The 138,949-nt window shown below is 49.7% G+C and overlaps 3 protein-coding genes across 8 annotated transcripts; 1 reads left to right on the plus strand and 2 right to left on the minus strand.

The window, feature by feature from the left end:
* Window positions 1-1,008: 1,008 nt before the first annotated feature.
* On the minus strand, window positions 1,009-108,633 carry LOC118774771 (unconventional myosin-XVIIIa-like). 5 transcript variants are annotated; one of them, XM_036524253.1, is made up of 44 exons: window positions 108,515-108,633; window positions 103,169-104,396; window positions 63,054-63,119; window positions 61,174-61,261; window positions 60,391-60,497; window positions 59,425-59,601; window positions 57,361-57,571; window positions 56,462-56,604; window positions 56,045-56,145; window positions 55,426-55,489; window positions 54,017-54,161; window positions 51,968-51,979; window positions 50,840-51,013; window positions 50,377-50,467; window positions 49,757-49,949; window positions 47,481-47,567; window positions 45,010-45,151; window positions 44,670-44,829; window positions 44,178-44,364; window positions 43,468-43,705; window positions 42,004-42,113; window positions 40,672-40,737; window positions 37,274-37,402; window positions 32,017-32,160; window positions 30,969-31,058; window positions 30,222-30,341; window positions 29,622-29,739; window positions 28,443-28,570; window positions 27,566-27,720; window positions 25,425-25,548; window positions 24,885-25,085; window positions 24,160-24,270; window positions 23,234-23,338; window positions 22,375-22,521; window positions 21,998-22,111; window positions 18,035-18,151; window positions 16,647-16,730; window positions 15,349-15,486; window positions 11,575-11,760; window positions 11,306-11,445; window positions 10,404-10,448; window positions 5,753-5,875; window positions 3,031-4,575; window positions 1,139-1,211 (listed from the first exon to the last, which is right to left on the minus strand). In XM_036524253.1, the coding sequence occupies exons 2-43, from the start codon at window positions 104,234-104,236 to the stop codon at window positions 3,039-3,041; spliced, it is 7,686 nt and encodes a 2,561-aa protein (XP_036380146.1). In that variant the 5' UTR covers window positions 104,237-104,396; window positions 108,515-108,633; the 3' UTR covers window positions 1,139-1,211; window positions 3,031-3,038. The 5 variants fall into 5 exon arrangements, with proteins under 5 accessions (XP_036380147.1, XP_036380149.1, XP_036380148.1 ...); XM_036524254.1 differs by lacking the exon at window positions 3,031-4,575 and having other exon boundaries at window positions 1,009-1,211; XM_036524256.1 differs by lacking the exons at window positions 3,031-4,575; window positions 63,054-63,119 and having other exon boundaries at window positions 1,009-1,211.
* Window positions 108,634-110,961: 2,328 nt separating this feature from the next.
* On the minus strand, window positions 110,962-112,077 carry LOC118775548 (gap junction delta-2 protein). The gene has a single exon (XM_036525520.1). The coding sequence runs from the start codon at window positions 112,075-112,077 to the stop codon at window positions 110,962-110,964; it is 1,116 nt and encodes a 371-aa protein (XP_036381413.1).
* A 5,500-nt stretch (window positions 112,078-117,577) lies between these two features.
* On the plus strand, window positions 117,578-134,294 carry LOC118774900 (vascular endothelial zinc finger 1-like). Of its 2 annotated transcripts, none has more exons than XM_036524491.1 (5): window positions 117,578-117,648; window positions 126,544-127,364; window positions 128,840-128,909; window positions 130,192-130,357; window positions 133,513-134,294. In XM_036524491.1, the coding sequence occupies exons 1-5, from the start codon at window positions 117,616-117,618 to the stop codon at window positions 133,875-133,877; spliced, it is 1,455 nt and encodes a 484-aa protein (XP_036380384.1). In that variant the 5' UTR covers window positions 117,578-117,615; the 3' UTR covers window positions 133,878-134,294. The 2 variants fall into 2 exon arrangements, with proteins under 2 accessions (XP_036380384.1, XP_036380385.1); XM_036524492.1 differs by having other exon boundaries at window positions 117,583-117,648; window positions 126,547-127,364.
* The last annotated feature ends 4,655 nt before the right edge of the window (window positions 134,295-138,949 follow it).

A 138,949-nucleotide genomic window follows, 5' to 3' on the forward strand; every position in this document is an offset into this window, starting at 1 on the left:
CTTAAAGAAGGCATATGCTGAAACACGAAACCCCAAAAACCTGTAATCCAATTCCTGCTGCAGCATTCTCAGCAAACAAATCACTCTCTCTTCAAAAAAAAAAGAAAAAACGGCACACAAAAAATATGATGCTGGCCTGTTAGCCTTAACTTTTTTTAGCCGGCTGTTTACGGTTACTCATTTCAGGATGCCACTCCTCAAAATAAAATGTACCGGAGCAAGTGGAGGGGATGGTGGGTGGAGGCCTGAGGAGAAACTCAATGAAATGAGAATGAGAAATGCAACTAAAATCTATGGCACCTCTCCCCAGCTGTTCTTGAGGACGACACAGAAAACAAGCAATGACACAGTGTATGCACGTACTTGCAACAAAGGCATTTTGGTAACTTTATCATCTTTTTCATATATATGTATATATATATTTAATTTTGCAGCCTAAACAGTCCCCAATAACAGCAAGCTAAATAACCTAGGGTTCTTTGGCTCTGTACCAAGAGTGATGGAGAAGGCTAGCAGCAGGTTTAGCCAAGCTGGCAGAGGGAGAAGGGTATTCTTACTGGTAGTTCAGCAGTAAAAAGCTAGAGGGCAGTCTCAGAGAAGGAGGGAGAGAAGAGACAATGGTGTGGTGCTGTAAATGTAGAATATTCTCTTGTTTTCAAACAGACAATTCCAGGAAATCCAGGCCGCGCCACAGCTGCCCTGACCTTTAACCCTTTAAAGCTCTCGTGTAAAAACACCACAACGCAACATTCGGGGGGTTTGGGGAGAAGCAGTGGCTGCATGGGCTCGAAACACAAAGCGAGTTCGGTGGCTGTGCCCTGGCCGTGCTTGGAAAGGGCTGAGCGCGCGTGCTTGTGGCCGGGGTTCCAGTGGGTAGCGCGACAACAAGATGCAGCGGAAACAGGAGCCGTCCGGTTCCCGTCTGTCCATCTGTCTGTCCCGCCGGTCGGTCAGTGTGGGCATTGAAGAAATGTCTGTGGTTTGGGGTGGGGGGTGGGGGGTGGGGGGGGGTGGGGTGAGCGTGCAGGGGGTCGGGGTCCAGGCGCTACGCCGTCGTCTCGGACAGCCTGCCCTCGCCGTCGCTGTCGTTCAGGTAGCTGCGCCGCGACTGCGAGGAGCGGTGTGACGCGCGGGACGCGGCCCCATCCTTATCGCCCTCCTCCTCTTCGTCAGATCGCTCCAAGCCGAGGTGTCTCCTGTAGGTGGGCGGGCTGGGGAGCGGGGGGGGTTGAGAAAAGGCAGAAAGAGAGTAATCGTTATTTGGGTCACACGCCGAGGCGTACCACGCGAGCGTTACCTCACGCTAAACACCCCCCCCCGTGGCTTTGTCCTGGGACAAGCGTAAATCCGCTTTCAAATGTTCAAATAACAGCATTACAACCAGATCAAAATCAATACGGCACGACGACGCTGGACAAGACGTGCCACAGAGGAAGGGAACAAAAAAAAACCAAAACAGTGCATCACATCTCGTTTTCAGACTCCACCAGCAAGGTTTTCAAGGTCTTTTTATCGTGGTGTTTTTACATCGCTTTGCTTTTTAGACATTTAGGGGAATAAAAGGAATACAAGATCAAACAGCTTGCGTAATGGCCTCGCATCCCTTTTAACTACACAGTAAGAATGACTAGCATTAAACACTGTCTGGTCTGGTCTGTCTGTGCCGGCAGTGGTCTCTGGTTCTCTGGTTGCTCCAATGCGTTTCAAGTTTGTGCCTATACTTCCTGCATTCATACACCCTTCTACTTATAATGACACGGAGGTGTGGCTGTAGTAAAAAAAAAAAAATACACGCTACTAAGAGAAGCAAACTGTTTCATCCTCTAAAGTTTTCACCCCTTGACCTGAAGGATTCCGGACCATGCAGGCCTCATTAGTACACAGTGAGTCACACACTGCTGCCTGTCATTGTAACTGGAGTGCAAACAGAGAATCAAACTCCCATCCCTCACAAACACGTCCTGCGTGACAGGCTAATTTACTCTAGGGTTAGGCACAATCTATGCTAAGGCTCTGGGAGAAGTCCTGAGGGAAATCTCTGAGAGGGATGTCCCAGCATGCTTAGCCGGAGACTCTGGCCTCTTTGATAAGCCTCCTACCTGTTACTTACTGCAGACTGGAGCGTTATCGCGCTGCTAAAATGACGCAGACCCTCAGGTTAATAACTGCTGTCAGTCCAGCTTCTTTAATAAACCCTGGTATGTACAGTAATCAATGCTCTGGTTTAATTATGTCTATAACCATGTGTGAGGCTGGAAGGACAAATCTATAATGGCTCCGCTTAATTGCTCCAAAGCTCTCGTTGTTTTGGCTTGTGTTGCAGGGTCATAAATCACACAGGCATTTCAGTTACTATTAGTAGGTACTGGCACACGCACTTGGCTTCATAACCCCTCTGTTCAGAGCAGATTTCCATTTACATAAACGCTTTAGAAATCATTTGATGGCGCCTCAAGGAAGGCCAATAGACCGCATCGCCACGGCTTTTGGTTCGCTAATAAAGAAATGGAATACAAGTGCAAAGCAGATCAAGGCGTCGTGCCCTCCTATTTCAGAACCATTCACATTGTGGGAGGAATAGCAAGCAGCTCCCGAAAGCTGGAGTCACGATAAAATACATCCCTATTCACCTGGAAACAATGTCTGCAAAAAAGCCGGTCTTCCCCTTTCAGCCAATTCCCCCCCAACCCCTAAAAACTATTAATTGCAATCTTTAGTGAAAATTGAAATCCAGGCTGCTATTTTGTGAGCACACCTCAATGAATGACTGAAATGACCTCTCAAGACTGAACGAAAAACAGGCGGTCAAAACCTCTGTGTAACACCTCCCAAATTGAAGCGCAAATTGAGATTTCTGTGCTCTAACCAAACAAAGGCACACAGCAGGCAGGGAAAGGTGGTTAGAGATTGAAGGGTAAAACCATTTTCAGGCGAGCACCATCAAAACCCGAATCGGCGCTTGGTACACACGCGGTATATGGCTGGTTAGTGTAACACCATGCTTCCACATCCATGCCAGGCGTCACCTACGGCCAGCTCTAATCGCTGTCGGGTCTGTACAGGTACTTCATCACCAGGTTGTCCACTTTCTTCTTCTTCTTCTTCTCCTCCCTCTTGCTCGGGGGTCGCTCGCCAGCCGGGGCCCCCAGCTCGCCCTCGTCGTCGGATCCGGACAGCCGCCGGGCCGGGCCCTTCTTCACGCTGCCGGAGCTGCGGTACGAGATGGTGGACGCGCTCGAGCTGGAGGACGACTCCGAGGACGACTCAGAGGAGGACGAGGACGACTCAGAGTCCGCGTCCCTCTTCCTGGAGCCCCTCTTGGACTTCTTGCCCTTCCTCTTGGAGCCCTTCCGGCGGCGCTCGTCCGGAGAGGAGCTCTCCGAGTCGGAGCTGCGGCCCTTCTTCTTCTTGCCGCCACGGGAGCGGCCGCTGCGCACGCTGCTGCTGCTCTCGGGGCGGGTGAATTCCAGCGCGGAGGCCGAGCGTCGGAGGCTGGAGGAGGCACGGGCCTCCTCCCCCCCGTCGCCCTGCGAGCTCCTCACGCTGCGCACGCTCCTCCTGTCATCCTCCTCGTCCCGCGCCCCTCCCCGCTCCTCCTCCTCTCCCTCGTCCGAGTCCTCCAGGCTCCGCCTCTTGAACTTGATCGGCTTGAAGCTCAGCACCTCGTTGATGGCCTTCTCCAGGTCCGGGTCCAGGTAGTTGCGGTGGCTGACGGGCTTGATGTCGGAGGCGTCCCCGGCGTTCTCCTCGGAGGAGCGGGCCTGGGGGGGCACGGAGAAGCTGCGGCCCACCGAGGAGTGGGGGCTGTAGGCGGAGGAGCGGCCCTCGCTGAAGGCCACGCTCAGGCCGTCGTCATCCAGGCCGAACTCGCTGAGCCGGCTGCTGCGGGCCAGGGAAGCCTGGCTGACGCTGCCCGGGCTGCGGAGCCCCGAGCGCCGGCTCAGGCTGGGGCTGAGCGCGGGCCCGTACGAGTCGCTGCGCCCGTCGTCCAGCCAGGAGGCGCTGCGCCGCAGGCTGCGGGGGCTGGTCGGCGCCACGCTGCTGATGGTGGACATGGCGTCATCGTCCAGGTCCAGGCCCAGGCCCAGGCCCAGGCCGCGGCGGGTGGAGGCCCGGCTGGGCGCCACCGAGGACACGGTGGACTCCTTGTCGAAGTCCGGGTTGATGGCGGACCAGCGGCGGTCCAGCCCTCTCCTGGCCCGGCTGGTGGCCTCGGAGTAGGCCTGGGAGATGACCGAGCCCCGGTCGTCCAGGTCGTCGCCGGCCTGGGACTTGGACTTCCAGGAGCTGACGGAGAGGGCGTCGTCCTGGCCGTCGGCCGACTTGGACTTGGCCTTGCGGAAGGCGGAGCGGTCCTGGGAGTCAGACTGCTCCTTCAGCGTGCTGAACAGGGAGCTCTCGTCTCCCGTGCCCCCTATGGAGTCCTTCAGGTTTGAGCGTTTCCTGTAGCTGAGGGAACTCATGACAGACACGGGCCTGCTCTGCTCTAGCTCTTTGCCCTCTTTTGTGCTTTCCTTCCACTCTTTGCCCTCTTTCCCCTCCTTTGCTTCTTTGACATCTACGTTTACAGCTTGCCTGGAGTGTTGTGACCGGGTAGGTGGGGGAGCACAGCACAGAAACAGTGATACAGATGGAGGAAGGACACAAAGAGCAAACAAGGATGAATCAGAAACAGGAAAAGCAAAACTCATGAAAGATATCTAAGTCTACGAATAGGATGTGTAACAAAAAGCAGGTGGTTCAGGTAGAAAATTATAAAGTCATTTTAAGGTCAAATCCTCCATGGTAAATGAATGGAACTTGATCCTGAAGGCTTAAGGCCTCGGTAAGGCAAATTAAATAATGTATCAAATTACATTCTGGTTCATTTAAACCACACAGAAACCAAATGGAACCTCCTCCCTTGCATTTTAAATGTGGGAATTTAGCAAAGCAAAATTCAATCTAGCAAGTGCTAAATGTAGATGTAGAGGAAAAGGAAGACAGCCTGCTGTAACAGAGTTAAGTGACAACCAAGATTACCTGTATGCCCAGAGGAAGCCGGGAGATGGGATTGTTGCTTTGAATGGACTGGCAAATTACTGTAACACGCATTTAAACCCAAACCCATAACCCTTCCCCCCCAGCTAAAGCTTGCAGCAGCATAGGTCCTATTACGATTCGAACCTGGCTGCTCGTGGCCTTTATAAACTGCTCTGCCCGCGTCTCAGCCATCCTCACATTTCCTGCGCGTAATGGTGTCCTAAACATTCGGATCGCTCATGAAAGCCGCAGAGGGCCATCACCGAGCTCCCCGCCAGCGCTGATGGCAGTATGTCTTCCAGACAGAACATCTTGAAAGGAAAGTTTTAAAAGTTGTGAGCCGTATAAATGGGAGTGTTAAATCTTCTCAAAAATAGACAAATTCGGGGCAATCTGAGCTGCCAGCTCTGCAGCTGACCCATTAATTTCAGGGAGTGGGGGGGGTATGGGGGGGGCCGAGCTGCCAGCTGGCTACGGGGCACGTCAATAAATCTGTCAGGAGGCAGCTCCATTTCGCAGTCCCCCCCCGTCATAAGATGGGTGACAATGGACGGAGTGAGGCAGAGGGGAGCTGCACCAAATACCATTCCAGCCGGTCTGCCCCGGGTCATCTCCATCCTATTACAGCTTTATTTACAACTGATCTAAGGACTGAGGTGTTGGCTGGGCCCACTGGGGGAATGATTATTTGCAGTTATTATTGAGATTAGGGGACTTGTGGTGCACTGACCTGGAGCTCTTCAGGCTGCCATCTTCTGACAGGTTCCTGGAGGAGCCCTTGTTCCTGGACAGCCACGACTTCACCCCGTCCACGCGGTCCTCCACCTCTGAGTCCGTCTCTGAATCGTCCCCGCTGCCGGAGAGGAGAGGAGGGTTAGAGCAGGGGGCCTCAAGGGGGAGGGGGAGGAAGAGGAGGAGGAGGAGGAGGAGGAGGAGGAGACGGACGGACGGACTCATCCATGAGTGTTAGTGAGACGGAAAGGGGCGAACACGTTTAGAGTTTAGAGGGTGTGCCCCACGGAGACATGCGAAGGGTGATGAGCGCCCCGCGGGGACCTGCAGAGTGCATGAAAACCGTCAGCGTCGCTGCTGTGAGCGACGCCACAGCTCGGCCGCTCACAGCGCCAAACAGCATCTCAGCTCCTTCCACTGCATTCACAAGCCACATTCCGGTTAGGCCAACACACAAGGAGGAAAAGGGAAAAGAGGGGCAGGGACTTTCAGAGTCATCTACTTCCTGGCTGTCATTCTCTGGGAAAAATGTTTTAAATCTGACTATACAGTTCCAACACATCAAAGAAACCAGAACATAGTTTTTACTGAAATTGCTGATTTCTGGAGACAGATGACTGACAGACCTGAGGAAAAACAGAAGCTCCATCTTGTTTGCTAAATGCGTTTCGAATATGGATACACAGAAGTGTTAAAAAAAAAACGACATACAAACAAGGTGTATCTGAGAAGTCAGACGGTAATGACGGAAAGGGCATTACACGGCCACTACATCAACCTCTATCTCGTAAGATGTGTTTGTGGATACAGCGGGCACAGTCAGAACCACGACAGCCTGATTCGATGACGGGAGGGCGTACCGCTGGAAAGTAAAGACGCTTCCCGCTAGGTGCACTATCACCGCAGCCGCATCGCTCAGTTTTAAACGCCACCGAATGCCTTGTGCCGCCAAGCGGAAAATGAAGTCAAGGTTCTCTGGGCTCCGGGAAAAAAAATGAAAAAAAGAAAAGGGAAAAAAATGGGACAAAACAAACAGGTCGGTGCTTACAAAGCTCACGGAGAGCGACAGTATTAGATAATGGCCCGGCCATAAATATGAATGTGCGCTAGAGTGTTTTCGCTTTCCCCCGGCTAAGTGTATAATAACTTATGGCGGGGGCGGCGAGCCAGGAGCCGCACTGCTGAGCGCCATGCAAATGCGGATGCAAATGGCCCTTCTTTGTAATTAACTTTGCTCGCCATTAGCACTAGCGCAAACGCCGTTTGCTCGCGTTAGCGCTAGCGCATCGGCATCCGCTTAGGCCCGAGGATCCCCCCGTCTGCAGTTGCTTATTTTCTGTGCCCGGGATTCAACCCTCAGATTTATGCTGATGCAATCGGCAATGGAGGGGGACCTCTGAGAGCTGACACACCACCGTCTCTTCAGATTAGCTTCATCTCTTACTAGACAGCCCCCTGCTGCTCTGAATGACTAAGACGAAAATTCAGCATTGTTATTTCGCATCACTCTCCGCAGACCATAAGGGAAAGCAGTCTCCTGATGGGTAAAGAAAGAGGCATATTTGCTTTGGTGGCAGGAGCATTTGTGCCTTATCCTGACCTCCATCTGAATACCTCAATTTTACGACATAAAAAAAAAACTTACACACATATCTAAAAACACCTGTAGATATAATAACCATGTGACTTTACCTTCACAATGCCATCCAACATGGATACAAATAGCATATTGCGAGCAAACACAGAGCGTGTTATCTAGAGCTTTTAGCTTCAGACGTCACTCCCTCTCATGGTCAAGGCGCACTCCACTGAGCCGCAGGGCATTCTGCTCCTATGCTCAAAGCACCGACTACAGAACTGCCAGTCACAGGTGCTTGGAGAAGCACGGTGGCAGGGACAGCCTGCGAAGAAGAGGCCCTGCACCTCTCACGGTGTGTCGGCTACGTATCCGACACACCCATTACCGTTTTGCCCTGTAAACACCTCAAAATACCCACCCCTTCGTCCTCCCTCTGACCTGCTCTCATGCCGATGCCTATATTAGGAAAACTGAGTTAGTTCAGCGTTTTAACGAGCAACTCATTCTCTCATGCATGCAGACAATCCCATTTAATGACATGCCGTGTGTGGTGTACGGGTCTGTGGAAAAAGAGCACTTTAAAAGTTTTGACCTTGACATTTAAATCTCCCATGCCTCTGTTATGCGGGGATTTGCTTTGGCTGGGATCGCTCTTCAGAGTGCACAGCTCCGGCAAAACTATTTTGTTTACACACTCCGAGGAAATCCAATCAGCTCACACGCACCCTCCATCCTTCCGCTGCCTCTCGGCGCGTGCTCCTAAGTCAGAGCAGGGGCACGATGCGGACGCTTAATTGAAAGCCTAAGCTCCCGAGAGATGTCCGCGCACCACCATCGCAGCGCCACCTGCCCCGGTGCACTCTGGGTAAGGCTCCCTGCGTTGGCAGGCAGGACAGGCAAAGCAGCTGTGGCGCGGCGGAGAGCTGTAATCGAACGCTTTGCGCACGGTGTCAGACACAATTTATGTCCCTGGCGCTCGCACCGTTGGTTAAGCGGCGCTGAAGCCCGCGGTTGCAAACAAACAGGGAGAGCTCGGAGGGGGGACATTAATCGTTTGTGACAATGTGCCTCCATTGGCCGTACATCTCTGTTACACTCCATTCTATTCATGATCAGCTCCTATAGATTCTCCTCCTCCCGCCTCCCATGTCTCCCAAGGCCCCCTGTGCTCGAACGAGCAGTATTCAACCCCTCGGTGTCGAATGACTGCGCACAAAGGTCTTCTCACAAAGGGACTGTCTGAACACTGAATGGGTGCCAACACAGTATATATTCACTAAACCACCTCGCAGAGGCTCCGCTTGTCTGTCTGTCCGTCTGTCTTTCTGTCAGCATCAAAGGAACGCAGCAATGACACTTCACCCCAGGATCATTTCACAACATCAAAGCGGCGAGGGTCTGCAATTTCTAATCGCAATTATTATGCATAAAATGACAATGTAATATGCACCAAGTCAAGAGACTGTTCAAGATAAGGGGGAATCAAAAGCAGTATTGAGTGGAACTGCATCAAGGAGTCCATTAAAAGACACCTTTTTCTTCTGCTGCTTTGTTCGTATTATTTCAAAGTGTTTTTCATCAACCTGAGGAAAGAGGTTTACAGGTGCTTCCTTCATTCAGCGTATCTCACTTCCCACGAAATCAATTATAGTGCTTCCTCTGTTTTCATTTATATTGTTACTATTAAATAAAGATCAAAGGTATTTCAACTCTGCACTCAAATAACTGTGGGACTTTGCAGACCAATCATTCCTTTCAAATACATTCTTCATATATAAGGCACAGCTACCCTTGATGTTGACAAACCAGGAGAGCCAAAGGCTTTATATCATTGAAACCAAGTCTGCAATATAAGAGTCCTTGGCGTTTCACTGCACCGTTGAGAAAAAGAATCCCAATACACTGCTAAGTGGCAAATGGCTACTCGGCTTTTCTGTTTTGTGTATTAAGCTCTTTGCCTTCAACAGGGAAGCCATTAAATCCATAAAATTAACTAATGAAGTCAGACGCTGAACTGGGTTGACCTACAACTCAAAGAGAAACGGAACTTTCATCAAAGGGTATTAGTGTCACCACTCATGACAGAGCCAGTCAGAGATTTGCTATTGTTATTCCAGCAGTGCAGGCCTCTGCTCACCCGGTCCTGTGCAACGGGTGCTGGAAAGGACCCGGCTGGGGAGGGAGGAAGAAAGGGGCATTGATCTGAACCCCAGCGACCACAGCATTGCAAAGACCACAAACGGACGTCACGTTCGAGTGAAATGGGGGGCCCCAACGCCGGTGCCCCCAGGGGAATGGATCTGGAAGGTCAACACTTACCTTGCGTTGAGCGTTTCTGGAATGCACGCGGTTGCGCGTTTCGCCTGTTACCTTGTTGGGGGGGAACCTGTGCATGTACAGGTCGGGGCAGGAGGTTGGATTAACAGTAGGAGAGGAATGATGTGAGTGATGCAGCACTTAGGCGTCATGCAACGAGGTGGGGTTACGAAACGCGCGCGGTGTGGACGAGGGATAGAGGTGAACGAGGTGCGGGTTAGTGTCACGTCACAGGACAATGATGCAGCATCTGGGTCTTCCAGGTACAGGGAGCAATCTGTGTTACCTGTGTCATTAAAATCAAAACCTTTCGCTACTCTGTGGGCTTTGTAGACACCTCCCCCTAAACACAGAGGTCATTAAGTGATTACAAGTTATTGGAAGGGATTCATTCACCATTGCTCTCGAGGCAGAGTGAACAGCTTGTAATGCAGCTAGACCATCATGCTAATGGGACATTTTTACAAGACAAACTGTACACTTAACATTCTATCAGTCTGGGTCTATTAATCTTTTCTACCACAAAGGAAAAAATAAATGTAAGATTTATAATCCCACTCGCGTGTACACTGTATCTAAGCATGTGGTCTGACCATAATCAGTAAGCACAGTCTATGAGCTACAGACCAATAGCCCAGCCTTCTGGAAGCTTTTTGCAGTACTGCATCATTCCCTCATCATTCACGGAGGCTGTGAAACGGTCAAACCAGCAGACGGGCGAGTGTGTGTGATCAGCGAGTGGAGCGGGCCTCACGTCTTATTCTTTCTTTTCTGATACTTTGTCACCATGTCTTGTAAACTGGCCGAGACGATGGATGGGACACATGAAGAAAAAAAAAAAAGAAACAAAGAGAAAAAGAGAAATGGGAGAAAAAAAGACATAAATAAAACAAAATAAGTGACACTAAATGTACAATGCTTCAGATAAAGACAAAAATAACTGTTGTAAAAAAAATAAAATAAAACTGAGGCTGCAATGACAATGTCAATGATATACTGAAATGATAATCTGGGAAAGGGCATGCTTTATTTTCCTCCAGCGTGCATGGATGCCTTTTTTTTTTTGCAGTTTTTGAGCAGTAGCTCAGCATGGCACCTCAGTCTTTTCCGGAACACTCTTACTAGGGGGAGGAGACGCAACACACTTCAGCCTAGGCTTGCCCTGGTTATTTGTGAGAGGCACACACCCCAACCCTGGGCCCCTTCCCGTAAAACGCATAAATAAATAATTAAGGCGCTTCGGCGGGAATCCAAACAGCGGGCAAAACAAAGAAAAGCAGAAATAAGAACAGGGCACGGGGGAGATGATTAAACTGGGACAGCTTCACCTATGGTAATAAAGGGGGAGAGAGAGAGAATTAAACACTGGAATTAAGCACCGCTCTCTTCAAGGCATAAATCTTGCAGAGAGTGTGAACGCGAACTGACAGAGTCTGGGGAGGGTTCTTTTTGATGGCTTTATTCCAAGCCTCTTTCAACAGAACAACAATCCCACCTGCGTCAACCCCCCTCTCTCAATTCCCTCCTCTGGGCTCATGTTTAATGCAGCTGTATTACGCTGTCATCTCTGAACCAGCACGGACACAGGTGTTGCCCGCCTGCCCCCCCCAAATGAAACATGTCGGATTGGACCAGAAGAAGCCGCGAACGGCGTACCTGTTGATGAGGTCATCGTTGTCGTCGCTCTCCATCTCGTCCTCGATGGCGGCCTGCAGGTCGCCGATCCTCTTGAACGCCAGCTTGAGATCCGCCTGCAGGCTCTGATTGGCTGCCTCTAGGCTCTCAATGTCCATTTCCTGTCGGCGTCAGGCACGCTCGTTTAGCCACAGCGCAAGACCTAACCAAAGTTTATCTGCAACATCTATCGGGCATCGCAGGGTCTATTCAGCCAGCATGCTCTGGAGCCGCGAGGTCGCCGGGCTTACCAGCTCGTGCTTCTTGCGGCTGGCCTCGGCCTCCTTCTTGGCCAGCTCGGCCATCTCCTCCTTGATGTCCCGGATCTGCCTCTGCATGCGCTTGTTCTGCTCCTTCTCGCGGTTCTCGCCGGCGCTGCGGTGGTCGCGCTCCTCCGTCAGCTTCTCCAGGTTCTCCTTCAGCCGTGTCACCACGCTCTGCAGATGAGGGGGGGTAGGGGGGCGGGGGCGCAGACAAGGCCGGATCAGAGCCTCCCCTAGGAGGTGTGCAACGGTGTCCTCCCAATGAGGGGCGGACTGCAGAGAAACAGCTTCCACTCCTGGGAGACCACTACCAGCTCGTTAAGTTACTCACAATCACTTTATTACGCCCTGTTAAACCTCTCAAATCTAGAGATGCATACACATGCTATTTGCATTTACCAATATTATTTTCCCTACAAGGTTGTCGCCAACCTTGAACAACTGTGTTTTCTCCTATAACTACAGGGACCAAGCAGCAGACAGCAAGAGAGCGACAGGTTGAATAGAGTGGTTTGTGCTAGAGAGTGAGAGGGAGGTTTGAGACTGAGAGGCACTAACGCTATTTGTAGAAAAGAAGACATGAGGAAAATGATAAACTAGAGAATTGCTGCCAAAAAAGGCTGAGTAAAAGGGAAAGAGTAACAACAGTGAAACAGTGAAAGAGTACAAGAGGGTACAAGGTAACCCAGTAGCTGCCAGTTCGAAGTTCCACTGTTAATCACTGCGGTTCTACCCTTGAGATAGGCGCTTAAACACAGACCGCCTGTGTAAACATCCAGCTGTATAATGCATATATGCGTATGTAACTGTGTGAGTTGCTTTGAATAAGACTGTCATCGAAGAAAACACAATGCTGTGGCATTTTTGTTTCTAATAATGAGGTTGAGAGGTTTAGGGAGGCTTTTGTTCCTTCTGGACGGATCCAGTGGAATACGATGATCGATGAGTTTTCATATTTATTAACGTTTCCTATCCTAAAATATTACAAACAATTAAGAAACCACTTTTTAATGGTGGCTATTTATAATACTCTACCCCTGAAAGCATTCAAGTAGAATGAAATGATAGATGATATGCCAACCGAGTCTTGACTATTTACGATGCTCCTGAAGTGCGCACTGCATGAGACATGGTTTTTATCTATTAACTACATTAAATACACATAAACAAGATGATGAAATTCTATTTCGTTCTGTAAGCGCAAACAGGACTGAATAAATGCGACGCGATATCCTTGTTTCATATCTCCGCTATTGATTTGATTACATTAACTGATTACTTGGTTTCGGTCCACAAAGCATTGTTTCCAACAGCACAAGAGCGCCAGAGAAGGCCTTCTCCAATTATAGAGCTAATAACTTTTACACTCGGATAAACTTTAGACAAAAGAAGCACAACGCAGCTGATGTTTTAGTCACAGGCCTGCCTGGGGCTTTCCACGCATTGGACACTGGTTTTGGTGAGTAGGCGTGTGGTGAACAAGCGTTCAACACTTCTCAGCTCCTGCAAACCTGCAAACTGATCCTGCCCATGCAGGCCTGAGGTTACTCGGCACTCAGGTCAAAATAGCTGGGTCAAGCCTCTTCAGTCCACAACCCTGACAGCAACAGTGAAGTGGTGCTGCTGAGAAAGCCAGAAGACAGCTTGTGCTGGAAACAGTACTTAGGAAGACTGGCATGGATTTTGCCCCCAGGCAGGATTTAGACTCAATGAAGGAGAGTACAAGAAAGAAGTCAGCCAATGAATTGCTTCCACTCTGGTCGTGTGTCACATGACTTCAACAGAGTAATGAAACAGTGACTCGTTTTACAGACTCCAGTGCATTGTAGAGACTGGCTACATTTTGGTATATTGTTTTCCATGTTATGACTAACGGGCTTTCAGTCAAATAAAATCAAATAAAAGATAGCTAACACATAGCCCCTGACAGACACACACTGTGGCTAGCTCTTTAATCAGAAAAAAAGAAAGAAGGGTGTCATCGCATTTTTTACTTGTTAAGAAGCTGAATGTCTTTTGGAGTTTTGTCTTTGCCGGTGACCAGCACTTCCCAGGAGACACAGACAGGTCTGAATGAGGGAGCGCTGCTCAAACAAAGCGGTAATGTTCAGGAATGAAGTCTGACATTTCGCAGCCAATATTGATCATTCAGTTTGTTTAGGTTAATTGGTCTTATTTTTTTTTTTTTTAACAGACACAAATAGACATCTTATTTTAACAATTATGATTCAAATTTTACAAGCAGTCTTGAAGGAGCTGCCACCTTTAAGATAAAAAGCTAGAGCCAGTCAAAATGATGTTGACTTATAAATCATCTATGTGCTTCTCGGATCTGACACCCACATATTTTTAGTGGAACTGCTGCTAACTGTTCTGTGCCAGCATATTTTTAATATAGTCAATACCTCTGTTTCAAGTCAAGGTGCAGAAACTGTTCTTGCGGAAATTAGAGTAATATAAATCATATTGTGAAGTCCTTTGATCAAAGGCTGTTTCTCAATCAACCAATCAAATATCACATTCCTGACAAAGGAGAGGGCGTACAGTCCAAAGGAGAGCTCGTTTCATATGAACAATTCAAGTCACAGTGAATGTAATATAAAGGAACAGCAGTGGTGCTTTGGAAACAGGGAAGAAATTTCACAGGCTGACAGCAACAGAATCAGTGAGATCAGATTCAAACTGCGTTTGATCTGAGACACAGAGAAGTCCCAGTGAAACCCCATCCAGTTGCATATAGTACAATGATATTCAAAATATTTGCCTGCAAAGACAAAAAATGGTTTTAAATCAACTACCTACATTAATTACTGAGTTCAATTACAGCTCCAAGCTGGTCGCATAAAGGCTGAACCATGAAGTTGGACATTGTTAATTACTTATCATTGGCAATGTACGTTACAATGCTTACACTGTATATATTATCACTTTCTACAGCTAGACATCAGCTGGATATCTGCTGAAGTAACTCAGACTCAGGCACCTTTTTCAAAGTTTGCAGCTCACCCAGCATTCAGACCCCCCAGTCAATAAAACATCTTCCCTACCACAACTGCTTCATTGCTACTATTATGCGCGGAGTCTCTCACACGCATATTAAGATGGGGAAGGCTGCCGCTCTCACCGTAAAGAAATTTGCATAAAGCTTCACTCAGACAGGAGCCCAGGAGCACGCGGCAGCGGTGGCTTCATTAATCCGGAGTTCTAGCGCGAGACGAGGGTGCCGACGAGGCACCCCGCGTGACTAACGATGCCGAGCGATGCAGGCAGAGGCCGAGAGCTGCCGGTAAACAGCGGTTTAACCGGGAGTGGGCGCGGGCGGAGGCGGCCCCGGGGGGGAACACGATTTAATTACAGCAGCCGAGCGAAAATTGAAAAATGATTCACCTTTGTCTGGAGCAATAACGCAGTGTAATTCGGAAATGATTAAATTACAAAACAGGACATCGGCGAGCGAATGCATTATTAGCCAGGGGAGAAGCAGGGGGAGAGAATCTCTGGTCCCCGAGTCAGATGAGCAGATTGCACTTTTAGTTTAGCGGTTATGGTAGCCATCGTTGTGTGGTTATGAGTTGGGTGGGTCGGGGGGGGGGGGTGTGCTGAAATGAGCTCTGTGTGTGTGGGCAAGGGTGGGAGTCAGCTCGGGACAGCTGAGCTTGTTCCTGCCCCCGAATGCCCCCCCCCCCACATCGATCTCTCAAAGTTCTCTCCTCTCCTCCCACACGTTTGATTACCACAACCCCACCTCCCATCCCAGCTCACCTCCAGACGCTTGACCTGGGTCCTCTCGAACTCCAGCTTGGTCTCCAGCTCGCGGATCTTGGCCTCCTGACGGCTGACCAGGGACTTCTCCACCATGGACTGCTCCTGGAAGTCGAGCTGGCTCTGCAGAGACTGGAGCTGGAGGAAGCCAAGAGCGAGGCACGGAATGACTCCGGGCCAAAGCCACATTCTGCCCAACGTACCCACAGCCACACAACCACCATCTGCGCATTATGCTGCCAGTGCCCTAATGCCGTCCCTGTCCGCTAGGACAAGGCTGGATTTGGTTAAATATTAACTATACTGCTGTATTCATCCAGTGAAATTACATTACATTGCCTTGTTTATTTTCTTAGCAGAAGCCTGGAAGAATTCTCATCCAACTTGCATATCTTATATTATGCATCTCTTATGCTGGAGTGGTTAGGTTTCAGTTTTGCTCCTTCTGGTAACACATTACGAATATGGCCAGCGTCTACATCACATGTCCACGCAAATCAGAGGTAACTGTCTGTGTGTTCCTGCCCTCCTTTCTCTCCATTAGCCATTCAATACCATGCTTTGTTGGCTTCTTCAAGGTCATTTCTGGACATGGAATATTAAGGATGGACTTTTTTATAGACTTTGGATCCATTATTAAAAGTCACCATTAAAAAAATGCACACTCGCCTCTTGCCTTTCTCCCGGCTAAGAACAACAACTCTCTTCAGACAGAATTCTGACTAAATGTAAGTCGATGTATCTGGTAGCAAATGTCTTACTGGCAGAAAGGCATCCACTCCTTGTACATAGAGCTCCTAATAGTGGGAAGGAGTGTAGCTGACTCTAGGCTGAGTAATGGTCTCTTCAGTGCTTTGAGGAAGGGGAGGTCGATGTTTGACTAACTTGTTAAATCTCAGTCTCTCTCACAAAATCAGATTTTGGTGATGAAAGCGACCCGCGCGGCATCGCTGCGAAAGGGCAGAGTAAAACGATCTGAAGCGGCTTCAGTAATGAGTCCCTTTGCATCTGTAGAAGAAAGGTGTCATTAAAGCCGCCGGCTTTCCCTTCTCCCTCGCGCGGCTAATCACTAAAGGGCTCAGAGTCTTAGATGGATATCAGCTATGATTGTTGCGCCTAATGCCACTGTGAGACGCGTATCTGACAGGGCCGTGTTAGTAATCCAGAACAGAGCCCCCAAGCCCCTCCGGGGGGGTTTACGGTTGATCCCAGGAAGGGCACGCCATCGGCGAGGGGCTTCCAGAATCAGCCGGTAACTGCTCGCTTGTCGGGGCACCGGTGATGGGTGGATGTCTTACCTTTTCCTGGATCTCCTGCTTCTCCTTCTGGGCTTCCTCCAGCTGAGCCTGCAGATCGCTGATCTGAGCCAGGTCTCGGGCCGACTGAGGACGGGGAAAGGAGGACAGTCAGCCGGGTGTGTGTGTGTGTGCCTCTGTGTGTGCCTGTCTTTGTATGTGTGTGTATAACTGTGTGTGTTAGAGTCTTTTCATCAATCTGTGTGTGTCTGAATCTGTGTGTGTATCTGTGTGACTGTGTGACTGTGTGACTGTGTGTGTGGATAACTCTGTGAGTCAGAGTCTCTGTGTGAATCTGTGTGTGTGTGTGTGTGTGTGTGTGTGTGTGTGTGTGTGTGTGTGTTTGTGTGGGCTCCTATCCCCATATTTGCCTGCAATAATTCATCTGTGATAGCAGCTACTGGCACATTTTGTTTCCATACCACTGCAACGCACAGGGTCTGTGAGACTACTGAATGGAGTCCCACCCTGGCAAGCCACAGATTGCCAACCTACGTGATAGAAATCAAGCCAGCCTGGAATATTGCACAGAAGGGAAAATGTCACACAGCGACAGTACAAGGCACCATCAGTTATGCTGGAACGGGATTTTTTACAGCCCTCCAAAAATCACCTGATGGTGAGGAATTCATGTGCCTCTACACATATATATGCATTCGCATATGTTTATATGTATGTAAGTACACACACTCCTTAGCACTCCTATTCCAGAGCCTTTATTCACCTTTACATATTCAAGCAGCTTTAAGAAACACAAAGAAATAATGTATCCAATGGGGAGGTAGTCTGTAAAGTAGTGAAGAAAAACAATTTCTCCCTTTTCATAGTCACCACAGAGGAAAATGTGGCAGTGACACCACTTTTCATTGGGCACCATTAAATCTCATCGCAATGTCACCCATCTGAAGTATTTCAGATATCTGTGTTTGCTCCGCTAAACAAAGCACTCAGCTCAACGAACCTGAGGGAGCGAGTGCTTCACATCAGAGAGGAGAAACTCAGCTGACACATTATATTTTTCTCGCCGGTAACTTCATCTGTGTGCAACACAGGTTTTTTTTTGTAGCGTGGCGGTGTGCTCTTAAAAAGCATTCTGCCTACACATCAATGTACGTATGCAGATCAGTGAAGTTGGAACTTTATTGCAGTGGTAAACAAATATAATTAATTGTCGTACAGCATAATGTACATCTGAGTTACATTAACCCTGGGGGCGAAATTAATTCTCTCTCGCAAGTGTGAACATCCGCTCCTGAATCGATTTAAAACGAGCTGCGGAAGTGAACACACATGAAAGACAGAGTGAGAAAGAAAGGGAGCCAAGCAGCGCCGTGACTGCGCAGTCAGCGGCGGGGCGATGCTGCTCTCTGTAGGGCTGCGCAGATGGTTACCTGGGAGACGGCCGCCTTGTGTTTCTTCATGAGCTCGTTCATGTCCTCCTGGTCCTCCTCCAGGCGCGACTGCAAGTCGTTCTTCTCCCTCTGCAGCCGGCTCACCTGCTCCTCCAGCTGCCGTGCAGAGACAGAGAGGGAGGGAGCGGAAAGGGGAAAGCATGTGAGAGGGAGAGGTAGAGGTAGAGGTAGAGGGCGTATGAAACAGAGAAACAGTGAGGCAGACAGAGTATGAGTGAAAGTAAGATACAGAGAGAGAGAGAGAGAGAAAGAGAGTGTGTGACAGACAGACAGAGTGAGGCAGACACACAGAAAGAGAGAGAGAGAAAGAGAGAGAGAGAAAAAAAGACAGAGCAAGATGCAAATCCTTAGCACCCATCCACAGACTAAACAAATCCACACAGCATATGTCCAGGACTCACATGGCTGACAGAAGTATTGATTTGACTAAGGCTTTCTCATACAGTTTGCCTTGGTCATCCTAATCCATTGACAAACGCCCTGGGCTTTTAAATGACTAAAACCAGCAGCGACTAAACACCAAGGACACGGAATGAATTGGAGCCTTTATAACAAATCAGCTTTGATTATTTGAATGAGAGCAGAGTGTTGAGGCAGAGCCAGAGAAGCTAAGCGACCTGCAGGTTAAAACATTACAGCCACATAGAATGAACCTAAACAGAGAAAGTTCACTGCTCCTTGCTCTATGGTGGGTGGTCTTGACAGAAGCTCATCAACTCAGTTTTAAGGACAGGAATGAATTGCTCTGAGACAAGCGACCCCCCCACCCACCCCGCCTCCCCCACCACCAAAGCCTGGCATTTCCAGCCATCACTGGAAAATTACCAGGGTCACAAGAGCTCTGACTTCCTATGAAATACAGGAAAAGCATTTCTGATGAGCCAGAAAACAAAACACATTAAAAGGGATTTTTCAAAAAAAGAACCCATTAGCACATAACTATAAAATGGATCAAGTTCTACGACATGCTGACACAATGACATCTGATGTTTACATGTAGCAAAAAAGTGCTAAAAGGATTACAGCACATATCCAAATTTTATTCAACTTGGAAAATACTTTAAAAATATTAAAATATATATGAATTTCAAGCAGCCTGACAGATTCGAATGCAGATGTACGGGCACAGATGGCACTTTTAATGGTGCTGATATGAAAAGGGGAACGGGACATCAGCTGTGTCACAGAACAGTGACCTTCCTTCTTCCCAGAATGCATTGCATTTGGTTGCAGTGACATTGCTGTCCCAAGGTGCAAAACAAAATCCATTCTGTTCTTTCACCACTATGAAAAGGTCACAATACAGTGGTCATGTGCTTCTTTTGATTGTTTTTTTTTATTTCTCAGTCTCTTACTAAATCTCTTACATTTTTACCATCATAAAAAAGGAAAACAGGAAAAGGGCAGAAAGAACAGCTGTTTTATTTGCACTGACTAAATAAGCTGCGATAAACACAAAACAAGCATCCTTTAAAATGCAGCAATCATGCGTAGTAACAGTACATTTATACAGTAAAGAGGTGAGAGATCGTATGTGCCACCCTTAACCCGAGGCTGCGTTCCTACACAGGAAAGGCCTTCTCATCTACAGCTGTTGCCTTCACTAAATAGTGGAGAACAAAGAGAAAGCAGTCATGATAATACTGCAATTACTGCAATACTGCAGTACAAGAGAGTTTATATGCCTGAATGCGTGGTGACCATATGGAGCACACGCACTAATGGACTCAGCCATTTAATGTACATTTTAAAAAGGCCTTGGAAAGTATTTCAAATGCAACCGTTGTTGCTGAATCTGAAAAGTTCTTTCTGGCCAGATATAGGAGCGTCCGCTCACTTAGGACAATGTCGAACACAGCAAAGGACAGAACATTAGGGCTAAGAGCTCTTACTGAATGTCTGCAGCTCTGCAGGTAACCTTAAGCCCTCTCAGGCTGTACAGTCATTCAATCACATGTAAGGAACTCATCCTTGAATTCCGTCCCTGCAATTCAAAATTATAGACCAGCTTCTCAATGATGCTACATGTATGGGGAAAAAGATTTTCTGAGGGTGCAATACACCTTAATGCACTCCATCTGCTTGAAAAGACCAATACATAAATACATAAATAATCAAACTTTTGATAGAGGCTTGATATAAAAAAGACATCCTGTGGGCCTGAATATAACGCAGGGTTTTGTTTCCCCAAGGTATACGTTTTAAAAACACAGTTCACATTATACTCAGGGACCAGTCAAAATTGCGAATGCTAACGCTAAGTGGCAAAAGGTGGCACCATTGGGCAAAGCAAGTCCAGAGGACAGTGTGTATTTAGCAGACATGGCTTCTTTTGCCGCCTTTCCGCCCAGTATTTTAATTCCCCAGCTGAGCTTTGCGGTAACTGTGCAGTGTCACGTCCCTGCACCTGCACAGGGACAGCACTGGAGTGGGGAATGTGCCAATACGAATCCTCCGTTACACTCAACGGCAGCCAACTGCTGTATAACGTGCAACACATCTCTGGGGGGGGGGGATAAACATTTTCCTTCTCACCACTGAAGGTGTCAGAAATCCAGTTCAGCTCATAGTTGTAAATAACAAGGTTTGAAATCTAATATGTCATAAAAAGATTTACAGTTTGCAAGAACACAAAAACAGAAACATCCTTCAAAATTGTGCCACAATCTTTGTCAAAAGTCATATCTTCATGAGCTGCCTATGAGTCCTCAGCCCTCTTCCAATCAGTGTTAACCCTTCTGTAGTACAGCTGTTCTATAAAACTATCCATTGGCTTCAAAAAGTGTGTACTGGAGAATTCGATACACCTTTCTTCCTGTCGCAGGGCCCAAATGTGTTCTTTACCCCCCCATTGATGGCTGAACCTGTATTAATCAAACTAAAATAATCCTCTTTGAAAAGGGGGGTTTCTTATAATCAACGCAAGCTTATATTCAGGCCAATGTCCTAATAAATAACAAACCTCAGAATTTGTTGTCAAAATTAGATTTGCATATCTAACTCAGCCAATTTGGACGAATCCAGTCAGCTCCACAGCATTGCCAGCGGAGCACTGATGATTAATCTAATTCATCTTCCCATCACTCCGTCTGTTTGTTAGCCTATGCCCAAACGCTACTGAACTTCATCATCACTGAGGCAGCATTCTGCCCACGACAGCCTTATTAAACTGTCGTATCTCTGAAGGTGGTAAGTTTTGTCCATATTACAGAAGGATTTAGAGCATGTAATTGTTTGGTGAAGTCAATTTCCAAGCAGTTTGCTAGCTGGAGTTGTGACCTAAGAGCTTGAAGCCCGTACGCAATTTTGTGGCATACAGTGCTAAGTAAGATCCAGACACAGTGGTTATTATATATGTAGATGCCTTTGCAAGTTCGACATTTTTAATCAGTATTACCCACACACTTTCGTGACTCTCAAAAACCACCTCTCCTGTGTGGTGAAAATAAAGCTGTTGAATCCAGCATTTTGATCTACACAGTCTTTCATCAAGTCACCTGGGACCTACAACACTGTGCAAGTACTACTCAGTGAACTTCCAGTTCAATATTTTCTCACAACAAATTGGGTCAAAAAAAAAAGAAAAAACAAAAAAAGGCAAAATCCAAAGGTAAATGTTCTCCCCTCACTGTAATTTTCACTGCAGCATCAGGGCATTTTAACAGTTACATTTTAATTGGAAAGGGTCTAATGGGGGGGTCTGATGAACCTTTCATAATGCCTTCAGATAACAGCCATAACCCTTGTCATGATCGTATGACCAGATTGTAATAATTGACATGAGCTTAAAGTTAACTATGTATTGTGTGTGTGTGTTCATTCAACCACATTGAGATGGCAGGTACGCAATCTGCCAAGTACTGCCATCTGCTAAGTCATCTCATCCCCACACAAGGGGGGCGGGTATGCTAATGGGTGAACTGAACAGGGCTGATTACTCACAGAGATCTTGGCTTTGGAGATGTCGTCCATCTGGATGTGCAGGTCCTCGATCTCCACCTCCATGGCCTTGCGGGACTTGACGGCAGCCGCACACGTGAACTCTGACTCCTCCAGCTGCGGGGGGGAGAGGAACGAGGTGGGGGGGGGGGGGGGGGTATTGTATAACCAGTATCGGACAGTGGAATCAAAATCTGGGACAGTGCTCTGGATAAGCAACCTGGGCCTTCAATGTTCTCTCAATCCCAGGGCTCTTCAGCCCTCTGTGCTAATCTATTTGCTGTGTGCCCTTGTTTGGGACTATCAGAGCGATGTGATATTGGGAAGGATTACAGAGGGTGTCGCCGGCCGTTGAAAGCAGCCCTGGTGATGTGGCTCACCTGGTTCTTGAGCTGGGCGATCTCCCTCTTGCTGGGCGCGTTGTTCTTCAGGTGGTCCAGCATGATCTGGGCGTCGGCCAGCAGGACCTTGGTGCGCTTCAGGTCCTTCCTCAGCCTCTTCTCTGTCTCCACGTCCCGCTGGCTTACCTGTGGGCCAGTCAGAGCTAAGGGTCCGAGTTCACACCGCACAGCCCGGCATGGGGACTGCAGCACCACAGGCACCCCTCCATGCAGCACAGAGCTCCCAGCGCAAATAAAAAACTACTCAATGCAACACATAACTAATACAAAACAGACTAATGAAAGCGTGATACACGCAGCGTACAGCAACACACACTGCTCAATACAAAACAGAGAACTGCAAAACAGACCAATCAGAACGCTGAGATCATCGCAACATAGGCTATTAAAAAATACAGAACTAACGAAACACAGACCGATCAGAACACAGATCAGTGCAACGTAGACTATTCAAAACCACAGCGTTCGTTACAACGCAGACCGCTCAGGATAATGCAGAACTCATCTAACACGCACCGCTCAGTTCAACGTGGCACACACTGCTCAACAAAGCACAGAGGTCAAGGCACAATCCTGACATGTTAATATGTCACAGACCTCACAAAACAATACAGGAGTCAAGGAAAAAAAAGCTCTAAACCTGCAGCCTAGAACTCTCCATTCCACAGAGACCTTACAATACAAAACCCACCACCAACAAGCAGACAACAAGAGAGACCGCACCTAGCGCAGCTCTCAGATCTGGCACATGTGACCGCCCTCAAGGTCCAGAGTTAACCACAGGGCCGCTGCTGAATGTTACTGAACATTAACGTGGTAAATGGTGACGGTGCAGTACCTGGTCCTGAGCAGCCAGCAGCTTGGCCTCCAGGTCTCTTCTCTCGCGAAGCACCTTCTGCTTGTCATCGTACTCCTCCTCCAGCTGCACCTCCATCTGCTTCAGCTGCAGAGCAGGGGACACATCAGGTCACAGTGGCTGCACAGGGGGACCGCGCAGGGGCTGCACCGCGCAGACGCGGCCAAAGTGACACCACACGTTCTTGTCGTAGCATGCATCGGAGCTGACTGAATACCATCCATTCGAAGCAGACAGTAGACAGTACTTACTCGCCAAGCTTCATCAAAAATGACCCACAAACAATTTAAGTGCATTTTAAAAAAAACACATTTGAGAAATTGAGCAGTCTGAAAATATAGGTAGGCAAAGGACCTGGTCACGATGACTACAGGTATTTTGTGAAAAATCAATACCAGGTTCTTTAGAAAGGAGGCGACAGTGAAGGCCAAACAGAAGGAAGGAAAACAAATTGAGAAGAAGTCGGTCGCTCAATATCAGTTCAGCCAAAAAGGAAAAAAGAAATTCGGGATGATGACTGGCAGAAAAGGAAGAGAGAGAAGCACACTGCAGCTTGCAGGAAAAAATGTACACATGCGCTCACAGAGGCAAGGGTGATCATGTGGCAAAGTCGGGCATGAATCAGTCACAGCAAAATTTGATGTTCCAAAAGCCTCGAGGAATTAAGCTTAAGCTATCAATTAAAAAAGACATAAAAAGACTGAAATGAATTTATTAACACAGCTTCATCATTACAACTCATTATCCCACCTCTCTGCTGTCAAAATTAACCTTCTCTGTCACTCTCCTTGGGCCTTTGGCTGCGCTACGTCCTCGACATCCCACTCATGGTGAAAACTGCTGCTAGGAGGATTAAAAAGCGGGCCACCTTTGACCCCAGCCTTCAGGGGCTGCAGGGGGGGCGTTACCTTCTTGCTGCAGGACTGGCGGATCTCCTCCACCTCCTCATCCTTGCTCTCGATCTCTTTTGAGTGGGTCTGCCGTAGGCGCTCCATCTCCATCTCCAACCGCAGCTTGGCCTGTGGGACAGATGGACACACAGACACAGGAGACACGGGAGAGGTTCAGACAAAGGGTGCACTTTGAGCACATTTAAGAACAGCTTTCGTCTTGGAGGCAAGTTGGTCAAGAAGTAGAAGAAGTCCTGCTTAGTTTCACATTTATGGCATGGATTCTAGTGTATTACGGTTTGACGGCAGAGTAGCATAGTGGCTAAGGAGCAGGGCTTGTAACCGAAATGTTGCCAGTTCGATTCCCCACTGAGGCACTATTGCTGTACCCTTGGGCAAGGTACTTAACCCACAATTGCCTCAGTAAAATATCCAGCTGTATAAACGGATAACACTGTAAAGAACTGTAACTGTAACCTATGTAAGTCGCTGTGGGTAAGAGCATCTGCTAAATAATGTAATGTAATGTAGGTAATGGGGCTAATTACAACTGCTTGGAGCCCTGTACAAACACCACTGCTTATCTCTTCAACCAAAGTACCTTCTACCCCCAACCGCTGATCTAGAATCAGTACTAATCTTAACCCCAACCACTGGCTGACAAAAATACTGAAACTCATTCAAGACTGATCCAGAGTGGCTGGGGGGGGGGGGGGGGGCATTCGCTATCTGTTTGCACCCACCTGCTCCAGCATCTGGATGGTGCCCGCCTGCTCGTCCAGCTCCTCCTCCTGGTCTTTGACCTTGGCCTCCAGGTCGCGCAGCTGCTTCTTGACCTTGGCCAGCGAGGCCTCGTCCTTGGACTCCTGCGAGGAGAGGTCCTGCAGCTCCGCCTCCAGCTGCTCCACCTTCAGGTTGACCGCGCACATCTCCAGGTCCTTGTCCTGTAGGGGGCAACAGAGAGTTGCTAGCAAGTTATTTCAAATGTGTTAATTTAACAATGAATGGGGGAATGCCAATGTCAATTAGAAATTGTTTTCACTTTTTAGTTATTTCTTTTTAAATGTTACATTTGTCTGACTTGCCTGTAAAATTCATTGTGGTTCTATACAGATACAGTTTATTATTATTTGTACACTGTGTGCGTGATTACTGTTGTTGTTAGTGTTATTATAGATGTGGTTGTTATTGCCATTATGAGTAGTAGCATTAGTATGGCACATGATTAGCATTATCATGCACACAGCTCCACAGCCCCCAGCCCATGCCCCGCTCTCCTGTACCTCCAGCTGCTGCCGCAGGCTGAACACCTCCCCGGTCAGCATGTCCCTCTCCCGGCTCAGCTTCTCCCTCAGGGTCCTCTCCCTCTGCACCTCGTCCTGGGCCTGGCTCTGCTCCGAGTCGAACCTGCAACATCGGCGCCCCCGTTAGGATTGGAGTCCAGCCTGCGAAACCCACACTCGTGCTGCGCCCGCTCCCTCGGGTCATCGCGGCGACGCTCCTGAACGTGGCCATGCGGGGAGCCGCAGCGCAGTTTGAGAACGCTCGGCAAGAGAAGCAGCGCGCGCGCCGGCACGGGCGCGTACCCCGGCGCAGGCTGTTCCCGAGCCGGCGGGTGCCCTGCCAAATCTGCTCATTAGGTCCCCCGCCGCTGCTTTTGAGATCACAAAAAAAAGTGTTGCCAGCTTTTGATCTCCAGACAGAGGAAACGCTTCCAAGAAAATAAAACACACGCTACGCACATAAGCTCATGAAATCCTCATATAATTGCAAATTTACAACAGCCTCTTCTGTTCTCTTACAATGCAATGCCCACCCAGACAGCTTTATGCAAAACAGAGCAAATCAGGAGACATATGCATAATGCATAATGTGCAACCTAATCCCACAATATTCCAGCAAGTCGCCATAATCACCGCAATGTTGTGAGAACACTAGACATTAGTTTTAGAGGTAGTCTGCTTTCCTAACAGACTTCAAAATTATAATTAATATCCAATGTCCTACTTAACACAGCAGAACACAAGAAAAAGTAGTTTTGTACCTTTCCTGTAAAGATCCTCTTCTGATATAAAGTCAATGACAGAAAGACTGAATAATCATTTTCAGTCGAAAAATTATTTGGTTCCACAAGACATCATCGTATCTTAAAAACTCCCTCTCCCCATCTGCCACATGAATGCATGCAAAATAAATGCAAACACTGACAGTCACAGAGCCGTAGCAACTGCCCTTTGTAAGCACCCAGCAAATGCAGACCATCGAGACAGAGTGCAGCGGGGGCTTCCCTCAAGCCTCTCATTGCTCTCAGTCCTGTCTTTTAGACTGTGCTACAACCGGCAAAGGGTTGCAGTAACCAGCATCTAATCTATGATTGTGGAACAGGAAGTGTTTCAGTGTGGACCTCTGAGGCAGTGTTTAGACCCCCTTAAAACTGTGGGGCTCTTTACAAATAGTTGGTTTGTGTTTGTATCTCTTCAGTGATTTGGTAACAGGGACGTCCACAGGGATGTCCACACTTCTCTGGGACGTGTACCAACAGAAAATCTACTGTTGATTGCTCTTTGAAATTGTTTTGCCTGTACAATTTCAACAGATGTCCCCTCTGCTGATGAGAGTCTTTTGCCACCGCAATGACACCCCTGCTCGGTCTGAGCCAACACAAGGTCAGAACCTAATGCTACCGAGCAACCAGAATGGTGATGGAAACTAAAAGGGCCAAGGGAGACCTCGCTGCTCCTGTAATGCGCACTGTTTTCTTGCCGTGACCCTTGCCACTTTTGGCCAGCAGAGATGTGCCCTTATTTGGCGGTGACAGCCATTGGACAGACCTCTGCCTAAACAACAGAGAGGGAGTACAGAGGAGAGGGAGGCTGAAAGTAGGACACAGTGTGGGTTCAGGCTGTGTGTGTGTGTGTGTGTGTGTGTATGCATGTTTGAGTGTGTGACTCACTTTCTCTGCTTCTTCTGCAGGCTGTGGTTGTGGCTCTGCTGTCCCTTCTGTGTGTGTATATATGTGTGTGTGTGTGTGTGTGTGTGTGTGTATATGTGTGCACCTGTGTGTAAGTATATATGTCTGTGTGTGCGCGCGTGCGTGTGTGTGTATGCGTGTGCATAGTGTGTGCGCATATGCACCCGTATGACTCACTTTCTCTGCTTCTTCTCCAGGTCGTGGTTGTGGCTCTGCTGTCCCTTCTGTGTGTGTATATGTGTGTGTGTGTATATGTGCACCTGTGTGTAAGTATATATGTGTGTGTGTGTGTGTGTGTGTGTATGCGTGTGCATAGTGTGTGCGCACACGCGCCCGTGCGACTCACTTCCTCTGCTTCTTCTCCAGGTCGTGGTTGCGGCTCTGCTGTCCCTTCTGTGTGTGTGTGTGTATGCGTGTGCATAGTGTGTGCGCACACGCGCCCGTGCGACTCACTTTCTCTGCTTCTTCTCCAGGTCGTGGTTGCGGCTCTGCTGGCCCTCCAGGTGCAGCTTGGTGTCCTGCAGCTCGGCCGTCAGCCTCTGGCACTTCTTCTTCAGCTGCTGCACCTGCCGCTGCACCTCCTCGTTGTCCGCCTGCAGGTCGGTCAGCTGCACGGAGAGAGGGGAGGGAGGCCTCCGTCACGCACTACCAACCACCAGCCGGAGGCACACTGCTCACACCGAGAGCCTGCCGTGCACTGTGTACACAGGGAAACGGGGGCACTGTTCCCTGTCAGCTTGGTCATGTTATACTGAATGAGGATGCTCTGCTGCTTCTGTGAAATGTGACATACTGTAAATGTAATGCACACATACATATACACTCATTTTCTGACTTCCCTCTACAAGAGGCTGAAAAGATTAAGTGTTCCAATGAGCTACTGGAAACAGACAGGTTGGGCGACTTGTAGGATGTTACTAAAAGCGCCAGAGTGGTTGAGGAGGGACACACAGAGGGAGACACGGATCACCACTCTGTAAAGGTCTTCCTATGCCAGTCCCAATATTTAAGTCCAAACTCAAAACTTAGCTCTACAGTCCTTCTTTCCCCTTGCTCCATCCCTTCCTCCATGGCCCCACCCCCCACCATCATCTATGATCTATCATCTACGCATTTGCATCCTGATCCATTTTACATATTGTTTTAAGTTGTGTGTTATTTCTTAAACTGTTTTCAGCCACTTGTTCTGTAAAGTGTGTTGAGACATTGTTGTTAAATCCATCTTAAACTAAAACAAACTTGCAACCTAAAACGCAGAGAGGTCGTGAGCTGGGGGCGGGCGTTTACACCCTGTGGGAGAGGCCCACAGGTGCGCGGGGGTGTGTCTTACCCTCCTCTCCAGCTGCCTCTTGCTCTGCTGCTCCGCCTCCAGCTTGTCGTCGCACTCCTGCTGGACCCTCTTCTTGGTGAAGTCGGCCTCGCGGACCGCCCGCTCGTACTTGAGCCGCCACTCTCCACCTGCCAGACACACCCACGCGCAAGCGAACGGTCACGTCTCCCCTGTCACAGCGCAACCGACGACCGCGGCCGCGTTGCTATGGAGGCGCCTCGGCCTCGCTCTGGCATGATTAACCAGTCTGCCCGCCGGCGGGCAGGGGGAGGGGGTGGTGAAAGATGTCCTTTACGCCCAACACCTGATATATCTCCCATACAAATTTAACGACGGGAACATGTGACCAGCTGCACAGACTGTTTTTCATGAGTTGACGAGGAATCAGCTTTTTATGAAGCCAGGATTGTACAGAAAAGCTCCTGGCCTCTGGTAAATCAATGCCGGATTCTTTGAATACTCATGAATAAATATAAACTTGAATGCAATAGGCTTTGTCAGAGGAGAAGGGGGAAAAAATCAATTTGGTGGCATTAACTGTAATATAGGGGCGAAAAGATCCTAAGTACTGACACGCGGCAGTTTATTTTTAACTGGCTTTTCCCTGAGCTGCCGGCCTTAGCCAAAATAAAACACGAAAGTGAGGTCAGAATTGAAGTTTATTTCTCAGAGCGATCATTTGAAAGGATGTCCATTTCACCTCCGGAGAGAACACAGGGGATTCCATTACGGTTCCGCATTTGCATATAAATAGCATAATGACAGCTTCAGAGGAACGCGCACTCAGATCCTACAGATTATTTTCTCATTTGTCTGGAACTACCATGCTGTGGCTTTTTAGCGGATCTGAGGCACAGCACTTCCCCAGTTCAATGCGCCGGGCAAAGGGAGCTCGGGGGACATTAAAGACACAATTAAAGATCTCATTCACAGCGCTGAATACATTTGAGAGACAGCAGAGCCGAGATCTGTCACTCTGTGCCTTTAATCTGCACCCCTTGATCAAGCGCATCTCCAGCATCCCAGCCGTCGCATTACGCGCTCTCAGGCCCAATTTGTACAGTCTAGTACATGGCGCAGAGAACCCGCATTCCGTCGTCCAATCACCGCCGCCGCTCCGGTAGTCATGGGTACCGAGGCAGCCCAGGCCAGGCTCGCTCGGCGGTCGGAGAGACTCACCGGAGTCGTCCTCGTCCTCGTCCATCTCGCCGTTCAGCTCCGACGCCCTGATGAGCCGGGCCTCCATCACCTCCATCTCCATGGACTCCATCTGCTTCTTCATAGCGTCGAACTTCGCCTGTGGGTCACACAGAACAATCACTTTTACACACACGCACGCACGCACGTCACGCACGTCACGCACGTCGACCTTCAGCTCCTGAGGGATAACGTCCGGGCCATCTGGCGCCCGGGACACGCCCGTCCCACTCCGCTCGTATCCCCTCTTCCACGCTTTGCCCTTCTCAAACCTGAATCCTAATTGGCTCGCAGACAGTTAACCTTCAACAGTGGTGCGACGTGATGTGGCGCTTTCAGCTCGTATTCACCTTTTACTTTACCGCAAGGAGCAGCACGACCATGTTAAACCCTCCCGTGAGAAGCAAGGGATCTCAGGGCCAAATGCGTGAGTGCTTCCTGACTGAGGCAGAACTACTAAACCGCAGGCTAATATGCAGCAAGGCGCTGCTCGGTGACAGAGCTGGGAGAGCAGGATTTTGAAGGATTGTGGCAGCAGAAATGCGGGGCTTGACGTGCTTTTTTTGAAGGTGCGAGTATTACCTGCAGCTCCTTCGTGTCCTTCTCCAGGCGCAGCCTCTCTGAGGTCTCCGTCTCCAGCAGCTGGGAGGCCGACTCGCCCGTGTTCCTCTCGTCCGCCAGCTCCGCCGACAGCTCTGTGATCTGGAGGCACAAACGCAGGCGTCCCGGGTCAGCCTCCCTGCCCGCACTCAGCAATAAGGCGGGCACTGTACCACGTGTCTCTGGAAGCGGGTTACCTCCGCAGAAGCCAAAGAACCAGCCCCCCCCCAATTTCCATATCACCGATGTGGGTAGATACCCAACAACAGGAGCCTGTTTCAGGTGCGCCACGGCTTTCAGTCCAGTCGTGGAAAATGTGCAGTCATAAAACAATAAATCTACCGACCGTGTGCTGCAGACAGGCCAGACCCTGTGTCATGACTGTGCGCTTTGGGACTGTCTGTGTCAGTGTGCTCTCCAGCACTAGTGGCAGGTAAACTGTGCTTCAATACAGAATGTGTGTTTAAGGTGCTTTTCTCTAGAGAGCGGTGATGTTTTTTTGTTTAAAAGCACTCTCGTTGGAGAGGGAGGTTGTTTTAAACCCCCTGGTGCGCACCGTGTCTGTTGGTGGCTGCTGTGTGTGTCTCGGTGTAGTGTTTGTTCAGACAGATCGTCTCTATTGAGCCGTCTCTGTCTCAGCGACTCAGGTGCAGTGTGTGGACTCGAGGCCCCCGCTCCACAGAGGCGGGTGTTTGGTATCCCAGCATGCATCGCGCAGGAAAGGCTCACCCTGCTCTCCAGCCGGTCGCTGTTGAGCCTCAGCTCGTTCCTCTCCTTCTCCACCTTCTCCAGCTTCGCCTTCAGCTGCTGGATCTCCTCCTGTGTGGAGAGGGACAGAAACACCGTCACGCGGGGTGGGGTGGGGAGGGGCAAGGGGCGCCCGCACGGTGGCACAGCAGGCTGCTTGGATCCGTCCCGCTCGTCGCCCAAACACGTAACCCCGCCCCCCGACAGCGCCCCGCTGCACCCCATCACATCCGCCTTCCAAATAAGAAAAGCAATTTTCGAAGATTGGGAAGTAATTAGCGAAACGGCAGTAGGCCCGCCAGCGCTGTGCGTACAAACAAAAGTTAAGAACAAAGTGGGTGTTGTGCGGAGACGGCCCCCTTCCCCAACCCCCGCCCCCCAGCAGAGCTCCCCCCTCCCTGCAGAGAGCACGCCTGCCCGCATGGCTCCGCTCTGTCACGCGGGCCCGGGCGTGACGGACGTGTTCGGCATCCGCGCCGGCGCTGATCAAAGCTGCACGGCTCCTCACGCCGGTGGCCCCCCGATGTGAGACCGCCGCGCCGCCAGATCCGGCCGCCGCCTGTTTGTCTCCAGTCAGGGAGAGCAATCGGAACTACAGAGCTAATGTATTCCCAGCCCATCCTCTGCGCTGTGAAGCCTACACACAGAGGCCTTTGAGACTGAGGCAACAGTCCTGGGCAAAGGGATGCCGAAAAAGACGGACAACTTCGGGCACTTTTGATCCTTCCTGAAGGCCTTCCTCAGATCAGTCAGATTACAATCAACAATATGCCACGCGTGGGAATTCATATCATGTGGATGGGAATACGCAATCATGTTTTTCAGTATCAAAACCCCAAACCCCCTTTTTAACTCACCTATACACATAAGTATATACATCCATAAACTCAAAATCAAACCTCAAACAGCAGTGATGACTGGACTGTGCTAGGAGGCCTGAGGCTGCAAGTACTGTGACAGACAGACTGACAGACAGGGGGACAGAGAGACTGACAGACAGACAGATGGACAGAGAGACAGGTGGACTCACGTCTTTGCCGCGGATCTGCTCCTCGGTGAGCTGCACCTCGATTAGCGGGCGGACCGTGGTGAAGAGCTTCCACCAGGGCCAGCCCTTCACTCCCCGATTCTTCTTGATGTTCTTCTGGATACAGCGGATGGCCAGGTCCTGGATCTGTGTGAAGCGCAACAGAGACGGCAGTGTGTCAGCAGAGACTGTCTCTGACAAGCAGAAAGCCCCAGGAGACACAAAATGGCACCTAAACCTCTGCATAAAGGGAATAAGTACAGCACTTCAGCTACAGAAACTCTAGGTCTTAGTATAGATAGACAGTGGGGAGTCAGGCCAATGAAGGCATGGGGCGGTTACAGGCGTAAGTGTAATGGACCATAGTGAGGAATGAGACCCTTGGACTATGGGCAGCCTATGGAAAAAAGAGTGATCGGCGCCCAGCTCTAACCAAGCTCAATAGAAGCGCCACAATGACACAGTGACAGACAGATTTTCCCTCCTACAAATTCCCATTCACCCACCTGAAATCACCAGCTAAACCGCACGTCTCTTCACTGTACAGAGTGAGATCCATTCGAAGATAATCTGTGTGAGGGAACAGACGCGCGATCGATAGTGCGCGTTTACGCTAGTTCTCAACAACCCGAGCCAATCTGCAACATCGACAGAAATATTACTGCACGGCTAATGTTACCATACACCATACAACAATCTGGCATGTGCAGTGTGTAACACGCTGATGGGGCGTCAGGGCGCAGCCGCAGTGCGCCTTCCAGGACCGGGAGCTCTTCCGAGTAACTAAATCAAATGTCAATAAATCTTGGCAGGCAGTTTGGAATGTTACGCGATTTGCACGCCGGTATTGTATGTGCCGCGTCTCCGCTAACAGCCGATTATCTGGCAACCCAATTAAAGCGGCGTAATTTGCAGCGTCGGGCGGGCCGCGTCTGCTGAGCGAGCCCCGGCGCCGATCAGGATTTGTCACGCTGCGAAAGCCGCAAACGCCGCTGAATCTCAGACGGGGGGGGGGGGGGGGGGCGAACAGCCCTTAATGGGGCTCATCTGTGATGTTTAGCCTGCAGGGCAAGGCTAACAGAATGGCGCGAGAAAGTTATCGACCGCCTTGAAAACTGGGAAAATTTCTGAGCACGTTAATAGCCGGCCACAGCTCGGACGAAGGCAGAAAACCCATACCACACTGGATGTTAACCCTGTGCCAGGCCTCATGGGAGAGCACTGCGAAGCCTTTCACATATGGCATTGGAATTCTAGCCTATCAAGCTCTGATGTATCCTTTAGGTGTGAAAAAGCTGTGAGAAATGTGTTTGGTCTCACACTGGTGAAATCCCATCCGGCTGCTGCCCTTCAGATATGCCTTTCTGTCCTGAAACAACGGTTCCCAACAAATCCACCCTGAATCGTAAAACAGCCAACAGCAGCCATCCTACTGGAGGCGAAACACTTACGTTGCTGAGAACGGGACAGCCAAAACCTGAAAATGGTGGCATCACAGCCGCGTGACGCTTTGCACCTTTGCACATTCTTTGTTTCATGCGAGTGGGCCAAGCTGCCAGGTCATGTTACGACCAAAGCCAATGCTAGCGCTAGTTAGCATGCAACCACAAATGTCCGTGTATGATTTGTTATTTTATGCAATCGCGGAATAATTTAAAAATAATCCACCAAAATGAGAAAATATTAAAGCTTTATGCTTTACACTTCCAGACACAAAACTCTGTATTTGAACAGTAACATTCTGGTCTTGGGGTATGTGGCACCATGTGAATATATTCCACAGCTACACCTATTTCCAGTGGATTTTCTGGAGGACTTTGAAGGGTATGCGTCATAAGGAGTGCAGACTACAGACTTTTGAGAATGTGTGTGCTACAGAATTTCTATACCCATCCACCTAGCCCAGCCAGAGTTAGAATTCAAGTGCCTATGATTCACTCCAGTTTCATAACCAAGCGTTCTGCACCCAAGCAAATTCTTATGGTAGAATTTTGCACGAACCTTTTAAGAAGCCTCCCCTCTGAGCCCATGATAACCTGACTCATGTAGGCATCGAGCTCCATTTAGGTATCAGCTTCACTGGACGAAAGCAGCGCTGCTTTGCACATTCCCCAGCATGCATCTGTGCTGATTACAAATGAGCTTCAGACAAGATAACAGGAGACACAGGGCTCCATATCCCATTTGTCTCTGTGTCTGTGTCCCATGGCAACTTACAGCCTCTGGACAGAAGCTCCCTTTCCCACTGGTGGGGGATATTTACGATTATGTCACAAGTCTCTACAGACTCTGTACACTCTGTACACAAAACACAAAGGTTGGAAAAGAGCCACACAAGATACACTTTAAGTTTAAAACTTCAAGCTGGAAGTCACTGCCCTCTGAGAGGGTAATAATAAAAGAAGTGAAACTTGACACGGCCACCGTGCAGAGCGTTCTCAGTGTGCGCGATATTAAAGTCCGCCTCTGACTTCCCTCAATAAGAAGGAGCACTTTACAATTACAGCCGTGGAGCACCCTTATCAAATTCCGTGAATGGAAAGGGCTGAGAGCCCAAAATGACTTTCATTACACGGTCATTATTAAAAGGTACGCCTCTGGGGGCGAGCTCTCCGCTAATCCCTTCCCTAAAAGGGGAGAGGAGAAGGGAACGCGGGACCGTTTCCTCTCTCTCGCCTACCGCGGGAATGAGCCACTCCGCCACGTTCATCTAATTAGCCGAGGCCCGAGAACGGCACTGGAGAGACGCCAAGCGCGCATTCACCCTTCAGCCGAGGGAGCAGCAGACACGGCACACCCTCTGCGTTTTGTCTGAGAGCCCATTGATCCTCCCTCTCATCACCGGTGAGACTCGCGCAGCTTCAGAGGAGCGCTCTCAGCCTGGGCCCTTCCTCTAAAATATGGATTTTCTTTCTTTCGTTGAAAAGGCAAATTCCACTTATGAAAACATTCCGTCGCCAGCTCGCTGCCTAGATTCAATTAAGATGTACAGGACAGCTATAACCCAAAAGGTCACGTCAATGAATCATTTCTTGCGATTCGTTTCTTGCGAAACTGTGCATCACTCATGCGAATTAGACTCTTTAAAAATCTACTCACTGGACTTGAAGCTGTTGGTACAGAGGAAAATGCCTACCCTCTCCGCACCCCACCATTAAGATACACAATCTCAGCCTCTCTAAGCAATAGCCTATATGATACATACAGTTTCTAGCCACATAAAGCAGGAGTGTACCTCTCTCCACGCACAAGAGCTAACTTAAGCACAATGTCAAATCTTGTACCAAAGTGCAGATTATAAAACAGATGGAACCCTATTTTCTCAGCGTAATGTAATTTACCAAAGGGAAAGAGAGAAGGCCTCCAGAAATACACTAACCAAATAAATTTAATATGACTCCTCAAGGTCTACTGTCTGCTTCAATCCTCATTTTCTCCAGTTTCTCCCCCAGGCTGCAGCGCGTTAAAAAATCTCTCCGGTCTGTCACCCTGCCAGAATCTGTAAAGAGTGCCCTTTGCGCTCAGCGGAGGAGAAACCTCCCCACTTTGGCTTCAAGATTTTACCTGGAACACAATGTTCCCTGAGCGGAGCAAATCCTTTTTGCTTTTTGTTCACAAGAGAGAGTAAATAAAACCAGACATATCATCAACCCAAATTAATTACACGGGGAAACAATATTCGAGGGGAAGATAAGGGATTCTTCTGGCGGAGAGATAAAACAACCCCTGATAACCCTGAAAAGCCATTTGGGCATGTGCTCCACGTTGAGAAGTCACTGAGAGACTAGAGAGAGACTGAGAGACTAAAGATCCAATCCTTTCACTTTTCAGGGCTGGCCATGGGTTTGAGGGACAAAATAAAGGCGAAGTCTTTAATAGTGCAATTTAAATCACTGTAGCATAAACTGCAGAAGAACCGGACTCCGTGGCTAAGAGGTTCAAGACCCACACCAAAAACGCAGCTGACCCAGAGCATCTTCCAAAGCCAGTCACCATCCTGTTATGCCCGATCTCAAAATCTTGGGCTGGCAGGACAGGCAAGGCCAGCAGACGCCACGCTGAAAAGGCTGCCCCACACTCCTGATTCAGGATGAGACTGTCCGCATCCTTGACCGCTAAACACAGTTCAGGGCGGCCGCAGTGGGCACAGTGCTGACCAGTAGGATAATCGCACATTCGGCCCTGCCCGCTGTGTGCTGTCTCGGCCTCTGTAGAAGGAGGCAGCTACCTACAGAGAGGGGGAGGGGCTAACGGAGAGAGGGGAGAGAGTAAGAGAGGGGCCACAGTGCAGTTCGAGTGCAGGGAGAGGTGCGGCTCCACGTTGGAGAGGCAATCGATGAGACAGTGATTGAGGGGATGTTTCAAACCCCCGAGCCGGAGCGCGGCGCGTGATGGATGTGGCATGGCGTGCGCTGATGAGGCTCCAAATTTACTGCGAGACTCACTCCGATGAGATCGGTGCACTCCAGCTAAATCCCACCGTTCCTCCCAAATGAAAATTAAAAAGGAGCCCTTTGCCCGCCTACCGCTGCCATGGAGATCTGACCGCAAATGACCTGGCTCCCACAACACACTGCCATCAGCGCAGTATCACCATTATAATAAGGAAGAGACAAGCGCATTACCTTACATCTCACTAGCCTGGCAGACATGCTTATCCAGAGCAACTTGCATAGCTTATGATGTTTCACATTTTATCCACTTATACAGCTGGATATTTTTTGAGGCAATTTGGATTAAGCACCTTGCAACATGGTTCAACAGCAGTGTCTCACCAGGGAATCAAACTGTCACCCTTTGGGTTACATGCCCTGTTACAACTACACCACTTACCAGTACTGCATTACATTATACATTAACATGGACACACAAACTACATGAAATATAACGCGTGTGTGAATACATACACATATATATAATGTAAAATGTAATCATTCTGTACACCAAGCAATCAAATTAGAATTGCAGGGCTCCTAAAAAAGGAATTCAGGGAAATTCAGGATTAGGGATAGGACTGGAGAATGGTAACAGGTTCAAATACTAAGGGGGACACTGCTGTCTGTCTCTAAAGAGAGATGCTTAACCTGAATTTCTTAGCAACGGTAAAAATGGAAAACGTAAGGTACGCACATTGCCTTCGACAAGGCCTTCCACTCAGGAAGCCTCCCTGTTGAATGCGACCGAGCCACTAGCTTTAGCCTCTCTCGGTCAGGCGCGAAATTCTAGTATTGAGGCGATGGGCGCAACAGCAGCTCCATACCTTCCTCTTCTTAAAGGACTGCCTGGCCAGGTATCCCCTGCAGGCCGCCTGGAACAGGGTGATGTTGCGCCTCGTCTGCTCATCCCTCTGCTCCTCCAGCTTGGCCAAGGTACCAGCCCTGAAGAACACCTGCATGGGGGGGAGGAGAGAGGCACCCGTTTAACCCCACTACCTGCTCACTCCAATCAGCCACTGAGGAGTCAGCCTACATGAACAGAAAAGGGGTCATTATTCACAATTGCACTTATCTAACTGTGATTATTAGTCATATTAGCAATATTCACATACATGTACCTTCTGACATTGTTCAGCATTTCCCCCCGTTTTGAAATGACAGAGGAGGAGATAACCACCATCCTTTTTAAATCTCTGTCTCGCACTAGTTCTGATCACAGTAGTATCAACCGACTTGCCAATTATCCGTCTGATATTTAGCTCAGAGCTACAAACCTGCAACTGGGATCTATTTTTTGTCCAACAAAAAATGAACAGTTTATATTATGACGTGTACGTACACTGTGTTGACATGCGGAATAAAGAGATTTCAATGCGTTTTTTTATTTACACTATTTTCCTCAGTGTTGCTGCGATATGCAAACTGTAACTGAAATCAGAAGCTTCCAAAAGTGGGATTTGCACAGTACCATCATTTAACACACAGGGCACGTCTGGCTTTTTTTTTTTCTGGAAGTGAAGTCTAATCACATAGCATTAGCGAGGCAGCCTAAGATCCACTTCCAATTTCAGATTTAATCATGCAGATTCGGAGGCTACAGATTAACAATTTATAGGCTGCCTTAATGAAAAAATAAAGCTATATGTGACTTAATTGCATTAGTGCTCTGTGTGAGGCAGCTCTGTCGAATTCAAACACGTGTAATTAAAAACAGGGCCGCGGATGCTGCTTCTCGAGCTAAAGGACGGCGGGCTTGGGCATAACTGGAGGAGCGCATGTTCCCACAGAGCAAATTACTCCTAATCTAAGGAGGCCGACAACAAATCCCCCCTGATTCCGTCTTTATCTCTGACTGGTAATGGCGGTGTTATTCTTCCGTTAAGATCTGAGGTGGAAGGCCGTTTTTCTCCGCCTAGCGCAGCACACGGTGGCTGTTATTTCATTAGACAGCCACTCGGAGAGAGGGGCTGCATTACATTGTGTAATAAATATTGCTCCCTTCTATCGCATTTGTATCGATTGCAGGCCTGGCGATGGATCCGGCCTTCTTTCCCCCCCCCCCCCCCCCCCCCCCTTTGGAGCACACAGCTGCCACCCCCAAAGTGATGGACAGTGATGGGCATGCACTTTACCCAAGGCTTCGCGGAGCAGAACTCCAGCACTTTGCAAATTAGACAGCGTCCCGATGACATGTGAGGGCTGTGTGGGCGGAGGCAGCGCTCGGGCCTGTGGGCTCTTTAGCGGTGTCGTTTTTTTTCTCCTCTTTCTTTTTCTTCTCTCCTTTCCATCTCCAGAGGAGCAGCGGCCGATGTCAACCAGTGTCAGAAATCTTGATGGGTTTCATGAAAGGGGGACTTAAAAAATAAAAAGACCCAGGGTATCAATTTCACTCCTGAAAGAAAAAAAAAAAAAGCGCCCACTTTCCTTTGAAGAGATGGAAAAAGAAATTGCGTCTCGTTCCATCATCCTGAGCGTAAGAGCGCCTCCTCTCTCACTCGAGTGGGCTCGCAGTCTCTGGGGAGGGCTCTGGAATCTGCTGCCACCGAACGACACCGGCAAGCCTTTGTCCGTGATGCTGCTGTGGTTTTTGCAGATTCTCGTGCTGGCAAAAAACTCGTGCAAAGGAGTTTGTCACAGTTGTTCCCTTTCAAACGCCCGACTGTTCCAATCCACTGTGGAGCAGGGCATGGCTCACTTATTTTTGGGATTTGAAGGTTGCCGGTTTGAACGTTGTCCATGCTGGTGTCACCACTCAGAGACACAGAGGACAGCCCTTGCATTCACAAACAATGAAACTTGGAGTGGGGGGGGGCAAGGGGGTGGAGACATACAGGGATTGGCACGTCAAAGGGCCAATGCGATCTGTCAAAGGAGGAGTGGTAGAGTTTTCTGAGGGTAAGAGTTCAGAAATTAGCACTAGCTGCTGTCCAACTTCATACAATATTGTATGCATGGTTTTCAGGTAGCAGGATTAGCTTTTGGAAGGAGGTGTTTGCCATCTGAGAGCTATGGCTGAAGCACTGGATCCATACGCAAAGCAACAAAAAAATTCCCCCATTACGAGCTTTCCCCTCTAGGGGTTCTCAGCATTGAAACGAGTGTCAGAGAAGATTTGGGGCCAGTGTAATTGACATTCTGATGAGGCAGCTGTTGCTAGGACCCCACTGGCACGTTTTGTGGAAACCTATTTCGGCTCCAGTTTACTCCTTACTCATTTCTGAGCTTGTTTACCCTGTGCCCATTTCGGACTCTTAAATCCCTCTCGCATTATAGTAGCATCTTCCTCCGCTTCAAAAGAATTGTTTTCCTATCCTGTGTTTTAACAAGACTTTCCAAAAAGTCCAGGAATCTACAATGGAGCAGCTGTTTATCTGTTTGTCTTTGTTTGCCCTGATTTTAACTTCATTTGCGCTTGCCTTCCAGCTGAAAGGATTAAGCTCCACTGCGCCAACCGGTGTTTGATCAGAGTAATCTGCAAGAGCCAAGGCGGAAAAATAACACCAAACAATGAAACTCGTAACCTGCCAAAACCCAATCCTTCAGCAGGCACAAAGTAAAGAGCCGTAATTATCCCCTCATTGTGGATTTGGAGGAGGAAGCGTGTCACTCACGTCCTGCCACCCGGGCCCAGCTGCGGGTCATGCCTGCTTATTGTCCGGGGGGAAAGAGAACTCCTGTCTCAGAGCCGAACGGATGAGACCCACCTGCACTGCCGCCTGGAGGCCGAACGGTAAACACGCACAGCTTTCGAGAGGAAGGTTTGCAGGGTACATTCCATGAGGAAGTGTTCTCACGAGAGGGGGAACCCCCTCCCACCAGCGTCATCGTTGCCCGCTGTTTACCATCTAACGAGAATTTCATTACACGGTTACATCTCGGAACAGGAAGCTGTGAAATTGGCCTGATTATAAATAATGGAGTTTTTCTTTCTGTATACGATATCGATTTGTTTTGGGTCATTTTAGCACATGGTAGTTATGACGAGAACAAAAAGGGGTTAGACTTTTCTGAAGAAATACTTTTTTCTTATTGTTCAGCAAGGCCGAACTAACACTCCTGTCCACTCTATAACCTTGCCTTTATGCTTGTGCTGCTCTGTTACACGCACAGATTCTCAGAATCCTCAAAAAAGTTTGTAGTGAAGAGAGAAACGCAACAGTGAGTGAGCTGTGAATCCCCCCAGTAGACAGTGGGTGTGGCTGAAACAGGTTGCAGAACTCACCCTGCTCAGGCCCATGTGATAGTTGCTTTTCTCCAGGTCCAGGGACTCCAGCAGCTCCTCCACAGCCTGAAAGACAGACAGACAGACAGACAGACAGACAGACAGTCAGTGATCCCCACCCCACCTCCTCACAGCCTAGACCAGACCAATCACATCCGACCCGCAGCCTTTTAGCAACAGGTCGCCCACAAGACCGCGTCCCCCATCACCTAAACAGACAGGAGAGCCTCTGAGTGGAGCCAGGCTTCCCGCCCTGCGTCTGTACCCTGCCCCGCCCCCCGGAAGCAGAGACTCACCGGACGGTTTGCCTACCGTGGCTGGCCACTGCTCCGGGCTCCCCCTGCCCCCACCTGTGGCGGTAACGCGGACAAGCCCGTGCAAGAGCGGTCAGCCGGCGCTCCCTCGCTCTCCCTCTCTCCCTCCCCCTTCTCCTCTGTCGCTCTGCAGCAGACAGGTCCACTCGAGAAGTGAGCCTGAAAGGCCTCGTCTACATTACCCTGCGAGAGGAGGTGGCAGCCCGGAACACTGAGAGGCCTTTGTTTGATTCTGTTTCCAAGGGGACCTTCAGAGAGAAGCTGACGCAGGAAAAATCTCGCCCCCCCCCCACTCTTCCCAGCCACCTCCTCTCTCTCCCTCTCTTTCTCTCTCTCTCTTCTTCAATGTCTCTCTCTTTCAATCACTCTCTCCCCTGTAAAGAGTGCCTTTTGTGTCTTCCTTCCCGTCAGTAAATTTTCACTCCCTCGCTTTGACTGTTTTCCACAAGACGGGCGCCCCTCGACGTTAACCTTGAAGCGTGCGCTTCGTTCGCCAGCTCCGCTGTGCTGGCACAGGCCGAACGCCCCGTTCAGAACGCGCCGAGCCCTCCTTCAGGTACCGTCAGCGCTCGCTGTTCGCTCAGGCTAACTCTCCCTAATTGTCCCCAGGAGCCTCGTCCGGGCGGCTCAGGCGGTCGATCGCGGCTCTGAGTTTTGCGGGGTCTTGCGTGGGTCCAGCACACCGGCACAATTAAAACCCCTTTCCCCCCCCGCCCGCGGTGCAATTGGCATTGATTTGAATTGGAAACACAAACACAACAGAGCCGGGGACAGGCTTGATGAAGTCGTCAAAATGGCCCTGATTAATGGGAGTTTATTGTTCTGTCGTTGCTGCGCCGAGGTGAGGAAAACAATGCGCCCGGCTGTTCATTAGTCAGCGCGGCGGCTTTCTGCGATCAGGCCTGTCATAATCAATTACACACGCAGGGAGGCGAGGGGCAGGGGGGAGCGGGGGGGCCGGGGGGGGGTTCCCTTCCTCCTCCTTCTGGAAGGACGGGGACAGAGGGATGGCACTCACTCTCTTCTCGTCCGTCACGATGTAGTTGCGCCCGTGCTTCTTGGTCAGGTGGGGCGCCAGCACGTCGAAGCGGCGGCGGAACTCGGAGAACACCATGTGATCAGGGTACCCTGGGGAGAGAGGACGAGGCGGAGGTTTCACTGCTGCCGTGTGGAGATAACTGCTGACCTGGTGCCTGACCATCACGGGCTCACTCTCTCACCCAGACACACATAGGCAGAGATTCGCACATACGCACATACACACACACACACACAGACACAAACAGACAGAGAAAGGCACATATGCTCACACACACACACACACACACACACACACACATACACACACACACACACACACACACACACACACACAGTCTAATAGTTTATTTGAGCCTTTGTGCTTTTCGAAATACACACTACCTCTTATTGGGCAAGCATGGTGTCTGCTCTTCAAAGCTCAGCTAATGACACACAACCTTCTGGCTCAATGACACCAGTGTAAGCTCTACCGGTGGAGTGGCTACCAGCACTTCTTAATGGCATTGGAAACTAGAGAGCAACAAGGTTTCTGTGGGTGTACTAAAACAGAAATAATGCTTCTAGCCACTATGAAGCCATCACCCTCCCCTTTTATCCCCTACTTACTGCAAGGGGGCCTACAGGCTCCCTTTTCTTCTCTTGTCCTCTACTCACAGGCCTTCCCCATTGGCCAAATTCCATCAAAATCCTTACCCTCTCCCTCACCCTCAGTATCAGTTACTCTCCCCTCCACAAAAGGAAAGCCAACCCCTGCACAGCATAGAGGCCCTGCTGTATCCCGGGTGCTCTGCCTGCTAGCCCCACTCCAGCTTTTAATAACTGATAATACCGCCAGCTGTCACCGCGGGCCGCAGCTCAGACTCCTCTCCAGTTAGCTCAACTCCATTATCTACCAAAAGGCGGTCAGATCTACTCCAAAAGCTTACCTTTGGTTGCCAATAGGTGGCCAAGGGGAAATTTGACACTTTTTCTCTCACTAGTATTAGAGGGTTTTTTCGGTTTTCTTCTTGTTAGTCTACCGAGTCTTCTCAGTTTCTTCTCTCAATCATTTATAAGATATCTAGGAACACAACACGCAACTCTAGTGTGCTCCACGAGGGCGCCTCTGTACCTCACACGGAGCACAGTTTTATCACACCTCATTGATCCCATTAGCGCTAAGTGACGTCTTTGCTGTAGCTATCCCTTGCTGAGTTCCGTTGTTAAGTTACGCTCCCTATGACCTGAAACTGTTTACAGACGCTGCATTCTCAGACACGGTCTGGGACGGTGCCTCTGCAGAGACTGCCGCACCAGATAAAACCGCACCGTCTGGCTTGACAGACTTCTCAGAATCACATCGTCCTCGATCCGCTCATCTCAGTGTCTACGCTGAAAGCCTGATCACGGTGCCGGAATGCAGTCTAAGCCCCGCCCTGGCTCTGACGCAGGCGGCTCCTACCCTGTCTGTAGATCCTCAGGGCGTCCAGGATCTTGGAGCCGCGGAGCTGCGCCCGCAGAAGAGCCACGTCCAGCTGCATGAGCCCCGAGTCGCAGTGCTCCCCGACGACCTCGCCCTCCCCGGCGCGGGGCGAGGGGCCGCCCGGCGCCCTCGCGTCCCCACTCAGGGCATCCGCCTTGGGCAGCAGGCAGTGCACGAAGTGGACCCTCGACCTCCTCACCGTGTCGATCAGGGCGTCCTGCGGGGGGCGATATGGTGCGGTCATGAGGCTCACCCGACTTTGCGAAACCCACAGCAAGCCATGCTGAGTGCCAGAGAGCTGCAGTCCATTTAGGGACCTCTTTAACCACTATGAAATCTATACATACATATATGTACTAACAGTACATGTTATCAATTTACACTGCTGCGTAGTCAAAGAGCCAGCTCAGCTTGGGAGTGGTTCAGGTTAAATTGCACAATGGGATTCGAACTTGCAACCTCTCTAGTTACCTAACCAACACACCACATTGCATTTGACGAACCACTCAGGTGGCACGGTATTTAACATCCTGTCAAACTTATAAGTCTAAATACCATATCAGGAAAAAATGGACCCCAACACTCCATGTGGCTCTCCAGCACCCAAACATGCACCAGTTTATGGTAACAAATCCAGGAAGTGTCATAAGGGTCACAGGTTCATGACCCCTCCCTTCCAGCGCACTCACCACTTGCAGTTTGATCTGGATGCAGAGAGATTTCTTCTTGACGGCGGCCACCCCCGTGGTGAAGGTCTTCCTCATGCTGGTGGCCCGGCGCAGGGCAAGCTGGGACACGCCCTCCAGGCCCGCGATGGAGCCCGACAGCACGGCGGCCCCGCTCGTACGCCCCGCGAACAAGCTGCTGATGTTCTTCCTGACAGAGAGAGAAAACAGCCCATATAGCGCCTGGGGCAGACAGTGGAGCACAATCTGCACAATGACATCACAGAAAAAAACCGCTCTCCCTTCACTGTTCTTTTTCAGCACATATGTGACTAGCACTTGACAGAATGCAGACAGGTAATGACTTCAGGGTCTTAATCTGGCATCTACTGCTGCCCTATTGGGAATACCCTGCATGGACAGCAAGGTTCAGTAAATGACAGCACTGCTGCTCCACAGTGAAGCTGCAGGCAGTTGCTTGGGCGCCTGCAGATAAGAGTGTGGAAGGGGTCTTACTTCTGGGAGTCCTGGAGCAGACTGGCGGCGTTCAGGGAGGCGGGGTTCTGCTTGGCGTGGTTCAGCCAACCCCGCACGTCGTACTCCACCCAGTCCGTCCCATGGCTGTGCCCCAGGAGGAAGTGATGGGGCCTCTCGCTCTTCAGAAGCAAGGTGTGGCCTGGGAGACGGGGGGCAGGAAGTGACACAATCATCCGATCAACCACCACGACTGAATGATGGAACAATACCAGGTTCAGTGCTGAGGAGAATCCCTGTGCATCTGGGTGCTTCCAAAAAACAGGAATGTGGAAAAATACTGTGGCGAACGGCGTCGGCTTTCACACACGCCTGTCCTCACCTTTGCTCTCTCCTTCGGCTGGGCCGTAGTAGCTGAAGAGGCGGTCGAGCAGCGTGTCCTCTGTCCCCCCCGGCTGCAAGGCCTCCTCCTCCATGAGCCACAACAGGCCCCGCGCCTCGTCCGTCCTGGCCACGGTACGCACCTGAGATTCACACGCGCACACACACGCACGCGTGCGTTAAAACCCCCCTCACAGCAGGAGGGGAACGCCCCCACTACCCGCCAATCACGCCTAAGACGGCAGCTCCGCTTGACTGTAAAGCCATTGTGAAGACCAAGACGGAGAGAACCCCTCGCACCCAGGAGTGCTGATAATCAGCAGAGACTCGTGCGGCGACGGCGGCCTTCACCCTGCCCACGCGCGCTGACTCACTGCCGCGCACTCGCCGGCCCACACGCACAGTCCAAAACACGCCAACGGCCCTATTATGTTAGCCTCCGTTATTCCTTTAGCTTTCCTCTATCCACCTCTCTTTCACAAAGCACTAAGAGAACTGAAGCACCGCTCTGTAAAACCAGCCTACATTTTAACAAGGCCTCTTCCTATGTAAGATTACACTGTCTATAAGCAGCCTTGGCTTCACAGTATCGCTTGACACTTACCTTCATGTTGTCATAACAAGCGTCTGGTGTATGGTGGCTTTGAAAACACTGCTGTTGTCCTGGATTTACACTTGTACTACAAAACCTACTTTCTCTGAGCGTGTGCCTTTAAAGTAACCCTCACAGAGCAAAACGTGACTTTATTGATTAAGGCAATTATTTTGTGTCTGAATCTAAAAAGGCAAAAAGACCAGCTATAACCCATGCTCTCATAATAGCTAACCTATGGAGGAAATATCCAAAGCAATCAGGCGTTCATAAACATTGCACTCCAGGTTGTGCACTTAAGCATTTAAGCAATTAATAGCAGCAATGGCTGCCACAGATTGTTTTTTTTTTTTTTTTTTTTGGTTGTCTTATCTTCTGGTATTATTGAGCCTCTGTAGTGAGAGAGAGTCATTTAAGGACTTCAAGAAAACCAGGACTAGAATGGGGAGCTAAAATAGGCTGAGATAATAGCAAAATTAAAGCTGAATAAATTTGTGTTAATTCCGAATTTCCCCCCTGGAGACTTTCACAAAGTGAATAACCTCCTATCCAATTTTCCACTGACTCACGTTACCTGATTGCGCTCGGCAGGCCCGTGGCCACGCTCTGAAGTATAGCGGTTAGCCTCACAAAGAATAAGCGCTAATGAGAAGCAGACACAGACTCCTACACCTCGCGACTTCCGAGGGTCCTTGGCTGCTGCTGTATGGAATTAATCAGGGCTGTAAACACAGCCAAAGAGCGCAAACGAAGCCGGACACACACAGCTGAAATCAACAGCAGAATTCTCAGTATGTTGCACACAATAAAACCTGCTGTTAAACCACTGCAAAGGAGGGCAAGAGGAGGTCGAAACAGCCCTTAAATTCTCAATATGAGGGGAACGTAGAGCCCAGATAATGGCCGTGGAGCTTCTGTCTCGCCGCTACGCCACCTCCCCTCTCGACACATTACATTACATTACATTGCTAATTTCCTTTGTTGCCATTTCCTCGGTTGTTAGTTTTTTTTTATAGTCAGTCTAAGCTGGGAGGCTAAGCTGTCGAGAGGGAAGCTTTGAACAGCAAAGTGCTCCAGTGAAGGGATCCGCACACACCGGGGCGGCTCGTCCGGACACCGAGTCGGCACGTCCGCCACCTCACCTTATGATGGCCTGCCGTCCAGAGATCAAACGGACCAGACAAAGCGTGCCCCCTCCCCGATTTGATTTTAATTTTCCGTGCCAGACTTCTATTTGTCTGCGCTCCTTTGATCCCAATTTGCTGCGCTCATAAGGCGACAAATAAAATAATCTTTGAAAAGAATCGATACGAGTCGCCTCGTAAAGAGCTTAAATTGGACGCCTTTGTTCTGGGCGACAGGCGCGGAACGGTGACAGCTCGGCCGACTCGGAGCGCAAGCAGATCAAACATGACAGTAATAAAAAGCTTTGATGGAACTATAATTAGGAAACTATGTACGCTGTAAAAAAGGGAACAACTGCAAACAAAAGACAAGCAGAATGGACCAGTAATAACCAAAAAAAAACTGTTTAAATGCTCCAATAACGACTAGAATGCAGCACAAACAGTGTCTGCAATATGAGGGCATAAACAGTGGAACAGTGAGCGCTGGCTAGGACTGGTGGCATTGTGTTTATGGAGGAGAGATGTGGCACCGTTTCTGAGACCAGTTTGGAAGGAGAAAATGGGAGGTGCGCATTAAGGGTCGGGGCTGCTCTCAGACGGACACAGCCGCAGCCGAACCAATCACGCGCTGAGGCCAGAAGACAAAGCAAAACTGTACTCAGAACAGCGCCGCTCTTCCTGTTGCAGTGGTCAAAGCAGACAGGTCAGACCGATGAGTGTCAAACAAAACAGGGATGAGAAAAGTGTCCTTACCAGGGCTTGGCTTGACGCTTGGTCTACAGCGGCTACAGACAGTGACGAGCTTGGCTCTATGTCATCTAACGCAAGCTCTATGTTTTCCTAAAGGGGACAGAGGGTTGATTAGTAACCTAGTTACAACACGATCATGATGTTAAAGTTCCAGTTTGTAAGTTTGTAAGAAATTAGTTCATCAAGTTTCTGATCACTTACTGTAATCTGACAACTGCCCAACCCCACCCCCCCCCGATTACCCAAAGCAGAGTTCCCACTCAGATCAAATGTATTTTTCCCATGAGTTTTCGAAGGCATTTCAAGGATAAATGTAAGATTTTCAGGGATTATTTTTTATTGCTGTAACAGCTAAATTCCCAGTAAATTATCACTACTTTGAAGATGGATTAGCGAATATACTTTTTGAGACACGTTACTTTGGTAATCTTTTGTGTCTGCACGGATACACACTTACGGGTACTTTCAGCAGCAATAGCCAGTCACCAATCACTGCTGATAGGAGGCTTAATGCACAAGCCAGCAAGGTAGGCAATTTGACAGCAATTTCAGAGTACTCATATTCTAGACTTGATGGCATCAAGCTAGTGAGTTCAGAAAAATGGACATATTTTGCTTGCTCTAACAGGAAAAAATAAGAACAAATGAACTGCTGTTTCGTTTTGGGCAATTTTCAGGATGAAAACATTTCATCGAGGATTTTGAAACATCATGGAAACTCTGGTTTTCAAATTATTGTAGGGTGACCTCACAACAATTTAGGTTAACACATTTGGAGAGGTCTGGGAGTACTCTGTTGAGAGAGTTGTGTTTCTTCTTCAACATGAAATGAAGTTTCCCCCCGACGTATACAGTGAACTGTTATAACTGTTATAACTGCGAATGTTCAAAAACACTTTGACAGCCAGGTCAGAACAGAAGAAAACATTTCATTTGCAATGATCACAAGAAAACAGACATGAGCAACAACAATTTAAACAGTTAGACATTATGTAGCATTCATCATGATGTTACCATGAGTACAGATTGTGATTGTGCTTAGAGACATAGCTATTTTGGTTGTAAGAGCAGACAGATTGAAGACAGCGGGCTAATTACCACCTGTATGAGTGTCAAATGAATGTTCTGCACTGCGCAGAAGAAAAACAGGTTGCCTAGAAAATGTGTTTTTTTATAGTTCACAGTATTCCAACACTTGTTCTGTAGAGTGCCTTACTCCTCATCAAGGACATTCAGGGGGCAGTGGAGTTTGTATGTGTGTGTGTGTGTGTGTGTGTTACAAAGACAGAAAGAGAGAGAGAAAAAGTGTGTAAGAAAGCTGCATCAGTTAACAAGCATTTCTAAAAGGGCCACCTGACTTGATGCATGATGGGCCAGTGGAGGACTGGGAGTGTGCTGCTTTAAAAACACTCAGTCAGGCCTGGTGCCTATAACCCCTTCACCTCCCGGCCTGCCAAACCTGTGCCCCACTGCAATGGACACCGCATCAGTTTCAGGTGTGCACGCAGCAGGGAAACCCGCGGTCAGGGGGGTGGGGGGTGGAGAGGCGAGAGCCCGGCGTCTCTGGCACACGTTCCACCGACTGAGCCGAGAGCCGGGTGCCGTGTGCACTCAGCCAGCAGGCAGCAGCTGTATTAAAACCCAGCCCGCAGGCTCATTCTTCATTCACAAACCAGCCTCCCGAAAAAAAGCACAGCCAGGGAGCCAGTTTCTTCATTACCACTCCAGCCCAGGAGACAGGAGCCGTCGGCAGCGCTCTGGCGGAGGGGGAATCCAGCCCCGGCCTCCTCCGGGCCAGTGCTGCAGCTGTGCCACGCTCCATTCTGAGTGTGTGGAAGGGGGCGGGGACGGGAGGCATCTCGCTTCCTGCTGCGCCAATCACCACTGTTAGCAAATGCCGCTGATTCCCAGCTGACCGGCTCGCAGGTGAGGGGATGGCCCTGACGAGCGGGAGTGGGAGGGACTGATAGGGCCGCGCCAGCAGTGAAGGACAGAAAAGGTCAGCCGAAAGATGAGGCTCTTGCTGTTGGCCCAGGTTTCTAAGCAGGGTAGTAATTTATCATGACTGGGGGGGGGGGGGGGGTTCAGGAATGAATCTGAGTGGCTCTGGATGAGAGACGGACAGCAGAGCGAGGCCTTTGTGTCACACCCGTTTGGCCAGAGAGCCAGATCGGAGCAGGGAAGGAACTTGGCCGTTGGTCCCTCAGCACACATTGGACACAAATGGTGGCCAAGCACGCGCATGAGCGCGTGTGTGTGTGTGTGTGTGTGTGTGTTACCTCCTTGTAGCGCTCCAGCTCCTGCACGAAGGTACGCTCGTGGAAGAGCGTCTGCAGCCGCTCCTGGGCGTAGTTGTGGCAGAGTTCCTCGAAGGTGGCGCCCCGGTCACGCTTGGCCAGCCGCGGGTTCTGGAAGCCCGGTGTGTCCACAATCAGCAGGGAGCACAGGGAGTGCTGGCTGGACTTCAGAGCCCTGGGGCGGGGGGGGGGGGGGGGGGGGGGGTGGGGAGGCAGGCCGTGAGTCACGGGCAGGGAGAGAGGGGGCGGACACATGGTGACGTCCGGACAGAGAAAAGCACACAGTCAGAGAGGCAGAAGGGATGGCAACTGCGCGGCGAGACTTGCTGGAAACTTTTAATGAGCTCAAGACCTCCTTGGGGAAAGCGGGATGACACTTCCTAACTTGTCAAGGGCGTCACCAACGGAGCAGAGGGAAAATATGACATTAAATAAAAGTGATAAGATATCGAGGAGGAAAACAGGTTTGGTCCATAAAACTATCCAGCTCTGCCGTTAGTTCGATGACATTAACAAACGATATAACAGAACTCAGCACGGGCGCAGGTGTGTGAATTTATGGATCTCTCCACCATGCACAGCGGGGATCGCCGCCCACTGACCGATTGATGAGGGAGATGAGCAGGGTGAAGACTTCGGAGTACAAGCTCGACGCCATGGCCTCCAGGCACTCCAGGGCTGAGATCTTGGGTCCTGGGAGAGACAGAATACCACAATCTCCTCACGCAATACTGAGAAAAGCTCTTACACAGTACGCTGAGCTAGTAAAAACTACATGCGTCTCTGCGCTTACTGCACTACATCTGAACTGATGCAAAATCCCCTTGGTATAAATTCCTGAGTTTTTGCTTTGGGTAATAATAATGACGATGAGGTAACATATATTCTTAACACCATTAACAGCATTGCCAACCACGTATTCACCCCTAAACTGTCTGCCTGTGAGCTATTTATTTGTACATATACGGTCAATGAAAAAGTTAAGGTTGCAGAAATCCTGCAGCAAAATGGTAATGTATCATGCCAGCTTGCATGAGGGATCCCTCTGCGTGCCCGCACACTCACCTGAGCCGTCCCCGGTGCCCGAGTCGTCTGACCCCTGGCGAAAGACGGCAGCCTTTGTCATGGTGCCCTTGGGCTGGTGTTTGAAGATGGAGGACGAGAGCTCCTCCAGGGTGCAGCCCAGGAGGTAGGCCGCCTTCTGCGCCCACTCGTGACGTGCAAACTGCTTGCGACCAGCTGAGGGCAACACATGACCAACTGTCAGTTCCCAGAATGCAATAGGGAGACAGCAAGAGCCAAGACACAGCCAGCCAGAATCTGCCACTGCCCTCCCTTGCAGTGAGGTGGCTGGTCTTGCCTCTCCATGACACACACTTCAAGAACAAAGTACACAACAATGGTGAAGGATATATTACCCACGGTAAATGGAGCAATGTTATGTCAGCCAGCTAGTGTGGTTAACAGTCCTACGGGTTGACATTTTGTGGCTTATGGTGAAAAACGTTTGTGCTGGAAGTCGCTCTGGATAAGAGCGTCTGCTAAATGAATGTAATGTAACGTAAAAACAACTCCCGCCACATGACAACATGGAGCGTGACCCCACACTACCCTTTCTGGAACTTTCTGGAAAAAACCGTTGTGTTTGCTGCTTTGGGCACAGAGCTGCATTAAAGTCAAGCTCTTTACCCTCTGCAGTGGCTGCGCTCCAGGATGCAGGGACTGACTTACATCACTGCACTCGCTCATAGAAGACAAGCTTAAAAGTCCCCTCATTCACAAACAGCCGGGAGCGGAAACAGCCAGGCGCGTTCGAGGATGAGAAGGGCTTCAAAATTAACAAGTTTCCACATTTGCGCTTAAGTTGGGGGGCAGGGGGGACTGCGAACAGCGCAGACACTACAGTCAACAACACGGGAGCCATCAAAACAGCCACGGAGACAGCAGAGCCAGGATGCTCCGGCTGTACCCGCGCCGCGAGGCGCTAGCTACTTTTATGAACCCGTGGGGACAAAAAAACACGGAGAGGATGAAAGCAGAGACAAAACAAACAAACAAAAAAAAAACAATTAAAATGCAAATGGAAATATGTCTGGTGGTGGTGATAAAGGAAGCGAGAGACACAGAGAGAGAAAAAAAAAACATCACAAACAAGAGGTAAGGTGTAAGGTTTTTTTTTTTTGTTTTCTTTACCTTCGTCCGCCTCTGCAGTGCAACGGAACAGCATGCAACATGCAAGCAAAAAGAAGTGGTTAGAACAAGAACAGGGACACACAGCGCTACTGCTCAACACTACTGATGCTAACACCCTCAGTGCGGGCGCCTGCGCATGCTGCCGAACGGCGCTCGTCCTCACAAAAGGGGGGGGGGGGTGGGGGCGACATGCTCGGCGCGTGCTGGCAAAGCCCGGCCAGACGGGGGAGAGAGGAGCATGCTTCCGGGAGATGGAACTGACATGCACTGTCTGGAAAGCTTGTTAACGTTATATGTGTGGAGGGGTCGAAAGATTGCGCCGTTTGCTTGATGGTGTAACTGCTTGGCGCAGCCCACACATTCCCCCTAGAACAACTCCCCCCCCCCGTCTAGTCGGATCTGCTAGTCCCTTTTAACTGCAGCTGAACAGACTGCTGAACTCCGTCGGTAAACACTCATTCTTTTCCTTCTCGCCTGTTTTTTTTTTTCTTTAATTGCTGGGAGGACTGAAAGTCAACACTGCCCCCTGGTGGTGTGTTGCATGTGTTGTTCATTCAGAAGGTTCCTGTTCTCCAGCTTATTCACTGGTAGGCATCAGAAACACATAATTAAGTGTAACACTGTCACTGAAACACAAAATACACATATTGCTGCATTCCACAAAATACAATCTACACTGCTGTTTAAACCAATCCGTGAAATGCAATTTTCATAAAACAATTCAGTTCCAGCTCCGCTAAAAAGCATGTTGCTGCTTCATGTTTTTTCTCCTTAATGAATGTAGCAGCTTAGAGTTAATTACATAGTAAGTTATGTAAACCAGGCTAAATTTCATTCAGTGAACAAACAGGCTAAAACCATCAAAGCATTTTACTCCTGCGCCAGCTTGTAAAAAAAAAAAAAAGATCTAATGTTTGTGAAACAGATTACAAATACTTTGGCAACTTTGCATGTGTTTAGTGGTTTCAGAACACAGTTGGTTTGATCTCTGCGCCTGGAGCAAAAGGCTGGTGGATTTCTGAGGACACTACAGAGTGTGACACTACAGAGAATGAGGTGAAAGTGAGAGAGACAGGCTTGTCCCAGGTGCCACATCACACGACAGACATATGTGTGTATATGCATGCGCGTGCCTGCGTGTAGAAGTATGTGTTTGTACGTGTGTGTGTGTGTGTGTGTGTGTGTGTGTGTGTGTGAGACCTCTGTTGCCATGCTGCTGCCACCAGGCCAGATCCAGAGGACTACCACACCGCAACAGGACACACAAACACACTCGAGAATCAGTCAAGAGCTTTAATGATTAAAAACTTCATTACCACATCCATCTACGACTGAAACTGCAGGGAAGGTAATATCAGAGGTTGTGAATGAGCATTCCTACAGCAGAGACCGACATTTTCCATCGCAAGAGGCTCCAGCGGGCTTTGACTCAACTCCAGAACCATATTACTGGATTAAAAAGCTCTTGAAGTTGTTTTTCTTTTGTGCGCAGTAAGCAGTGATTATTTCAATTTCGCTCTGCTCTTTTAATTAATCTGCGTCGGTGCACGCACTCATCTTTGGAGACTCTCATTCTGATCATTCAGCTTCAAAAGAGGCAATCTTTAACGCAACTAAAAAAACATGTACTTTTGCCTGCATTCGAATAATCTGCAGAAGAACAGAACCGCACGTAAAAACGCAGACATGCCTACCACTCCTCTCTTACGACAATATCTCAAGCCTCGCTGTGGTGTTAGCTACATTAGCACTGCATGCAGCATCACAGCTAGCTTTCACATGCAGAGAATCTCTGCTATGGTACCGTGGAGGAGTCACTAATTAAACTGACATTCATATTTTCTGTAGAGAAAATTCTCATCCTCCTCTGTTAATTACACACATTTCCCTTCATGCTGGGGCAACAGGGAACTCTACCACTGGGCCCAGTTCATTACTAAAGATCCACAGAAGACTCGTGTTGATTTATGACTTCTTAACCCCAAACCATTCCTGTCCTGGCACCCGAGTACTTTTGGTTCTGGTACCAGTTCTGGGGAGGGGTCTTACCTTTGGTGGCCCCCGCGGCCCCTAGGTGGTAGATGGCCCCCAGAATGAGCCAGAAGGCCCTCTGTTCCTCCCCCGAGATCCCCAGGACTTTCATGGCCGCCTGCAGTTTGGTGAACTGCTGCGCCGCTCTCTGCTTGTCTTCAGGCTGTGGTAGGGAAGAGGTGCAGTTTACGCGCCCGTGCGCTCAGAGCCACAGCTGCCTACAGCAGAGCGTGCCTGTGCATTAATGCATGCGTGCAGACGGCGCGGGCTCGGCCGGGCCATTTCCAATTCAGATTAGGACAGGAGCGGACATCCATGGATGTAAATAAAGCCGCCTGTCTGGGGGAAGTTCATTAAATCTCTGACACTCGCTGCCACCTGGTCCTGGAGTGAACCTGGCCGTTCACCTGTGCGAAGCAGTGAGTCACTGGGGAAAGAAGCCTCTCTGTCTGTCTCTTACACTCACCCACACAAACCCACACACACACACACTCACAAACACACACACACACACTCACAAACACAAACACACACACACACACTCACCCACACAAACCCACACACACACACACACTCACCCACACAAACCCACACACACACACTCACTCACCCACACAAACCCACACTCACCCACACAAACCCACACACACACACACACACTCACCCACACAAACCCACACACACACACACACTCACCCACACAAACCCACACAGACACACTCACAAACACAAACACACACACACACACACACACCACACAAACCCACACACACTCACAAACACAAACACACACACAAACACACACACACACACCCACACAAACCCACACACCCACTCACAAACACAAACACACACACACACAAACCCACACAAACCCACACACACACACACACAAACAAACACACACACACACACACACAAACCCACACACACACACACACACACACACACACACACTCACAAACACAAACACACACACACACACACACACAAACACACACACACACACACACAAACCCACACACACACACACACACCCACACAAACCCACATACACATACACATACACATACACACACACACACACACACACACACACACACACACACACACACATACACTCACTCCTTCACCGACACATACACCCATACCGACACCCACAATCACTCTCACACACGAACAAACACACACACCCACATAAAAACACTCACACACAGACACACGCAGACCGTGTTGAGCCTGTGATTAATTTCCCCATATATTTTTTACGTTCCTAAACCGAACATTTCACTCTAACCCACTCAGAAAAATGAGTGATTTCAAGGACAGATCGAGTCCATTGTACTTGGCAGCACACTAAGCCTCAGAACAGCCACTTTAAAAGCCAATGCGACAGGCGTGTGAAATACACAGCCCTGAGGGGTTACCTTGGACTGCGGCGTGATTCCGAAGGCGCTGCTTTCCGCAAAGTGGTTGAAGTGCAGCTCGGTTCTGAAAACGCCAAACAGAGAGACAGTGAGTCGCCAGTACGGTTCAGGGCCCCACACACCCGAGAGTGCCTCTCGCCCTGGCTTCCGACGTTCCAACACTGTGGGATAATCGCAGCATGAGGCCGCAGTGGGGGGGCCTGGCAGAGTAGCTGGAGTGTCAGGTAGGGGGCCCAACAGTGAATTTGAGGTGATTATTTCTGTCAATACAGAATCTCTTCCCCTACCATGGTGATGTGAGGCCTAAAGCTTTAACTGACTGTCACACTGTTCTCACAGCCAGATCAGAATGAGAAACAGCACGCATATTCACCTGGCTGTCCCTTCACTCAGAGTGAAAACATGACAGGAAAATGGACAGACTCATCAGAAACAGAGGCGAAGAAGTTTGCCCGGCCATTAAGATCACTCGCACAATTTCATTAAATGGCCTTTCAGCAGCGGTCAGACAGCTATCACCTTCGCTGCCAGTAAACCATTCTCAAGTAGTGAACTGTTTTCAAGTACGACCTTGTGGTTCATTGTGCTTGGAGTAGGTGGTTTGGGAGGGGCCCCCCACCTGAGTGAGCTGTCCGCCCCGGCCATCACGTAGTAGAATACGTTAAAGGTGGCATCGCCCTCGGGACGTCTGGTCACCCTCATCTTCTCCAGCAGCATGGTCTGTAACAAAGAGGAAGAAACAGCTGATGCCCCAGAATGTTCAGTATGAGTGTGAATCAATGCTCAGCAGTGTACTTTAGAGATGCTACGAAAAGTGGCACATGTATTGTTTGAAAAATGTTTGATAAAAACCTTGCCACATTTAAAAATGATTCACTGTGTGAGACAGCGTGTTTGTGGGTTGACCAAATGAATGTGAGAGTGCGTCGGCGTGTGTGTGAATGCTCAAGTGTGCCCGCCAATGACTGCCCACGTGTGTGTAAACACACGCAAAAACACACACACACACACAGATCAGAGATTCTGACACACATACCTGGATGGAAGCCGACGCCACCTGGCCAGCCTGGTCGAAGTCCAGCGAGACGATCTGGGAGAAGCGGCTGGCGTTGCCATTCATGGGGGTGGCGCTGTTCCCGAAGGCCTCCAGGATGGTGTAGACCGCCTGCCACTTCTCCGCTGGGGACACAAAAGGAAGGGGACAGTCACAGAGCGCCCCGTCACCAACATGCCCGTTCAATCGGCCGTCATAACGTGACCTGCAGCCGGAGAGCGAAGCCTCGTGGCGGAGGAGCGGAGGTGTCAGCGCTCTCTCAGATAACGTCACGCCGCTGAGTGACACGGCCGATCGGCGAGGCGGCCCTCGTTTATTGAGCTGAAGTTAATAGGCGACGTGACTTGGTGATAAGCTCGGGCTAATTATCCGAGTGCCTGGCTTCATCCATCACCCCCTCCTGACCCCCCCACCCCCCCCACCCCCCTTCAGAGGAGAGCCAGCAGCATCGATCTGTCCTCCACCCCCTCTCCATCTCCCGCCGGTACCAGGGCGTGATTGATGGGGGCTGACTCTGCACCTGGCAGGCGGGAAGGGGGTGGCAGGGAGCGGGGGGGGGGCACAGAGCAGCAGGGGGTGGGGGCACAGAGCGGAGGGGAGGGGCCGCACAGATGGCCCGGGCGGGACCGACTGACCCCGCTCGTCGAGGGATCACTCGCACCTGCGCCCGTGCAGAGGGACAGGGACGAAGCACAGTCACCGTACCAAGCGGGACACAAGTTACACTTCACGGTGAGGCCTGCTCCCAGAAGCCCAGTTCCTTCCGAGTTACGGTCACAGTGAGACAGCGCGCACGTGTCCACAAGGTCAAATCCTGGCTTTGCCCCACACCCAAACCGACAGCAGTCGTGCAGCGAGCCCCGCCCCCCCCTCCCGCTCACCGGAGAAGATCTTTCCGGAGCTGCCGGCGATGGACACCAGGTACTGCACCAGGTGCTGGCAGTTGGTGGTCTTGCCGCTGCCGCTCTTGCCCAGCAGCACGATGGACTGGTCCTGGCGCGTGGTCAGCAGGTTGCGGTAGGCCGACTGCGCCACCGCGTAGATGTGCGGTGCCGTGTCCTCTCTCCTACAGCCCTTGAACATGTGCATGACCTAGGCAGGAAGGGAGGGAGGGGGAGGAGAGGGAGAGAGAGGAAAGGGGGCGGTGAGGTGGGAGGGAAAGAGAAGAACATGCTGTGATGGAGGAAAACAGCTCTCTCGCACGGCTGCAGCCCAAGGCCAGCAGACTGACAGCATTGCTGGAGCCAGAGGCCTGCCTGATCCCGCATTACTGATCCCTGTGTAACAGACATGATTGGTCGTTCCACCTGCCGTTCGAAAAATACCCAAAAGATCCTTTAGTTTTGTTTCATCTATTGTCACGTTCTACATGTCACCATAAGCTATTGGCTAATGTGGGCTGTCTCCAGATAGGGTGTAGTAGTTAAGTTTGAATCCGTCCAGGTAAGTCAAAGTTGAAAACCACTGTCCCACAAGTAGCTTACTATCATATAACTGCAGTTCAGAATACGCAAAGTAATATGTGTTTGTCTGTTTTCATTCACACATTCATTAGTGTGGGTTTGTTTGAGAAAAAGAGTATTTTTTCTAGTATTTTGTCAAAATATTCATTGAGAGCGTGCTTATATTGTTAGCCAGCTAGTATTAGCAGCACTTGTGTTGTAACATTGCAGGCTAAGTGTTATTTCTCTTTTATCGCATGAAAGAATGTGTGTGGGTTCTTGAACTCCCGTTCCACATCCTTTCCAACGCGCTGTTCATTTGTTTATTTTTATGCTTTTTTTCCAATGTAGTAATGTAGTGTCTCACATTGAATCGCCCCCGCCTGTGAGCACCTAGTTAGCGCGTGTGCACAAATCTGCATGATTGCTTGAACACTCACACAACATCCTTTCCAGCGCACGTTTTTTATTCTGGGTGAAGCGCATAAAGACAGAATGGGCATCCTTGACTCCCGTCGTCCCTCATTTTAAATCAACACAACGCAGACACCGAACTGACTTACAGCAGCTTGCGGTAACTTGTGCCCATCGATGACTCCGTTCACATCACGCAGTATGACTTTAAATAGACCACCGGACAAAAAGTGCATCCCTTACTCAGAACACATTAAAAGCAGAGTAATGGTACACTGCCATAAAAAAAGACAACAGTTGACATGCACAGGCCACTATTTAATAGGTATGCCAAACACACGACAGCATAAGCAATGCTTCCGCAGACTAACGCTGGCATTCAGTGGGTGAATGTGGTGGTGACCCATATGGTCCCGGGGTGTGGCTGGGGCAGAGCGGGGTGATCCGGGGGGCGGGGTGGGAGTCCTCCATGCCGGCGTTCTCCCACACCGACTCGCTAGGCTCTCCGAGCAGCGGCGCCGCCTCCCGGTAAGCCATCCGCAGCTAATCGCCTCATTACGCCCCTCCCAATGGAGAGTCGTACTGAGGCCCGGGCCGGCGGCGCGAGCCCCCGAGCCCGCTCTCTGTGCAATAACCTCGCCTCCAATCACACAGCGCGGATTACAACCCATTATTTTCCCCCCTATTACTCCACAGGCTCGCGTTCCGAGAAGCGATTCTTCCTCCCGCGGAGCGGGTCGCAGCAGATGGCTGCGTCTGTGCGGCGGCCACAGCGCACAGCCGCGGAGAGAGACGAGTCCTTACAAGCTATACAGCGCAGTGCAATATCACGCAGAGAGAGTAGTGTAAACACAGACGAAAACCTTTTGTTCCATCATAGAACTGGGCGCCGTAACAGTTGGATGCCTCACAGATGAGTTTCATATGTTGTCCAGTTAAACTGTGAGGACAGAGCACAAGGCCATTGGCGCTCCCCTGTTCCTGCTGGCATGGTGTTGAATTTCAGGGACTGAGGCTCGAGCAGAACAGCGAGACTCTGGAGCCTCCACAGCTCCACGCCACGGCGGGGGGGGGACGGGAAGACGTTACCTTTTCAGAGTACATGGAGGGGGCGCTGAGGGGGTTGATGACCACCATGTTGGGCCCAGCATGCGTGTGAATGAGGTTGCCCCCGTAGCGCTGGCGCAGGGAGTGCATGACGCTGGACTCGTTCAGGTAGAGCAGGGAGGCCAGGTCCTCCACGCGGTCGAACGAGGGAGGGTTCGCCTGTAGGGGGGGGAGAGGTCACAGGTCAGAGGTCAAAGCTCACAGATCAGCGAGGAAGGGCAAGTAGAGGAGAAATTGCTAAGGTTTTTCCACAGTACTCAAGAGGACACCCAGAAATAAGCCTAAAAACTCTGGCAAACCTGCAAGATTCTCAGCCTAGGCTTAATCACTAGTGGACAGTAAAAAATGCCTCAAGCCGATTCTATAGATTAGCCATTTTCAATCAGCTAAATGCTTCAAAGCTTTGATAAAAGCTCTGTGCTAATGACATAAAACACATTTGCCCAAGTTACTCTAATTACTGGCACACTGGAAAAGAGCTTAATGTCGCCAGAATATTCAGGTAGAGTTCATATATTTTCTCAGCAGATGTTCCTTATCAAGGTGAAAGAGATATTGGACCAGGAAAAAATTCTGACAAAGCTGGAATTTTTGAACTTTGTGCCAACCACAGATAAAAGACGGCAACAGTCCAAGCTTCTGACGAGACACCATGACTTTCTGCTTGTCGCTGCCAAACTTTGTCTGTTACCCAGGGCCTGTCACCATGTCCCTCGTGTGACCGCCTGGCCTGTCCCGATGTTACCCCAGCCAGGTGTCACACCAGGTGGGGAGAACGACACCTTACCTCTTGCCACCTGAGTCAGCTCCTTACCCGAGCTCATGTCCTTAAAGTTCACCTTCCAGGGCTTGGTGAGGAAAGTTTGCCAGTGTAACGTTGGGGAACCGCCTCCATAAGCACGGCCACTCTGCCAAAGGGCCTTTCAAGTGCACATCAGGGAGAGCTACCTTCTCCACGTCCTCCTCGTCCACTTCCAGCAGAGTCCCGTCATGTTCCAGTCTGATCTTCACCTTCCCCTCCGGCAGACTGCCCGCCTCCGTCTTTAGCAGCGTCGCTACGGAGGCACACAGAGAAACTGGCAAAGGAAATCTTATCACAGGGCACCAACACCTGCGCACTGAACGTTAACAATACTATACTGTACGACAATCACGTAACACGCACATCCAGCTGTAACAATTATACACCATACAACAATCGCCCATCATGCACAACCAACTCTGATAATGTCTAAAATAATTTGAAGTTTTCTGAAAAGTTTGACATTGAAACGTATGGGCAGTGTTTAGTTGGATTTAGCAAGCAGAAGCCAAGCCAATGGCCACCAGGAAGATTTATACAAGCTTGGTGTGTTTCAGCCAAGCAATTTCCTGGGGTTTTATCTCCCTGGGTGCTATAAAATATCTGTAAAATTCTGTTTTACAGTCCCTGCCTAATTTTAAAATTAATTCACAGTGTTCATTATGGCACTGAGGCTTCTGTGGGCATTGTGTGGATTTTCTTCCCACATGAATTAAGAAGAGAAAAACCTGTTCATGCCCACAGCTCTAAGATAAGCAGGAGTAGAGTCCTATATGAGCACAGTAAATCAACTCAATATTATTCAGAGCAGAATGTTATGTATGTTAACTGTATTTGATTGGTTGTGGGATGTTGAGAGACACGTGACCTAGTTTGGATCCATGTGATTGGACAATGCACGGGGGCGGAGAGTGTGTCTCCGTACTAACCCAGTGAGAAGCCCTCCTTGTGGACCAGCCACACCTTCTCCGTGCCGTACCATGCCTGCTCGGCCGCGATCTGCTCCTCCGTCTTCACCTGTAAGGGACGAGCACACAGGTCAGACCTGCCTCCTTGTTTCAGCGCCATCATTCTGCCGCTGCACACTCACAAACCCCCGAGCCGCCCATTTCAACGGCCCAGCATGCTTTGCTCTTCCCTGCTGCACTTTTGTCAAGGTGAAGTGCTTCTCTTTCCGCATGGTCGGAGCTCAGTCAGTCACTCACACACACACACACACCAAAGGGCAGGCACAGAACATCAAAAGCAAGGGGGGAGGGAGGCGGGCTGTCATTCACAGGGGAACAAAAGCTAATATTTCAACTCTGACTCATTCCGCCTTTCAAAGAACGCTTTGGCGTTGGCTGAGGCCTTTGGAAAGATTCCCACAGCTTGTCCTGAATGATGTCCCCTCCTCCCCGTACTGCAGCGGACAGGACCTTGGGCTGAGTGGGGAAGTATGGGTGGGGTACCTCAGTGGCGAGAACTAACTGTGATAAAGGAAACTACTTTGTGTTTTCACTGCGCAGGTTAAAGTGAGGTGTCGCGCGGGGCCGCGGACAGAAACAGAAGGCTCTCTCCGCCCAGCGCCAGACGCCTCGGGGGCCGGCACACCTCCGCCGCGGATGCCGGCCAGCCCCACGCGCGGGAGGCGGCGCGACGCCCGGGAGGACCGAAAACAAACATTTCTCATTCTCCAAACTAGGGCTGAGCCGAGGAGAAGCGCTCGCTGGCTCTCCTCCATGTGATTATAGGGTGGCAATTCCGGATGGGACAACACAGGAGGAGTGCAGATGGCGAACCCAGAAGGCTTTAATTGGAGTGTTGCAAACGAGGCGCGGGGGGAGGCCCCTCCTCAGAGGGAAGGGCTGGGCGGACAGCATGCCAAGTTGTTAGCGTCGCGCCGCCACGCCGCAGAGGCTTCGGCTCAGGGAGGGGGAGACGCGAGCGTCTTGACGTCCTGGCGCCAAAACCCAAAACATGGAAGGTTGCCTGGCTGCGGATGGTTACATCCTTCCTTCATACTCCACCCCGACACACCTCACCACGCCTCAGCACCAACAGAGAGCTTTCAGAGCTCCACAAAGCACAGGGCACACGTGGCGGGGGGGGGCGGCCAATGACCAGAGAGCGAAGAAAGTCACTGTTCCACATCAGAGGCACAGCGGAGGGGCGGGGAGGTCATGAATAAAGCATGCCGAAATCTTTCTGGGTAGAGCAGCAGGGAGCCAGGCCTGCGCCGCTCTGCCAAAATACAAACGAGCCACAGCGCACGGCCCTCCCGAATCGTGAACAGACCAAACAGAAATAATAACACCAAGAAAACACGCACAGCACACGTCAAACCATCAACCGAAGAAGGGCTCGCATGTGTTTCCACTTCTGCCTGAGGTAAAACAGGAGTGAAAAAAATGCACCAAACGCCAAACCACAGCAGAGGACCAACACAGAAAACTTGGGAGTACACCAAACACTGCAGAACACTGAGGCATACACAGGGCAGCAGTCTGCTATGCTGCGCAGATTTGGTTACTTGGAAAGCTGTGCCGGTCAGGTACAACCTCTCTCTGTTCATCCGACATAACTTGGGGGTGAGGGAGAAGGTACAGCTGAGCCCCGTCTGAGGGCAGGCTTCCTCTCTCAACACCCTGGCAGCTCCCAGTCTCACTAGTTTGGGATACCCTCAGTATTCCACAGGCTGGCTGAATGCAGACGCAGAGATGGGGGGGGTTCAGGGGGGAGGGGGTGAGGGTCACAGCAACGCACACATAGGCTGCACGGGGCAGGGAGGGGTGAGGGGGGTCACAAGCAGGCAAAGCAAGGCCCAGACCTTGAGCTGGGCGGAGGCCGCGTGGGCCGCCTGGAGGATGGCCACAGGGTCCTCATCCACCTGTCCCTGGGGGACGGCAGGAGGGGGGAGGAGGAGGGAGGACAGGTAGAGAGTCAGAGGTTCGTTTAGCAAGCCTACAGCTCAGCGCTCACGCACCAGACAGACACACAGACACTACCAGATCTCAGCTCTGCTTCTCTTAGGTAACAAAAGGTCAAAGCACATGCATGTGAAAGGAAAAACTGACAACGACTGAACAACTACGCTTAGCTCCAAACAAGACACAAGAACAAGTCTGATTAGACAAAACAGATTATGTCGACACATTTCTAAGTTCTATCAGCTACAATTTCACAGAAGTCGGTTCCTGTGAAACAGATTAGTTAAATGCATTGAAGTTCCTTCCTTGATGTCCTACCGGGGGGGAAAAAAAGATATGTTAGAGATCTGAGCAGCGCGTCTTCTTCAACCACATTCACAAACAGTAAGGGGAGGAACCAGGGCAGCGCTCCCAGCTGGAAACACATTATGAGGCCGAGAATAGTGGGTGGGGAGGAAGGCAGGCGATAAGACAGGACCACCTGCCACTCAGAAACCAAGGCTGGCCCAGCATCATTCCTATTTACCCAAAACACGGCCCTACAGGCAGACTTTACTAGCCTGTAAAAGACTCAATTCTCTCATGCAACATAGGACTGCATGCACTTCCACTGTGTCTGACGAAGCCTTTGACCTTTAAAAGTCCAGGCATGTTGAGGCACTGAGGAAGCTGAGGAAGAACACAACTGGACTGGATCACTGGGGGGAGGAGCCTATACAGGTTTTCATACCATAGCGGAGCTGCATTCAAAACCGCTCCCTCTTAACCCTCAGCAACACTGATCTCTGATCTGTGGTTAGCAAGTAAACACATTAGTTGCTCTAACCTGCACCCCCGCCCCGCTAGCTGGTCTGAGATCAGTGTTACTGAGAAGAGTGCGGAGCGAGAGATCGGATCGGGGACGGACGCGGGTGGAGGCAGGCATGGGGCAGAGGTCGATCTAGGAAAGCAGGGCTTACGCTCCAACAGGAAACACGAGCGCACACTCCGCCCAGGCAGCGGGCGGGGCCTGCGGGAGGACGGGCGGGCCGAGGAGGCGGGGCTTCCGCAGGGGAGTACGGTACCTGAGGGGCAGCCAAGCCGCTGGACACGGGCTCCAGCTGGCCACACGACGGCCAGGGGCGGACAGCACAGGCCCAGAGGACAACGGGCAGAGAGAACAGGAGGAGAAACAAGGAGACACGATGAGTGACAGGGGACAAACACGAGGAAGGAGAAGACAGCACCCCAGCAGATAACAGGGGTGAGCCGCTGTAACGCTGTGGCGACAGTACGCTAGAGGTGATAAAGACACAGATGCACTTCCCACAATTCAGTGCGTTAAAACTGGGCTTTTCCTTCAGAAACCACTTTGGATTTGTAACCATTCAAATTCCACATGAACTGGATGTCTTTGTAACTGCAGTAAAGGGAAAAAAAAACCATCTAAAGACTTAAAAGCCCCAGCGCACATCACTGAACACCCCATTTTTGTAGACAGGAAGACAAACAGGGAAAAACACATGGGATGTTGAAGTTAATGGGGAAACAGGGAGAGAATGGATAATCGGGGGAAGAGGGAGAGAAGAGAGGAGAGTGAGGGGTTAAAAAGTACACGACTGCAGCGTCCCCTACCACACGGAGCGCTAGCGCGGAGTCTCCACGACAACGGAGACCTGTCTCCCGCGCTGGCCACCGCTGTGTCAAAGCATGGAATTCATCACTGCTCATTATACATACTCTCATCTAATTATAGATCAGCTCCCATGAGAAATTAATCTCATTGTCAGGTTGCAAAATAATTAGGTTTACAGTCCGGCAGGAGGCAGGGGGTGAGGCGTGTGAGGCATGGGACTGTTTACAATCCGTGCAGGTTTAGGGTGACCGCAGCTGGGACGGTCCCGGGAGACCGACCGCACCTGCCCTGCCTGCCTGAGCACAGAGCCACAAACCAGACAGGCTGACCGGAACACAACCGCTCCATCTCCAGAGTGGGCATTATTAATTATTACAGCAGGGGGTTAAAGGGAGGAAGAGAGGGGTGAGGGAGAGGAGGAGGAAAGGGGAAGAGAGGAGGACTGAAGAGAATTACGGGAGATGTGAAGATCCTCTCCAGCCGTCTCTGAGCGTCTTCAGCGTGGGTCAGCGGCGCCACCTACAGGTCAGATCACCGAGAGGGTGAGTGGCCACAAGCAGCCGGCAGCCCTGCACTGTGTCCATGTTACTTCATGGCAAAGCTGCTGCAGGACACACACCTGTTGGGTGCTTCCAGCGGAGGGCTTCCCGGCCGGAGCAGAAGAAAGACGTGATGCTGCCTTCACCTAAACACACACACGCACACACACACGCACACGCACACGCACACACACACACACACACACACACACACACACACACACACACACACACACACACACACACACACGCCACACGTCAGTCAACGGCACAAGGAACCGGCACATACACACACCATGCTCTACAGCTCTACATTAGTGAAAGCCTAACGAACAGAACTAAAAATCCCAATTAGAGACACGCTGTCTGTGACACTCCGGGTTAAACAAGCGCAGGCAGGCAAACACACAGCAGTCCACACTCTCCCAAAGAGAGAGGGAGCTCCAATCCCACAGAAGAGACCTTCGCTCCTTGTACTCCTTTCTGCTCCTGTTCACAGAAAGCGTTCTTCCCGAGAGGGGCCACAACCTCCCAAGATGCACCAAAGGAAAATATAATCACTTGCAGTGCTCCTCAACTGTAGGGTTTCATGCTCTTTTTCATCTGGCAGCTACAGTACAGCTGCTTCGGCTCCTCTCTGTAAAACAGCGCGCTCATTAGAGACCGGCTCCGGCAGCCTCCTGGGGGGCCCCGCCCGCACCCTGCAGCCGGCCTGCACGCAGCGCGCGGCTCTGCACCCCGCGGCGTGACCCTAATAAGCAGCGCTTCAGAGCCGGAGACACGGCCCAGGTCCCCACGGACCCAAACACAGGAGATACACCGAGCTACTGTGTGGCCTGTGTGTGAAAGAGAGAAACAACGGAAACTGAAAGAACAGGGACTAACTCTCAGAGGAGACATGGAGCGAAGCTGCTCGCGGTGGCCTGATGCCATTTGAGCCACATGAAACAGGAAGTGACCTCGGCGCTGTAATCACGACGCCCCAATCAAAGACGCAGGTACCCAGACGTCTCTTCGGGTGCTTCCAACGTCTGATCACATGGGCAGATTCACGACAACAATGGCAAGTCATCACAAGGGTGAGTATGAGTCTCCGCGGAAAGCTATTCCGCCACAGTATGCGTATTTACAAATAAGGCTTGCACAGCTTTCCGTGGTTAGAGTCCCTATTCAAAGGCCAACGCAGGAGGTCAAAGGCCAAGAAACAGTGGAGACAAAGTGTTTGTCTCAGTGCAGTGTGGCACGGTGAGATTCAAAGGCCAACCGTGTCACAGAAGGTCGAAGGCCTTCTGTTGGTCCCAGTGCAGCGTGGCAGGAATGTGTTACACACTGGCAGTGAGGTAAGGTTAGTACTGAACCCACATGCAGACAGCAGTCGCATGCAGTCGGGTGCTGTTCCTGTCGCTGTCACACTGTGGTCCAAACCACGCCGTGCATTTGGAGGGCAGCCCCCCAGTACCTCAGGCTTCTTCACAGCTGAAGATCTGGGGGCTGGGATGAACCCAGCGGGTGGCGACAGGGGGTCTGATTTGGGGGCAGGGATGAATCCGGCAGGGGGCGACAGAGGTGATGGTTTGGGGGTGGGGATAAATCCAGCAGGGGGCGATAAAGGGGAAGGTTTTGGGGCGGGGATGAATCCAGCAGGGGGCGATAAAGGGGAAGGTTTCGGGGCGGGGATGAATCCAGCAGGGGGTGATAGAGGGGACTTCTTTGGGGGCGGAATGAACCCTGGTGGAGGAGAGAGGGGATCGGACTTTGGAGGAGGTGAAACGGGGGCAGCGGAGGGTGAGGACGACGGGGCTGAATCTTCCTGAGCGGGATGGGGACTTGGGGCTTCCTCGGTTTTCTCTCCTGCCTTCTTCTCTGCTGGCCTCTCCTCCCCCTCCTCCTCCCTCCCCTTCTCCCTCGCCTCCTCCTTCTTCTCCTCCTCCTTCTTTTCGGGGGGCGCACGGGCGCGCTGGCGGTGCTCCTTGGTCCGGCCGCGGCCCATCAGGCTGGTGAGACCTGCAGAGATGTCGTCCTTCTCCTCCTTCTTCACGGCGTCGTGCTTAAAGGAGAGGCCCGGGGCCTTGGCCGTCTTGGGGACCGAGACCGGCGCAGGCCTGGTTGGCTCCGCGGGCGCCGCCGGAGGTTGCGGCTCCTCCTGTCCGAGCCCCATCTTCCGCGCCACCCTCCGCACCACCTTCACCACCTTCTCGGCTCCATCGAGCGAGCCGTTGCTGGCTCTGGGCGGCTCGGGGCTCTTCAGGGACGCCCTTGGCGGAGAGGGGCTCTGCACACGCCCCCTCTGAGCCCTCGTTTCGGGCTCTGGGCTCTTGTAGCGGGCCTGGTCTTCGCCCGGCTCCAGACTCCTGACTGACTGTGACCGGCTGCTCATGCTACCGTCGCTGTCGGACTGCACACACGGGTCAGAAAGGTGGCAAGACACCAGCAGAGGGCAGTATGGGACGGAAAGATCAAGAAACAGAACAGCAAAAATTATTAAAAGAAGAAGAAAAACACTGAGGTCATGTTCTGCCAAAGTGCAGGAGTCAGCCTCACCTCACAGCAGCTGCTCTTTGGAGATGTTTCTGCTGTTCTCTGCTGTAAACATGATGCTGACATTGATTCTACACCTGTTACCTTTTGCAAGAGAAATCGGCCCCTATTTCCCTGCTTCTGCCCCTTACTGTGAATCATAACACAAAATACTGGCTTTGTCTGCTACTACTGGAGATACGGTTACAGTACCTGCATGGAGGGCACACTGCTGCAATGTGGGTCAGAGTCGGGAGGCACTTAAGGCTGGAAACAATGTGAGTGTACTTTCGAGATCACAGATTTCTAAGGGGGCGGCAGCCCACTGTATCATTCAAGCGCATGTAAGGTCTACTATGGCATATACTGCACAGAACCTCACTAATGAAGCTCTAGGAACAGCCAATCAGGGACTTATATTGTCAATAGAAATTCCCATTCATGCCTATCAAATTCAACTGAGTTGCAGCCAAACGCAGAATGTAGGAGTTACGATAGAGGCAGGGTCCTAAGAGCACACAGCACAACGCTGTGATTAATAGGATTCACTGCCAATGAGGGGATGCTGAAAGGCGGCTCGCTGTGTTGTGACACGAGAGCTCCCAAGCAGAAAATTAAATCACCCTGCTTACCTGGGCAACGCCGGCCTAATTACACCTGGCCTTTCACTGCTCGCAACAACGCAGGTGACAGCACAACAGCCGGTCTCACGGCAACCTGTTTTCCCCAACAGCGCTTCACGCTTTACTGCAGCAACACACCAGTGAACACACAGCAAGCAAGCGAAAACAGGGTGGGGGGGGTCCCGGGGAGGCAGCAGACCTGCTCTGGGGGGGTGGGGGGCTCTGCACTGCAGTCGCTGGTGCTGATACCAGTGCAGCTCAGTCAGAAATCCCCCAGCAGTTTCACACAGCACCACCCAGTAGCATTGCTCACTCGACACACTGACTAAAGACTCAAAAGCACACCCTCCGGAACTGCAGGGGGCGCACTTCAAAGACCTGCGCTCAGTCACAGTAGCGGAATAGCGACGAGTGCAGCCGAGCCAAGCCTTAGCCAGAGCAGCCTGAGGAAGGTGCTGCTCTGCGGAGGACGTGCAAACTACTTGGGGGAGTTATGCTGCCCTGCCTGGAAACTCGGCCCCTGACACACCTTCGTGTGTCCCTCTCTGCAGGGCTAGAGTATGACATTGTTTGGAGAGCGCAGCACTTCCTGGGGATGCAGGTGGGCTCCGGGGGGCAGTACCGGTGCCAGCATGGACGTGCCTGCTCCCCCCCTACACTGCAGAACCGGCCCTAGCATTTTACTGCCCCTCTACTTCACCGCGCAGCTGGGGGGGATCAACTCTCCACTGGCAGGGACAGCCGAAGCTGGCCTCTCAGTGTCAGCACACATAACCCCCTCCCTCCAGCAGCGTCCTTCAGTTTTACACCACATCTTTAATGATTGCACTCCTAACCGGCGCTGCCACGTTTCCCCCCTTCTCTCGGATCTCCCGGATTTCGCCTCAGTTAAACAGAGATTAATAATAATTCCCCCAATCAAACACACAGCGGACATAATTGGAAATTTCCTGTCTAGCAGGATGTCAAACACACCACCAGATTAAGGTGCGCTTTGCCTGGGCTTATCGGTAATATCCACTTTACAAGGGGCGCGCTCGTGCGGAAACCCGAGGTGATTGCCTCACTGTTTACCTATCAATCTCCGCTTCCCTGCGCAAACGACTTTGGGACTAATTTAAAAGTCCTTCGTCCCGCTGCGCCACGCCGCGCCACCTCCTCTGCATGCCAATGCCCGTGGCCCTCAGACCGCGGAGCCAGCCGCGCTCCGCTCCTCAGAGTCAGCTATCGAGAACCTGAGACTTTCTAAAGCTGCTTAACTTTCTGGAACGGTACACATTCTATAGGCCCCTCGCGCGGTAATGAGAGAAGCTGTCCGTACAATGGAGCTACGCAGCCGTTCAGCTCCCCGTGTGGGAAATTAAGCATAATGTTGAGCTCCCAAAGACTCGATCTCTGTTCCTTTTTCAAGTCGGCTCCTGACCTGTCCATCAAACTTCCCAAAGTGCCCATGTTCTTCTACATGTCCAGGCTGGATGGACCACCAGCACTGGCCCCCGTAACATTCCACACCCCCCCCTGAAATCTGTGATCTCGGTGTTCCCAGCAGGGAATCTGTTGATTAGTTCGCCTGACGCGGACATGTGAGCGCTGACACGCGGACGGCCAGTGACTTACATTGGATCCCTTGGAGCCTGGCTTGTTCTCGTCTTTAACCTAAAGGGACGGAGGCCAGAAGCGATTCAGGTCAAACCCGGGGAATGCAGGGGACTGCGGCATGCCTCTTTCCCCAGACCAGAGCCAACTCACGCAAGCGTGTTAACACACTCACACACACACACACACCTGCGTGCACACAAGCAATCCCTCACACATGTGTACGAGTGCCTTGGCCTTGTTTTTTTCATGCGTCACTTTTCTCAGCTGTTCTGTATTCCTTTCAGTGACTGATCCCTTCAGTACTGAAACCTGGCCAGAGGGCTTTAGCTTTAAAAGAATGCTGTGGCACAATTACCCAAAGCACATCCTGCCGACACCATGCAGAGAGAGCAGGGAGTGATGGAAAATGGTCTCGGCGCCAGCGCTCGGGGCTAGGAAGGGTCTAACGTAACCGTAGGAGGGAAGCGGAGTTACAGCCAGACGTACACAGTGCACACACAGCACGCGGCCCCGTGGTGAGGGCACGGCTTTTTCCCATGATTCCCCTGTGATGACTGTGAAATGAGGAAGGAGGAACCTGGGGGTGGAGACCTGCACAAGGGTGGAATTTGAGCTCTGAATAATGCATTGTTATGTGCACCACTGTGGCACAGTGGTAAGACGTAGGGCTTGTAACCCTGCTGTTGTACCCTTGGGCAAGGTACTTAACCATGACTGTTTCAGTAAATATCCAGCCGTTTAAATGGATAACAAGTAAAAACTGTCAGCTAAGTAAGTCACTCTGGATGAGGGTGTCTACAAAGTAAATGTAACCTGTTCAGACCACATCAAGATTACATTTACATTTATTCATTTGGCAGACGCTTTTATCCAAAGCGACTTACATAGGTTACAGTTCTTTACAATGTACATTGTACAATTAATACAGCTGGACTGCATTGCCAACTGCCTGGGTTAAGTACCTTGCCCAAGGGTACAGCAGCAGCAGTGTCCCAGCGGGGATTGAACCGGCAACCTTTCGGTTACGAGTCCTGCTCCTTAACCACTATGCTACACTGCCGCCACATCCAAGGGGGCAAAATGGGGCCTTTTGAGGCAGCATTATCGTTACGAATAGGGCAAAGGCTCTTGCTGTGGCTGAAATACCATGATGACATTTACATTTATGAATATGTTAACAGTCACAAGCACAGGCATATCGTTTGAAGCCTAGAGAACTAGCGCCAGTCCTCGTACTAGGCTCCGCCCACACAGCCCCGCCTTTTCTCCCCCTGACAGCTCTCCCGGCCTCTCTCACAGACCCATCAGGGAAGTCACGTGGCCAGCCTGTCTTTCACACTCCATGCTTCTGTGCGTGCGAGTTACAAAGCCACGCTCCGCAGCTAGCGATACGGCACGAAGCTCAAAAGCACGAGTGCCAGCCGTTCAACGCCGTGTCCGAGCGGACAGAAAGGACTCCGCAGAATGAGGTCGCCGGACTGACACAGTTGGATCTCGTTCCCCGTACTCTGTCAGTGTCGGTTACCGCCACAGAAAAACGCCATCTTTTGCGCAGTAAAAGCTCAAATGTAGCGCCACGGTCATGCACCCACATCTAAATACGCATTTAAAGAGCTCAGCTAAGGGACTCTCTATAACCGTGAAATGAGAAATTGAGAAGAAACCAAATCCTGCTGGAGCCAGCCAGAGCGCTACACATGCAGTATCTGAACTTTACCGCCATAACAAAAGTCAACACTGGTAGAGATATTGAACAACACTTCCCTTTTGCTCCCAGAATGAAAAGCGTGATGAGAATGCCATGGTGGAGGCTCTGTGGTCATGGGCTGTCAGGGGAGGGGGTGGAGAAGGGGAAAGGGAGGGGCAGAGAGGGATGGGATACGGAGGGGTGTGGAGGGGGTGAGGACAGGAGACGACAGCTGATGGATGAGCACTACGCTACGGTAGTTTGGGGTCTGCCGGTGGGCTCGAGGATGCTCGTCTCGACGCTACAGGCTGAAACCTGTATGGGCAGTAGGACCATGCGGCGCTGGAGACAGGGTGGGATGGACAACTCTAGAGTACAGAGAAAAGTGGAAAGCAGGAGTGGTCAGATCTATGGGGGGGGGGGGGGGGCATATTCTACAGTGATTACTATCAGTCAATCAAAACTGAACACATACAGACTCATATACTCATTTTTTTTGTGGTTTTGATGTTTGTGGTTACACTTATAACTATTCCCCTCACAAAATAAATATGAAATATGAATGTTTTCTATTGGAAAATCTAGAGGTTCAAAGCTATACCTTGTCATTTAAGTCGCATAATTGCAATGGGAGCAGTGGCAGCGGAGTGCACCCTGCTCATCTTCAGACTTATTGATATCTAGCACAGGCGTGAAATGTAGCAGTACAGTGTCGGTGTAATTAGGAGACATAAGGGGATCTGTGCCGTGAGATCCTGCAGCAGACTGACATGAGCGCGGTTTAGAATCTGTGGGCTAAGCGAGGCCGCCGGCCTTATCTCCGGCGGGCTAATTTAGGCTGCTTTCCATTTTGCCCGGGTGACGAGGCAGACGAGAGACAGGCCCTTTCACCCAGCCAGCGTCCTGGGGAGAGGGGGACTTCCAACGCGCTGACCGCGGTGAGAAACCCTGCCAAAGAGAAGGTCACTCACCGGGCCAGGCCCCTATCTCTCCCCCAGGGCTCAGACATGTACCATAGAGATCTCAGCAAGGAGCATCTCCCAACTCTCAGGTAATGCCAGCTCTGCTCAGATACAGAGAGCTGGGGGAACTGGGCCAGTGCTGACGCACACACACGCAGACACACACACACACACACACACACACACACACATACCCCCTTACGCACCTTCTTACAGAAGCTCACACGGACAGCAACACACTTATAGACACCAACACACCACAGAGTAACGAGACTGATGCTGATGACATCACACACAGCGATGTTACACAAGCAGCCAATGAAAGCACAGCATTTTAACAAGCATGGCGGGTCCCTGCCTCTGCTAATCTCCCCCAATTTAGAATCATGACGCCCTGAGGCAAGTTACTCAGACACTAAAGCGAGAGATGAAGGACTGAGGTACAAGAAAGCCAAAAACCCCCAACATCCACAATGATTCTAACCGTCACTAACAACATTAAGACTATCAAAGAGACATAATCCCAACACAAACCCTATCGACTCCACAGATGAAAAAGAGCTCAGTATTGACAAGATAAAGAGGCTCCTTTAGTGCAGGCGATTTCCAACAGCATACTATCTAAACCAAATGAAACACACACTGAGTGCTACTCACAGACTCTTGGATAAGGAGCGCATTTAAACAAACCTCCAGTTTCTGCACCCCTTCACTGTGATATAGTAGAATGGCTTTGGTTAATTACAGGTTGGCTTGCTGTGTGAAGCAGCAGCAGCACAGTGATGGTCAGAAACAGAGACAAGCGCTGGGACAATCTGCAATGTCAACTGCATCACCACAGCAATACAATACATTAGGCAGAGAGGCAGTGGAGAAGCACATCGTGCGAAAGAGGGGTCTCAGCTCAGCCAATGGGAACACACTTTACCAACAGCAACTGTCTGCTGTTCAGCCCACGCAATGGCTTGTGTTCACCCCCTGACACACACTGTAAGCCTGACAATTTTACTTTGCACCACAGAATAACATCCTCCTTTCCACACCAAATTCACAGATACTGAGCTGACGTGTCTACTACACACTTTTCTGCCTACTTTTCACAGCTACTGTCCATACTTTACTCATCTGGGCTCCACTTTGTATTTCTGCCCAAAAACTGACTGAAGTTAACATACAGCAAAGTCATATTTAACTACTCTACTGGTATGCAAAGATGTGGTCACAGACTGAAGTGAACGCCCCCGTGACTCAAAAGTAATGTGCTGAAACCAACACACAACAAGCGGTTTTACATTTTAAGCCGCTCCTGATCTCAGTTAGTTCAGATCTCAGTCAGCTACCGCTGACACACCGAGCCATGATGCACCATGCCTTCCACGTGTCACTTTCAAAGATAACTCCTCAACCGCTGAGTAACTCCCCGCTCCGGGTTCAGCAAACTCACCAAAACCGCGACCCGCGACCGCAGACCTTATCAAAAACTCACGGATCTCCGACGCCCGGGGTGGGCCGCACTGCAGTCTGCTGCGAACGAAGCACTTTTCTTCTGCCAGAGCCCACTGACTCTCTGAGCAAAAATGGCCAACCGAGCAGAGACGAGACAGCGGAGCAACCTGTTGCAACACTTCCCTTCCCCTCTCTCACCAGTGTCAGTCCTATAAATAGCGCGGTGGCGTTAGCAGCAGCAGCAGCAGCAGGCAGCAGGCAGCCAGAGACCCTCTCTCAGCCCACAGATTCCAGACGCCGGCCCTGCCGCCGGGACACTCCACGGAGGCCCTCGCCCCTTTATCCCGGGTCAGCCGCATTACCTCGTACCCGTGTGTCCTCCCTCCGTCAGCGGGGCCGCGGCGGCGGGTTGTAGCGGGCGGGAGAGAGAGAGAGTGAGAGAGAGGGCTCCGCGTGGCGGCGGCGAGAAGCGGAGTAACGCGATAGGCTGGCGCGGGCGTCCCTATTCCTGACGCGGCGCGGAGAGACGGCGGGGGACAGCTGTCGTGACACAGTCCCCGGCTAAAAATAGGACCCCCGTCCTGCTCCAGCCACTACAGCCACCCCCACCCCCTCTCCTCCTCTCACCCCAACCCCCAAGAATTCGGCAGTGAAGAGAAGGCCCGTGGTGGATACCCTCTCACAGCGCAGTTGTTGTCTCCTCTCAGCTGTTGCTGGGGTTCAGACGAGCCCAGGGCAACCGGCGTGTGCGAGTCAGTGAGAGAGAGAGAGAGACAGAGAGACCCACTCTGCTCAACTCGGTGAAAAAGGAGAAAAACAAGAGCGTAGTGACAGTGAAAGAGAGAGGACAGCAGGGCTACCAGAGAGAGAGAGGGGGCTGAGGAAATGACGCCGGGGGCTTGGCACTTCCCTGACACTTTCACGGGGGCACTCAACAGCAGGAACGAAGAAAAACACTGCAGTGCACTCTGGGTAAGGGCGTGAGGCTCGAACCCTACACCTTCCCCTTTTCTAAAACCGCAGACTATCTTCCCGAACAAGTGGGATTCAGACAAAGAGAAAGAAGGCGTTGGAAAAAGAATTCAACCCGAGACAGGAAGGCATTAGGTTAAGTGCAGGACTTAGTTTAGATAACATATCAGCAGTATTTAATGACAGACTGCTGCAAATTACTGTGCGATCGGTGATCAATCACTGCAGTTTATTTGCAACAGGGCAAACCAGAAGCAAGGACACCAGGAATCATCCAGCTACAGCCAATACCAGCCACAGCCACATGGGAAAACTGTAAAATACGGCATTTCAACACAAGCCATTTTACAGGCAGGAAGCCGACAAAGAAAAGACTACATATTTGGACATGAAAAAGGATACCTGACAACATTAATCACTTAAAATCTCGCGCAAAAAAGGAGAAGCAATCGTTTTTACTGTCACAATTGTCTTTCTTGTTTTTACTCTGGGAGAAAGGTCCTTCACTGGAGCTGTGATAACAATGAGTTCTGAGCGGGCGCATGTTAAAAAGGAGAACTACTTACAGTCAGCTCTACAGGTACTTCTACTTCTTTTCACAATGGGAGCCATTAAAGCACAGTCAGCCGCAGGCTGTGAAACCCGCCGGAGCGAGTGATCATGTTTCCTCCTGGTTCAGCATGGAGCACTTCCTCCGAGACCAGGAGCCGGCGCAGGAGCCGGGAGGGACAGGACAGCCAGACTGTGTCTGCATTGAGGAATAATGTACCAGTGTCTGGGTTTTCATCTGTGAAGTGACACACACTTCCTGTCAGATGGGTTCGGCCCTCAGCTGCTGCAGTTTCTACCTTTTCCACCTTTCCAATTTCTACCTGAGGATGGGATTGGCACTGACAAAAACAGCTAACGACTTCGTTGACAAACGAAAATTACTTCAAGATCAAAATCATCTGGATTTGTAAACTTCGGTCATCAATAATTTGCTAAAAATAAGACAGGACAACATCAATTTGACAGTTTCACCGCTTGCTTTTTATTGGTCAAGATATAATATCACATTACACCACTAGAGGGAGGTAATCCCCTTTAAAAATTCACTCCCTTTCCAACTGTGGTCGCCAGACTTCACATCACTCAACTGGCCACAAGGTGGCGGTATTTGCCTTAAAATAGATCTTTGTTTTGGTTTTGCGTAACACTGAACCAGATAACAACTAAGCGGCTGCCACATTAATCCCCAAATTGGCTTTCCTAAATAGATAAAGCAGGCACTTTCACATAGTATACGCAAATTGCAGTCATACTTGGAAAGAGAGGAGAATGACACAGAGCAGAATGTGACTCAGCAAGAGTTTACTCCAGAAAAACAAAATGCATCATGGGAACACCGCAGTGACATAACAGCCGCTGGACAGACCTGGCCCGCGGGGAGGACAGCTCAGCAGCTGATCGGGCGTGGAGGGCAGAGGGGTGGCTGTGGAGCCTCGCCATAGCAACTCTGCGCTGGAGAGCGCCTTTCACGGGCAGTGATCTGGAACCCGCGTGTCTGTGTGTCCGCGCGTGTGCGCGTCAGTCGGAGTCAGCGGCTGCGTGGAAGGCGTGAGGCGTCCGGCCCCCGCGCACCGTGTCCTGCATGCGGCGCATGCGGCGTGCTGTGTGGGGACTCCCCGGGGTCTGACCCGCTCTCCCGCCGCTGCAGCCAGCTGGATTTGTGAGGAATGCGAGGCATGAGCGCGGCGGCGCGAATAATGGCCGTAATCTGCCGCTCGGAGTCGAGCGGGAGCTTTCCCTCGCTCCGAACCCTACCCCCTCCGTCTGACGGAAAAAAACCCCCCGGCGTCGCCACCGCTGGGCCGAATACGCCCACTCTAACCACAGCCAAAACTGCTGCTCGTCCTTTCTGCTGTCGAGTAAGCGAAACATTCCGCCATTAAACTTCAGAACATGTGGGCCACATGGGAGGCCAGCAAACACGAGAGACCCTGCAGAGAGAGCCATGACTGGGCTCTCCCGCTAATACCGGGGGATCCACTGATGTGAGTCAGTAAAGGTTTCAGACTTGAGGCTCTCGTGGAACAGACACGCTGTGCCTGCACCCCTCGCCTCCCAGCATTGCGCTGAATGACCCCTGCTGCAGGAGAGCGGCTGCAGAGAAAGAGGAGTGCTGGGGACAGGGGGTGCTGCCAAAGAGACGATCGTCCCAGACCGGCCAGGGAGCTATGGCAACGCACGCTCCCCCGCGTCGCCCCTAACGTCCGTCACCGGGACCCCCGCCAGCCCAGCGTCCGCCTGCTCTCCACGTCTCACTGTTCCGCGCACTCGAGATACATCCTGCTCTCTTTCAGCAGTGTTTCATGAACAGAGACCGGTGCAGGGCCCGGTGGAAGCAGCACCAGAGATGTGGGCCAGTCAGGGCTCAGCGGGGCTTCCAGCGAAATTCCAGTGAAATTCCAGTGAAACGCTCCCCTCAGCCACGGAGCACTGGCCAGGCTGGTCACATCCGGCACGCAGAACTCTCAGCTCCTACACACAGGGAGCGTGGGCCCAAGGCAGATCTGGCTCTTTCCAGAGCGTGGGGTGCTGGGTGCTTATCTGAGAGGGCAGAGGTCATGTGGGGGGGGGGGGACAGCGGGTTAACTGGAGACATCTGACTTTACCCTGGGTTCCACCCCAAACAAGGACAGCACAACAAATTCTACCATTGCAACGCTTCTTTTACATGACGCCAGAGAGAAAGAGAAAGAGGAAACAAGAGATGCTTTCTGAGATTAATCACCACAGTGCACGCATTTGGAAAAATTCCAAAATAATGGAAATATATTTTTTTTACTAATGTTCAGGTCACTTTCAAAGCACACAGGGAAAACGGTCATTTAGCGGTCATTTTTAGCACGTACACAATTTCACTGATGTTTTTGCCATCATTCTGATGGCCATACATCCATTTGGCTTAAAATGAACTGTAACTAGGCTTAGTTTGCTGAGCTTCATATGAAATAAGCGTGGACGTGATGTCCTGAGTGTTCTGAACAGCTTCATGTTAAATGCGTTTGCTTTGGTGAGCTGCTGCTCTTTTTAAATCCCTCCATCTTGCAGCGCATTAACAGTGCTGGGACCTGAACTTACAAAAACACTAGATCTGCTCCTCATCCGAAGACATAAACCGACAGCTTTTAAACATGGCCTTCTCCCTGCAGTGCTGGGCTCAATAACGCTGTGCTTTCTCTCGCTCCCGCGTCTGGAACACGCAGCCTGCTCCTGATCCGATGATGTAACAGGCACCTCGAGGGGAGGGGCGCCTCGCCCGTGAGCGCGTCCATCTCTCGGCAGACCTCCACCACACCCCCCCCTCTCTTTCGAGGCTTCCACACTCCGTGACCGAAGAGAAGCAGCTGGCCGGCCAGTTAACACCACGGCGCCTTGCTCAAATCCCCAGGCCTGAGACCGAGAGTGAGCCAAGGGGGACGGGCAATGCGAGGGGATCTCCGCCGGAGCGATCGGCGCAAAGCATCACGGCGCATTCCTCAGAGCGCGGGAACCGCAGGTCTGCCCTCGGTGGCCACGGCACCGCTGGACAACACGGCAGCCCCCAACGGTCGAGCCAAATTTCAGGCAGCATCATGTTGGAAGAGGGACCACCCGTACTGCCGTAAGCCGATTAACTGCTCAGTCTTGCCGAAACTCTGTGGGGAACACAAACACTGCCCCGCTGGAGGAGCTGGGGCGGCGAGGGGCCGCAACACTGACCCACGCGAAGACCTCCGCGGCCTGACTGCGCTCCGACAGAACACACAAACACAGACGGAAACCCGGATGCGTCTGCAGGCCACGCGGGCGCGAGGGCAGAGCGATCGCACGAGGCAAGCGTGAAACACCTTGGCAAAACACCCTCGGCGCCTCCTCCTGCTGACCGCTCAGGCCTCCGCCGCCACCAAAAGATTAGAGGCTAATGAGGCAGAGATCCCGACGCGAGAGGTCCTCTGAGCACAAACACACACACACAGCACATGCGCAAACACAGGCGACACATACCTTAGAGAAGAGGGGTCCGGCCTGCTCACAGAGAGGATACATGTGGCTGCTGGTTTGGGGGGGATGGGGGGCAAGGGGGAGGGGGGGGGCGTTTACCTAAATCGGACACAGGGTGGTGGAGGCTTTGCAGGCGAGCGAGAGGTCGTGCCGGGAGACTGTGCCGGAGGATCAGGGCGCTCCTCCTGTCCTGTCAGGGCAATAGGATCAGGCACAGGACGCCGAGCGCCACACCGCTTCCTGCTGGAACGCCCTAACCCGGAAGCACTCCCCGCTGACAGGCTTCATTCAGCTTTCACTGCAGGGGAAGCCAAAGGCCTGACCCTGGACCTACACCTTGACCCCGCCCCCGACACCCAGCCCCGCGCCAACCCCGCCCCCAGACACTCGCTTTATTCTTCCCTATTCGCAGTGGCCTGAGGGGAAAAGACGCACCCCCCCCCCCCCCCCGGGAGCCCCTCCCCCTCTGGGGCACGCAGCCTCTGCCTGATCTATTCTTAGCGAGGGAGAGATTTAGAGCGGCCCTCTGATCCCAGGCCGCGCTAATGCTGTGTGATAGCATCGCTGCTCAGAGACTGGGGGGGCGGAGTCCTGCCCTAGAGATTAAGCCCATTTGCTCATTTCCTCCTTAACCGGGCTGACACGAGGCAGAAAATGGGTGCAAGATAAAAGATACGGGGCGCTCAGGTATCTGCCGTGCTGCGTACTGCTGTGCTACTCTATGTTATGCTACGCAGTGCTACACTATGCTGTGCAATGTTACGCTATGCTGTGCTATGCCATGCGATGTGGTTCTGTGTACTGTAGCATAGTGCAGTGTAGTGCTGTGTGGAGCTTCCCGATCAGAGATAACATGCCAGGCCCAGCTTTGTTCACTGAAGCGGAGGATCAGATCTCTGTCTCAGAGCAGGGAGGCTGTGGCAGTGTGAACCGTCCCACGGCATCACACTGATTGCTCCTCGGCAGATGAGGGAAGGTGGGGGAAAATCGGGACCCCTAAGGCCGCCCACGGTGCGGCCATCAACAAGCACTCAGACCCGCCAGGGACCGAAGGGACTGAGGCCTGACAAACCAGGGAGCCACGCTGCCAACCCGGAGTAGCTCTGGAGTTAGGATTAATTACACCACAAGTACGTCCTGCTGCTAACTGCGATCTGCTGTCTGCATCACCGCGTTTCCCTACCCCCCTGCACGGGTCTGCGCAGGGTCCTACTGCCACCTCAGACCTCAGAGCACAGTGACACCGCCCGCGCTGCAGGGGGCGCCACTGCAGGACGCTGACGTCACTCTGGGAGGATGGAGCCGAGTGAGCTCTGGGAAGAGACCTGGGCCTCTGATGAGTACCAGACCCCACTTCTGTTAACTGTTGTATTACAATAAACATTCGGCCAAACACCATGGTTAATGTGATGGGAAACAGCCCCTTGTCAATGTGATTTATCTTAACACGCACAAACACACACGTACGTATACGCACGCGCACACACGCGCTCACACACACACACACACGCACACACACACAAATACATGAACAAGCACTCATACAAGCACCTCAACATGCACACACTGACACGCGCACACACACACACACACACACACACACACACACACACACACACACATATACACACATATACACACACACACACACACGCGCACACACACACACACACACACACACACACACACACACACACGCGCACACACACACACACACACACAAATACATGAACAAGCACTCATACAAGCACCTCAACATGCACACACTGACACGCACACACACACACACACACACACACACACACACATATACACACACATACACACACACACATACACACACACACATACACACACGCACGCACGCACACACACACACACACACACATACACGCACACACACACGCACACGCACACGCACACGCACACAAATACACTAAACAGCTTCATCTGTAGATGAGTGGGGCGCATTAGAAAAGAAACAGCATGGAATGCCTGGAAAGGGCCAAATATGTGCTGAGAGACAGCCAACTGTTTGAGGAGGATTTCCGCCACACACTCCATACGAAGACTGGCCTGTGCTGTGCCCCTGCATCGGGCCTGTCCAGCCGTAATGTTCCACCGACACTCCTGAATGAACAGCACCAAATAAAACTGTCGGCACATCCTCACCCCGCAGGCCTGTCTGAGGGGAAACTGCACCGAAAGAGGCCTTTTCCCACTGCGAGGGCAGGAGAGAATGAAAAGGGGCTTGCTGCGGAGAAGAGCCATCGTTACATTACTGTCATTTAGCAGACGCTCTCATCCAGACAGACTGACATAGGTTAGTTTTCACACATTGTCCATTTACTGAGGCAATTCTGGGTTAAGCACACTGCCCATGAGTGTAGCAGCAGTGCCCCAGCAGGGAATCCAACCATTACATTACATTACTGTCATTTAGCAGATGCTCTTATCCAAAGCAACATAAACAAGAGAAAAATTCTAAATGTTATCCATCTATGCAGCTGGATATTTACTGAGGCAAATCTGGGTTAAGTACCTTGCCCTAGGGTACAACAGCAGTGTCGCAGCGGGGAACTGAACCAGCGACCCTTTGGTCACAGGCCCTGCTCCTTAACCACTGCGCTACACTGCCAATCTGCACACGCACATGGCTCCTCTGGCGAATTTGCCTGGACGCCCCCGCTGGCAGCAGGTCACTTGGCAGCCGAGTGGGCACGGAGCAGAGGAAGAGCAGGGAAGGGGCTTACGCCCCTGCTGTGGGCCAGCTCCACAAGAACTCCCCCACACCCCCCAACCAAAAGCCCCAGCCAGCGTCGGGTTCCTCCCAGAGCTAATTCTGCCCGGCTCCAGTAATCGGCACGGAATGCGGGGAAAGGAGCATTTACACAACCACGGGGATTTGTGCCGGGGTCAAAGGTCAGAGAGGGACACTGCCCGTGAGCACGTCAGGAGCCGATGAGGGAGCACGGTGGAGCCGGTGGAGGTGCTTTTACAACCATCTGCCCAAAATCAAGCAATCACTGCCTCCAAAGTGCCGCTGGGATGACACGGGGTAGAGAATTAGGCTACATTGACTGTGCGGAGTCACGTCAGTCTCCCAACTTGCCTGCTGACTGAAAGACGTCTGTAGTTAATACCCACCCTTCTAGCCACTAAATGTACGATCTTTTGCACTAAAACAAGAGCAAAGGGCGCTAGTTACGATTTCGAGGATTACTCAAGTTCAGCCTCTGGACTCCAGACATAAAAAGCGCCAGGTGTGGTTCCATAAGCTCCACCACAAGGCAGAAGATCACAGCTCCAGACCCATGGATTTGAAGGCAACAGGAAGCAGGCAGGTTTGGGCTTGTCTGGAGTCTAGTCACACTGTTGGATACACGCCTCTAACAGAGTGACACAGCCCGGCCAAACCCCACCCCCACATACCCTCAGCTCAGGGAGCAAAGTGCCTGACCTGAGGGGCAGTGCCGCAGAAGGTGCTGACAGAGAGGGACACACACACACACACACACACACACACTCCTATGTTCCCATCCTGAGGTGACCAGCTGCGATGGAACTGCATCATGGGAAAAAGACAATATGGAACTTTCCCATTCACACTCTACATGTACAAAGGAGGCAATGCAGCCAGAGAGCACATTGTTTTGAGAAAATGGATAGAGGGACCACAGTTGACCGCCACATTGACCATGAAAGAGCACACACTACAAAAGGAGTGGGAGAGTGGGGGTCAGAGGTCAGTTTAGCTGGGGGGCACTCCGTCCCGAGGCCCGCGGCATGCTGGGACACACCGCGGTGACCCTTGTGGTTCAGTAATGTGACCAAGGGATTGGGCAGCCGTTATTACAAGGCATAGCTGTCACCACCGGACTGACAGCTGACCAATAACAGTTATTTAAACTGCACCCTGCACTGAGGTCCCAGCTAGGGTAAGTGGAAAAACGCATAAATACTACTGGCTTGTGGAAGGATAATATATGTACTGCATTCCGACAGGGAAAGGGATTTGGGTTAATACATAACTCATGCACAGAAGAAGATAAATATTTACTATGTGCACTGTGCTTCACTTGCGGCTCACTCTTTAGTCCACCAAATTGAGGGGAGCATCGTGACTGTTGTCAAATGGACTGAATGAAACATTGCAAAGACCTAGAAACGCAAGGTCCTGCCCGATGAAATAAGCTTCGCAAACATCCCCGAGTTATGCATTAATGGACTTGTCTCACCACAGTATCACCTGGGAGTAAAGAGTCATTGGGTTATTCTGTCATGGGGGGGGGATGTCTCCAAATACACCGAGTTACCAAGCCTGTGACCGTAGGGGGGGGTTTCCACCTGGCCTCAGTGTCAGCTCCGCATTGTTATTCAAGTCATACACGCTGACCGGAGACCGTGGACTGCCACCTCGCACCCACGCCTTGACCCCGTTCCGCTGGGCAGTGACTGCAGCTGGAGCATGCCTCGACCCCGTTCCGCTGGGCAGTGACTGCAGCTGGAGCATGCCTCGACCCCGTTCCGCTGGGCAGTGACTGCAGCTGGAGCATGCCTCGACCCCGTTCCGCTGGCCCGGCGACCACGGCAGCGCGCAAGCTCCGGTTCCTGCCGCAGCGGCGGCAGCCGGAGTTTTACGATTTCCGGGCCAGCCACCAGGGGCCCCCGGTCTGTTTTGATTTACCCTCTTTTCATTACGGAGGGAGATGGGGAGGAAATGAGACAGGGGGACAACTGCACAAACAGCTGCAGGCACACAGAGCACCTGCAGCTCTGCCCCGACCTCATTCTGCAGACACACACGCAAACATAACCACTCTCTCTCACACGGTGACAGGCACGAACGCGTACTTTCACACACTGCAGATCACAACAATACACACGTTGCGCTCTCTCTTTATCACTAATTATCACCCTCTCCACACACCTCAGCGCACACACATTTACACATTCACAAAAAGTAGGCTATACACGCTGTACATAGACACATACACACATTCTCTTTCCGTAACTTATTTATTCACGAAATGTATGCAATTCAACGCTGCTCTTCAGCACGGCAAAGGCCGTGAAGCTCCATTCTCTCCCGGCACTGAAACACGGCGATCCGGGCGGGAGATTCGTGCCCTGTGCGTGCGCCTCTGAAGGTAACAGAGGGCCCCGGGCGGGCCCAGGGGGAGAGAGAGTCGCTGCAAATCAGCTTCAGCGCCTTTCGCCGATAATCCGCCCTGTCACACGGGGGCCCGGCTCCTGCGGCCCGGCAAACAGAGGAACGGGGCAGTCCGGAGAGGGGCAGCTCACAGAGCGCAGACCAAGAGCTCTCAGGAAGGGTCACCGGAGAACGTCAGGCTGACGCGAGGGGAGGCCGCGCAGCCCCAGGCGCCTCCGGGCGCGAGAGGAAGCCCACACACACCGCTCCGATTGGACGGCTGATGCTGAGAGGGGGTTGCCATTGGGTAACATGATACGCAGTGACGAGGTGGATGGGAGTCAGGGACAGGGAAACAGCCCTGTCGGCACAGCATGCAAACCAGCGCGGGGGAGTATACAAACCGCTGGCAAATGCACCCGCGAGGGCGCGATTAGCGCGGCGTTCCTCGTTCCTCCCACACCTCACACAGCTACGCGCTGTAATCCTTCTAAGAGATAACTCATTGTTCTGCCTGGGTGGCCGCCCTCCCTTTGTTCCGTGAACAACTTGCAAAAAAAAAAAAAACACAACACTGCCCGCCGCTGGATTGCGCACAAGCCCTTTGTGCCGGCGTTCGGGCTCTGAATGCCTCGGCCCCCGTCCGGAGAGCGGCAGAACATTCGGCGCGGGGAGAAGCGGCCAAGTCCTTCCTCCGAACACACGCAGGGGCGCAACAGAACAGAGGCATACAGCAGGTTGGGGACAGGGTGTCCTTGTGTCATTAAAGCGCTTCCCTTTTTTTAATGAGGGGGTGAGAGAAAACTGTGAGAAAACCATCAAGCCAATCAAACAAATTAAAGAAACAAAGAACTTTGTGAAAGTACCCAGAACAAAAAGACAATTTTTGCAGTGAGAAGGTTGGACATAGAATAGTGAGGGAAAACGCTTCTTGGCCCTGGCGTTTCCTCACAGGTGGATCAACATTTAACGTGACTGAATTAATAAAATTAATAGCCTTTACCCACCCTCAACACCAACTGCGCTAACAGCTCAGGCAGTAAACACCACTGTGATTCCAAGGCCTGCTTTCAGCAACGAGACATCCGCCCTGGCTGTCACCGTACAAACACAGAGGGGAGAATATTTGTTTAAAGCTCTGCAGCTGTCACCATGGTCTCTGAAGAGGGCTCGCGAGGGCTGCTTTATTCCTGCAGCCAGTGAGGGACAGAGGTGCTGAGCCCGGGGCGGGAGCGGGGTGGGCAGGAGGCAGGCCTCCCTCCGGGAGCTGGAGGATTCGGCAGCCTTGCCCCCAATGAACCAACGGCCTAAGATTCATTCGCAGCGGTCGCTGGCACAGGGAGGACCAGAGGAGCCGGTCAGTTCCGGAGGGCAAGGAGTCCCACAGCCGCGCAGACTGCAACGGAAACAACCAGGAAGGACGCCGACTGCGCTCCGGGCCCTGACTGGCGGAGTCCTGGGGGGGAGGACAGAGGCCTGGACACAGCACTCCCCATCCCCATTCGCTGATCCCTGCCACGCTGCTCTCAGGCTACGCTTTTCCCAAGCCTCTGGGGACACCGGACCACAGAGGGAGGGGGGGGAAACAGGCCGTCAATCACCGAAACACAGAGCACATCTCATCTGCGTTTGGCAGGAAACCTCCCACCTACTCTCTCTTCCTCCCAGCGCGTCCCGTTATATAATTTCGTTAAACATTAATCGACTGCGCCGTTTGTGAGCTGGCGGTGCCGCGGCCCCGCAGATGGGGCGCGGAGAGGGCCGGCTCTCTGACCGCGCCGCACCGCTCTCCGCCAGAGAAACGCTCCACCGCACAGCACAGCACCCAGCTCCTCCATTATTCAGCCCGCCTGCAGGAGGATCCTTTAAATAATTAAAACGCAACAACAGAGAGAGAGAGTAGAACAAACCAGGATACAGCACCCAGCTGCACTGTCCAAGCCCCCTGAAACACTTCAGCTCTCCCCTGAAACACAGCCACGCGATAAGAGCCCGTGTCCAGGTCACGTGACCTCCGAGTCACACGGGCCAGGGTAGGAAAACAACCACCTCCAGTATTCAGAGCCCTGTCAACATTTCCTGGCGTGCCTCATGGCTACAGATGCACATCTCTCTCCCGGCACAGAGACAATCCTCCAAAGCTGAGATATGATAAATTCAAAGCGCACAACCTCTTTTCAGGGTATGCGAGCATTAACGAGCGTTGCTGTGGGTTACATCCAATCGGGGCGTGTCGTACGCTGGTATTGTGGCGCGTTTATAGGGATGCAAATGTTGGCTGGCGGGAACGGGCGGACCGCAGAGGCCGGCCGGATCCACCTCTGATCCTGCTTGCAGCCAAGTTCACACCAGTTCAACACTCACCAGACATTTAAAGTCTGTATGCCTCGCTCGCATTCCAGACAACTCCCTCGCCGTCTGCTCCGCTCGGCAACGCTGATCCCTTATCAGTGCCCCGTGAGTCAGATGAAGGAGTCCCCCGCTGAGCGCTGATCAGAGGTCAGTGCTGCTGAGGGAAGCGCATGGATCGAGGAAGCTGTTGGCAGTTAACAGGAATTTACAGCGAACGCACTTTAGGGTATGGAAAGCCACAGACCAACTGAGGACAAGGCAGGTTTACCGTGCCATGCGGTTATTTGTGGAAGCTCCCCAAACTGGCCTGCCAGCTTTACTGCCAAACAAGCAAGCAAACTAGAAGGTCTATTCACCACAAGAATGCGGGGAAGAAATAAACAGCTGATTGCATAATTCTGCCAATAGTCAACAGTCAATAGTCAACAGACACCTAACCCACGTAGGTACTGCTGATGAATGTTTTGGAGGGAACAGAGTGTAATTATGGGAAAAAAGTGGTCCAATGCTGTTATTTGTGTGTCTCGGTAAATTCATCTTCGGCTTACCGGGTGCGTCGTTTGATAACACGGTGGCAATTCACAGCTCTCGCAATCAGTGTAATCATAACATCTCCCAGGCCCTGTATAATTTTCTGATGTTGAGAAGGTAGTTACACTCTTTCACTGCTAATTCGGAAAACATAGTCAGCGTTTTTCTTAAACCTTCCACACGCTTTTCATCACCAGTGCACAGCAGGTCTCACCTCTGCCTGCGCTGCAATTGGCTGAGCCCAGGTGCGGTGCCACGCCCACCGCGCACCTCGCTCGCGCTGTGCGGGAGGGTGTGCGCTGACACCATCCGAGTCTTTTTATAAGGCATCTGTGTCTATTTCGGGAGCCGTTCTGGGTCCCTTTCCGTTTGACTGAGGCAGGGCAGTATCTGGGACAGGATTCCACAGATAAAGTGCCGTTTCCCGGGGGCGGGCGGGGGCAGGCGGCCGCCCCGCCCCCGTCAGGCAGTCGCCGCGGCGACAGCTGCGCCTTTCACAAACACAGGGCGGCGTACGAGGCAGCCCTGAGCGCTGCTCACCTGAACACAGCCCCCGTCACGGAGTGCTGCTGACAGCTGGTCGGCACGCCGGTCCCGCCGCGGGAGAGCCTGTTTACCCACGGCTCGCCCGGTCGTCTGTCACAGGCCAGGCGACGCCCGCTCGGGCCCCGCGGACTCGGAGAAATACAGCCCCGTCCACATCGCTCTGATGAACGGCGGACGGCTGCGTACATTCCGTTCAACTTCCCCAGCGTGGTGCGTTCCGCAAGAAAATAGCTGACATTCCTCGTCCTACAGCGGAGGAGGAGGCTGTGTTCTACACACTGGCCCGGCCACATGACGAGAGTGACTTCATCTCTCCCTGCTCTCTCTGCGAGAGTGTGCTGTCAGGGTGCTGCAAGCTGGCCTTTTCACTGATGATCATCCTGCACAATCTACCACTGAGAGATCTCCACTGCCAGCTCTTTCATTGGAGATCTTTATCTATAGCATTTTCATGGGTAGGCCTTTAGTGCCAACTTTCCCCACTGACAGGAAAACAGACATTATGGACAACACTCTCACTAATATATCTGTTACTCGAACTCTCTCAGTGACAGACGATCATTAAAGACAACGTTTTCTTTGGCAGATCTTTAGCGCCAACCTTCTCATTTTATAGAGGATCTTCATGGACAACTCACTGATCTGCAACCCCAACTCTGACTGATAAGGGAACCTTATTTACAACACTCTCGCTGATAGATCTGTAATGGAAACTTCGTGGACTGTCCTCTCGCTGATGAGCAATCTTCACAGGCAACGTCTTCACGGAAAGATCTTTCAACAGGATCACAGCAAACTATTTCACTAAAAGAGGATAAAAGAGGTTAGCCTAAGATCTTCCATAATTTATGAGATTATTATTTATACAATCCTCACTATTACAACTTCTTCATGCCAAACTCTTTCAGGATTGTATTATTCAATTCTTTCACTGGCCCAACGCGTCTTTTACTGGTCACTCAGGAACACTATGAATTTTGAGTTTGCTATGAGGCCTTTTTGCATTCGGCAAAGCGGCTCAGTTTTTGTTTGGCTCAGAAAGAACGTAAGTAGCCATTAGAGACCACTCAGACTGGCACGAGCGCATGCGGGTGGATTCAGATGCACCGCTGGTCCTCTCTCCCTTTGCCTTATGGCTTGGCTGTTTCTGTCACTGCAGCGGGGGAGGAGAACAGAACACAACAGAACAGGTGAGCCGACGCGGCTGCCGGGACTCTGGCAGCTGATGAAGTTGTAGGTATGACACCCAGCAACATTACATAACTAACGCACAATTCTTTTCATATTTTGAAAAGAAACATGTTAACCCTGTCGGCATCGGGGACAGAATCTTGTTGAATGCATGATATGGTGCAGTTTACCCCTACTCCAAACAGCCCATTAGATTAGCATTACAGTCGAAGCACACGGCACACAGCACCACAAAGGAGGCACAGTCAGTGATTCAAAACGGGGAGCTCATTTCTGGCAGGAGGGAGAGTGCAGACGTCTTGGAATTTGCGCAGAGCGCGGTCCAAACGACACATAACAGGTTCCCTTGTAAAGTGGACAGAGGCCTGGATTTTGGAGGCGTCTCGGTCCTTTTAGAGTGGGCCCGCTCTGGCTCGCTTCCCAAACAACGCTCTCACAGCTCTTCGGAAGAACGGCACCTCGCACGGGGCAGACTCCAAACTCGCAGCGTGGACACGCTCGAGCCGCTCCTACCTCTCCTCCGGGGGCGTAGGTGTCGCTGACGCACTCTGGAAGATGCTCGATGGATGACATATTGAACGCACAGACAGGAAAGGAGGAGACAGCTTTAAGGCACCCAGACGGCTGCTGGCTCAGCCCGGGTAGAGAAGTGCACGGTAAGAGAAGTCCATAAAGCATGGGCCATCAGGAGTATTTATGCGTCCCTGACATGCAGAGTACAGTACGGGAGAGGAACACTGACAGCTCAGCAAAGAGGCCAGCAGACACACTGCATTCCACTCTTAATTGCGTCTATTTTCAGAGGGAACGTGACTAGCTTCAGGTTATGATATCTGTGATTTGCTCTTAACATCCATTTAATGCACTGGACAAAACAGCAGTCCTCTGAATAGAGGTCGTGGTGTGTTGATGACACAGGGGGAGTGGGAGGCCAACACTTCCAATTCAGCAACACACACACACACACACACACACACACACACACTCACACACACACACACACACAGCCACTCTTGCACTCAAGTGCAATCTCAGAGAGAGAGAGGGCTGATTAACCAACCGAGAAGCGAGAATCCGACTCAACACAAAAGGCCACTTTAACCTGTCCGTCTTCAGATTCAGCCTTCCCTATACGCAATCAGGGACCTGACAGCTGACTGAGAGAACCGGGCCCCATCAGCGGTCAGCAGAAAACGGATCAGAACCTCCTGGGCCTCCTCCTTCCGGTGCCAACCTTCCCGCCACCGTGCTGCACAGCCACCTGGCCCCCTTGGCCCCACGCCAAGCTAACAGGAAGTGCTTTCAATGGTGGAAAAACACCGTCCTTAGTGCTTTTTTCCCTTTTAACCTGGAGAAACTACAAATGCTAAACAAAGAGAAAAACGCTAAGGCCTAGACAGTTACCTCATAAATTTATTCCAAGTCCTCAGAGCTTGAAGACACAGCAAGGGCAGCCACTTGCCTGCACTCGGCTCCCCAGTGCCACTCCACAGAGGTCTGGTGCCCCACCCCCACCAAGGGCCAGTGGAGCGAACAGAGGAGCACAGGCATTTACCTACAGCTGTACTGGAGTTCCACAAGAAACTGAGCTACTGGGTGACAAATCACTACCGATTAGCCACAGGTTCTCGACAATGTCACCTGATTACCTTAAAGAGCTGCATCGGCAGTGAAAGAAGGCAGGAGGCAGGCCCCCCTGCACCCGCGCCCCCTAATGGATGCACTGGCACAGGTTAACCTTTGAGAGGCCAGGAGGGAGGACGTGCAAAGCGCTCACTGCACACTCTGTGCTTACAGGTCACTGCAGGTCAGGGAGCAGGGCTAGAGGAACAGGCTGTCCAGCAGAGAGTACTGATGCGTGAGGGCCCTGCAGCACCCGAGAGGGGGCCTGAATGGAGGATTCAGGGGGGTGGGGGAGGGGGGACACAGGATGTGCAGGGCTTTATTCAACTGGCCAGTGAGAGGGGAGAAAAATCACTATATCCTGACAGTGGTGAAAGGTCTATCCTGGTACAACGTTCTGCTGTTGTAAAAACGCTCGGAGTCGATGGGTTACTCTACTGTTTCTCTTCCCTTTTCAAAATGTCATGACCTGTTACCTCCGTTAATGGAAAAAAAACAACATGTTCCGTCAGTAGGGTCCCTTCACTATCAGAATTCAGAAGACCCCCATCTGGGATGCCACGTCATTGCCTAAACATCCCACTTTAACACGGGGGTGAATGAAGCTTGCCAGGCCAGCAGCCTCTTTAGTGTAAGGTTTTTAAAAACCTGCCCATTTGACTGAAAAAGGAATGCCTTCCTGAATAAAGTAAATGCACATGAATGACGTGGTGTGTCCCAAAGAGCTGCTTTGCACAGTCCACTGAAACACAGTTATTCTGCGCCGGGGACATTACTGAAACTGAGCCCTGTCATGTTCTTTCAGGACACAGGAAAGCGCTGTGTGACTTATTGGCTATATGCTGCCTTCCCCAAAAGCTGAAACAGGAAGAGCCATGTTTGCTGCACAGCAGATTCCACAAATACCACAGGCAACTTATGGGCCCAAACTTTCTCCAGCTGGAACCATTCAGGCTACTGCTGGAGGAAAAGTGCTACACCATGTAACGCCCCCCACTTAACACACACACACACACACACACACACACACACACACACACACACACACACCCCGCATTCCTGTCGCTGCGAGGGCAGAGATAGGAATGCAATTCAAGGATTTCACAAGTTACTCAACTGACACTTTTTAATGAGTATTCCGTGCAAGTCTGACTACTCTCACGGCGTCACACACACAAACACGCACACACACACACAATATCTCCAATTCAGATCACAGGAACCTTTTATCGCAGTTTCAAAAGCTGTCAAGATGATGTAGATGGGCTATTGGCCTTTCCCCCACTATCTGCAAGCTCTACCATTGCTTCCACAATGTTGACTGTTGAATCCAGGGTTGTGCCCTGGAGTAAAGCCTACAGCCTCCTGATCTGAGGTCCAGTTCCATAACCGCTGAACCACTCTTACTGCCTCATTACAACTGAAAAACATGATTCTGCACGCGTGTGTCCAAACTGCGCTTTATCAGTAACCCCAGTCCGTCAGGATGGCAGCACCATTAACACAGAATACCCAGAAGTCACTGGGCCCAGCGGGGCCCACCGCATCACGCCTGGCGGTCTTGAAGCCTGCTCGCTGAGGCAGAGCGACCCACGCGTTGATACGGCAGCCAGCTACCGCGGCAACACTTCCTGAGCCGGCTCTATTGCTTCCTGCTCCCCGGGCTCCGCTCACACACCCAGTTTTATTACACCGGCCCTCCGCCACACACTTCCCCAAGAGGCGTCGCAAAAATAGGATCTTATTAGCCTGGCCCGTTTGGGCGAGCTGTCACTGTCAAATGCCCTTTGTTTTGGAACAATGCGTAGGGGCCACACTCAGGGGGCCAGGTTAAGGGCAGCGGTGTTGAGATGCGGGGGGGTTGGGGTGGAGGTTTGCGACCCTCTGCCCTATGGGAGGAATTCGCAGCTGAGGATCATGGGAGTATCACACCACAGGGGGAATGCAGGGACCCCGCTCCCTGGCGGACTCAAAGTCCATTCAAGAACACGCGCACACGGGCGACCAGAGGACTGGCTCCAGGAAATGCTTGTCGTTTCTCTGCCACGAGAGAAAGAGGAAAGGAAAAATGAACTCTGGCGTGCGCTACTGCCGAGTAAACATGGCAGCCTTTCTAGGAAAGAGTAAAAAAAAAAAAAAAAAAAAAACACATCCATTGCTGCCATCATCAGCCATGACATTGGAAATCAAGTGGGGTTACCCACAGACAGAGGAGAGCAGTATCAGCAACAAAAAAAAAAAAAAAAGTTGCGGAGTTGGTCTGGAGGTGAGAGATCAGAAAAGTTGAGATGGTCTCAGTATAACAAGAGCCAATGAAATCAGGATCGCTTGCTGAATGGAGCCCACAGTGTCTGGGAGTAAAATAACAGCCCTGAGGCCAAGCCTAACAAAAGCAGTGCAGGACCGTTGCAATGGGGTGGGGGGTGGGGTACTGAGAGGAGAGTGTCGTGCTGGGGGGGGGGCAGTTTTGGGGGACAGAAGCTTGCAGGTCGTGGATGTTCAGAAACGGCGCCCACCCTCACACACTTCCCCTGCCAAAGACAGGAGCATACCTGGAGCCAACTGCCAATTCTGTCATGCAAGGAAGCCACTTAAAGCCCAGAAAAACAGTGGCTGAAACCAGCAGCGCATAAAATCACAGCCGGGTTCTGGAGCCGCACAGAGCTTTCATCTGAGGGGGGTTTTAATACCTCACATAGCTCAACGCCCACTTTGCTAACCCGGAGAGGCGAAACCCTGCCAAACCTGGCCTGGCCTTGTGAAAACAGGGCTGTGTTCAGAAACACACTGAATGCTGCAGCTCACCCCATCAGATCCAGAGCGCCAGTTAGGCAATGTGTGACCCAAAACTAAAGGGGGCTTTGGAATTTGGAATTTCTCTTCTCTGGTTTTCTTGTGCTCATACACATACACACACACATGTGTGTGTGTGAGTGTGTGTGTGTGTGTGTGTGTGTGTGTGTGTGTGCGCGTGTGTGCGCGCGCATACTAAATATTCAGTTATAACAGATTGATCTCAGATGGCAGAACTGATGCCAAGGCAGTGGGAACACTGCAGCCCCCCCCGCCAGAGAGCCAAAGCGAGAGAGAGAGAGAGAGGGGGGACAAACAGAGAAAGCAGAAGGGGTGTGTGGTAAGGGAAGGGATATTTTACCCAAAGGGCCCAACGAGAGAAACTGTAAATGCCTAAAGCTAAATTGGACGTTACTTAACACAGAAGGAGGGATAATACCGAATAATGCCCCACAGATGGCTGCCGCTTAACAGAAACAGCAGGAGCATCAATGAGACACAGAAAGCATGCTTATGTCAGCAAGTTTCCCCAGCCAGAACACTTACATACACTGGCCAGCCTCAGGCAAAATCAAGTAAAAAATGTTAAGCTGCCAAAGTCCTAAAAGTTCCCAAAACTACTCAGTGGGATTCTAGTAGGACTCATCCTCTCCAGATGAAGAAAGGCGATCCACAAGGGAGGTGACGCGTATGCTGGTCCTACCGATGAGTCATACACTCCCTCTGTGGTTTTGTTCTACCCGGAGCATGAACAGAGGAGCTCGGAGAGGAGGGGAGATGCTCCTCTCTGCGTTCCGCTGTGTGCCGGCACCGTGCCAGGGGCAGCCAGCAACCAGGCTGCGTTTAACGACTTGCTCTGCAACACTGCGCATTACGAAAATGAAAAGCCGCAGACCCCGCACGTAATTAAGCCCATTCAAACAGGCCAGCCACTCCCGCTACGCCATATTGGCGGCCCCCGTGTCCGCTGCCAGCGTCTGTTTGTTTACCCAACGGCCGCGTCCTTCTGTCGCGCTGTCCTCCGGGTGGGCGTGGCGGGGCTCGGCACAGAAGGGCCGGCACAAAGGAGGTCTCGAGGGAGCTGCCGACACTCAGCCGCGACCAGAGAGCATCCTGGGAAGGAAGAGCTGGAGGCGCCTCCCCGAGAGACCACCAAGCCCACGGGCATATGTGTTTGGGTAGGCGCACATGTGTGATGGAGTCGCTCTGTTACTGCAGTCACCTGGGGCCCACCCGGGGTAAGATAATGGCCCAATGAGAAACGCCAAGCCTTAAAGCGGTGTCTTTCTGAAGGTGAACAAGCCACACAACACAGGTCTATTCATTTCACTCACGCCCAGAGAGTTCACACAAGGTGCCCAACGGCTCCCCCGAGCAGGGGGAATTACACCTGAACGAAATGAGGACAATTAGCACCGTGGGAGTGAAATCAACACTCCCAACCTCCTCCCTCTGTCTCTCACACTCACACATGCACACTCTCGCCCTGCGCTACATACACACTATGCCTCCCAGTCTCACCCACCCAGTAAAGCGTTACTGAGGGGAGAAAGCAGCAATTACGCTGTTTAAGAAGAGAGATGAATCTGCGAAGGAAAAACCCATTCCGCCAGCTTAACTGCATCCCACGTTCATTGTGACACATTTCACTCACAGTGCGGATCGCTGCGGTTTAAGGCTCAACGGAGCAGCCCAGAACAGGCTGAATGTAACGCAGCTCCTCCTCGCTGCCCGCGGCACGTGAGGAATGTTTAATATGGATGCAGCACAGCAGCTCTGGGCCTATCAGGGAGGCTCCGCCGTGAGAACAGCAACAGCCAGTCCCAACACACAGCTAAGACTGTAGCCCTTAGCCTGCACCCAGCGGTCTGCTCACAAGGGCTCGTGGGACCTGTTCCTGAAACGGGGTGGAACGATAACCGCTGTCACTCCCAGGAGCGCCCCCTTTTCTTTACCGGAGATCCGATGCCGTGCTGGTGCAGTCAGCACAGTGTGGCGTGACCTCACAGCCCCCAGCCTCGGCACAGGGTGGGCCTCACCGCACAACGCCGTGAACATCAGACAAGCCACCCTCCCTCCCATCTGGACAGCTCTCTGAAGGTTAAACAGAGACGTGTGGAAAGGAGGAGGAGGAAGAGGAGGAGGAGGAGGCGGCGTTCACATGCTTCTTCATAAACGTTTCTTTTCTCGACCCATGACCCTACTTGCATTCCCAGGCAATAGCCAAGGAATTCCTGCACATCATTCACTGGCAAAAAAAATAAATAAATAAATAAATAAACCAAATTGACTTTTCTCTTAAAAATATTTCTCAGCTCTACACACAGAACCCCCATACTGGTAGTGAGTTATTGTAGCACAGTGTTTATTTTGCAGAGCCAACCAATGAGTCCCCTGACACAACCTCACCATTCAAGGGTACACTAAATTTTTATAGTAGCCCCAAAAAAATGCTGGCGTGTTTCCACTTAATGACCTAAAAAATTCTTCCATCCCAAGTATTTTTACTGTAAGACAACAATGGATGAATTCAGCCTGGCCACCCACCCTACCAGTCTCCAAGACCTAATGTCTATGCTCTAATGTCTAACTGTATGCTGTTGGGAGGGTAGATAACATGCACTCTGTAGATATGCTTGAAAATCATACTGGTACCAAAGATACCGGATACAAACAGCGTTCCAAAATATTTTCTGAAAAGTACTTGCTGTCAGTGGCACAAAATCACAAAATGACTATTGAAACATGGGAAAAACTAGACAGGACATCTAAGGTGGTAACTGGTAAGTGAGCTGTGTCATCACGCTACCACTCAAAATGTGCATTGGAGGTCAAATTTAGGACCAGACAGGCGAGCGGTTAGCATATGAGTAGCAATATAGCAAAATATTTTAATCTAGGTAGGTCCTATTCAATGCTATCCGGATACATATCACACACATAGCTTTAATGAGGTAGCTACTGAACATACCTCACTGTACAAATGCACAGAAATCTGAAATAAGAGAAAGTGACATTAAACAACTCCACTTACTAGCTAGCTAATGATCTCATAACAGCATAACAGGTTTAGCGACTTAGCCCCTTCAATGATCTGTACAGAATGAATGTGGCTCATTTATTGCCTTACATGCCAACCTGTCAAGTTAGATTGCAGGCTACTGGCAGTTGACATACATGGTGTATGACCAGATGTATGACCAGATGGTTCAAATCAGATGTTTAAATCATTTTGAATTTTTTCCAGATCTGCTGTGATGGCAACAGCTTAATAATACTCCGCCTGATCAAACTGCAAAATAAATCCCTCTATCTACCTCTGACCCAATGTCCATCAGTGCCACTGGATAGCGAGAACACGGCCTCAAACAAATCAGCGCGTCATCCACAACCTTGTAAGACCAGTCAGGAAATGGGTCTGGCATACTACTATCCCTGTCTCTTTAAACTTTAAAGAAAATCTAACTTTCCATTGTGATTTGAAAACAGCTGCCAAATTCTGATGAAAATTGACACAAAGAGTGCTTCTGTATAGGGAGATGTGTGTTTTTTTCCCCTGAGCAGGAAACATGTGTAGTACTGTTTTTATTTGGCCCAATCCAGTTGTTATCAAGAGCGCTGGCTCACCAGACACAGCCTCCATTTCCTCTGCAAGTGCTTCTCAGTTCACCAAACCCTGCTCCTGCCTTGCCTGCTCTTTCTGGAGCTTGCAGCCGCTGGTTCAGAATGCTGCTGCACGCCTGGTATTCAACCTCCCGAAACACTCTCATGTCACTCCGCTACTCACTGCACTTCACTGGCTTCCGGTAGCAGCCCGCATCCAGTTTAATACACTGGTGCTGGCTTACCAGGCCACAAAAGGCTCTACCTTCCTACCTTCAGTCTCTGATCACCCCATACACTCCAACTAGATCTCTCCGCTCAACCTCCTCTGGGCAGCTGGCGGTCCCCTCACTTCGGGAACCTGGCAGCCGTTCCGCTCGGCCACATCTTTTTTCTGCCCTCGTTCCGCGGTGGTGGAATGACCTTCCTCACCCAATCAGAACTGCGGAATCACTCGCCATCTTCTGCAGGAGCCTGAAAACCCACCTTTTCAGAATCCACCTGTCCCCTATTGTGTAACCTTTCTGTTAGGTTTCTATTAAAAAAAAAATCTTCTGGACTAACCCTGTATCTATGTTGCAGGTTTTGTTTGCAGACTTCTGTTTTATTGTTGTAGGATACACAGGAGCATGGTACTGTAAATAATTAATTTGCATTCCTACTGCAATCTTTTGCCTATGAGGAAGTCAGCTAGACCTGATTGATGCACTAATTGTAAGTCGCTTTGGTTTAACAGCGTCTGCGAAATGCGAAATTGTAAACTGTAATTGTAAATTGCATCTCTGTGCGTGAGTGCAGTGTGAAAACCCCTTTACAGCTCCGTGGAGAAGAGAAAGCAGCACGCCCCATTTGTGAGTGTCACGAAAACTAGGTCTTCATAATTATAGCTGATGACACACATTAGAAGCCCGCCTCGGCTCCGACGGGCGACGGGTGAGCATCCCGGTGCGGCTGGAGCAGCCAGCCGCTCCTGTCCATGAGCCCTGCGTGTCATGGTTTGACAAGCGCGTACACGTCTCCCAAACACAGGTTCAACCTGCGGTGATTCATTCAGCATAGCAGCGGCTGTTGCGTCGTGCTTCAAGACTGTAAAAACCCACAGCTCGCGCAATGTTGGGCGGGGTCCGTCGACTGGACTGCCAAGCCACCGACTGGATTCCTAGAATTCGCGACAGAGGCGATCTCACAGAAAGCCGTGCAGTGAAAACGGTGGTCACGCCATTGTCTACAACGGGATGATTGTATTTTTTTAACCCTACAAAAACAACCCATTGGTGTGGAATGCGTGTTGGGAAACAGCCTCTGAATTACATGACATCGCGTTACATTCATTTAGCAGACGGACTTAGAGTAGAGTGAGTAGAGCAGAGTAACTTCCGGCACAAGAGAACAGAAGTGGCATGCAAGCTTTGGAGGACAGATGTGGAGAGGTTAGCGTCCAGGCACCACTGGTTCAGACTGGTAAGCTATAAGGAGCCATTTAGGGATCTCTGGAGGACAACTGGCAGCACAACTGGCAACAGCTTTGGTCTGTACTATACTCTCCTTTTAGAATCCGAGAGGCAGCCGTTTATTTGTCTTTCAATTAGTTTGCCGGCTGGGCTGTTGGTGTTTATTTAAATGGACAAAGCTTTTAGCCCTGAGCCAGGACTATAAAACGCGCACACACTCTCTTCCTCGGCAGGCGTGTGTTTGTGTTGCAAACACAGACCCGTCCCCACATCAATCTGTGAACAACGGCCCCCGGCTCTCATTTCCTGTCCGAGTGAGGGGACCGCATAACCAGTCTTTCACTTCCTTCCTACATGAGGGAATTGTACAACTAGCCTGAACTTTATTGACCTATTCATATCATATGTCTGAAGATCTCAAAACTCATTTATCAAATTCCAGACAACAACATTTGGCTTCTCAGTTCTCCTCTGATGAATTCAATTGCTCCGGAAAACTGGGGAGCCTTTCTTATGGGCCCCGTGTCACATGGAGCCTTGAAACTGTGCCCAGCTTGCAACCTGGCAACATGTGATAGGTTCTTCCACCACACAATTTTACAAGAAGGGAAAAGACAGACACGCAAGCAGCAAGAAGCCTGGGGTAGGAAGGTCAACGAGATGTTAAAAGCCACTTTGAGGAGGAACAGAGGACAAATATGGGAATAGAGTCAATGTTAGACCCACAGATTACAAAATGAAGGCACTCTCTCTTTTCCCTACAGCAGGCTGGAGTGCAGTGGATTTTCACTTTTCACTTCCATCTTTTTACGGTCTTCAGACTGCACGGGGTATGACATCATAATGCGGAGCGCAGTGAATACGATGTCGCGCTCTGTGCCCGGAGTGCTGTATGGCTGTGTGAAGAGCTGTGTGTAGGACTCCCCGGGTCCTCACTCTGCATTATATCACCGAGTCGGTGAGTCAATCACCCTTCTGCTTGCTGTGGTTTTCTAATGTCTTTAATCTGGAAGAATGGCTCATTCCACATGAGCACCATTAACGCTCACGTTAAAACACTCACTGCTTTTTAAAGATCTAGCTACAATGTAACTAAGAACAACAGGACGCCAATAAGTGGGGAGGAGAACGGAGACAAGATCGCTTCAGACTGCACTACAAACACTTACATTTACATTTATTTATTTAGCAGACGCTTTTATCCAAAGCGACTTACAAAAGTGCATACAGTAAGTACAAAACAACTATTGGACTCTACTGGTGTATTAGCGAACGTACAGCCCAACTGCACAGGAGGCTCGGTAATGAGAAAGGCATGTTACATCCTGAGGAAGGAGCTGTCCCGGCACGTCACCCTGATGCCATGTTCACGAAAGCCCTCGGATATCTTTAGGACACAAACGCAGTGCGTATCTCATGTTGCCGGCGATGTTATCAGCGGAACATGGCAGCTGAAGGCATTTCGAGGCGCAGAAGGGCCGCCCCAGAAAAGGAAATTACACAAGGTTGCGATTCCCGCATTCTTCCCTGTGATAATTTGGACAGCAGATGTGATGAATGGGAACAGAAGCGCCTCTGGAGCAGCTGGACAGCCCTCAGCTGCCGAAAGTGCCACACACACACATCCTTTGGGCGAAAAAAGATAAACGAGAGGTGGTACAGGAAGCCTCCTTGTGCAGCAGGTGATAAGGAATGTGTACATATCACTACGCTTAGTCATTTCAGTGAAACTTCTCCAAATAGATCACAAATGCAACATGGAAGTGGGAGACAAGGAGTGCCCTAAACTCTCCAACACCATTGGGCTGCATACACTGCTCACAAACCTCTACAAAGACAGAAACTTCCCTTAATCTACACTTTCAGATTTAACAGAGAAACTGAAATGCTAGGCATACTCATTTCCACGTCAAAATATCAAACATTTTTTCAGCACAAAACAAAAACCTTTCCTTCCGAAGAGAGCTCCTCAGACTGCCGAGTTAGGCAGGTGGGTTTGACAAGATGAGTGTTCCCATACAGTGAACGCAACGCTGCCCTCCTACGCAGCGCACTGGGAAAGATTCTCAGTGCAACATAACTCACATATAGCAGCCTGGACCAGATCGGCAGTGTGACATCATACCCACGCAGCAGAATGGAGATTAACAATGTGACATCACTCTCATACAGAATGACTGAGCAGATTGGCAGTGTGACCTTCACAGCACAGTGGAGCAGACTGGCAGTGTGACCTTCACAGCACAGTGGAGCAGACTGGCAGCGTGACCTTCACAGCACAGCGGAGCAGACTGGCAGCGTGACCTTCACAGCACAGTGGAGCAGACTGGCAGCGTGCGTAGCTACATGCTAGCACAGATCAGCAGCATGATAAAAGATGGGCAGCACAGGAGCTGTGTGTGCAATGGCAGGAACGCACAGCATCACAGTCCGGACTGAGTCACACTCCACTGCACAATACACTTCACAAATTCTGAAATAATCAGCTGAATCTTGCCATCGTCATTATTAGTATTTAATGGCAGCGGTTTTCAGCGCTGACTTTAACTTTTTTAAACGCTCCATCCACAAGCTGTGATTGCTTCAGGGAGCTGTGCTAACAGGCACGTCACCCCAGCTCCCCTACAACTCTGAGGTAAGCAGGCCAGGTCTGTTTTGTCAGGGCCTTACCTACACGCTCCCGGAGGGCACATGATGTTTGTCTCCTAGTGCTTACATAACACCAGAAGCTCAACGGCTGCTGAAATGAATAAAAACACTGGGAGAACCAAACAGGCACAAGACAGTGTTTAATTCTGAGCGAGTTTAACCCAAAGCAAGTTAGACTGAATGTGGGCCAAAGCCTCTGAACCAGGAGTGGTCAATGCGTTTCAAATAAAGCAGTGAGAATTTGTTCAGGTGGAAAGATAAGGGATCCTGGCCCTTCTCCTGTCTGAACTGCTGGGCCTCTCTCCTTGATGGTTTAACCTGCAAGTGCACTAAGACCCCATGTAGCTCATCCAGAATGCTGTAGCTCAGCTGCATCACGATCTCCCCAAACACTACCTTGCACACCAGCTAGGTTGTTGCACTCTGCAATTTCAGAGCACCTGGCCACCTCTCTCCTTTGTAGCCACATGTTCCAGTCCTGTCACCTGTCTGCTCTGGCCCTGTTGTGGTGGGGTGACCTTCCCATACAGTCTGCAGGTTGTATTTTGAGTCTCCTAACAAAGCCCAGCTTACCTTCCCCTTTTGTATAGTCATACTGATATGCTGTACTGCACTTACGCATAGCACTAGTGTGAATTGTTCCAGGCACTATGCAATGAGATGCAGTTCATGCACTCGTGCACACCCATGCAAACAGGTATCAACCACTGCTCTCTGACCCCATTCAGCTCTCCGGCTGGAATTCAGTATTGCACAAGCGAGAGCGTTACGTAAATGCTTCCGACCAACAATGCGAGTCGCTCACCGTTACGTCAACAGCGGGGGGGGGGTTGGCCAGATACCCCCGGATTACACACAAGACTTCATAAGGGACGGGCCCTGTTGTTCCAGCACCACCCTGCCAGGGGAGTCTCTGCAGCCTGCCACGCCGCCGTTCCGGTAATGACACCCTCCAGCGCGTCTCTGTTTGGGGCCTTTGTTCGGTGGGAGCAGGAGGGAGGGGGGGGTGAGATTACACACACGCACAGAGCCGTGGAGGTGAGCGGGAGGGCCCTTTCACACCCAGCCCCGTGCGGCTCTCACACGTGCAGCCACCTCACGGAGCCGCATTCCTCCTCGAGAATGCGGCAGCCGGAGCGCCGCAGAGCACAGGCCGACACCCGATACGGGCCCACGGTGACCGGGGGCGGCTAAGTTGGCCGCAGGTGACGGGCTCAGTTCCTCCCGCTGTGCAAACATCACACCGACGGCTTTGCGTGGTTAAAGCACGATTAAGCAGCATAACCAAGATCCGGCAGGAAGTGGTGTGATGTCTTGAAGGGGTGGGGATAGGGCATTGTCCCTGAAACAGTTGTGATAAGAGAAAACACACACACCCACAGATGCAGACACAGACACACACACACATTAATCTCAACCCCACTGCAGGCTGTCCTAGTTGGAAATCAAACAAGGAAGACAGGCTTAAAATAATCCGCAAGTATTTTCATTTAATATCACCAAGAAATAACAACTCCTCTGCCCCATTTGACCGTGCGGGATCAGGCTATGTTTTTAAAAGAGGGACTGGGTGACCCAGAAATAAAGTCTGCATAGAGCATTTCACAGTACAGCGTGTCCTGGTTATTCAGCTGGAGCCGTGCTGAATATACGGCACGAGAAGCTGGCCGTCTGAACACACTGCACACGGTTACAGCCTCTGCTTCTCATGCAGGCATGAAGACATCAGTTTCACACCACATTCACTGCTGGAACAGAGAGATCAGGTGATAAGAGTGCTGTGGTGCTCCCGGCCAGAGCGCTGTAAAAGAACAGTGTCAGTGAGAGTTAAGGAAGCGGCGCGCCGGGGTCCAGCTGCGACCGCCGCTGCGCCCGGGCCCCCCCCCGTCCTGCAGACAGAATGGGATTCACCAGCACTGACGCACACAGACCACGCTTCCCCCATGTTCTGCCACAGGGGCTGCACGCATTTCAGCTGACACGATTAGCGCATTCTCCACAGGACGCAGCTGGCCGTAAATCCAGCCCCTCTGCTAGGGAGGGACAGCCCGGCCCTGGGGCGTTTCTCCCGGGCTGGCTACTCACGAGGAGGTGGGGAGGAGGAGGAGGAGGGGAGAGGGGGGAGGGGTACTTACGTCGAAGGCCTCCCTGCGCAGCCCCTCTCCGTTCCGCAGCCAGCAGCGGCTCAGCTCGCTCAGCTCCAGGATGGGCTGCACCTTCAGGCGCACCGTGTCGCCCGACTGCCGGATCATCTCCACGATCTCGTCCCGCGTCTTGCTCTCCACGTTGCGGCCGTTGATCTCCACCAGCCGGTCGCCCGGCACCAGCCCCAGCGCCAGGTCCTTGGTGCCGGCGCCGGGCTCGGCGAAGTGGACCACGCGGCGGTAGACGGCGCCGTCGGCGCCGCGGTCCAGCATGGTGGTGCGGCGCAGCGAGAAGCCGAAGTCACCCGTGTTGCGCCTCTGCAGCTCCAGCTCGCGCGGGTCGGGCATCTGCGGGGGCACCACGGCGGGTAGCCGCAGGTCCGCCGCGAATGTTTTGTCCACCACCTCGGGGATCTGCACCCTCTTCACCGGGGCGGGCGCCCTGGGAGGCTGCAGCAACTGCTGCTGCTGCTGCTGCTGCTGCTGCTGCTGCTGCTGCTGGCTGTGCTTGCGCTGCAGGTCAAAGACCTTGGCCTCGATCTGTGGGGAAGGGGCGGCCGAGTTCTGCCCAGACGGAGTGGAGGCCTCAGAGGGGCTCTCCTCCTTGCTCCTCTGGGAGAAAGAGAAGCGCTTCATGATCTGGCCCACCTGAGAGCTCTGCTTGGTCAAGGAGCCGAACTTGGCCGCCCTCTCCCGGACGGAGGTGCGGTGGGCCTCCTGGCCCCCGTCGCCCTTCAGGTCGTCAACGGAGCTGGCCGTGCTCAGCTGGCCCACGTCCAGCACCATGCTGCCCCGGTTGCTCACCCCGTCAGAGTCGATGTCCGTCAGGCTGAGCTCGGTGCTGCTGGCCACCTTGATGGGGATGGGGCTGGAGATCTCCAGCTTGCCCTTGTGGTCCCTCTTGGAGCCGCGGTGGAGGTTGAAGAAGCCCCTCCTCATGCTCATCTCCTCCAGGCTCCGCAGCTCCGCTGGTGACATCCTCTCCTTCTTGTCCTTTTTGTCCTTCTTCTCCTTCCTGGCCCCATCCTTCTCCTTATCCTTTTTGATCAGGTGGAACATGTCGCCCGGCTCCAAACAGCGTGTCCCACCAGTATGGCTCGGATTTCTTCAATCCAGTGGGGTTTTTCCATACAGAGGCAGAGTTTGAGATGAAGTCAAATTTTTCTTACAGTCTCTTGCACTGTCTCAAGCACTCTCGGCTTTCACTGTATCGGGTTCCCTGAAGAAATGAAACAGAACATCTTCACCAACCTTAACACGCAGCATAACAAAATAAATGACCTACATAATGGCACTGAAATAAGATCACAAATAATTCATCATTTCTGTGGCTGAGAAGAACTTCACCACAAAGAAACAAAACCCCTCTTGCAGTGCTAGAACCAGGCTGGAGCCAATGCTAGCTGAGCCAATATGGCACAATGGTTTTTCCATCGCATTAACCCAAAGCCAGAGCTGCAGTTCATGATGTCACATGTGCTTGCCATCTACCAAATCCTCCAAAGCAGGAGAAGCAGGAAGCTGTGCTTGGCAGTAATGGCAGAGTTTGAACTGTTTTTACTCTTAATTTTGATGTTTTCCTTCTGATTTAAAGTTGAAGAAGAATAATAATCAGTACCACTGCCATGCTACTTGGTTTATCTCCTCAGTTTTTAGGCAAAAAAGATTATGGAAAATCCCTTCAAATCGGAAATAAGCAAGTTCACATACGTTCACGTTGTACACTGGAAAAGCTAGGCATACGAGATTTTTTACCTTAGATACACTCAGATTTTCTCAATCCACAGGGACAGCCCCAGATTATAACTAATTAATGAGAGACCAAGGAGTTGCTAAATACCTTCATACACAAGCGGGCCACTGCCCAACCTACCCCAACTCCCACTCCTCTTTTTATTATATTATTTTCTTTTATTAACCAACTAACAACAATTAACAGATCACAGGAAATACATCACAGGTAAAGAGTATTATGTGGTCCTGGCTTAAAGATCACATTTTAGGCTCCTGTTCCAGCTCTGAGCTAACTCTTGTTGGTGCTGTAGCCAAACTAATGAACCAAGTGAACTCTGCAGAAATGAAAGACACTTTCAGCATGGTACAAGAAGCACAAGCCCTTCACCTCTGTTATGGGTTAAACATTTACAAGAGAACAGCACCTCACACTCCACCTTACCAACACAGCAGGCGATGAGATCACAGGCAACCTTGAACATTTCATGACCCCTCTACGTCTGACCAACTCTCACCAATTCATCTTAGAGAAAAGGAAACGTAGCGACATCTCTGCCAGCCTGTTTCAAACTGATTTCTGACAAGACTCTGGGCGCTGGGCTGTGTTAACAGCAATGAGTACAGGACACAGCTGTTGGGGAAGTCCCATCAACAGTTACATATCTGAGCTGCCGATCCAACAAACCCCGTTCACACCAGCGGGAGGACCCGGCATCGAAATAAGCGCCAATGAAAATGGCCAAATTCTTCCCAAAAGACAGGAAACAACCATTCAAAATCGAGAGGCTGGAAGCAACAGGCCGGTGAAAACTGCTGACTCTTCCATGGAAGCACAGCTGACACCGATCACTTCATACAACCAAAGGGGGGTAAACATTAGACGTGACGAGCAACAGCCTATCGCATATCCCTCATACTGAGAGCTTAGAAGGAGAAACACAATACTATTGTTGAAGACAGGTTACGAAGTTTAAAGTGCCAACCCTACATTAAATATTTAGCTCAGGTGCTCAATGAAGAAATGAATAGATATGTCAGAGGCTGTGCATGTTCACAAAATTATACTTGAGAAAGCCTTTTAGATACTTATCTCAAAAATTAATAGATCAGCCAGAGACTGTATGTGTTCAACTGCTCACAGAGTTGGGAGCATCTTAGGAGCCAAACAATCTGTAAAAGGTGCAGATATTTTCTAAATACCGCACTGTAAATAAAGCTCTTGATAATTTGCCATTTTACACATTATTTACATATCAGTATTCTATACCATTTGCTGGTTTTGTAATGGATTAAGGGGTACAGTTCAGGGAGGCTGTTTCTCTATATGGCAATGCGTAATGTGGTTTGATGCAAGAATAACGAACTGATGCTCCATATTCACTGACCTCTTTTCATTTTAACTATCAACGCTCTTTATCCTTTACTGAGATCAACAAAAATTAAGCAAGAGCTTCTTTAATTCACTTCTTATCAAGTATAATGAGGTCAATGGCCACTGAAATGAATGAAATATGCAGTATGAGGAAAAAGAGAAACATACTGTATACAACAGAATGCTAAGGTTCTGTTGCAAACACTTGGGGGAAAAGTGCGTTGTGATTTAGTGGAACACAGGCCATAATACAGCCTCCTTCGTGTGTGTAGGGCAACATTACTCTTAGCAGTTGTCAAGAGCAAGATCTCACAATGTGAGAGGATTGTGCGTGAGAACAGTGACACCTCAGCACGTGACGCCTGCAACTTCGAGCACCTGTTTGCACTCTTTGGCTGAGATTGCCCAAATAATTCTCGATAAATCGATGAGGGACAAAATCTACACTATTGAAGGCTTTCCTCCAGTCTGCAAATTTGGAGCTGTTAATGTGTAATGGCTTATTTCATCACTGCTTTACGAGCATTTGAAAATCAAAACAGTGAACGGGAGTTTGATCTGGCTACGTGTTATTTCTTCATCGCCCTGGTTCTACACATATTCAGATGAGATACGTGAATGACAAAAAGGCTTATGTTAACTTGAAATGTTAATGCAACATAACATTGTACCTCTCACCTTTAGTCCTGTTTGACATTAAAATACATTAAGTCGTAACTTGGCTGTCTCTACCGGGGCATTCACACTGCACTGAGAGAACGTCACAGCAGTCCTTCACTGGAACGATGTAAGACTACCCCAGGATAAGGTATCTGTAAAGTTGATTTAAACGATTTTGAAGCAAAGTGCGTCCTCTTGGAACATTCTCTAGACGCATGAAGACACCCTGTTCTGGAGGAAAAACATGCGGATAGTATATGAAACGAATTTATTAATCCACGGTTAGTATTATTTTCAGATTCAGGCTAAAGTAAGCATCACCAATGTGCCTTTCAATAACTATTCAAGGGCCTAATAACTTGTCCAATCAAAAAGAAATCATCGCATTAGATTATGTTTTCGCGAAGCCCTGCAAGTTACCATCATTATCCTCCCGCGAGAATATTTTGAGTATTCAGGGTAGTATGCGGTACTGCGCGCACACAATCGTGTCTGACTGGTTTGCTTTTGCATATTAATAATTGTTATCTATGCAAGCTACATAGCTAGGTGTTGCATTACCTATAACACGAAATCCGAACAAATACATTGCTGCAAAGCAAATGTGACCATATGGTCGGTCGAAATGGTGCATTGAGAAGAAAACTGCTGGCTCCGGCTATGATGAAAAGTGGCGAGAAATAACCATGAATATAAGTGTTATTTCAGCTCTGCAATTCCGGTGTTCCAGTTCATCATCTTCCAATCAGTACACAGCGCGCAGGAGATGCACTTCCTGGCTCTACTGTATGTGACAACAATTCTCAGCGGGATCCTAGCTGTCATTAGCAATGTAGTAATTTCTGTAGTTCACTCGTCCCCTGTGAAACACGTCAACATCCTACTATTTGGATTTGATTTCCTGGATTTCTAAAATAGCTGTACGTCTGAAGTAAATTTTGGTCAAACAAACGTACACCATCAGACCTCTCATGACCATCACGCTCTCTCCTGTGCTCCCATTGCCCGAATATTTACACCGTTTCACTTTACACGATCATTTTCACAACAACACAGAAGATATTAGTGTGACGGTCAGCATATTCACCAGCTAATTATACTGCTTCAATGGCAATCCTCTTGACCGATGGACTCTGACATAACTAGCAAGATAGCATTTTCTCAAAATGCGTGGTAACAAGGCAGCTAGCTACCCAGTTTTCTATGATATTCTAAGTAAAACTGCAAGTATCTAGTTAGATAGTTAGCTACCTGGATATCTACAGAGTTAGTGTCTCAATCATGAAAACCGCCATAACTGAAACTGTTACAAACGTTAGCAAGCTACATCCACCTAGCTAATGCCAGTGCGGAGGGGCTATTGTTACCGTTGCAGAATGTGCAAAGCTTGTTCAGAAAAGCTATAGCAGGCTAGCTAACTAGCTAGCCACCTAAGCCTCTTTGCCCTCCTTTTTATTTTACCAGCAGCTTCAGTCAAAAAACCTCATCGTGCGAGTAGATGTAAGACAAATAAAGGTCTCTGCCAGAAACGATGCTTTGTTTTTACACAAAATCATTCATTATCCACTCACCGTTTTCCAGTGTACGGTTTGTCTGCTGGTTGACACCGCTTGTGCAGGTCTGGTGTTGGTGTGAGCGCTAGCTAGCTAGCTAGCCTAGTAAGCTTCTGCAGTATAGTGCGACTGCCGCTGGCCACAAGGCAGTCGGCTCACATTGAGCACCGCCACACAATGCAATCCTGAGGACCAGAGCTACAGTGACTCCTGCTGGACGGTTTGGGAAATTGCAACATGGACATCTGACACTCGGTAGCCAGCGTGCTTGTCAGCTGCTCTTTAGCAAACTAGCAAGTCATTGTATTTTAACTCAAAGGTGCCGCATCAGCTTTGCTTTCGAGTTGTCTTTCGTGTATTAAGTTTTATATTATTAAGTTAGCAAATGTCGGATATCAAGAAGAAGCGGCGATCGTAATGGACGATGCGATATTTCTGATTTATTTTCTTAACCTACGTTTTAGCTAATGAAAATGATTTTTTTCATAACACAATATTTTAGTACAATATTAAGTAAAATAGTAATTTTGTATAGCCTAAGCCCGCATAGCAACTTTGGCCACCAATACCACTATGCTGCGCAGAACAGCAATAACCGAATGCGTTTTGCACTTAATCCAACGGCGTCCTCTTGTGGAACATTATTGAACAGCATTTTTGGCTCTAGCAATGAGAAGCAAGAATACACATGACATTAAGCACAATAGCATCCTGTTATTGGTGTAATTGTGTGTGGCATTTAGCGTTCAAATGCATTTGCCCTTTGTATCTCAGTTATAATTCAACAGACGTTATTGAGAATGTATTCAATCGTAATTTAAGTAATCATAATGCGCTCTCATGGTTTAATACGTTCACAGCCACAGGTGGTTCTGGGTTTACGAAAGACTTTTACAGATTTACACCGAAATACCACTATACTTATTATGTTATTTAAAATAACATTTCCAAAGCAGGTTTTCATAGGAAAGCGTTTCCTTTAAAACCAATGTGTCAAGGCCCCTGTTCATGAGTCGGCCACATCCTTGGATTCAGGTTTCTTTGGAGTTTGGAGATACAATAATACTGTTCACTCCGACAATCAAAACGGTGTATTGTCAAATATTTAGTACTGAGTTTTATTTGATGTTTTGTTCAATCCCTACCACGTTATGTAACGATTCAATTACAACCGTTGGACTGAATTCGTCCTGGAAGTGCACCATCAGTCAAATAAGCAGCACGGCCGTGGTTCAGACGTCTTTCTGTGCCCCTCTGGGCAGCCTTGGTTTTCTCTCTAAACGATTATGTACGCTGCATTGATTTCACACAACGTTCTCACAATTTGTCAAATTAATCTAAACAAGAAGTGTTATTCATAGCTCTCAAAAACAACAAAAAACTAAAGTTAAAAAAAGCTTACTCCTTATTCATGACATGTAGCCTATGCGCTAAAAAAAATACCCGTTATTATACAACTGAACTGGACCAGTTACTGAAACAACGGCGGGGTTTTCAGATGAGCTCAAAGCTCAACATTTAAGACAGACTTCTCCAAACAAGACCTGTTATGCCAATTATTTAAATTATTGTTTTTTTTATTATTTAGGATTATTATTATTTAAAATGGTTTTAACTTGTTTTCTGAATGTTGATGCGCAGCTGTCACTCAGTGTATGAAAACCTCTCAAGTAAAAATAACATTTAATGTACAAAACATCTGATAAAGTGAGTATAATAGGATAAACTGTATGTATGCACTATACAATATATTTCCACACGTGTGTGTGGTAGGTGGGTGTGTGTCGGAGAGGGAGAGAGAAAGAGAGAGATGAGAGATCCATTGGGGGACAGAGTAAATAGAGAAAAAGGTAACAGGCAGCGCTATCACCGCTTTTCAGTTACAAGATTTAACTCCTTTGAGCTTTTGTGGAAGGAACCTTTTTTCAAGTAACTAAATACACAATTGCTCTCTTGACTCCAAAGGGTTTAAGGGTTTGTTAAAGCAAGGAAGAAACCATAAAAATCATTTTTTTACCATGAGCTTGAGAAGAACAAAACTGCTGTATATATGGGTGCATGAGGGGCAGCGGTAAATAACAATACCTGTAAAATGTTTTTGCTAAATATTGAAATAAGTGATTGTGATTAATTCAGTGTAAGTTGTAAATGTAGTTTTTTAAGTGAGTGGTCATGGAAGGGTTCTAGTTCAGTATAATAAGAAATATTTCTATTCTTTCAAAGTGCTATACATTGTGTCTGTATGTGTGTGTTTTGTGTCAGAGTGCCTTTTTATGCTTTAAAATATGGACTTTTTGTACACTGATTGCTAGTATGATAAAACAACTAGAAATTCACTGCAAAAGACTCAAACAACTGTTCTGTTTTTGTTTCTTCTCAGAGTTCATTCATGGGCAATTACAATGGAGGAAAATGTCATCAAAAATGTCATCAAGAGGAAATAGAATGGGGGGTAGTTAGATCATTTACAACCAGGATTTTTTGCCTCGTCCCAGTTTGGCCATGTTGGCCAGTCTAGTCTTGGTGCGCTCTTTCTCATCCGGACTCCTCTTGGACATGCACTCCACAGTGGAGTCCGTCTCAAAGGAGATGGCAGGGGCATGCATGAGGCTGGTTGCCTTCTCTTGGGACAGGGGCGAAGGGGTCTGCAGGACCACCCGGCCCCGCAGCGAGTGTTTGAGCTGCAGCAGAAGGGGGTTGTGGTCGGCGTACAGGCCTGCACGGTCAATGGGGTCCCAGTCCGGCTCGCAGCAGGTGGAGCAGGCGGAGCAGAGCACGCGGAAGATGTAGACCCAGCCCAGGTAGTGCAGCTCCACGATGTTGAGGATGAAGCAGCCAAGGCTGATGCTGAACATGAAGTTGAGGAAGATGGTCTTCTCGGTGGCGCGGGACACGAAGCAGTCGGTCCGGTTGGGGCAGGGGTAGGTCTCGCAGCGGAACAGGTGCGGCACCTCGAAGCCGAACAGGTAGTACTGGCCCACCAGGAAGGCGATCTCCATGATGGAGCGCAGCACCACATGCATGATGTAGATGAGCAGCACCTGACTGGAGAGCTCAGTGGGGTCCTTCCCCACCTCCCCTAGCTCCTCCTCCAGCAGGCTCTGCTCCACGCACTCCCCCTCCTGGGGGCCCCACTCTTCCTCGTACAGGGCCCCAAAGGTGGGCGGCGTGTCCCCCGGGGCCTCCTCGCCATCGCCAGCCGAACGGCCCGCCTGCTCCGGCGGGGGGCCCCGCTTGGCCAGCGCCTGGCCCTTCTCCATCTCCAGCTTCTCGTCCTTGGCGATCTTGTGCAGCACGTACACGATGTAGAAGATGGACGGCGTGGAGACCAGGACGATCTGGAAGACCCAGAAGCGCAGGTGCGAGACGGGGGCGAAGGTGTCGTAGCACACGTTGTTGCAGCCGGGCTGCAGCGTGTTGCAGGTGAACTTGGACTGCTCGTCGCTGTACACGGCGTCGCCCACCAGCGCCACCAGGAGGATGCGGAAGATCAGCAGCATTGTCAGCCAGATCTTGCCGATCACCGTGGAGTGGTTCTGCACCTCCGTTAGGAAGCGGCCAAGAATGGACCAGTCTCCCATTTCTTAACCTGGAGAGGGATGTGAAGCAGGAATATTAGCCATAGGGGTGCCACATCAATGCTAGAGCATTTACCTTATTCAACATTAACATAGTTAAGCCTGCAGTTGTGTGAGAAGTAAAGAGGGTGCACATACACTTTGATTGATAGGGGAAAAAAAAGGTTGTTTTTTTTAAACTGCATGATGAAATGAACTGACAAACACTTGTCTGTATAACACCATTCTTGTTTATCTGTACTGCATCTTTCTCTGTGCTATGTAATTTACATTGGCATGCCCTTACAAAGAAACACGTTTGAGATGTAGGGATGAGATGGAGAAATGCTTCAGAAGATTAGGTTTAATCAGTCTCTTCTGCAATATAGCACAGATGGACAGTGGAAGAACAAGTAACAAAGTAATGAACAGTATAGGGATGTTTTATTAAAATAATGATTACATTACTTTTGAGAGAGATTTAAAAAAAACTCAACACCAGGACCCCTGTAGCCATTCAGTGAGTAAATGGCTGCAGTGACTGACCCTGCTTTTGTCCTACACACCATTCTCTCTTGTGCGTGACCATTTGTCACAGTTCAGGCCAGGTTAACAGCAGGGCAGCCAATAACCTGGGCTGCTCTGGATCGAATCAGCATGAGCCTAAAGTTCACATGATGATCGCATCTATGCATCGTAAACTGTCTAAATAGCACCGAGAAGAGGGGCCACAATACTCACTGCCTGTGGCATAGAGTTGAAGCCTGCCTCTGAAAACATCTTTTACTTGTAAAGGTAAAACACTAACCTTCTACACAGAAAATCTCACATATGCATAGAACTCATTTACCATACAAACAGCTTGCCAATTCCTATCTGTGAATAAAAACATCAATCAATGTCTCAGACTTTATGATGTGAGACTTAAAAATGTTAGAATACAAGTTTAAATTCTTAAGTTAGTCTGTAATTTTTATTTGCTGGACATTTGGTATTCACAGTACAAACCTATTCACTTTTTTGCAATGAAATCATTTTAACTGCATACCAATTACCTATGAATTACTTGTGTTTGCATTCATCAAGATAGCTAGGACATTTTCTCCCTTTCACATGTTCCTATGATCAATCTCTTATTTGTTGCATGAAGTGGGTAGTTTACGACACTTGAACTGTCAGCTTAACGCTATAGCACAGAAAGTAATATACAATCTCTACACTTTTACCAATGATGCTATATTAACAGGTAATCCTATAAATCTCCACTCTACATATGTTCCACCAACCATCCATTTGACAACTGAAATACACATGGAATGGTCTAGCCAGCACCATCAACAAAAAGGCTGAAAAAACAACAACCAGACACTCCGTAAAAGTAAAACCACACCCAACAGAACACCAGAGTCACTCACCTTTGCAAAATTGGTTTCTCTCCGACCCCAATCTGGAATAATGCCAAAGCGCACAATCTGCATAACTATATTTGAAGTGGGAGCCGGTTGCTGGATGTTATGGTGCCTATTGAGCTGCATGTGGGAGAATGGGCTGACCACACATATTCCGTCTCTCCATCTGAAACACTCATTGTACTGTATGGGAACAAAGCCTTTCAATGTACAGTGTGACAAAGATTTAAATGTACAATGGGGGGCACCTTTTCTGAACGGTGCCTGCTCACAGTCAAGCACAAAGTTCAAAGAATGTTCCGGAAAAAAATAACAACAATACTAATTTACAAATGCATTTTTCCCCTGTTGTCTGTTTTTTAAACATACAGCCAAGAAAACTGAGGAATAAAAAAACTAATCATGCAAAATTATTAATAACCTGTACGTTCATTCATTTCTAATGTTTCACTTTGTATGTACAATCAATAATGGGGTACTGCCCTCACCACTTGTCATAATTACTCTTATGTAGGCAAAGCACAATACAGAGAATGGAGCAGCAATGAAAAGAGAAAAAAAAACTACACACCTTTCATCTGTGTACCTGTTCGACATTTATCTATGCACAGCATCAGGTAAGTCATCTGTGTGTAACATACCATATTATATGCCAGAGATCCCTTTCTGATAACCTTTTAGGCAGTCAAGAAATGATATGCTTCTCCAGTGTTCTTCTGGCAGCCGTACAGATCTGGAAGAATAGTACCATGGAACTCTCGCAGCAGGTGAAGACATGGCTTGCAGGATGCTGGTGTATATGTTGGTCAGGTATCTGCTTTTACTCCTTCATTCTTTATCATTACACTTTAACGTCCACCAGCAAGTCTGTACGTGTCTCATTCTTACATTTGATTATCTGTCTAGTCGTGCTTACTGAATAGATTTCCTAAAGGACAGTTACTTCAAAGCTTAAACATCTCCATTCTCTCCCTGGTGTAACTCTGACCTGCCCGAGCACAGTGAAGACTAGTTTGCAGTATTATACCAGTAATATACTATTCCTCAGCACTTTTCTGGGAGAGGAATTCCATTGTTGTTTTCAGCTGCTGGCCTGAGAGGCCGCCTTAAGGTTCAGTGTGTGTGTGTGTGTGTGTGTCCCAAGTAAGTGCTGCAGGGCTCGTAGTGCGCCATATCAAATCAATAACCAAACAACCCCTTTTGGAACAGATTGATTTAAAAGAGCATGTCTCCCTTGACAGTATGGCTGTTTCCGACTTCCTGCTGAGTATAGCATCAAGTGCACAACTGAAGGGACCATCCACAAATAGCAGTGTTAGTTCATGTTTTCCTGAAGGCAATTGGGGTTGATTATGATGCCACAAGGACTAACTCTGAATTTAGTATTTTTTATGGTTGAGACCATAGTTATGGTTCCACATTAATACTTGACCAATATTAATCAATAATATTTCTAAAAACTAAATAGTTAGCCGCAATCAAATTTGCATGATAGATATGTCGTTTCTGATTGTTAACTGTTAATTTCCACGAAAATATGTGATATATATTGTAGGAAAATATATATACCTGTAATTAAAGAGGAACAAAAGATAATAAATAATAGATAATTTATTTACTCATTCGGAAATAGAAAAATGTCATACTTCATTATCATACATATTTTAGCATCTTATATAATAAAGGATGAGGGGGATTACAGTTCCCCAAGGCGGGTTCTAGGTTTTTCAGATCTTTTGGTTTCATTTATGAACTTCTTTCTTGAATTCTAACAAAAATGTTCAATTCGATTGAGGTCTGGAGACTAAGATAGTCTGCTGGGAATATTTATTTTGTCAGTCAGCATGTATTTTGCTCAGTCAACCATAGTTCTTTGTAGATTTGGATATGCATGCTTTGGATCATTGTCGTGCTGGAATTTCCATTTTTGCCCATCTTGAGTTCCTTGGCAGAGGGAAGCCAGTTTCTGGCCAAAATGCTCTGGTATATGTTGGAGTTTGTAGCTTTCTCTAGCTTAAGAGTCACATTTTTTAAAACAAAAACAATCAAATATATGCATTTCTTTTAATACATCACACTTTTAATTAAATTAAGATAAAACACCCTTACCCATGACACTTTATAATTTACATGCATACCTTTACTAAAGCATTTCCAGAAGTGTGCTGGTTCCGTAAACACTACAGCACATAGGAAAAAACTTGCATCATCAGTTTGTTTGCTGTGATTTTTGGCCTTGGAAAGTAGCTCTCATTCCATGGCTACTGAATTTCTTAACTTTATTATATCACCTCAGGACTCTCAGTGCCTAAACCACGGTTTACTCAAGAGTTATGCTTATAGAAGAAATGTTCTCACAGGGTCACAGTGGTAAAGTCATCATTGTACTCCATGTTGCTAGTGGTAATACATGCAGCTAATGTGGCACAGAAAATACAAGTACGTGTGACCTTGCTTGTATCAACACATGTACAGTCATTTACAGTCTTAACATATTTTAACAATGACTCACTATATCTTCTGTACCTGTTGTAATACAATTTATAGGCTGTATTAAGGTTGCACGGGAGCATGAATGCACTGTAATCTGAAAGTGATATTCCTTCACATCACAGGTTTAAATTTTCTGACTCTCTTTGAATCTCATCTTAACTGTCCATTGCTGCAAATCATGTACATATATTTAAGCTTTCCTAAACATGTGCTGTGCCTGTATGTACAGCATCTTATCACATTTGTAGGATTTTGAAAACCTTTTCCAAAATAATCAAATACAGTTACATTTATAATGGCCTCCCTGTCACGATGCAGTAGGCTCGAGCAGTCTAAGAGCTCTCAAAGTTATGTACATGTTTCCACTTTGTCAGATGTGTTTGCACATTCTGATTTCTTAACAGCGGTGTGTAGCTATTTATGAAAGTTAGAGAAATGTTGGGTACATGTAATGTTGTATTTTACCGTTATTCAATGTAAATGTGATCCAGAAATGAAGACCAGTTCATGAATGGATGTCACATTGTCCAGACTACATGAGCTCTGCGTATAGTAGCCTATGTATTCCGGTAGAGTAATATTAAATTGGAAAACAGCTTTTCTTTTAAATTTTGAATTACACACTGTGTGTACCTATTTCAGGTATGTATATTGTGCAGACCTAGACTTTGGTTCCTTCAAAAAAGTAAGGCCCACATGCATAGCGCATAGTCCAAGAAAAAAAATGCAAATCATAGATATGGTAACGTAGCGTGACAAAGACTAGCTGTTGAGAATAAACCTAGAATAAATAAAATACGGAATCCTGTTACAGTAGATTGATTATAATAATCTTTTGCGCTTTGGGTGGATTTTGGTGCAAGAGTCACATTTGCACACAACTAATTCCTAATTATGAAACACAATGCTTAAAATAGAAGCAGTGGGTGTTTGGTAAGCGGGAGAAAAAGCATGCTCGCACAGAAGTGGGACGAACTTAGTTTCCCATTCTCTTCTGTTCACAAGCCGGTTGGTTAATTTCATCTGCAAACAGAATTAAGTACTAAATCGTTTTCCCTGCCGTAATCATTCAATTTATGCGATTTAATGTGATGATATGAATTTTTTTTTCTCTAAATTGAACTAAAATAAGGCTAAAATGAACGCTACATGCATGATAACTTTTGCTTATTGCAGATTAATACGAAGCCATGGCTACGAAAGTAATTACATTCGACAAAGGCTGTGTACAATGTATTGTAGCAAACAAATTCAACACATTGTACATTACATGATACGCGATCTTATACCCTTCGCGATTGCAAATATAAAATGATGAACTCTTTGCCATTTTTTCAAATGCCCCCTGTTGGACCAATGAAACACTGGTAAAAAGGGGGGGGTTTATGAAACTAAATGTCCTTTCCTAGATAAATAATACTCATAGTTTGATATAATTCGAAATATGTACGGATATACGCGTTCATAAATGTACATAATTTAATAAATATGACAACACCACAATCATAGCAACATCTTAATAGGTCAAATTGCAAAATATCCCCAAAATCCTTTTTAAATGGTTTGCCCCAAGGGTTACAGGAAGTTGTAGCAGCTGCCATGTTTAGCTGCTTTGTTGTAGATTTCTTGTAGGTTTCCTGCAGATTTTCTAAGTGTTGCAATGGAACCGAGCTGGAGTACATTTTTATTTCAGGTAAGGGACCTATTCAAAGCGATAATTAACACGTATGAATGAATTACTATCCAAAGCCAGAGTGCCCTGCGGTCCGTATTAGGTTTTTGAGAGGTTTAATTTTAGGTAAATCCAATCCAAGCAAAACAATGGTACATCAATCCCAGGCTTCCAGCTGTGAGGTAGGGCATGACGCTTGGAAAAAAAATCTGGTATCTTTCTTTCCACGATTTTGCTATATGAAAACAGTATTTTAATTGCTGTTTATATCGGCAAAGCGAGTTTTGTAAAAAAGATAAAGGTTGGTTTTATAGATCGAGTTGCGAGCAAGCTAACAAACATGAGCTGCGAGATCAGTCGTCGCCACTATACCAACGCCGCCGCTAGTCAGTCTTGTTTTTTCTTTGCTCATAACCCGTTGATCAGTTTTGATTGCAAGGATGCGGTGAATTCTTCCTGCTGAAAGAGCATCTTCCTCTTAAAAGCATCAGTTCATGGTTGTGAAGCGGGGGGGGAACCAACCCACACGTCTAGCGAATTGTTTCTATTTACCTAGCTAGCTAACTTTTTTCCTAAACCCCTTATTCAAATGGGTATGTAACCGCGGGTTTAGAGGAGGAATTCAAACTATGCATATAAAAGCTGCGATTCTAGCGGCGATATTTGCAAAGCATCGGTGCTTCAAAGTGTGGCCTGTTTGGAAGCCAGTGTTGGTTGCTTCGGGATGGGTGTCGTAGCTGGCAAGCTAGCTAGGTATCTTAGTTGAAGAGCGAGCTGTTCTTGAAAGTTGGCTGTTTTTGGTGGAAGTGTAGATGGCAAAGCTTGCAACTCCGTGAAGACCGCTAGATCGAGACATTCAGTGTTTTCTCCAGTGTACACGCTGCCGTGGGGGTAGCTAGGTGAATAGATCATCAGTGAAAGTAACTGGCTAGTTAGATTCTTATTTTGTAGACATTTGTAATATTTTGATGATCTTGGGTTTCCCTGGACAGTGTTTGGCTTTCATTGCATAGTGTGAATAAAGCGAATGAAGATAGATGACTCGGTAGATAGACATTGATGTTCTCTGCTCTGTTGTAGCCAGCGACGTATCTTAGCATGGAGTTTGTTTAGATCTAATACTCTTGCCACCAGTGTTGTCGCTAGGTAGCTAATACAAGCAATTTAGCTAAGCAGATGATCTATACATTATTTATGAATTTTGTGATAAATGTGTGTGGTTTGACGTACAGGCTACATTATTTAAATTTTCCAGTTAAACCTTAGACCATCTATAACTTGAAAAATGTTGGACTACTTTTTCGTAATTTCTTACCAATTCTTTTTTGAAATCATTCACACGAGTGTGGAACATTTCAAAATCGAAATGAACTCTGTCGTTCAAAGCTAACCAGCTAGCTGGCTACCTAGTTTTCCCGTACCGTTAGATGACTCATAAACGGGCCTTCGTGTCGTGGGCATCAGGAGAAGGCACATAATACGATCTGACTAACGTTAGCAAGCACGCCAGGTAGCTGCTATCCATAGTATATTTCAAATCCGATTTGTATTCTCGTTCTGCCGCATTGTTGCAGTGATCTGGGGCTGCCCTCAACTTGATCGCTGTTTACCTTGCTAGCGATCAGACTAAATAGATAAACAGATTCATCAAATAAGAGCGTTATTTGTAGAATATGGATAGGTCGGTCGGACTGAAGACCAGGCCGAAATGAAGTCTTGGCACTACCTTCGCAAGGGCAGTACATTTGTAGTTTCCATAAATCACCGTGCGGTTAGCAGTGTTATCTGCATCTGGCAGAGAAAAGTATAACTTAAACTATCGGATAGTGAATTAAAAACGTATCTGCGCTGTTTATATAACAATATTAAAGACAAGATGTAGCACCACGCATGGTGTGCAAAATGCAGTCGTTTGAACGTCTTTGACCCTGGACCACTGTGGAGGGTCGGTGGGAGATGCTGAAATCCCAGACAGGTCTCTGATTCTATTTCTAAACCATTACGTTGTACGTCACGGTGTATATGAAAGAACTTGTCTCTAAATTCTACAGTAGCTATAGTTTGTGATTTTACACGTAAAAAGTATGCATTTTCACGTGACCATGCGTGTTAATGGTACTGTTGATTTAGTAGGACTATTTCTTACTTATGTTCAGGTAAATATTTACCTACCCTGTTATCTTAAGCAATAATCAAGTAATACTGCTTGCACAAACATGGCCAAAGTGGAGTATGAAAATATTAATTTTGCCTCACCATTTGTTTACGGAGTACCAGTAATCCCATATTGCAGATTAATTTCATATGGCCCAAAGTTGTATTTTATTTTGATTTAATTTGTGGAATTGAGTTAACTACAAGCCAACTTTTTTTCCCCAAGAAATACAAGAGTGGTTTTTCTTTTTTTTTGAGGAACACTGGTACTGGTAGTGTTTACCTTTAAAAATAAAGCTCTTTCCTGAAGACCTGAAATATTTTTGGAGGGTACACTGAAAATTGAATTTGGGAATACAGTGTTCTGTGGTTGGCACTGCTTAACACTGTTCCATGGTCATTATGCCAGTGTGCGGGAGGGGAAACCAGTCCAAGTCAGTCCCTTAGGGCAGGCACTTGCAGCATCTGAAAAAAAAAAATCTTTCTCTTGCTCTCTCTCAAATGATTGTCCTCAGGGCGAAGTTGCTTGTTTCTCTTCTCCCCTTTGAAGTTTCCACTCTCCTAGTGACAGGTAGAGCTACTGTATTCCCCACATGCGGACGAAGTGCAGCTGTTACCAGCTAATTGGTGGGAGTTAAGAGCCTGTGATGGGTGCATTTCATGATCGACTGGGCGGAAATATCCAAAAGCAGTCATGACTGAACTCAAAATGGGACAACTATTTTTGTTGTTTGTTCTCGTTTCAATGCCTGTGACCAAGCAGAAAAGTGGAGCCCAATGAGGCACCAGACTCGCGCGTCACTAGCACCAGCTCCCTAAGCGTCGGAGGTAACACTTCTCAATTTAATTCTCGTGAGTCAGTCAGCGTGTGACTCAACAGCGCATTTTCCCCCAGATAAAGGTTGTATTTCAAATTTAAATGCGTGTTGTAGGTTGTGGGAGGATGATGCGAGAGGGGACCGGCTACTGCCGGCGTGGGGCGTTTTTAACATCGGCCGCCTCCAGTTCATGCCTTTGGAGCCGAGACCACCTGTCAGACCCAAAACAAAACCTTGATGTGGGCCAGGCTTTTGCAGGAGTGAGATTTTTCGGAAAGCGCCTGCTAGAGGTCAGATCTCTTCCCGGGAGCGGATTTGGGTTGCCGGGGTGACCGGCTGCTCCCCTCTAATCAAGCCAAAACGACGGGAGCCCGACTGTGCATAGTAAGGTGTGTGTTTTGGGGGGGGGGGGAGCAGGAGGAAGAGGGAGGGGGCGGTGCGGCGGGGCTGCTTTTTACGAGAGCGGCTTTGTGCGCACGGTGAGCATCGCCGTGCGAGAGTGGAAGCTCATGTAATCCGCCTGTTACTCACCTGTGGCGGGGCGAGGGAGCCCGGCCTGCTGCGGACCCCCGTTCCGTCGGAAGTGCCGCGGTCTCGTGCGCATGCCTGCGTGACTCGCGGCGCTCATCTCGCCAGGATCCAGAGCAGGCCTCTCCTGGCTGATCTCTCCTCCGGGACGCTGGCAGCTGGACGGCTAGGTAATGAGCGAGCTAAAATGGCTCTCTCCTTCATGGCCCACTTGCCAGCGAATGAACACACAGCTCATTCCGTTACCAGCAGCGTGTTTATGTCCCACTACGGATTACATTGTTCTTGAGGTGTGACACTGGTGCTAGAATCATACTAACGCTGCTTCACGAACACCAATGGGCAGTGTATTGGTGCACTGTGATTTTAAAGGAGCACAGAAAACTACAGTTTGTTTGGCAGTGACAGTCATTATAGTCCAGATGGAACTGGCTATAACCCGTTTGTGTTTTGCTGTAACTTCTCCCAAGCACGTTTTGTTGCATTGTGGTCACTGGTCCAGATTTTGCTGTACGCACAGGGTATCATAGCTTGTTAACAGCCTACACTAAAATGTCAGAAAATAACTTGCATTCCGTAACACAACGCAGCTAACCACAGAAAAGCCAAGTCACCTCATATTTGTAATTCCAAGCCATATCTGGCTTGACCAAAATATTTGTTGTGAATAATTATTTCAAGCATAGACTACCATTTAGAGCTTGCTGTAGAACACAGGCTTCAGTCATTTTGTGTTTTAACTACCACCTATTATTTTTTGGTTACTTTAGTGAAGTGGGAAGATAAATCTCTAATCATGTAGTACTGTATGAAAGCGCGCACTGTCTGCAAGCATCCACATATTCGTGCAGTACTTTGTTGTGGGGATGCTTGGATCAGTTTGCAACATGAGTGGAAGCACACTGATTATTTTTAGAAATGACATAAATTAAAAATTGTTGCTGCAGTGCACCATACCGTCTCTGAAACCTAAGTAAAATCGTATGCATTGTTGAGTGTAGGTGGATTAAACCATAAGGATACGTTTTTTTTGGAATGGAAATGAGGGATTGCAGTGATCAAAATGGTCATTTTTAACCCAGCGAGTGAAGGTTTTCCGCTTGAAGCATGGCTCACTGGGGCGTATCATTATCCCAGCTCATGTTGTTTACCAGCCTGATCCCTTTTAAACCATCACAGCATACAAGTATCTTCTCATCGGAAATTCAGCTTTCATATGATTAAGTCGTGCCTTCAGAAAGGGTCTTTTTTTTACCTTCCATGTTTGATGATGTTGGACAGCGTACCCCTTTTTTCAGATGACCGTTCATGGTTTTTTTTTTGTTGTTTTTTTGAGGTTTTTAATGATGAAATTCGTTTGCCTCGTTTTCATATTTCGTGCCTACCCCAGTCGTGAACCTGCATTGTTAAGGTGGCGTGGTTTGAAATTATGCCTTTTTTTTCCCTCCTCCCCCCTCCGCCCCATTCAGTCTTGGTGTTATTTATCTTGGAATGACCTCAGCCTTCACAGTAGATTTGTATCAAAATCATCAGAGCGGCGTGAAAGCACAGCGGGCGGCAGTCCCTCAGCCTCCGTCTGGGAGCCTGGCTGTCACCGCTGCTTGTCTGCGGGCCCCCACGCACAGGGCCCGGCCCCGACCGCAAAAGGACCGCCAACCGACGGCGGCCCACGACCGCAGTCCCGGTCAGAGCCCAGCAGGTGCATCCGCAAAGGGAGGGGGGGGGGGGGGGACGGAATCCCAGGCGCGCCCCCGCCCCCTCTTTTCGGGCCCGGGAGCAAGGCCTCGCATCGGGGACCGCGCAAAGTGCGGAGAAATGCGGCCCGGCTCAGCCGAAAAGCGCGGCGAAACCGGCAAGGACGCGCCCACAAAGACCTCCTGGAGGGCCTTAAGTGCATCAGTGCTTGGATTTGTGTCTTCTACAATGGAAGAGATAAAATAAGGAATAGAATGTTGAATTCTTTTCCCCTCCCTCCTTCTCTTTCTCCCCCCCTCCTGCCCCCGTTGAATGGATGGCTGAACCTGAAAGCGAGGGGTCAGGTATTTAACCCCTCTCTTTTTGGGGGCTGAGGAAGAGCGCACGGCCGTCTTAATTTGCGGCGTCCCCCTGCCTCAGGCTCCTGGCTGCGAGGAGTGCATGTTTTCTCCTCAGGAGCGTCCACCCTTTGCAAAACAGTGCACAAACAACCGGGTGGAAGGGTGGCTTTTTGCGCCGTGAGGCCAAACCACCGAATGAGTAGCGTGTGGGGCGTAGAAAGGCCGCGGGTGTCCTCACTATCTCCTCACGCACCGCACAAAGCGCGTAGACCTTTCAGTTTTCAGTTCCATCATTCAACACCATGATTTCATGGATGCTGTACACTACCACATGGTGCACATTAGTATGCGTCCGTAGGAACAGGCAGGTTCGCCTTGAGGCGTTTTCAAATCGCGCAGCATTGGATTGCATTTCTGATTGTGAAGGGCATGGGTAACGCCGGGAAAAGCTCTGTCTCCGCGGTGAGCTCAATTGTAGTAAACATGTCATTTGAGCCTGTCTCAGTACTGCTTAAATTAACTCTCGGTGCGTGACCACATTTCTTGTATTAGGCGTATCAGGCCTGCTTTTTTCCGTTTGCTTTGCACACTTCTCTCGACCTCACTTGAAAAGACAACAAGTGCAGCAGTAATGAAGAATCTACACACCTCACACCACATGAAAAGCCGTGTGATATTAATAGATATGAGCTGTCATAAGAAGCAACAGGAGTTGCGTTTTGCTTGTGTGCAGAATCGTGAAGTAAATATTACCATTGTAGGGCCACAAAAACGAAAGCGCTCGCTTATCTCAGGTGTCCCTTTGGGAAGCTTTAACGCCACTGCTGGGGAGGGTCATTTGTCTTGCGTGTGAATTTTGTGCGGACGTTAAGCAGATTTAATCGCAGCTGCACCTGCCGCTGAGGTGCTTCATTGTCAAAGTCCACAAGAGCAGCCTGTAAACGCCTGCAAAGAGCAAAGCTGTGCTCTCGACTGTCTTGTTCTCACAAATTGAAACTTCAGACTTAACTCTGTCCTAGTGTATATCGTCCTAAATACCAGAGGCCTGTTTCATGAGCTCTGAAACCGAACCACAAGGCAGATGTGTATTTACACGTGTCGTGTATTTAATTTTTAATGGCGGTCGGCGTTTCTTCCTTCGGAGTCACAAACCCTGCTGTCTCCCGGCTCACACTTTTCCTTTCACCCTGCTGTGTGTGTTGTTTGAGCGGCTTTTCCTCAGGTGCTAATTTAGCACTTCCAGCTTATACAAATGAACAGCCTCAGGTGTGTTTGTATTGTACTTTAATGACGTTGTCCCCACCCTGTGTATTGAGATTAGGTATGCGACACACACCTGTGTCAGGCTCGGGGTTTGATTTCAAACTGAAAGTGACACGCCGAGATCCCTGTGCGCATGTGCGCGTGTGCACGTGTGTGGGAGAGGTCGGTCCTCTGAGAGTTCCACCGCTGCTTCAGCCATACTTGCAGTGGTTGCCCCCCACTCCCGCCTCCCCCAATGAAAGGGAGCGCCTGCAAGTAAACCGCAGACACGGGGTCACTTGAGGGATGAATTCCGCTTCCTCCGACCTCTCGCGGTTTGCCTTGTTCTCCTCGGTCCGCCTGAGCAAAGCAAAGGCCCCTTTCCCCCTGGCTGGGCTCCCTTTGTTCGCGCCCACAATGGCAGATCCCAAATCTTCAGACGCATCGCCCTTTTCTCCCCTCCCACACACGGCCAGCTCGCACAATGCCCCCCTGACGCCTCGCTTTCACGCGCAGCGAGCGCCCCGCCGCAGACAGCCAGCCAGCCAGCCGGCAGCTAGAAGAACTGGCCCAGTCGTAGCGGGAGACCGCTTCGCCCCGCGAACCGATATAGAGTCTCCCCGTGGGTGCATGCGCGTGCCCGCTCGAGCTCGCACCTCGCCACTGAGAGAACCGGGATTCTATTTTTAGAGCGGAACACCTACGGTGAGTAACCTCCGGTCCAGGCGCTGCTCTGCCGCCTCCTCACTCTCCGGCATGCCGCCGACGCCCCGGCTCAGGCAGCCCCCCCCCGTGAAGAGCGTCCGTGAAGAGCGCCAGGATCCAATCAGGTCTGGCTCAGACGTTTACAAAGCCGACACACGCCTCCGGCCTCAGCACACAGGCCTACATCCTCAGCCTGATTTAATCTGTTCAGTACAGCCTGTTCATTTTTCCAATAAACTGCCCATCATCACCCTTATAAATCTTCCAAAACTGCAACGTGTTCTCATCCTCTTCCCCTGCGGTGTGGGTCACCCCCCCGGCACCGCACCAGGCCCGCGAACTTTGCCCCGTTGGCGGAGTGTTCCCCTGGCCACGCTCGCAGACACACGGATGCAACGCTCAACATGACTCACTTTCTATTCTGGATCGATTGTGAGGCTGCAGCTTCAGCAGAGCTCACAGTCTCCCTTTCACAGCTCAGCAGCTTCACTCCCGCCGAGCCGGGGAGATCCGACGCTTTTTTTTTTTTGGGGAGGGGGGGGGGGTGGATGAGCTGCATGCCGTCAATAACAGACAGAGCCGACAGTGTTTAATGCCGAAACGCTGCTCGGGCGTCGGAGGCCCTTTCAGAAGCCTAGCGCCTGGCGTGCGCCCGAACCCTCCAAACAGTCGTGGCAGGCGAGACGACAAAATCCAAGCGAAGGTTATATTTAGCGTGATATTTTCTGACAGCCCTTCGTTGATGGCAGCTGTGTTTTCAGTGCCCCCAGTGTGTGTGTAGTGAGCCAACAAGGAATGAGGGAGAGTGAAACGCTAAATGAAAAAAACAGAAGAGCGTACTCGCACAGTGAGACCAGTTACATAAACTGGGAAACTGGTGGCTCTGAAGATGTAGGCTAATCTCCAGAGAGCGCTCGCTTACATAAGAGCGATGATGTGAAAGCGGTGTGTGAGCAACACCGCAGAACATCTGACCACCGCGTTCCTGTGCTGTGACTTACCCTTATGGCAGTGGAAGGGAGAGGGCCAGGTTTTCCCGACAAAGCTTTACACCTCTGTGAATGTAAGGTGGCAGTGCAGCATAGTGGTAAGGAGCAGCGCTCGTAACCAAAAGGACACAGATTCGGTTCCCCATTCAGGCACTGCTGCTGTACCCTTGGGCAAAGTACTTACCCCAGAGTTGCCTCAGTAAATATCCAGAAGTGTAAATGGATAAATGGAACCTATGTAATGTATGTAACCATCACTCTGGATGAGAGTGTGATGAGAGTGAGAGTGTTCACTAAATGCCAATAATGTACATGTAATGTAAGATTGAAGTCTGTTTGAAGTGTGTTTTGAGATATGCCCCCCTCTGAGGGGTGTGGTAGATGTGTAGACGAGAGGGTGTGTAAACTTATGTGCTCATGTGTGGCTGTCTTTCCCTTCCTCAGCAGGCTAACGAAGCCCTGCACCACCAGCACCAGGTGGCCCAGAACAGCCTGCTGCCACTCCTCAACTCCGCCGCCGAGCCGCAGGACCAGAAGCCCGTGCTGCCCATCCCGCTGGACCAGAAGCCCCCGGTCAGTGCCGCCGAGCTCCTGAAGGACAATGTGGCCAGCGGGACAGGGGCCGGCGGGGGCGGGGGAGGGGGAGGCGGCGGGGGAGGAGGAGGCGGAGGAGGGGGCGCGCCGATGGCCACGGTCAAGAAGGAGCAGAAGACCAAGACACCCTTCATCTGCGGCTACTGCAACAAGGCCTTCCGCGACAGCTACCACCTGCGGCGGCACGAGTCCTGCCACACAGGCGTCAAGATGGTGTCGCGGCCCAAGAAGCCGCCGCAGACGGCGCCCACCATGGTGCCACTCATCTCCACCGTGCCGCGCGAGAACAGCGGCAACACCTCCTACATCTCCACCATCGCCGGCATCCTCACCACCGCCACCACCTCGGCGTCCACGGGCTCCAGCATCATGTCGGCGACGGCCATGGCCAGCGTCCAGCAGCAGCAGCAGCAGCAGCAGCAGAGCGCGCCCAAGAAGCCCGCCAAGCCCGTGAAGAAGAACCACGGCTGCGAGATGTGCGGCAAGGCCTTCCGCGACGTCTACCACCTGAACCGCCACAAGCTGTCGCACTCGGACGAGAAGCCCTTCGAGTGCCCCATCTGCCAGCAGCGCTTCAAGCGCAAGGACCGCATGACCTACCACGTGCGCTCGCACGAAGGGGGCGTGCACAAGCCCTACATCTGCTCCGTCTGCGGGAAGGGCTTCTCCAGGTAAGGGTGCCCGCGTGCTGAAGCAAGGGTGCATTCTGCGGGGACGGGGGGTCTGCGTTTTGGGGTGTTTCGTGTATGCATTGTGTATTACATGCATGGGGACCAAACTTATAAAAATAACAGTTATGACAGACCTAAAATAAAGCACTTAAGGCTCTTGTCAGATGCGTAGACTCTTTAACCAAGAACACTGAGGCAAATTGATGTGCACAAGAGCCTAATGTATGTTTTTTTTGGTTCCGTTTCATGTTTAACACGCCCAGCTAACCTCTTCAGTCAGACTATTAATCAGTTAACAGCCTTGTCCTCCTGCAGTTCCCAGTGTGTTTTGAATCTCTGAAAGTGGAGGCAGCGGCCTGTAAGTGCCCTGTGTGTGTGTGTGTGTGTGTGTGTGTGTGTGTGTGAGCGAGCGAGTGAGCGTATGCCTTGCTGCTGTTCCAGTGCACTCATCACGTCATCCCCAGGGAGTAACATTAAACAGCAGCAGTGACCGAGTCATGGATTTCCTCTTATGTTGGAGGCTCTGCGGTCAGGGCGGGACTAGCAGCTCATTCCAAGCCCAGATTTCCCTCCCAGGATGCTTTGCTCCACTGACACTCCCCGGGGACTCCTCAGCCGCAGTGTCCGATACAGATACAGCCTTTTACGTCCCCTAATATCCCACCGCAGGGGCTGGGGGGGAACAGATCGTCCCGAGATTAATTTCCCTTTAAGCAATAAGGTACACAATGAAAACTCCACTTTCCAAAGGAAACTTTCCATTGTGGCCAGAGAGAAATCTGGTGAACAAAAGAGCAGAGAAGTGGCGCTTGGGTGGGAGCTCCTGGCTCGGCTCGCTGCGCGGCCCAGGAATGCTTCAGCGCCTTGAGGATAATCTGCTGTAAGCGCTACATTGTCTGAGGGAGCGGTAAGTGCGGCGCGCGGACGGCGGGCAGCTCCGGACATGACCGCGGCTTCATTCCTGCGCGGTGACGCAGAGCAGGGAGGCGGATGACTGCGCCGGGGCCGTGCGCCGGAGCACAGGGCCCGCTCGGCGCTGGCACCACGTCCGGTGGCCTGTCGGCCCGCCGTATTACTGACAAACGGAGGCGCGTTGGGGGAGCGGCGGTGTCTGCCTGGTGACCCGCGGCGGAGTCCCTCTCCTTAACGGTACAGCCCTTACCAGGCGTGACCCCGTCTCTCTGAGGACGCGCTGGCAGCGGTTGCGTCGCTGGAGTTTTCGGATGCTTAACCCGTGGTGGAGCCCGTCCAGCGATGGCGTAATGGAAGAACGCGGTTCTGATCGGACAAAGCCAGCTGTCAGGCGTCCTCATTCATTCCAGAGCCGCGGTGACGGCGGTGGAATTCCCGCCGCCATGAATGAACGGATGAATGAATGAACGGCAGAATGACGCATCCAGATAGAACTGCGAACAGCACTTGATATTAAAACTGCAACAAAAAAAAAAAACCCTCTCTTATCTTCTCTCCTTTAGGCCTGATCATCTAAGCTGTCATGTGAAACATGTGCATTCCACAGAGAGGCCGTTCAAATGCCAAGTTACGGTAAGCAGTCCCCCCTTTCCGCGCTACTCCGTTCTCAAAAGTTGCTCGTTGTTGACATGCCAAAACAGCTGTCAGTTTGTTTAAATTCCCTCAACCTGTAGATCGGTGTTATTCGCCTTTGACCGCATCAGTTTACAGCATAAGGAGGCTCTTGATTGGCCTGAAACTATATTTAACACCTGTTGCGACTAACACAGATATGTTGACCATGTTAGTTAAACTAAACTACATAGCTTCCTAAGGCCTGAAATCGAGTTTTGTTAATTGGCCCGTGTTTGGGGGGGCCCCTTGCGTTTCCGTTTTCAAAAGGAATAGGGCCTTTTAAAATGGAAAGCAGTGAATTCCCCTGCCATGTAATTTAATATACGTTCAAAGGGACTGCTCAGTGCACAGCGGCTAATACACTGTTTCCCCTCCGCTTTTCTCCCCAGTATGGACTACATAGGAAGTACTGTTCAATCGCTTCAGCCAATGAAAGAAAAGGGAGGGAGGGGTGTGTATATGAGGATATTTATCTACTCTGCACAGAAAGTAACCTGTGCTGAATGAGCAGGAGAAAGTGTATGTAAGAAAATGGTTAAAAACAAATTTTGGGGGTAGAGAAGAACACTGCAAATTCTATGAAAAGTAGGTTAGGTAAAACAGGATGGGTCTATTTGCAAATCAGAATGTGGACTGTACTACTGGCCGTACATCTAGAGGGCATTTTGGAGTATGATGCTTTTATTAAAATGGTACTCGTAATTGCAGCTAGTTGTCATCTCTGACTGTTGTGAGGTGACTGCTGTAACTGATGTAGATGTACCTGTGGCATAAAAGTTGGGAAGTAAATGTCCAAAATGACTTTTGCTAGGATTTTTGGGGGGGAGAAAACTGCTTATATCCTCCCTTACACTATTTTATTATAGGGAAATAAGAGTCAGCATTTATGGCTGGTTGCTAAAGATAACAAGTGATTGGCATTTTCAGTTTACGATGCTGCTAAGCAGAGGAAGCAAGATTACCATTCTGTGAAAGCTGTTTCACAAAGTGGGCGCAGGAATCTTCATTGTTTGTAACCTTCGCTACATCTTGATAGAACACTTTTTGTAGTCGCAGCCTTGTAGCCTTCCTCCTGCTCCCAAAGCAGTTAGGGAATGAGCCAGCCTGTGAGAAATAACCAGGTCTACCTGATGCACATTTAGTCAGCCAAGACCGGCCACTCCTTTAGCAAGTAGAATTGGCGACCGTGCGAGTGTGTGGCTAAGGTTGCCGGGCGATGGCTGTGTGTCGTGTGCTGCAGGCCTGCACATCTGCCTTCGCCACCAAAGACAGACTGCGCTCGCACATGATCCGGCACGAAGGGAAGGTCACCTGCAACATCTGTGGCAAGATGCTGAGCGCAGCCTACATCACCAGCCACCTAAAGACGCACGGCCAGACCAGCTTCAACACTTCCTGTAACAAAGGTATGGCAAATCACCCCCCCCCCCCCGTAGGCATTAGTCATCTGCCCTCCCAAGGTTCCTCCGCAGTGACGCACGTTGAGGTGGGCGGCGTGTTTACCAGTGAGACGCTCAGACTGTCCGAGGGAGGAGAGACGGCTCTGCAGAGCGTTTTCCAAGCCGGTTGCAGGATCCTTTTTGTAGCACGGTCACTGACACATGTAGCGGGTGTATATGCTGTTACTGCAGTCTTGTACATGTAGCCAGATGGGTGACATTTCAGAGAATCTGTGGCTGTCTGTTGAAATTGGAGGGAACAGAAGAGAGGAAACTACATCATCAGTTTGTTTACTTATGCTGGCGCTGGCGTACGTGCTGCTTCAATTTGATGTGAGTCATGGCTGAGGAAGGAAGTGGATGAAAGTTGATGGGAATACCTTGTTTTGGAAGGCGTGCTTTTTGAGGGTCGTCCCAGTGCACTTTATTCCACACGGCAGCATGAGGTTTTGAGCAGTAAGGCAGACGTATACGATCGTCTCACGTTCTCGTCCGGTAATGAAGAGTCCTTCCGCTGACAGTGTTGTGCTTTGGAACGTCATTGCTGCAGCTGTGATTTGTAAACTTGGTGTCCTTGCCGCATAAGCACATTTGGCCAGTCACCTCTGACTCAGGCTGAGTGAAGGGAATCCAGGTTGTTTTTTCCTGTAGCCATTTGCTCCATGTCACCACTCCCTAACGTTTTTTTGTTTCGTTTTCTTTTTTAATTCCCATCTATTACACCCTTGTAACGGGAGGCCTGGCCGTGACCGTTCACGCGTTGGGGTCGAGATATAAGCTGATTGATGGAAGCTGACTGTGTAGTGAAGCGTGTTCGCTTAGATGCGGTCCGCGAACTGTAAAAGCTGCAGGGGATTACAGTGTCCTTTATTTTGTAAGAAATACTTCATCAATGCATGCATGTGTCATTATTCTCAAACACGTTTCCACCTTTAACTCAAAGAGATATAAATCGTATTAGTACTGTTGACCTGCATGGACAGAAATTTTATTTCTTGCCATCTATAAATGATTTGGGGAAAATCAGGGCGGATAACAGCTAAAAATTGCACTCGGAGGTACTGAATGCCATTAAGTTGAAGCCAGATATCATTCCGTAGCAGAAAAGTACATGCCCTGTCTCTGGGCGTGTGTGCGTTTGAACTCTGAATGACATTTATCCTCGCAGACAGAATAGTACTGCCCGCAGCACAAATCTGCTCTGAAACATTCTAAATTTAAATGTAAAGAGGTTTCGACAGAAAGCTTGTTTCCATGTAGACCGAAAGGGTTAAAAAGCAGAGGGTTAAAGAAGAATGCAGGAAGGGTATCTGATCCGACCACAGAAACGCTTTAATTTCCTCCACTCATTAAATGTGTTGAGAAGTGCGGCTTGCGGCGAGTCGGTGAAGGAGATGAGTTGTGACTGAAGCACTCTCCCATTGGTCGCTTCAGCGCTGGCAGGACTCGCTGCTGTACGCCTTACAGTTGGGGGAAGGGAGGGGGGTTTCCTCCTCCGCAGAACCTCCAGGCACCACACACAGAATCATCTTCCACCCTTCACTGCATTTCGCTTCCAACAATCCCACCTCCAAGCTGACAAAAACGGGAGGGAATTCCTACGATTTCAGAGGCCCCTGTCTGCCGTTTTTTGGGCATGTCCGTTAGCGCATGTTATTTGGGCAGCAGTTTCTAAAGAGCACAGGATGTTAAACAAAGATCCCCTCCCACGGGATTGCCAGGATTCTAACCTCCCTTCCCCGTGCAGCTGAGGAAACCAAAACAAGCATCCTTCAGAGTCTCTCCATATTTTGAGTTTGTTTTATGTTTCTTGTCATGCACTGTTTTTGTTCTTGTTTCCCCCTAGATGAAATTCAAGCAATGAAAGACTTGCCTCCTGCTAAGGGTGAAAGTGAATACTTGTCCTCATTCAATGTCATCCCAGTCTCTGTAGAAACATAGTGGCCCTCGTGTTGGAAGCTTGAAGTAAGAGGAATCCTGGATTGTGCTTTCATTACAGAAGGCTTAATGGTCATTAAACTCAGTAGTTGTTAGCGTTGTACAAGGCTCAATACAAACAAAAGGAGGGAGGAGCCTTAATGTGCTCTCACGCATTTTTTCCTGGGAAAAAAAAGGGAGAATGCTGTTTTATATCTCCCCCTCAAATTCCAAGCCAGTAGGTTTGGAATCGGTTTTGCAAAAGCCGCGAGGAATTCCTCCAGGCGCACACGGTCGTGTTCGCCACGGATCGTCTTTCCTGTACGCTGGCCGCGTCACGTCGGCCACTTGGGGGCGGCGCACGAGCCAAAGCGTAATGTTCCGTCAAGGGCTCTGCCAGGCGGGCTCAGCTGTCTGCGCTCCGCAGCAACCCCCAGAGAGAGAGAGAGAGAGAGAGAGAGCAGGCGGCACTGCCTGCCCATTGTAACTCTGTGTGTCTGTATTTCTGAATAGGGGACTGGCAGTGGAGCTCCACAGGGGCGCGAAAAGGTAATGCTGTAGTGTAATGCGAAACCCCTCCGAGACAAACACAACCCAGCACCCGCCTCATAAACCCGCACCATAGACACCTCTGCCTGCAGTGTCTGCAGCTGTCCCACATCACCAAAAGAAGGTCATCTTAGAAACTGAGTACATTGTACGATTGACTGTCGCACATGAGCGTGGCTTCGATATAGGTGAAGTGTTGCAGGTGTAACGTGTCATCACACCGAATTGCTGTATACATTTGATTTCGAGTTGATCTAGATAGAGGACATTTCTGCTAGGGAAAAAAAGCTTAGTGTTGAACCTTTGCTCTGTGAACTCTTGATGAACAGGGCCCGGTTAATACCTCCCACGTTTCAAAAAACTGAAAAATTCCTAAAGCAATTGCCTGATTTCTTTTTTGTATCCTCATCAAAGAAATGGGTTAGATGCATTTTGTGTTATGTGGAATGGATTGCTGGATATCACTAGAGACCCATTACCCTTTTTTATTGATATAACCTACATCCAGAAGCTTGACTTTTGGAACACCACAGTGCTGACATGCTTGGTTGGTTGAACTGCAAGGGGCAGGGAGAGGGAAGGAGAAGGAGGAAGGGGGAGGGAGTGGGGGCACATAAACTCTCTCACGGTCCCTTTTTCTTTTGTCTCTTTCCTAGACACTAATGAGGTCTGCAACTCTGCCTCAGCCACGCCTGTCACAGCCTCCGCCCCCATCACCACGGCAATGAACCGCGGCAACGTCAGCAGCAACCCGGTCACCATCGCGGCACAAATGAACATTACCACCAACACGGTCAACATCACTTCGCCGGTCAACCTCCAGCACCCGGTCACCATCACAGGGCCGGTCAACATCGCCTCGGTCAACATCCCGGCCACTGCTCCCATGAATATTGCCCACCCGGTGGCCATCACCACCCCGATGCCCATGAATATCACAGGGCCCCTCAACATCGCCATGAGGCCCATGGAGAGCATGCCTTTTCTGTCCCAAGTCCTGCCTTCTTCCCCTCCCTGGTAAAAAAAAAAAAAAAATCCAGACCCTTATTCGAGCCCACCCATACCCGCCCTTTCCATCAACCCCTCCTCCTCTCCCCCCTTCCAGCAGTCCCACCCATTCCCCTGGCCCCTCTCACCCCATCCACCCCAAATATTAACGTTTACTTGGTGCAGGGGGCAAAGAGAGACTTGGAGGCTGCAGCCCCTGGCACTTGGCTGCAACAGAAGCAGCACAAAATATAAAGAGAAGGAAATCCCACAGGAGAAGGCTAGGGCTTTTTTCCCTCCTTCTTCTGAAGGACATCTTTCCTCGGCGTGGCCGAGTTGAGGAGAGCGTGCGAAACGGCTGCGTAACCGTGACGGTTCGTGATGCGCAGAGCCCGGAGAGCGAAGGGGTTCGGCTCCACTCTAGCATCACGGAGCGCCTGGACCTCTGGGGTTTGGCGGAGGGGGGGGGGGGGGGGGGTGGCAGAAAAAGGATGGGAAAAAAAGGACAAACGCAATAAGTGTGCATTGCTGGTTTTAAAAGTTTCAAAGGATCTCTTACAGAGCAGTGGGTGTTTCTTAGGTTGTTTTTTTAACTATAGCCTGCTAATCAGTATTTAATAATGTTTTAAGGAAAAAAAATAAAAGGGACAAAGGCTTCCATTGAGAGGGAAGAGAATTTTTCATGACACGAGTGTAAACTTGGTTTTACAGATAAAGGAGAGAAGCTCTTTGAATGAGGTACAGTGACTGTATTGTACAGTTGCGTATGACTTGACAATGTTAACCCTCTCCAATCACTCCATCGTCGTCTTTTTTAACTCTGTACATCTCCAGAGTCCCTCACAACTGTTAGATATCTTCTAGTTATTTTTCTTGTTTTGTTTGGGATAGCTGGGATGTGCTTCTTTTACTTAGTTGTCAGTGGACATTGGTCATTCTAACAGGAGCTGAAAGAGGAATCTTGCACTGAATGCATATCCCGTATTTAATAAAACGGCAGTATTATCAAAGATCAAATTTGCGAGTGTTAGGCGACAAGCCTTTAATGTAGATACCGAGGCCATCTAGTGGCCTTCAGATACCATGCTGAGAGATTGGTCCTAAAGTTCACCAGTTTTGCTATGACTATTATCATGTTGGTGACGGATTGTAGTTTTTTTTTAGAATTATTTTACACTCTGTTTTTTTTTTTTTGGTTTTGTTTTTTTATTTTTTTTTCTCACTGAAGTTGAGGACCCTGTTAGTGTGGACCTTCTGCTCAGGAACCTTGCTGAGAGTTGCCCAGTAATCTGGTTTGTTTTTTTTTTTTTTTTTTTAAATGAATTAATGTCTAACACGTAACTTTATCCTGGACTTTTCCATGTTACTTTGTAAATATTTAACACACCATATACTTTTTTTTTTTTTGGATAAAAAAAAAAATAAAGTAGAAGCCCTTCACATGTCAGGGAGCCAAGAACTTTAGTCACTTTTTAATATCGCCGTCCATGTTTAAGGAAAAGAGTGGTTGTTTAAATGACTCCTGATATTGTTGGTTATTCTCATTCAATACCTTCACAATTTTTACAGTTAAACCAAAACTGCCATCTGGGTTTGGTGGATTGGCAATTGTCCCTCAGTGGTCCTTGTGTAAGAGATTGAGGATCAGGAGAGGGTGAACCACTGAACGAGGGTGCCCCATGTGTCCTGCGAGCGGTGGGGACAGTCAGGCCAGACTCCCTTCCTCCCCTGGTCCTCACATACTTTCACTAAGCAGGCCTGCTAATATCAGGACTTTGTAAAGCACTTGTAGCCTGGTGCACACATGGTGCAGAATCAGACCTCTGAGCAGTGCAAGCCAGTGTGTGACAGCTAGAGAAGGCTGGGTGCCGCGTGGGTTTTGCGACCCGGTGTTGCACTTTTGTGCAAACCTAACGCCCAGCGAGCATGAACCAGGAGGGGCTCAAATGGACAAAATCCCTCTGCCCCTCAGTCCTGCATGACAACTGGAACTGTAGGGCGCGATGGGTTGCGAGCTCTTAAAACCAAACTACAGTAGAGGGATTAGAGTATATACGATTTACGAAAAGAAAACACTAAAAAAAACTCTAGTCAGGAAGAGAAAGGTGTGTAATACTGAACTGAGTTAACGGTTACGTTTGTCCTGCTGCAGTGAAGTAATTATGATCACAAGCTCCGATCTGCTTCATATACTAATGGCACACCCTGAAATGCTGTATGGTTCCTTGTCCAGAAATGTATTGGTAGATGCATGGCAGAAGTAATCTTCAAATGTTCAGACTATTGTCAAAAATGCAAGTCAGATGTACTTGACTAGATTCAAGTGTTCTGTTCGTCTGATACGTCCATGTTACCATGGCGAACAGGTATTTGTTCTGTTGCTCTCTGTGCAAGAGGCATTGTACACACCTATCACGAAAGAACACAAGAAAATGCATGAACTGAGGTTTTTGCCGAGTCTTGCTTTGAAGAGGGAATGGCTTGTCAAATGTTTGCTCCTCTTATGCATCATCAATTTGCTTTACAGGGGGAAAGTTGACACTTTTGTTTTTCTCTCAACTAAATGCAATTGGCATTGCAGTGATTTTTTTTAAACTAATTTGGAGAATAAAATGAATGATGTTTGGAATTTTTAGCCGTCAAAGATGAATTGGCAGATCTTGGACCCTTGTGAAGGCAGTTGAATGTATATCTTTGTACAAAACCATTTAGTTCTGAGGATGTGGTAGTTATAATAGATACGTGAAAGAAAAAAGTAAGATAACCTTTTATAAATCTTTTGTATTAGAACATTAACAATGGTAATTTTTTGTATATATGAAGACTAGGCTTTCTGATTAGCAGAAAGGTAAAACATTCCTACATTTTTTTTAAATGTATGTTTGTCAAAAATAATTATGTAAACATGCGCAATGTTTTATGTGCCTTTTATTTGGGTTGTCTAAATAAAAGAAAACTATAAAACATGAGTGGGGGTTGTCTCTGAGTGCTGTTTCCAATTTGCTGTTTCACTGTCTGTCCACTCAGCCATCATTAGAGCTTTATGTATGAGATTAATGCTTCACTTCCATAGGACCCACTTCTGTGTCACCACAGCATGGCCATCTCCAGGGTGTGCTTTTCCTCTTAAATGATGCCTCTAGACCTGGCTGAAATGGTTATAGCATGGCCGAAATGTCCCTGCAAAGAAATAGTGGCTTAAATCTGGTGATCACCTTTTGAGAATATCTGCAGATTAACGCTTAGTTGAGTGAAGAGTGGGCACACAGTCCTTACTTTTTCTCTATATTAAATCTTAATTGATGATTGCATGATATGATTTTAATTATTTTGCTTTTGATGGCATTGTGAATTTTACAGTATGAATCGCCTGTTGTGTGTTAGGTTACTGCTCGGGCATGAGTAATTCTCAGCTAACAAGGAGCAGGCCATCCTCATTGCAGTGTTAAGTTTCTCTCCTTTTGGGTCTTGTGGTCTGCATGTTGTGTCAAGGCCCTGCTCCCAACCAGGTTTTACGGGTGCCTGCTTTAAGACGCTTTTAAATACACTTTCTGTATGTAGAATTCTGTTAACCACTGAAGGTACCTATCCCTGCTCTGAATCACCTTTTTTTTTTTGAAACCCAGGCTGGAAAGAACGCTGACGCTGGGTGCAGGTATATCTGGGTCAGCTCCGGCCTCCTTCTCGCTGCTCACAGACGCCCTTGTAAGCAGCCCTGCTTGTCCTCCTGCTCTCAGGAATGTGGAAGGCAGGCAGCTGCTCTCACTCCTGTCCGCACATACCGTGGAACTGGCACATGCAGAATAAGGGCACCATTCATCGACACCAGTGGCCTGTGACACACGCATGCACTCATCTCCTGTTTCACGCACCAACACGCAGGTTTCAGCTTGACTGTGTCATAGACCAGCAAGTAATCATGACTTAAGACAGTGTTTCTCAAACCTCTCCTGGAGTACCCCTTGTCCTGCATGTTTTACATCTCTCCCTGCTCCAACACAGCTGATTCAAATGATCAGTTTGTTATTAAGCAGCTTCAGGAGTTCATAACGAGTTGATCATTTGAATCAGCTGTGTTGGAGCAGGGAGAGATCTAAAACATGCAGGACAAGGGGTACTCCAGGAGAGGTTTGAGAAACACTGACTTAAGAGACTGAATAGGAACATACCAGTGATATAATCGGGCCCATTTGCAAGGTAATGGGGAGGATTATTAATAAAAGAGACTGAGGTATAAATACATTTGTGTTACTCCCTCGAGTTACCAGTGGTGTAAACATTTCTGATTTATGCTAAAGAGAGTTACCATCTTTTATGTCATTTTCACTCTATATTGTTTGAATGTCCTATTATACCTGTAACTTGGCATTGGTCTTCAGCTTGTAAAGTGTTTTTGATTCATATTGATTCAGTGACCTTTCCGTTGTACAGACCATCTGCTGCAGAAGCAGCAACACTGATCAGTAGTGGTCAAAGGTCAGTTAACTGCCCCTCATCTCATCAGTACTCAGTAAGGCTATCTTTAAACAATACTGTCTGGAGCACAGCCCTTCAAGGCAGACAACAGCCAAGTAACAAAATGAGTTGTGGGTTACCTCCCAGGTGATGGTCAACCCTTTAAATGCCTACTACATAACTGCTGTATAGATAATGTATTGTGAAATGATCTTAGTAAACTATGGCCTAGCTCCAGTAATTGCATTCGTGCTCTAACACGAGTAACATAAAATAACGCATTGGGGATCTGTTGGATTTTCCTAAAAATAATAATACAATGCAATCAAATTTCCATTTTATTGCAAACAGAGGTGGACACCCCGGCTTCAGAAAGTAAAGGTCCTGCCACGTATTTGTTCCACCCATGCATTACACCAGCTGAATTTAATTAGCACAACTCTTAGTCGATGTAGAGGAGCTAATTAGTTAAATCACCTTGTTTAGTGAATGGCTAGAATAAATACATGGTAGGACTTTTACTTTCTGAAGCCGGTGTGTCCACCTCTGATTGCAAATAATGATATATGCGTGGCGACGTTTGTTACCAAAACTGTTTTGCTGACCTTTTAGTTACCCTAACAAGCGAAGAAAACGCGAATTTCAACAGAA

The sequence above is a fragment of the Megalops cyprinoides genome, chromosome 3 (assembly GCF_013368585.1).
Source record: "Megalops cyprinoides isolate fMegCyp1 chromosome 3, fMegCyp1.pri, whole genome shotgun sequence".
Taxonomy (NCBI): Eukaryota; Metazoa; Chordata; class Actinopteri; order Elopiformes; family Megalopidae; genus Megalops; species Megalops cyprinoides.

Coding starts and splice junctions, on each gene's coding strand:
- LOC118774771 (XM_036524253.1), bottom strand. CDS start 104,236: ATGTTCCACCTGATCAAAAAGGATAAGGAGAAGGATGGGGCCAGGAAG. Junction 54,162..55,425: donor GAATCACGCCGCAGTCCAAG/GTAACCCCTCAG, acceptor TCCCTACCACAG/CCTGAAGACAAGCAGAGAGC. Junction 25,086..25,424: donor GCCTGCGGCAGCAGCTGGAG/GTACAGGAGAGC, acceptor TGCCCCCTACAG/GACAAGGACCTGGAGATGTG.
- LOC118775548 (XM_036525520.1), bottom strand. CDS start 112,077: ATGGGAGACTGGTCCATTCTTGGCCGCTTCCTAACGGAGGTGCAGAAC.
- LOC118774900 (XM_036524491.1), top strand. CDS start 117,616: ATGGAACCGAGCTGGAGTACATTTTTATTTCAG. Junction 127,365..128,839: donor TGCGGGAAGGGCTTCTCCAG/GTAAGGGTGCCC, acceptor TCTCTCCTTTAG/GCCTGATCATCTAAGCTGTC. Junction 130,358..133,512: donor CAACACTTCCTGTAACAAAG/GTATGGCAAATC, acceptor TCTCTTTCCTAG/ACACTAATGAGGTCTGCAAC.